This window comes from Grampus griseus, assembly GCF_964374135.1.
Source record: "Grampus griseus genome assembly, chromosome: 2".
NCBI lineage: Eukaryota > Metazoa > Chordata > Mammalia > Artiodactyla > Delphinidae > Grampus > Grampus griseus.
In genome coordinates, this window is record NC_139018.1 from 25,900,102 (window position 1) to 26,042,577 (window position 142,476).

General features: G+C 49.7%; 3 protein-coding genes across 3 annotated transcripts; 1 reads left to right on the forward strand and 2 right to left on the reverse strand.

The window, feature by feature from the left end:
• Positions 1–3,290: 3,290 nt before the first annotated feature.
• On the reverse strand, positions 3,291–77,077 carry LRRC74A (leucine rich repeat containing 74A; the record flags this gene model as incomplete). The annotated part of the gene is made up of 13 exons (XM_082649357.1): positions 76,952–77,077; positions 74,028–74,200; positions 71,654–71,761; positions 70,543–70,639; positions 65,962–66,011; positions 65,530–65,611; positions 61,688–61,773; positions 61,146–61,340; positions 56,932–57,027; positions 56,412–56,558; positions 52,002–52,109; positions 50,997–51,079; positions 3,291–3,402 (listed from the first exon to the last, which is right to left on the reverse strand). The coding sequence occupies exons 1-13, from the start codon at positions 77,064–77,066 to the stop codon at positions 3,291–3,293; spliced, it is 1,452 nt and encodes a 483-aa protein (XP_082505483.1). The 5' UTR covers positions 77,067–77,077.
• Positions 77,078–94,318: 17,241 nt separating this feature from the next.
• On the forward strand, positions 94,319–118,151 carry ANGEL1 (angel homolog 1). Its single transcript, XM_082647244.1, has 10 exons — positions 94,319–94,452; positions 97,254–97,829; positions 98,746–98,972; positions 99,430–99,499; positions 100,101–100,534; positions 102,851–102,977; positions 103,269–103,379; positions 114,389–114,458; positions 114,984–115,147; positions 116,104–118,151. The coding sequence occupies exons 1-10, from the start codon at positions 94,389–94,391 to the stop codon at positions 116,262–116,264; spliced, it is 2,004 nt and encodes a 667-aa protein (XP_082503370.1). The 5' UTR covers positions 94,319–94,388; the 3' UTR covers positions 116,265–118,151.
• Positions 118,152–125,741: 7,590 nt separating this feature from the next.
• Positions 125,742–141,479, reverse strand: VASH1 (vasohibin 1; the record flags this gene model as incomplete). Its single annotated transcript, XM_082649628.1, has 7 exons — positions 141,138–141,479; positions 134,600–134,688; positions 133,330–133,386; positions 131,697–131,771; positions 128,622–129,003; positions 126,739–126,851; positions 125,742–125,814 (listed from the first exon to the last, which is right to left on the reverse strand). The coding sequence occupies exons 1-7, from the start codon at positions 141,438–141,440 to the stop codon at positions 125,742–125,744; spliced, it is 1,092 nt and encodes a 363-aa protein (XP_082505754.1). The 5' UTR covers positions 141,441–141,479.
• Positions 141,480–142,476: the final 997 nt, after the last annotated feature.

Below are 142,476 nucleotides of genomic sequence, written 5' to 3' on the forward strand. Positions count from 1 at the left end.
AGCCAGTGCCTGGAGACTGGGGGGAAGAGAGACACAGATGGCCAAGTTCAAGCCCCTTTTGCTGGGGTAGGGAGTGTGGCAGGCGTTCTGGCCTCTTTCTTCCTTGCCCTGTCCTTGGCATTCCCTGCCAAGCTCGGCTTCCCGGGGTTTTGGCTGTCTCTCAGGGGACCAGGCCCCGGTGAGTCCCCACAAGCAGGGCTGGAGAGAAATTGCCAGCCAGAGACCACAAGGGAGCCTCTTAGTCTAAAGACAGGAGGGGAGAAAGGGCGGAAACACCCAGAGAAGGATGTGCTGCTGTCCTCTCCAGGGAAAGCCTCACCGGCCCAATGCATCAGAATGACGGAGGCAGGGCAGCGAGGCACGTTCGCGGGGCACTTGGTTCTACGCTAGATTTTTGGCCAGAAGGAGATGCTCTTGGTAAAGGGTCAAGTCCTGGGAAGATCAATCAAGACACAGTCAGTACAGGAAGGTGAGGGCTTAAAAAAAATCAGGGCTTTAATACAAGGGTTTCTGAACTGCAGGTTCTTTGTAGTACAGCTGGGCCCCTGGCCACAGAGAGAGGCAAAGGGTGGGCTCTGAGTGCCCTCCTATTTCACCTGGAGCTTCTCTGCTGCTCTCTCTTTTACATGTTTCTTTTTTCACATAGTACTTTCCCAAATGTTGTCTCATGTGCTCCCCTCTGACAACACAGAGAAGTGGATGTGCCCATCCCCACTGTAAAGAGGACACAGGCTCAGAGAGGTCAAGCCCCTCTCCCAAGGTCACACAGCTGAGAGAAGCGGAGCAAGAATTCAAAGCCCAGCTCCAGAACAGGACGCCGACCCCGTTTCACAGGAAGGGACGATGAGACACAACAGAAGGCACGTTCCTACTCAGGCTCTCTCCTGACCCCTCCTTAAGGAGAACAGAGGCCAGACGATGACGAGATGCTGTCCCAGGGCCCGTGGCAGTGGCACAGGAAGGCTCAGGTCAAGGACACATTTGGGGGAAGTGATCTTGCCGCCTCTTTGTCCTGGAGCTCCCTCTCCTCTCTCCTTGGGGTCTTTGTGGGGCCTCAGCCGGGGGCCCCATAACGAAGGGTGAAGGTCGGAAGGGCAGCAGGGCCTGGGAGGGTGGGACTCTGCCCTCACCCTCCAGGAGAGCCTCTTGCCTCCTGTCACCTGCCCTTCACAGCCCCCCCCCCCCCCCCCCGCCGTCAGCCTCTAAGGCGGAGACCACGTGGGTGAGTTGCCATGGAAACTGCGGAGTTCTATTTGAAAGCCAGGCGTGGTGTAATCTGAGCTGGGGTGGGGGGGATGGTGGGGGGGAAGGGTGGGGGGGGGCTGGGTACCGAGGTGGGGCAACTACACCTGTTTGGCTGATGTCCTCCAGGCTCCCCTCTTATGACCAGGAACTGTTTTAAGGTTTCACCACCGGCTCTTTCCCGTAAATCACCTGCCGCCCGCGGTCCCGCGGCCACTGCCCTCTTTCCCCACGCCCATTTGTAATCTCAGGCAGTAGCCCCACAGGGCCTGCCCTGATTCCCCAGAGAAGGAGCCGATTATCCCCGTTATACAACACAGGGTGGCAAAAACACAAGAGAGATCATTTTTGCCATACAAGGGGCTGGACGGAACCTCAGGGATTATCAGCATTGCAGGGGGTGTGCGTGGGAAGGAGGGGGAGTGTCCGGGACGTGGTGCTCCAGAGATGGGAACCCGAACCCACCCCTCCCTTCCCCACCTGGTTCAACAGCAAGAATTCTGGCGCTGGCCGAGCACTGACCCAGGAACCAGGAAGGCTCGGAGTCGGACCCAAGGGGGAGCAGTGGGCTTGCGGTGGCCTCAGAATTTCCCCCTAAGCACACCCAGGCCCTCTATTCCCTGCTCGTGCCTGGTTTGCAGGTTGGCTTGGTCTTACCAGCTGTCACTCTGCTATGCCACACCCCCCACCCCAAGTGATAGCAGAGGAGTTAAGAATTTTGCTTCTCCACCTTGCTGTGTGACTTGGGGCAAATTGCCTAGCCTTGCTGAGCCTCAACTTCCAGCCACAGAGATTAAAAAAAAAAAGAACTGCCTCATAAGGTTGCTGGGGATTTAAAGGAGACAATGCATTCAAAGTGCTTAGCATAGCACCTGGTGTCAACCAAAATAGAAGTATGATTACTATTATTATCCATCCATCAACACCCAGAACAAACCCATCTCCTGCACGCAGCCTTCTTTCTCTAAGGAGAGAAAACTGGCGCTTAGGTAGGAGCAGCCATCGAGTGCCAAGCGCTTCCTCTGCGTTCTCTCCCTGGTTCTCACCACTGCCCTGGGAGGGAGGTGCCCTTTTACTATCCCCATTGTACAGACGTGGACACTGAGGTGCAGAGTGTCTTGCTCAAGGTCATTGGCTACTAAGAAGTAGGGTCAACATTCACGCTCAGCCTGTCTGGTCTCAAAGCCTCACGCTTTTCCTAGTGCAACGTGCCCCTCATATACGGAACAACCCTCCCCCAGTTTCCTTCCAGTTCGAAGCAGGTTATTACCCCTTCTGATTTCTTTCTTGCCTTCTCACCTGTACTCACCAGGGCAGAGAGTAAGGAGGTAAGCAGAGCCAGGGAAGGTCAGGATTCAGACATTCCCTGCTCCACTGGCAGCATACGCAGCAGGGAGCTGGGAGCCAGGTGGGGCGTTTGGAAGAAGCAGGTGGCCTGGCATAGGAACCCCAGGTAGGGAGAGGGTTCCAGGTGCCCTAGGGGTTGTCGGGACGCCGAGACAGACTCTCTCCAGCCTACTCTGATTTTCTGCTCAGCTCTGACCTTGGTCTCTGGACCCCAATCCCCCAGATCAGGGCTGGGGAGGGCATGATGGATGACCTTGACCTGGCTTTGTCTGTCTGGGGACTCAGAGTGTCTCCTTTAAGTGAAGAAGAGATAGAGAAGAGAAGGTGGAGGATAAGAGGGGAGAGAAAGGAGAAGCAGGAGGGAAGGAGGAGGAGGGAGGAAATGGAGAGGGGGAGGGAAGAGAAGCTGCTGGAGGAGAGGGTGGAGGGAAGGACACAGGGGAGGGAGGGAGGTGGGAGGGAGGACTGCCTGCCAAGTGTGATTCTGAGCTCGGAGGAAGAAGAAAGGATGAGAAAGCAAGAAATCGGCTTCAAGGGAAGGATGAAAGGGGGAGGGAACAGAGAAAGGGCGAGAAAGTGAATGAGGGAGAGAGAAAGCTGGGGGGAAGGAAATGAAAGGATGGGGAGAGGCCGAGGGGAGAGAGATGAACAAAGATGAGATTGAGCAGCTGCTCCGTCCTCCCTCCTGCCAAGTGAAGGCCTCAGAGCGCCGCGAGTGGCTGAATGAACTGGGAGCCAGCCATGCTCGGTCTCGGTGGCTCCTGCTCGGCACCAAATCCTTCCTGGCTCAGCAGTTTCAGCAGTTTCCACGGCCTGAAAGGGGGGAGGGCGGGGTGACGGCACACCATCCTCCACCATCCACTCTTTTTCTGGGGCAGCATCTTCTCTGAGGTCCCAAAGAACCTCCCAGGTCTCTATGGCTGGTGCCTGTCCTCAGAGTTCTCCCAGGTGCTCTGTCCTGGACAAACCGTCTAGAACCTTCCAAAGAGGCAGAAATCGGTTGCTGTGCTGAGGGGAGAGCAGGTGTGCATGCAGCCCAAGGAGTTCCCCCTTCTCTCACTGCTGAAACCTGACACCTTAGGAGGCAGCGCCCAGCGACTGGCTCCACTTTAATAAAAGAACGGAAATGTACCGCCATCTTAGCCGGAACTCAGCAGGTTACGTGTTTTTTTATATACTTAAAAAAAAAATTAATTAATCTTTGGCTGAGTTGGGTCTTTGTTGCTGCGTGTGGGCCTTCTCTAGTTGCGGCGAGCAGGGGCTACTCTTCCCTGCGGTGCGTGGGCTTCTCTTGTTGTGGAGCACGGGCTCTAGACATAGAGGCTTCAGTAGTTGAGCCTCACGGGCTCTAGAGCGCAGGCTCAGTAGCTGTGGCGCACGGGCAGTTGCTTCGTGGCATGTGGGATCTTCCCGGACGAGGGTACGAACCTGTGTCCCCTGCATTGGCAGGCGGATTCTTAACAGCTGCGCCACCAGGGAAGCCCAGGTTACATGTTTTATCTCATCCAATCCTCACAGCAACCCTAAGACGTCCATACTATTATATTTTCCAGAAGGGGAAAGGAGAGCTAAGGAGGTCTGGTTACTTGCCCAGCTCACGCTGGGGAGGGACCTGGGACATCTGACTGGTGGGGACAGAGGTCATGGTCCTCCTGGGGTTTAAATCCAGGGCAGGGGCTGAGGCTGGAGGACACAGGTACAGGGTGGGCAGCTCTGAGGGGCCATGGAGGAGCTAATGGTCTGTGATGGTTCGGGCAGGTCTTGGAAGTCTCTGTTCCTCAGTTTCCCCATCTCACATCACCATTGCTGTAGGAACATGCAAGGGGAGGAGCTGGCTAGAGGAGCCAGGGCACAAAGTCAGTGAGGCACTCTTTGAGGGTAGTGTCCACTTGCAGGGAGGAAGATCTGGCCATGTGGAAGGAAAGCTGTGTAAATAGCATCGCCTTCCCACCAGCGTCACCAGCATCTCCAGGGAAGGCTGGTTGGGTGGTAATATAGCCCTGCTTTCATGGGGCTTCTAGGAACCTTTCTCTAAAGGGCTTTGATCTATGGGCACACACACACACACGCACGTGCGCGCCATTCTTATCTTCACAGCCACCTTCCATGACACATAAAGTATGCCTGGCTTTATTTTATGAGACTGGAGGAAGCCAAGGTCACTCAACTGGCAGCAGGGAGAGCAGATACCGCCTGGATGCAAGGGCAGTGCGATAAAGTTTCTGCCCTCAAGGTACCCAGTGGACTCTCAGGGGAACAGCAGGCACTCAGCGCCCACTCTGCACCCAGGCCCCATCCCATCTCCCACCTCCACAATGCCCGACGGTCATCCCTCAGACCCTGCGGGTGCCATTGCTCCCTTGGCACCACCCAGCAGCCTCTCTGAGCCCCTCTCCAACCTGAGTGAGGATCTGTGCCTGCCCCCTCCCACTCCAGGGCCCTGATAGATTCCCCTGTCACTTTCAGTCAGGGTCCATGTTACAGTGCGGGTTTGGAAAAGGGCTTCCCCTCCTCCTCCCCCGCCCTCTGCCCAGATGGCAGCTCCCCTTCCCCAGGGACCAGGGATGCAGCAGCTCTTGTAGCCTGTGGTTACCATGGCAATGGCCTTCTCTTAGGTTTCCGTGGGGGCGGTGAGGGAGGATGTCACAGAGGGTGCGTGCGCGCGCGCATGTGCACCCATTTTCAGCTCCAGGTGAGGGGGGCTCAGGGATTGGGATCCCCTCCTCCTTGAGTGGGGCCCGTCTCTCCTCCCAGCTCAGTCCCAGCCAGCTCAGCTGCATCCCGGTGGCAGGGAAGATTGCACAACAGACAGAGGACACTGGAGGGAAGAAGGATGCTCCAGGAGGAAAGCTGGAGGGGAAGGGTGGAGATGGGCATCTGTACAGTTGTCCAAGGTGGAGGGGCTGGATGGATGTGGAGTGGGATATGCAGGAAGGAGGGAGCCAGGGCAGCAGAGTGGGCACAGCGAAGGATCCAGATCCTCAGAGGGGAAGACCCGGGAAGGGGTGGGCCCCTTATTTCTGCCGTCTACAAACCACCCCCACCCTGGGGGCGTGGGTGTCTCCTGCTGCGCTTCCCCAGCAGAGAGAAGGCCCCTCTGCTCCTCCAACATGATCTCTAATTTCCGGCAGACATTTGAGGTCCCTGACATCTGCATAATGTGGGCCAGTCTCTTAGCAACGGGGAACAGCTGTCTGGCATTTCCAAGATTAAACTGTAACTATACACGGTCCTTGCCAGGGGGAGGGGGAGGGAGACGGGGATAAACACTGCCTCCTGGCATTTTCAGACTCATTTAGCTTTTATTCATTTCCTGCCTCCAGTAAAGAGGCCAGGGATTCAGGCTGGGCCAGGCTGTTCCCGCCCCTGCCTCCGCCGCCACTGTTGCTGAGGTTGCAGATGGCTTTTCACCCAGATCTGTTCGCTCGGGAGGGGAGAGGGATAAGGGACAGCACTAGCCATTTTGGGTTTTATTGTATTTATTTTATGTAGGTGCAGTGATCCTGGCACGCGCCGGGTAGGTGCAGCCCAGGAAGAAAGGATGTGTGGTCCATCGGTAAAAACCCTCAAGGCGGCTCCAGCCTGGTTTAATTCCATCCAGCTCCATTGCTAATAGCTGCATGACCTTGGGCCAAATCCCTTTATCTGTCTACACCGCCATCTCCCCACCTGTAAAAGGAGATAATTCTACCACCCCCAGGGTTGCTGTGAAGATAAAATGAACCTGCGCTCAGGCAACAGAGCCCTGACTAATCATGGTGCCTTTCTCTTCCTCTGCTCAGCCTCCCGCCCGTCATCCGTGGTAACAACCTCAGGCTCTGCTATGGGGCAGAGGCAGACACAGTCCGTTTCCCTGGGGGCCACCTTGAAATCCTGTTCCCTGGAGCCCCAGGCAATGACACTTTAGCACCAGTCGGAGTTAAGCCGAATTCAGCAGTCCCCAGCAGGGCCCTGGGGAGGTGTCCTCAGCCCCTGGCCTCCTTGGGCCTGGGCAACTCCTATGTCCCAACCCCTCCACCACTGGCTCCTGCCATCTGGCCCCAGCTCCTGAACTCGTGAGTGCAGTGTTTTGGTTTTGCAGCAAGAAGGAAAAATTGAAGGGCGGGTGTGGGGAGGAGAGAGGAAGGGGAGGAGGAGGGAAAAACCCTTGAGCGGCCTGTGCTGGCCAGTTCCAGGAATGTGTTCTCGGACGTCGGTGCCAAAGCAGTGACCCAGGCGAGGCAGCCAGGCCGGGAGAAGGGAGAGGCCGGCTCCAGGGCGAGAGCTCGCCTCTTTCCCCCACCCCAGCCGCCTCTGCTGACTCATCTCGGCTCCAGCTGGCAGGAGCCTTTTCTGGGGATGGCGGTTGCTAAGATTCCACGAAGATGACTGATTGCTTCTCGTTGAGCTTGGTGAAAACATGTTTGTAGACTGCACACAAACACACGCACCCACTACTGTGTATACCTGCACATGTGTGTTTTATGCCCAAATGTGCGTCTGCACACAGAGCACCGAACTTGCTTACTGTTCCCAATGCCCTTGTGACACTTAGGTGCCGATGCCACACACGTGTGTGGACCAGCTCTGGGCCCCCAGAAGGGCGGAGACGCAGCAGGTCTTCCTCGGCCAGTAACTCGGGCAGTGGGGAAGCCGCCAGTGTCTGGGCCAGCTTTAATCTAAAGGCGTTTTCAGGTTGCCCTGAACACATTCTTGGCCCCTGTCCCTCCTCCCCTCCCTGGGTTTCTTGGTTGCCTTCATTCTGCTGTAATGATCTAATCTTCCCTTCTCCCTCTGCCTGCCAGGGTTTTGATGTCTGCTGTTCCAGGCACTCAGCTGGGAGCTGGAAGGCTCTAGAGCTGGATTCCTGGCCTGGACCTGATGCCCCAGGGAGCTCCTGGGGGTCCCCAGTGGCTCTTTTACCCCAGGAGAGAGGGGACCGCAGTGAGGACCCCTGGATGGAACGCGCTGGGTCTTTCTCTGGGCTCCGCTGCCGGCAGGAATCCAGGCGATGTTCTTTCCTGCTCTGTGCTAGGCCCAGAGCCTTGCCTGGAGTGGCCCGATGGCTCGGGGGTCAGCCTGAAGCCCTGGGTGCCCCGTCTCTGGTTGCCAGCACTGTGTGTGAGCTTGGTCACATTGGGCTCCCGCTGCCTCGGTTCCCCCCACCCGCTGGGCTGAAATTGGACTCCTTGCGGAGTCTGCCAGGGTTTTACTGCGACAGGGCTTGGCAGGCGCTCGGGCACCAGGCAAGGTTGTTTGTCACGGGTTCTTGCAGGGGTGGAGGGGCAGGCGGCCCCGTGCCAGCGCGGAGCCCACGCGCTTCCTCTCGCCAGCTCTGCCCGGCTCAGGCTCAAGTGTGGCTTCTTGACAGGGACCCACCCTGGGGGCCAGATCCCACGAGCGAGTGCTGTCTGCCGTGATTCAGAGGCGGTTGCTAAGGAAGGCCTGGTACCCGGCCTAGAGGGTTGAGCTGTGGCCAGCCTGGATTCGGCAGGCTTGGCGAGGCTCCCACCAGCCACAGGAAAAATATTCTCGTCTGAGCGCAGGGTCCTCTGTCCTAAAATGAAGACAAGGCCGGCTCCATGGTTCCTGCTGATTTTGACATATGATGATGCAGGGCAGGGGTGGAAATGAAGAGAGTAAAGCAAATGATAAAAGTTAAAAGGAGCTGCATCAGTCTGCTGCCTAACGCTCCTGGCCAGCGGGATTCCAGCAAGCCCACCTCGGCCGGAGACCGCTGCTGGGACCCAGAGTTTACCCTCTGGGCTTCCCAGCTCATGAGCTTCCTTTTTCATTGATTTACCCTGTAATTCCCAAACCTGACAAAACAGATAGAAGCTCTAGCCTCCTCCTGGTGAAAATAAGGCAGGTTGAGGGGTGCCGGCTTTGTCCCACGGCTGGAGTTGGGGGCATGGGCGGGCTATTTTCCAGATAAGGAAATGGAGGTGCAGAGATGTTAAGAAGCATCTAGTAAGTAATAGGGCCAGGATTCCAGCCACAGAAGTTTGTCTCCAGAGCCCGGCCCTTAACCACTTTCCTTCATCGTCTCCCAGTGACTGTCATGTCCCAGGTTGGCACAGCGACACCACGTGTCCCCACCTTCCCCTCTGTTGTCATAGGCCGTAGAGGAAACAAGCGTTCCCGTAGTCCACTTCCAACACTGCTTCCACCTCTGCCCTCCAGTGAGCCCACGTGTCAGCCTTACATGAGATAAGCTTCATGGCCAATTTTATTACCTTGTTCACTGCTGAGTGACCTGAGGCATATGATTTAGCCCCTTGGACTTTCTCCTCCCCTTCTGTATAGCGAGAGGCCTATGGGAACCCTGCGTTCCTTTGCTGCTCTGACATGCAACAACTCTTAGAAACTCCTTCATCTAGGACTCCCAAGCACAAAGCTACAGATGCTACTGATATGCCTGGTCTCACACACGCAAACACACATACATACACACACACGCACAGACACATATAGGTGCAAAATCTTGAGCAGACACTGGAAATAAGGCAGGGCTTCTGGGAGTCTTGTATGTTTGTTGTATTTTTTATGCTAGGAATGATCAGGGAGCAGCCGTGAGCAAATATTTAATAGCTGGGGTCTCACACACCTGTACAGTTATCACAAGCTCGCTCAGCCAATGTTGCATGCTATGCACACACACACAAGTGTTCTCGTTCTTAAGTCTTGTCTTCCTGCCTAGACCTAGACCGTAACGCCTTTCGGAGCAGGATGCATCTGGTGTCTCCCTTATATTGCCTGGCACAGTGCAGCCTCCAGTGGGTGATCAGTTTGTATTTGTGCTTTGATGCATAAAGGAAGGACAGTGGGAGATTTATGCTAACAGAATTTTTTAGTTCGATGCACCCACCACACCTGTGATACCTTCAGTAGCCATTACCCAGACCAAACCCCTCAACCCCCTATCTCAGCCGGCTCCTCACTTCCACCCCTGCATCCCCTGCTTTTCCTGGGCCTCTTCCCATCCCCTGCCTTCCTTTTCCATCTCACCCATGGGGCTTTGAGTCACTCACAGAGCTACTGCTCTCTTCCCCCCCTCAACCGCTTTGATTTTCCTTTCCAGGGAAGTGCTAGGTGGTGGTCTCTGCGTGGCTGTCAGAGACAGAAGGGCTTGGAGCTGGAGGGGCTGAGCCCCAGGCCTGCGGGGGACGCCCGCCCCTCTTCATTTTGACATTCCCTCCCTTGAGGCCCACCTGGAGAACCAGAACTGCCAGAAGTGTAACTCGACCTCTGGGAGCTGCCGAGTGAGCCCACAGCTGTCCTCAGGTGGGTGGAGCCTGAGGAAATTAAAATGCTCCAAGTCCTTCCACTGCAATACCCAGGGCCTCCAGTGCGCGGAGCCTCAGGATTTAGAGGCTGGAATAGGTGAGGACAAGAAAACATATTTCCTCCCGCCTCCCTCCATGGCCGGAGGAGGATGGGACGGAAGCCAGTGTCGGGGCCTGCTGGCTTCTGGGTGACAAGCCTTTGGGGCTCTGGTTAGGCTGGAAGTGACCAGTCTGAGTCTTCCCAGCCCTGCCTGACTTTGAACCAGCTTTGCTTGGGGGTGAGATCAGGGGCTCTGCTCTCTGGCCCTGAAGAGATGCACGCAGTCTCCATGGCTCACTGGCCCCTGTGGGTGGGGGCTGAAGGGGCCCCAGGAAGCTGAGGGGAGCTCCTGGAGCGGGTGGGAGGGCACCCAGTCCCAGGGCGGGCTTGCTGGGATGGGGAAACGTGGCCTGGCAGACAGATCGGAAATTGCTCTCCCACCTCCGCCTTATCTCATTTCAGGCCTTGGACGGAGACCTCTGCTGTCCCCAGGCTCACGGATCACGACATGTGTCTTCGAAGGGGGTGCTTCCGCTGGCCTGCAGGCCGGAGGACAGGGCCACCACTCTGCTCCACCCGGGCCTCCTGCCTTTGCTTCCCCAATCCCTAGGGTCGGTGGTGGAGAAAATCCTCCCGCCATCACCCTTCATCGCGCCGGCTACACAGTGACACCTGGTGGGCCTTGGGCGCCATTACAAGGAGACCCCAGAGGCCCTTTATGGGCCGAGTCCCTGGTTCCAGCATCCCACAGGGCATCTGAACACGGGGGTGGGGTCTGAGTCCATTCCTACAAGGGGTTGCAACCCACCATTTTACACCAGCCCAGGGTCCCAGGCACTGGGGACCACTGGAGACAAGGAGATGACTCTTGGAAGTATTCAATGCCCCATCACACAAGGATTTTTGGGGGCCTGGCCAGGTCATTATGTCGTGGCACTTGTCCACTAGGGTTGGATGAGGCTTCCAGAAAGGTCTCAGAGGGAGTGGGCCTGGGGTAAGCCCTCAGCTCTAGTGCTTGGGGATGTTTGGGGGCAAAGCAGATTCTGCTCCCCTCAGGGGTGAGTTGGAATCCGTGCCAGGCCCTGAGCCAGAATGAACAGACCCCAGGGGGGACATGCTGGGTGATCTGATTCCATACAGTTTCTCTGGCAGCAGCCCCCATGCAGAGGGGCTGTGCCTGTGTACTTTTAGAGCCACAGAATGAATGGGAAGGGCTTTGAGCATCCTGTTGTCTACCTCCTATTTTTCACATGACTTAGGCTAGGTCACAGGGCTACTGAATGGAGAATGGCCCTTATGGCGCCTTCCTGGAGGGCACGCAGCGGCAGGGCACGTCCCGTGGACTATGCCGAGCTGGGAACCAAGTTTGTTCTCCCACACAGCACTGTCCCGTGTCTGAATGCAGGGCCTTCCACTTCTGCTGATTCTCTCAGGTGGTCGTGGGCAGTCTTGCCTTTCTCTCCTTCCTTAGTTTCTCAGAGTTGAGGAGTGCTGGATTTAGATTGCCGGGTTAGAAGCCAGTTTTACAGTATTACCGTGTGACCTTGTTTCCCAAACCTCTCTGTGCCTCAGCTGCCTCATCTGTATAATGGTTATACAGGTATCTCCCACTTTTTGAAAGTTTGCTCTACGCCACCTCGCTTTTACAAAAGACCTACATTAGTACCTGTTTTTGCTAACTGAAATCCAAAGAGGATTTTTGCTTTTATGAAAAAAAGGCGTAAAGTGAAGATAGAGTTCAGCGTTAGTTTTGCAGCAAGCATTACAGAGGCAGCGTGCACCCCAAGCAGTGAGGGTGGCGCACCAAGCTCCTTCCCAGGAATTACAGTCAGCATCTCAGCATCAAGTTACCATAGCTTTGAACTGTGTCTGAGCATCTGTGCTTCATCTCCTAAGGTAAATCCTTTGCTTATGCCATTTCAGCTTACAAAAGCTTTCATAGGAACTCTCTGCTTTCAGATATCAGGGGAAACCTGTAATGTTGCCTATTTCACAGTATTGTTAGGAGGACTCAGTGAGTTAAAGTATGGAAAGCGCTTAGAACAGCCTGGCATGTGGTAAATGCTGAGAGCTCTTGGCTAAGAATTATGTCTTCACCACCACATGGGGCCTTCTGGTGGGGGTGGAGAGGAGTGTGCCTCAGTCAGCTCTGGCTGTCATAACAAAATACCATAGACTGAGTGGCTTAAACAGCAGACATTTATCTTCTCACTGTTCTGGAGGCTGCAAGTCTGAGATTAGGGCTCCAGCATGGTCAGGTTCTGGTGAGGGCCCTCTTCCTTGTGAGCAGACGGCTGCCTGCTAGCTTTGTGCTCATGTGGCCTTTCCTTGGAGCCCGTGCTTGCAGAGAGATTTATCTTTTCCTCTTCTTAAAAGGACACCAATCTATTGGTCAGAACCCCACCCGTATCATCTCATTTAATCTTAATTGCTTCCTAAAAGCCTTGTCTCCACATATAGTCATATTGGGGGTTAGGGCTTCAGCATACGAATTTTGAGAGGAAACAGTTCAGTCATAGCAAAGCTGTGCATTACAGAGTCCACTTGCCTGTCTTCCTGGGTGCTATGTGACTTGGGGCAAGGACATCCTTTTTCAAAGCTGCTACCAAGCTTTGGGCTTGAAAAACATGCACGATGGCACTGGGTCATAAGTTAGGTTAGAAGAGTGCCCCTCCGTAAGGCTGAGGCTAAGGGACCGTCAAAGCACATGGCAGGAGAGATAAATGTGGGGCGGTTGAGGTTTGTTGCCTTGGGCTGGAGGTATAAGCTGGCAGATTCTACCCCTCCATATACTCAATACCCCCTCGCATAGCCCTACTGCTGAAGGGCTGTATTAGTTAGGACTGGTTCAGTTGTAAGTTACAGAAACCCACATTAAACCAGCTTAAGCAAAAAGAGAATTAACTCACAACTGGGCATCACTGTCAGGCACAGTTTGATCCAGGGATTCAAACAATATCATCAAGGCTTTATCTGTCTCTTGGGCTCTCAGCTTTGTTGTGCTCTGTATCCTGGCTTTATTCTATAGATTGGCTTTCTTCTTGTGTCAGGAAGATGACAGCTGGTAGCCTTAGACTCACACCTTTCTAGCCTAATAAGTCCCTTTAAACGTCATTTCTGTCTTTCATATCGCAGGGAAGAGTCTTAACTGGCTCACACAGGAGCATGTCCATTAATGAACCAATCAACATAGGGAGTGTCCTCTACCTGGGACGCTCACCCACCCTTACACCTTTGGAATAAGGTAGGGCATCATATTGACAGCCGCATCAGTACCACCTGGGGAAGGAGAGAGGCTCTCGGGGAAACTAGAGGAAGAAGGAGGGGAAGTGAGTTGGGTATGCAAAGCCATGGCCGCCATACCCTTCCAAGGGGGACTTGCCTAGGCTTTCATCTTCAAATCAGAATGTCAGTGCAAGAGTGTTAAAAATTACCAAGTCCACCCTAGTTCACTAGACAAAGAAGAGAGCTGAGGCCACAGTGAGTGCCTTGCTCAAAGTCGTCCTCTAGTCTCCCGCAGAGGCATGACATCATTCCTGGCTCCAGATCTAATTATTCCAGTCCAGAGCCAAGTGTAGTGGCCAAAGGGTTGTCTGAGAATCGCTTCTCCCCGCAGAGGGACTCAACTGAGAGCCAAGAGGTGAAGGAGGTTTTGCAGGGGGCTCCTCACTGATCAGCCCAGGGCATTTGTCTCCCCTGCTCCTCGCCCTTCTCAGGGTTACAGGCCAGGAGTCCCCCACCCCTTCTCCTTCTGCCTGCCTGCTGAGGAGACTGCAAATGGCTCTCAGGGCCCAAGAAGGTGTGGCTGGGATACTGGCTAAGAATGAGGGGAGGTTACAAAACAGGGAGATGGATCTCCACGTGTGGGAGTGATTCATCTGAGGGTCGGAAAGTCATGCAAACCTTTAGAGGGGGGTGCAGTGGGCTTGGAAAGGCCAAGTAAATTCTGATCAATGTGGGATTCTCAACCAAAATCGTTTGCTGGTGCTGTCTTCATCAGGGGTCCTCTCTCAGGGCAGGATGTGAGGTCAGGAGAGGAACCAGGAAGGAAGGCAGCTGCCCCTCCTTCTGGCCACATGATCTCAATTTTTCTCTTTTAAAAAAAATTTTTTTTTTTTTGTGGTACGCGGGCCTCTCACCGCTGTGGCCCCTCCTGCCGCGGAGCACAGGCTCCGGACGCAAGCTCAGCGGCCCTGGCTCACGGGCCCAGATGCTCCGCGGCATGTGGGATCTTCCTGGACCAGGGCACGAACCCGCATCCCCTGCATCGGCAGGTGGACTCCCAACCACTGCGCCACCAGGGAAGTCCCTCAATTTTTCTCTTTATCTCTGTGCACATGGCCACCCAGACCCCCTTTCCCATGTCCTCCCTAGAACCACCCACTCCTGCCATACCCATGTCATTCCCATCCCTCCCCTAGGGCATTGCCCCGCTTTTCTCTAGCTCCAGAAATTCTCCCGTATCTGCAGACCTGGCTCAGGTTGTGCCTTCTCTAGATTCTACCTTGATTCTCTAAGCCAGTAGCTCTCTAACTATGTCTGGCGACATTTTGGTCGTTACCGATGCAGGGGGTGTAATGGCATCTGATGGGTGGAAGCCAGGGATGCCGCTAAACTTCTCACTCTGCCCAGGACAGCCCCCGCAACAAAGAGTTATCTAGCCCATAATATGAATTGTGCTGAGGTTGAGAAACACTGCAGCTCAGAGGGCCTGGGGCCATGCTCCTCAGATTTGACCCAGTTCCCTCAGGCTGAGCCTCCTCCCCCAGGAAAGCCAGTTTGCCTGGGTTCAAATCCCAGCTCCCCGGCTCACTTGCTGTGCAACCTTAGGCAAGTAACTCAACCTCTCTGGGCCTCTGTTTCTCATCTGTAAAATGGGGCTTATAAGAGCATCTACCTCATAGTGTTGTGAAGATTAGATGACTATATATATATATATATATATAGAGAGAGAGAGAGAGAGAGAGAGAGAGAGAGAGAGAGAGAAAGCGAGCCTGGCTCTGAGAAAGCATTCACTATACACCAGGGATGATTACTCTAACCAGTGGTCCTCTGGCTTGAATCTCCCCTAAGGAGAGTTTTGGAAATCTGTGTGTGCCTTTGGTGGCGGTGGTGGAGGTGAGGGGATGCTGTCTAGTACTGTATAGTCTTGCCTGAGCATTTACATCTTGAAATACTTGTTGTTTTATTAGAAACGATTTCTTTCCTTTCTAATACAGTTAGGGCATCAGATTGACTGACAATATCTATTATGCCTGTAGGTAGGTTGTATTATCAACAAATTTACTTTCAGGTTATTAAAGTATTATAAAATATTTGTAAATGTTTTCAGGCTTGTTGTTGGGTCTCAGAAGTTTGAGAGCCACGGTTCCAGAGGACTGAGCTCACACGGCCACTCGTGACTTTTGAGCGAGCCCCCTGTCGCCCCTAAACTGAAGACTTGGCAAAAAGGCATGCATTTAAGCAACTCTCCCCGGCTCTTCCCACGACGCACACCCAGGATAAACCCAGTCCAACGCTGCCCTCTCCCCACGCCCACCTGCCCTGCGAGTACAGGCCCAAAGGGGTGGAACTCAATCACGGGTGCACACAGAGCCAGGCCGGGCTTCCCCTAGCAGAGGCAGGCACCCAACTCTGCCTGCTGCCTGATCCAGAAGAAGTCCAAGTGTTCTGAGGAGGGTGTTGCTTCCTACCACACCCTCCGGTCCGTTCAGCCCTGGAATCCAGCCCCTCCCTTCCCCCCCCCACCCTGCCCCCAAACACAACCTGGGCTCCTTCTGTCAGGTTTGTCCTTGTTACAAAATGATCCTTGTAAGAAACAATGGATGAAGACATAGAATAGAAATCACACCTACTCCTGTTATCCAGAGATAGTCTCTGCTAATATTTTGATTTTTTTTCTTGGAAATCGCACCTCTGTATTTTAGTTTTTAACACCCCATTTGCACATGCTGTTTTGTAACCTGTTTTTTTTTTTTTCCACTCAACTGTATATCTTGAACATCTTTCCAGGTCATTAAATTTCTTCTACCAAGAAATGTCAATGGCTGCTTAGTATTCCATAAATAAACCATTATTTATTTAACGAGTCTATTGATGGCTGGACATTCTGTACCTCATTCTTGACCTTGCTTGAATGCTGGCTCTGCTCTTAATGGCTGTGTGATGTCAGGAAAATCATCTCCTCTTTCTGAGCCTCGGTTTGCTCATCTGTCCATTGAATCGTCTAGTGCCCCAGTGCCCTTGGGCTTTGCTTTGAAGATCCCCGAGCTGGTATATGACGCAGCACTTGGCAAGGTGCCTGGGACACGTCCCCCAAAGTGTGTTCTCAGTGTGAATCCTCATCCTTTTCTCTGCTGTACCTTCTGCTGCTTATTCTGGAACTCCCAGTTCATCTTGGCCACCCTGAAGGATTGTCCCAGGGTCTTCCTGCAACTGGCATTCTCAGTGTCTCTGGTTCCTGGCTGCAGGAACAAGAGTTTGTCATGGACCCTGCACTGGAAACTAGCACCCAGTCGGGACCGGACTCATGACCAGCCCAACTTCTTCCATGGCTAGCCCTGGATTTCAGATCAGATCTCTTAGGACGGAGCCTTTGGGAACTCCCATGATGCAAATTTCCCTGCCCCTCGACCTCTTCCAAGGTGATTGTAAAGGTCTACTCAGGTCCTGGGGCCCATGCCAGGCTGTGTGCCTCAACCTTGACGTCCAGCAATGTGACCCTCCTGTCCAGTGGCTATGGTCCAGGAGCCTTGTATGCCTGCCATGGGCCATTCTTTTCTGTCCCTGACGAAAGTCTGACCGTGTGGCCCTGTCCCAGCTCGGAGGGAGCCTTGGCTCTCCAGCCCAGCCTCCCCACTGTCCAGCCACTGGCATGACTAATGGCAGCACCCGTTTCTAGTGCAAAAGGAAATGCCCAGGCCCACGCCGCTGGGATGAAAGAGGCCTCTAGCTGAGGTATTGGGTTGGCCAAAAAGTACCTTCGGTTTTTAAGTAAAAATAAAAGACACATTTTTCATTTTCACCAAGAACTTTATTGAACAACGTATTCAGCCTTTTGTTCCACAACCTTCTGCCATTTTTCAGGCAACTTCATAATTCCATCTTCCCAAAACTTATCGTTTTGAGCAAAGAGCTGTTCCAGGTGCCTTTTACAGTCTTCCAGGGAATTGAAATTTTTTCCATTAAGAGAATTTTGTAAAAACCGAAATAAATGGAAATCCGAAGGTGCAATGTCTGGTGAATACGGCGGATGAATCAGAATTTCCCAGCCAAGCTGTAACAGCTTTTGCCTGGTCATCAAAGAAACTTGCGGTCTTGCAGTATCCTGATGGAAGATTATGCGTTTTCTGTTGACTAATTCTGGACGATTTTCGTCGAGTGCTGCTTTCAGTTGGTCTAACTGGGAGCAGTACTCGTTGGAATTAATCGTTTGGTTTTCTGGAAGGAGCTCATAATGGAGGACTCCCTTCCAATCCCACCATATACACAGCATCACCTTCTTTGGATGAAGACCGGCCTTGGTGCGGTTGGTGGTGGTTCATTTCACTTGCCCCACCATCTCTTCCATTCCAAATTATTGTACAGTATCCACTTTTCATCTCTCGTAACAATTTGTTTTAAAAACGGAACGTTTTCATTATGTTTAATTAGAGACTCGCATGCGGAAATACGGTCAAGAAGGCTTTTTTCGCTTATGTGGAACCCAAACGTCAAAGCGATTGACGTATCCAAGCTGGTGCAAATGATTTTCAATGCTTGATTTGGATATGTTGAGTATGTCGGCGTATCTCCCACGTGGTGTAACGTTGATTGTTCTCAATTAATGTCTCGATTTGATCGCTATCAACTTCAACTGGTCTGCCCGACCGTGGAGCACCGTCCAGTGAGAAATGTCCAGCACGAAACTTCGCAAACCCCTTTTGACACGTTCGATCAGTCACAGCACCTCTCCATACACTGCACAAATCTTTTTTGGCATTTTGGTTGTGTTTTTACCTTTCTTGAAACAATAAAGCATAATATGCCGAAAATGTTGCTTTTTTTTCTTCCATATTAAAATGGCTACACAAAAATTCACCAATTTTGATGAGTCTTTTTTTAAATGCAGACTGATATGACAGCTCTCACATACAAACTAACGAAACTGTTTTGAATGAAGTTAAAGACAACTAAGTGCCACTAGAGTCATCTTACCGAAAAAACTGGACGAACCGGGCTTCCCTGGCGGCGCGGTGGTTGGGAGTCCGCCTGCCGATTCAGGGGGCGCGGGTTCGTGCCCCGGTCCGGGAGGATCCCACATGCCACGGAGCGGCTGGGCCCGTGAGCCACGGCCGCTGAGCCTGCACGTCCGGAGCCTGTGCTCCACAACGGGAGAGGCCGCAGCGGTGAGAGGCCCGCGTACGACAAAAAATAAAACCAAAAAAAAAAAACCCAAAAACTGGACGAACCTTTTGGCCAACCCAATACCTGCTTCCAGCAACCGAATCCAGGCCCTGAATAACCTGAAGCTGAAACCTTGCGTTCGGGCCCTGCCAGCGCATGCGCACACGTGAACATGGTCCCACATCCTCCCTCCCTCTCCCAAGCACGCCCACAGTCACCCACACATTTGCACACACAACCATCCTGTTCAGAGGCCAGAGAGCAGTTAATCCGACTCAGGTCAGGTTTTTGACGTTCTGAACAAAAAGAGGAGACTAGGATTTGAGAGACCCCAGATGTCGACGGCAGTACCTCTTTACAAGTCAAGACTCCGTGGGCGCTGGCCACCTCGAACACCCCATATATCTGACTCTGCACCACAGCAGGGCTCTGACTGGGCTAAGAGCCTCTTACCTCCTCTTGACTTACATGATAAGCATGGGGCAGGGTGGAGGTGGGGCGGGGGTGGGGGTGTGGGGGGGAGGTCAAGGTTCTGGGAGAGGTGGGAAGGGTCATGGGAGAGAGGCCCCAGGGCAGGGAGGCAGAATTGCGGATGGCCCTCCAAGTATTGAGAGGATCTCGGCCTCCAATGAGTCCCAAAACAATATGGAGTCAGTGTAGAAACCTTTAAAATTGCATTTAACTCCACTTAGTGAGGGTCTGCTATGTGCCAGTCACTGTCAAAGGATGCTAAAGAGAGGAAAAAAAAAAATCCCATGGTTCCGTCCTCCCCAGGGAAGTGCTGCCGCCCTGTGGAGGCACATTTCTCCCCACTTTCTTTCTGAGAAGGGGCCTTCTTAAATGGGATGGCCAGCTCTGTCACTCTGGGGGGATTTCCGTCAGCGTGATAGAGGGGCAGGAGAGCCAGCCAGGGAAGCTCTGGGTCAGTGGAAAGCATGGTGTGACTCTGCTATAAACGACTCACCCTTGAGGGCCAGGGACTGATGCTGAGCTCTGCCCCTTTAACTGGCCTGGGCTGTTGCAGTTTCGTTGTTGTTCTTGTGAATATTTTAAAACTGTTTGTCACTCTCTTCTTATAGCACAGTCGTTCTCTACCTGGCATGGTTTTGTCCTCCAGGGACTTGTGGCAATGTTGGGGACATTTTTGTTTGACAACGAATAGAGGGAGTGCTACTGGCATCTAGTGGGCAGAAGGATGTTGGTAAACATTGTGCAATGCACAGGACAGCTCCCTGCAACAAAGAATCAACTGAGCCCAGATGTCGTTTGTGCTGAGGTGGAGAAGCCCTGTGGTGGCCTATCAGTTCCCGCCACTGTCACTGGGATTCCTCTAATAGCATCTCTCCCCGATTCTAATGTGGGATTTCCCATCCATCGTGGGCTGGGTAGTTGGTTAATCAAGCTTGCTAAGACTGCTTCCCAAAGAAGAGTGAAGAAGTGTGGAGTCCAGCCCCGTGGACTACTCATGGAACCAGTGCATAGCTCTGTGAGCCTCCCTTAAGCCTGACCGGGCCTCAGGAACTGGCCTCAGGACTCAGTGGCTCTAGCAAAGATGGAAGGTGCCAGTGACAATGGTCCTGGCCTTCAAGAGGGGTGTCCATTCACAGACAACATTCATCAGGGCTCTCTGGTGCACAAAGGGTGGCTTCCTCCCACCTGCTTGGACCCTGGCCCGCTCCTCTTTGGTTTCTGCCTACTCTGTTTGACCAGTAGATCCTGGCATCTTTGGCCTCTGCTCCCAAAGTTCCAATCCATGTTCATCTCCTAATCTTCACTCTGCTCTATGATTTGTCCCCTCCTGGCCTCGCCCTGCAGTCAGGCAGATAGAACGAGAGGCACTCTTTCTTCCTTCTGGGTTTTCCATAGCATTCTGTGTGGGCAAGGGGACACACTCATGACCTCTGGGTAAGTGAGCCTTTACCATATTTAGTTTGGGAATGTACCCTATATATAATGCGCCAACACTCTGTTCACTCCATTCCGAATTTTTTAGGACTGCTTTTGTCGTGAGGGATGGAAATGAACTCTAGCTGAGCTAAGCAAAACAGGAAATCTACTGGGAAGACCCCACAGTATCTCAAGAGTTCCAGGGTAGGCCTGCTGTTAGGCCTCAGGGATGCACTGAAACCAGGGACGGGGCAGTGTGGAGGCGCAGAAAGTCCTTCCTCCCCTCTCCGCCCGCTGCCTCCTGCTTCTCCCTCCCCATCTGTACAGAACTTGGGAGGAGAAAATTTCCAATGAAAACAATGGCAGCTGGGTTAACAAGTCCTCTATTCAAAGGAGCAACCGGTCTGGGCTGGAACCTCTTGGTTCTGATTCAAAACTCCTGGGGAAGGACTTGGATAGGAGGTATGCAAATAAAACACTAGGTATCCATGGTAACGTTTATATTGATGCCAAGACAGGACACTGAGAGAGAGCTTGTCAAAGATGCAGAGGGAGTGCTCCCGTTTGCGGTGATGAGCTGTGAATGGCTGGGTTGGGTCGAAATGAAAGCAGAGACGCTCAGTACCGCAAGTCTGGGTTGGGGAGGGCCTGGCTTAATTCTACTCAATCCAATATGCTTTTAGGAGAAATTACTATAGCTTCAGTCCCCAAGAAGCTCCCCCTCTGATGAGAAAGTCAGACAGACACACAGACAGAAAACTACATACCGAGTTGCGATGTCCAGAACAGCGGTGTAGACAGAGTGCCCTGTGCATGCTAGAGACCACCTGCATTCCTTGGCTGTGGCCCCTTCCTCTATCTTCAGATCACATCACTCCAACCCCTCCAGGTCAGGTTAGCCAGGAAAAGCTCGACAAGGGAACGACCTTTGAACCGAGCCTTGAAGGATAAAGGAAGCATCTGGTTGGCAGACACAGTGAAGAAACCCACGACTGAGCTTGTGGAAAGCCTTGGAGTCCTAGGTGATTCCAAATGCTCCTTTTCGTACAGTCCTCTCTCTTTCAGTCCCCGTGTTACCGACCAGGGGTCTTGGCCTTCCCCAATCAATAGAAATTGATCAGAGGCCAGACAAGAAATTCAGGCAAGGCTTTATTGGGGCCCCTCCTGAAGCAGGGGGGAACGAGAACAAACAACGGTTTCCCTTGCTCGCTCGCTGAGGGGGGCAAGCTTGTTCCTTATATGGGGTGGGGGTAGGGGTGTGTCTAGGGGGTCAGGCCGGAGGGGTGGCTTAGGGGTTTTGCCCACCCCTCTGTTGGTGTTGAGTGCAGGGGGCATACCCAGTACCCTGCTTTTGCTCCTGACACCCAGTTTTTGCTCCAGGCTCTTCAAAAGTGGCAGTTGGCTTTTTTGGTCTCTTTGTATCTTTTGGGTCCAGAATTTGCCCCAACTGTGTGCAGGCACACGGTTATTTTTAGTCCCATACATTTTCTTTGTATTTTGTAGCTCGAGGAGAGGAGAGGTATGACCAGGTGCCAGCACTGCAGCAAAGGGTCCCGTTCTCACCCATCCCTACAACCTCTGCTTCCATCATCCCATCTCTGTCTTCAGCCTTTGACCTTCTTGACTTCCTCTTAGAAGGACCCTTGTGATTACATAGGGCCCGCCTAAATCATCCAGGATAATCTTCTCATCTCAAGATCCTTAATCACACCAGCAGAATCCCTTGTGCTACATAAGGTAACCTATTCACAGGTTCCAAGGGTTAGGATGTGGACACCTTTGGGGAGGCCATTATTTGGCCTACCACAGCTTCCTTCCCCACCCTTCTCACTCTCCTCCAATGTGATTGGGTGGTCTGGGGAGGGCATGACACTGCTGGGATGGGCAGAGTTCAGCTGCGGTGCGGGAGCAGCTCCTGTCTGGGCTGCGCTGGATTAAGCAGACTGAGCAGGCCTTCTTCCGTGGCCGGGCCCAGCCAGGCCCTTGCTCCCTGGGTTCCAGTTTCTCTGGTTGTGACTGGAGGTTTCATCAGGGTTGTGTAGGGTCTAGATTTGAGGAGAGGAGTTGGAGGTCCTGCCGATTCTGCATCCAGCTGTGCTTTAATAATGCTGAGTGCAGGTCCCTGCTTAGCTCCTTCCAGTCTGTTCTTGATGGGCCAAGAGCCCAAGGGGAGGAGAAGTGAATGTAGAGCTCCCCAGGCCTGCTGTTATCATGTGCTCATGAGAACCCCAAAGACGCTGGGTGGTGTGAGAAAGAAGTACGATGCCCAGAGCAAGGAGGGTAAACGTCCCCATCGTCCTCCACAATGTGGAGACACAGTGGGGTTTTGCGTTCCATATTGGGGCTGCATTTCGAAAAAGACATTAGAGCAGATCCTGGGAGCATGTCCAGAAGGAAAGGATTAGAAACATGTCACGTGATGAGCAATTATAGGAAGTAGGAGAATTACCATTTGTTGAGTGTCTCATTGTTAAGATATTTTGCATGGAGATGCTCTAATCACTCCAGAAACCCTTGAGAAAACACATTTATCCTCTTTAAGAAACAAGCAAACAGGAACTTAGATTACTTAAGAATATCCCCAGAGTCACACAGGAAAGGAAGGGGTGGGGTTGGACTTGGAGCTGGGGGTCTATCTGACTCCCCCTCCCTCAAGTCAAGGGGTCAGCCTTGCTCCGATGTTGCTTCTCTATAAAAGAATTTTGTCTGGACAAAGCTTTTGAAGTTGCCTACCCAATGCCCATTCTTGCTTTTCTTTTCTTTTCTTTTTTTTTTTTTTACCAATAGCACCATCATTTTACCGGAGGCAGCAGCAAGTCCGGATTTCAACAGATAAACAAAAGATATCCTATACTTCTTCACAACATAGTGTAGTCCATGCAACACAATTTTGGCCGATGTGACGAAAGCAGCAGTCTGCTGGGTATTTCTGGGAAAGTTTTGTTTTCCTGTTGCTTTCCTTTTTTTTCCTTCCTGCTTGGAATGTGGATTGGGGTCTGGAGATAGAGCAGGCATCTTGCAACTCTGAGGCAACTGCGAGGATGAAAGCTACTTATTAAGGGTGGTGCAGTAGAGGGATAAAATGGAGACACTGGGAACCTCACAGAGTTGTTACACCAGCTCTGGGCTGCCCAGCCCTATTGTAATGTGAAGAAATATCTATCTCTGCATTCAGTTAAGCCGCTGTAGTCTGGTTTCTGTTTCATGCAGTTGAACTCAATCCCTGTTAGTAAAACGGACACTGCAGCTCTCCTTACACGCCTGAAGGACTGTCTTTGGAAGTGGGTTTGGACTTTTCCTGTGTTGCTAGGGACTGTGGAAGGTTCAGAGAAACAGAAACTGGCTCAGTAAGATGGAGAAAGAATCTTCGAGCTATGCTGTTTGTTCTTGGCCTCAGTGGAAAAGTCGGCAGGAAGTCGGGGCAGTCCTCACCCTTGGGAGTTTCCAAAGAAACTGGATGGCCCTAAGCTGGGCCGACTGAAGGAACAATGTTTGGATCAGATAAGGGCTGAACTAGACGAGGTCTCCATATCTGAGCATGTGAGGGGCTCAGCTGTACCATCACATGACCCTCCTAATTATGAGTCTTTGCACATGCACAGGTAAGGGAATAAGCCTCCCTTGATAGAACAACTCCCAGCACTGGGTTAACCTTGGAAGGAGAATTACAGAGGTTGGCTGTGATTAGATGGCTGGATTAGATAATCTGGTTATGCTGACTTTGTGTTTTACCTTTCCCTCCAGGTCTCCCACTTCATATCATGTTGTCTCCGGAGAGGTGTATCACTCAAAAGTTTCTCAGTTGTAAGTGGCATGAAGTCCCCAAAAGGGAATTTCTTGACTCAATTAACTAAAAGTCTTTGGGGTTGCTGTTTTCAGGTGTGACTGGATCAGGTGCACAGAGGATGATATCAGGAGCCTGTTCCTTCCTTCTCTCCCTGCTGCTTACCCCTGAGCAGGCTTCATTCTCAAGCAGTTTCTGCCTGGTGGTGGCCAGACAGTTATCAGCAACATCAGACTTATATCATAGCAACCCATGCAGTGAGATCGTACTATTTCCCCAGTCAGCAAAAAAGCTGAGGAGGCCTGTCATTGGCCCAGCTTAGGTCACATGCCCACTTCTGACCAATCATGTGGTCAAGGACACTCAGTGCCCTCATTGGTTAGCCCTGAGTCATGTGCTCCCTCATGGAGCCTGGCTGACCCCTCAGTCTTTCATGAACTGAGAGAGGGGGTGCAGCTCCACCAGGAAGAAGAATTAGATGCTGGACTGGCTAAAACAACAGACACTCTCTACTTTAGGGGTGCTGCTCCCCGTTTCACTCTCTGGCTGAAGAGAGTGCCCATTTACAATGGTCAAAACCATCTAAGTCTTTCCAAGACTGTTCTATGTCTAAGGGAGAAAAGGGGGACCTTTTTAGGACTCTTTAGGAAGCATAAACTCAGTTTGGCTTACCGACTAAAAGCTTCTGACTTCAGTATTCAATTCAACTGGGATTGGCTACTGCTTTGCAAGATCCTTACCCGGCTTCCTTTGCTCTTATTCTTCACCTGCTGCTACCTAGAGGGCACTGATCCAAAATAAAGGGGCTAGAACTTCTGCCATCTAGATTTGTTGTGACCCAGCCAAGAAGGCTTCTGACACTGCCATCCACTTCAAGCCCACTCACCAGGTTCTCGAGACCACTACCTCTCTATTCCCTTCATGGAGAAGGACAGAGTTGTCTATATATGCTAGCTCGACTTCCCTCACCAACTAGCCATTCTGTTTTTATTTACTTACTTTTATTGTTTTAATCAAAGTAATAGGTGTATGTGTTGTTTTTTTTTTTTTTTGCGGTACGCGGGCCTCTCACAGTTGTGGCCTCTCCCGTTGCGGAGCACAGGCTCCGGACACGCAGGCTCAGCAGCCATGGCTCACGGGCCCAGCCGCTCCGCGGCATGTGGGATCCTCCTGGACCAGGGCACAAACCCGCGTCCCCTGCATCGGCAGGTGGACTCTCAACCACTGCGCCACCAGGGAAGCCCAGTGTATGTGTTTTAAAAAATCAAATGTACTAGAAGGCTTATAATGTAACTTCCCTACCCCAATTTCTTCTCCCCAGAGGCAACTGCATTTAACTTTTTAAGCTAATTACCTCCAGATTTCTAAGTATTAGAAATTTTATCATATGTATATAATTTTAGATATTATCAAGTGGTTTCCTATTAGTGGAATCTTAGGATTTAGCTCTCTAACCACATCCCCTATTCCTCATCCAAACACATTTCCTATACACCTGTCCATTTTTGGTTAAACCATTATTTAGTGTTTAGATTATTATGTGTATGTAAAACTCGTTCATAGATGAGCCCTATAGTGTACTATGGTTACATTTCCTCTCTTATACTACTTGGAGTTACTAATTTTCCCTCTCTCCCTCCCTCTTCCTTTCCTCCCTCCCTCCTTCTTTCTCCCTCTCTCTCTTTCTTTCCTTCCTTCCTTCCTTTCTTTCTTTCTTTGTTTCTTTCTCTCTCTCTCTTTCTTTCTTTTTTTTTTTAACATCTTTATTAGAGTATAATTGCTTTACAGTGGTGCATCAGTTTCTGCTTTATAACAAAGTGAATCAGCTATACATATACATATGTTCCCATGTCTCTTCCCTCTTGCATCTCCCTCCCTCCCACCCTCCCTATCCCACCCCTCTAGGTGGTCACAAAGCACCGAGCTGATCTCCCTGTGCTATGTGGCTGCTTCCCACTAGCTATCTATTTTACGTTTGGTAGTGTATATATGTCCATGCCACTCTCTCACTTTGTCCCAACTTACCCTTCCCCCTCCCCATATCCTCAAGTCCATTCTCTAGTAGGTCTGCATCTTTATTCCTGTCTTGCCCCTAGGTTCTTCTGACCATTTTCTTTTTCTTTCTTTTTTTTTTTTTTAGATTCCATATATATTTGTTAGCACACGGTATTTGTTTTTCTCTTTCTGACTTACTTCAGTCTGTATGACAGTCTCTAGGTCCATCCACCTCACTACAAATAATTCAGTTTCATTCCTTTTTGGGGCTGAGTAATGTTCCATGGTATATATGTGCCACATCTTCTTTATCCATTCATCTGTTGATGGACACTTAGGTTGCTTCCATATCCTGGCTACTGTAAATAGAGCTGCAATGAACATTTTGATACATGTCTCTTTTTGAATTATGGTTTTCTCAGGGTATATGCCCAGTAGTGGTATTGCTGGGTCATATGGTAGTTCTATTTTTAATTTTCTAAGGAACCTCCATACTGTTCGCCATAGTGGCTGTATCAATCCACATTCCCACCAACAGTGCAAGAGTGTTCCCTTTTCCCCACACCCTCTCCAGCATTTATTGTTTGTAGATTTTTTGATGTTGGCCATTCTGACCAGTGTGAGGTGATACCTCTTTGTGGTTTTGATTTGCATTTCTCTAATGATTAATGATGTTGAGCATTCTTTCATGTGTTTGTTGGCAGTCTGTATATCTTCTTTGGAGAAATGTCTATTTAGGTCTTCTGCCCATTTTTGGATTGGGTTGTTTTTTTTTTTGATATTGAGCTGCATGAGTTGCTTGTATGTTTTAGAGATTAATCCTTTGTCAATTGTTTCATTTGCAAATATTTTCTCCCATTCTGAAGGCTGTCTTTTGGTCTTGTTTACGGCTTCCTTTGCTGTGCAAAAGCTTTTAACTTTCATTAGGTCCCGTTTGTTTATTTTTGTTTTTATTTCCATTTTCTCTAGGAGGTGGGTCAAAGAGGATCTTGCTGTGATTTATGTCATAGAGTGTTCTGCCTATGTTTTCCTCTAAGAGTTTGATGGTGTCTGGCCTTACATTCAGTTCTTTAATCCATTTTGAGTTTAGTTTTGTGTATGGTGTTAGGGAGTGCTCTAATTTCATTCTTTTACATGTAGCTGCCCAGTTTTCCCAGCACCACATATTGAAGAGGCTGTCCTTTCTCCACTGTATATTCTTGCCTCCTTTATCAAAGATAAGGTAACCATATGTGCATGGGTTTATCTCTGGGCTTTCTATCCTGTTCCATTGATCTATATTTCTGTTTTTGTGCCAGTACAATACTGTCTTGATTACTGTAGCTTTGTAGTATAGTCTGAAGTCAGGGAGCCTGATTCCTCCAGCTCCGTTTTTCTTTCTCAAGATTGCTTTGGCTATTTGGGGTCTTTTGTGTTTCCATACAAATTGTGAAATTTTTTGTTCTAGTTCTGTGAAAAATGCCAGTGGTAGTCTGTCTGTCTTTCTTTCTTTCTTTCTTTCTTTCTTTCTTTCTTTCTTTCTTTCTCTCTCTCTCTTTCTCTCTTTCCCTCTTTCCCTCTTTCCCCTTTCCTTTCCTTTCTTGCCTCTCTCCTGGAGCCCTGTCCTGCTTCTGCTTCAAACTGAACTTGTGTCTCCAGTGTCATCTTGGAGTCTTCCTTCCCTCCACTATCCTGGGAATTCTTTCTTTCTTTCTCTCTCTATTTTTGGTGGCACAAACCTTCCAAATCTTCCTGAGAAAGTGTGCATTAGAAATAAAGATTTTTGAGGGCTTGCTTGTCTGAAACATATGCATTCTCTCTGCATACTGATTGATAGTTTGGCTGGATATAGAATTCAGGTTGGACATAATTTTCTTTCAGAACTTTGAAAGCATTGCTTCTTTGTCTTCTAGCTTCCAGAAGACACTGTGTCACTGTTGAGAAGTCTGATGCCATTTAAGTTCCTCCTTTTTCTCTGCAGGGCCTAGCAGAATGCCTGGGACATGGTGACATTCGGCAAACTTGGTTGAATGAACACATGCTTGTCACATCCAGGATGGTTGGTAAAGTTGTAGTACTTGACATACTGACTCAGAGCATGTTGCTCTGCCATTATCATTGTCCTCCTATGGTTTCTATCTTCTATAAGGGATGAGGGTGCTCTCGTCCTAATCTTATTCTGGAGGGATAGATTCAAAAGACTCTCACCACTGGGCTCCAGGAAGCTATCAGCCTGGTTAGTGCTGATTCCGTCCCTCAAGCTGCTACAGAAAACTACTACCATCCAAACACTCTTGGAGGTTGTTAGTTCCCACCACTCTTCCTATTTGCAGGTGGAGGCTATTTAAGCTGTCCCTGTGTGCCAGGGCTCTGGTGTTCAAGGGGGTGTGCTCCACAGGCTGGCTCCTGACCCATCACGGTTTCCCGCACTACATAGGCTATCCCTGTAAGTTGCCCCCTCCTCTCCATGCCCGCTGCTCCTGCCTCGGTTCAGACCTTGACGTTTCTCTCCTGGAATACTCCTGTAGTCTTCTAACTTGTCTCTCCCTATAGGCTAACCAACCACGTATGGCAGTTTTAAAACATGTCCACAAATCTTTGACATTCCTCCTTCCAAAAGGTGGAGGCTAATTGCCCCACCCCCAACCCCATCCCTTGAGTGTAGGCTGGCCCTACTGACTCACTTCTAACAAATAGAATATGGCGGAAGTGACTCATGTGATTAAGTCCCGGTGGCTTCCTTTTCATCCTTTCTTGGGTGTCTGGCTCTGATGTTGGCTGCAACGTTGTGAGTAGCCCCAAGGAGAGGCCCACGTGGGGAGGAACTGAGGCCTTCCGCCAAAAGCATGTGAGTGAGCCATCTTGAAGCAAATCTTCCAGCCCCAGTCAAGCCTTCAGACAGCTTGACTATAACCTCAGGAGAGACCCTGATCCAAGAACCACCACTTAGCCTGCTCCCAGATTCCTGACCCTCAGAAACCATGTCAGATAATAAACGTTCTTTGTTTTAAGCTGCTAAGTTTTACAGTAACATATTATGTGGCAGTAAATAACTAATACACCACTTCCCAAATTACCCTCTAAACCACTGTCAAAGTAATCTTTCAAAAATGAAAATCTGATCAAATAATTTTCCTTTTAAAATCCTTCTGTGGCTACCCACAACTTTCAAGGTGAAGCCCTAACCCCTGTGCTTAGCGCTCAAGGCCCTCCACATCACTGTGGTCTCCCTGCCCAGCTCCCGGGCTTCATTGCCAACAATCTTCCTCATCCTCCTGCATATAGCATGCCTCCTCATATAGTACTTAACCAGGCCACGCTCTCTTTAGCCCTAGTCCATGCTGTTCTCTCTGCCTGGGTTGCCCCCAATTTTTCTCTTTCTTTATCTAGCTAACTAACTAACCAACCAACTAATTAACTAGCAAGAATGGCTTAGGTACTTGTGGATCCTGAGTGCTGCCTGCCCTTGGGGCCTGTGGCAGGTGGGCTCTAGTTGGCCCTGTTGGCCCTTCACCTCCCGGTATTTTAGCCAAGAGAATATGGCCAAGTCGGGGGTGGAGGGTACCTAGAAATGAATTCCTGCTCAGCAACCGTTTATGACTTGTTCCCCAGATAACCAAGAGCTGCTGGCTGGTTTTGGCATGCTGACACATCCTCTGCAATTGCTCTCAAGTCAGCTCATGACTGTGCATCTTATTTCCATAATACAAGCTCCATGGAGATACCTATTTATTTTATCTCTTCCTCCTCCTCATGCCCACTCCACCCCCTCCTCCCTGAGGGTGCCTGGTGCCCATGGTATTCTCACCCAATGAATGCCAGGGAGGGCCGAGTGAGCGGGAGGGCTGGGTGGTTTGCTGGCTCAGGCAGGAGAGCCCTTGTGTCTGTTCCCCCACCTGTTACACACGGCCTTGCTCCCTCACTGTTTTAGGTCAGATTGCCTAGAAGCAGAGCCTGAGGCAGGGATTCCTGTGCAAGTGAGGTTTCGAAGGAGGGCTGTCAGGTGAAATTGTAAGGGAATGAGAGAAGCAGGAGGGGGCAGGGAGGATGCTTGGCAAACAGGTGGGTTCAGCAGAGGTCTCGCTTCAGCTGGTCCCATGAGGAGCTCTGGAATATGAATGGTACTGCCAAGTTTGCCCCTTCCTGAAACACGGAGATTGGCTTATTGTACCCCAGTATCATTTGATTGTTGCTTCTGTCTGGAAACAACCAGCATTTCCAGCCAGGCATCTCCAGTAGGCTGGGGCAATTCTCAGAAGAAGGAGTCAGCTGAGAGCAACTCACACTAACAGCAGCTGGGGGTGGGCACCTGGCACAGGGAAGCTGGGGCACTATGCCCAGCAACTTGGATGTGCAGCTCCTGGCCTGAAGCTGCCCCTCTGGGTCCACTGGCCCCAAGGTTTAAGGCTGCCTGAAACCTCTGAGGCTGGGGCTTGGGAGGCCAAAGCAGGCCTCCAGTCTGCCTACGGAGCTGTTTATTAGGGAAGGTTTGTAGTGGGTTGAATAACCACCTGTCCCACTCATGTCCATCTGGAACCTGAGAATGTGACCTTATTTGGAAATAAGGTCTTTGCAGATGCAGTAAGTTGAGGATCTCAAGGTATAATTATCCTAGATTTAGGGTGGGCCCCAAATCCAATGACTAGTGTCCTTATAAGAAGAGGGGAGGACACAGAGACACACAGGGCAGAAGGCCACGTGTTGACAGAGGCAGAGATAGGAGGGATGTGTCTACAAGGCAAGGAACACCAGGAACCTCCAGCAGCTGGAAGAGGCGAGGGAAGATTCTCCCCTGGAGGCTTCGGAAGGAGTGGGGCCCTGTGGGCACCTTGATTACAGACTTCTGGCTTCCTGCACTTGGGGAGAATAAATTTCTGTTCTCCTAAGCCACCCAGTTTGTGGTAATTAGTTAGGGTAGTCCTTGGAAACTAACTGAGGTCTGGTGCAGTGGGAAATGCACCACCCTGCCAACCCCAGGCTAGGAGTTTCCCTGACACTCACTTCTTGTGTGACCTTGGCAATTGTTTTCCCTCCCTGAGCCTCAGTTTCCTCACTTGTAACTAGAGAGGAGTAAACAACCTGCACAAGGCTCACCTGAGATTACCAAGCTGAATTTATTCAATTTATTTAAAGAAATACGGATTCCCAGGTGCCCTCCCACTGACCCCTGCCAAGGTGTGGTCACATGTCAGGTAACTCTGACCCAGCAGGCAGGCGCCCGCACCTGCGTCCCCATTTGGGCATCACTGGAAGAGCAGGTTTCTGCGGAACCTTCCAGCTCTGGATCTATGCGAAAGAAGATTCTGAGAGAAGTCCACGAGGGTGGGTAGCTGCCTGCAGATCTGCTGTTGAAACAGAAGAGGCTAAGTGCCAAAGGGGTTTGTGGTGTGTTCTCACAGACGTGAAAACGATGGCAGAGACGGACACAAAATACCCGCAGATGCACAGACATCTTCGAAGGGAGGGGAGGAGTGGCTGTCTCCAAAGCGGGGGGCGGGGGCGGGGGGGTCCTAGGAGTCTGGTGGGCGGCACACACCCTATCTGATGTCTGTTGTCTGTAGGTTTCACATTTGTTTAACCTTGTGAACGTATGACTTAAAAAAGAATCAGAGCTTCCCTGGTGGCGCAGTGGTTGGGAGTCTGCCTGCCGATGGAGGGGACACGGGTTCGTGCCCCGGTCCAGGAAGATCCCACATGCTGCAGAGCGGCTGGGCCCGTGAGCCGTGGCTGCTGAGCCTGTGCGTCTGGAGCCTGTGCTCCGCAACGGGAGAGGCCACAACAGTGAGAGGCCCGTGTACCGCAAAAAAAAAAAAAAAAAAAAGAATCAGTATGTTTTAAAACAAAAAGAAAAAAACCCTGGTGGTTGGAAATAAATGTTGAAGAAAGAGAAAGGCGTTCCTTTGCTCCTCCCTTCCCCCACTCACTGCCAGCACCCCCGGCAGCAGTTCTGCCACTGGGTCTATTTGTGTATTTGTCTATTTGTCTGCTGCCTTCGGTGCCCTGTGCCCAGCGGGGGTGGGGGGTGGGGTCCCAGGAGGGTGGGCTTGCTGCCCGGGATCCTCAAAACTAGGAGTGGAGGATTCCACACACAGCGGTCAAGTGTCTGCAGCAGAGGCTGAAAAGTAGCCCCAAGAGACAACACAATGGAGGTGCACGTTTAATGTGACAGCACAAAGCCTTGCACTCAATTATTATAATTTTTATTAGCTAAAGTGCCAAATGAGTGGTGGACACAGAAAGTCCTATGGATTCCAGGAAAGGAGAGAGAGCTGTGAACTGGACGGCAGGGAGGGCTTGATGGAGGAGGGAGGTTCCAAGCTGGACAGCTAAGGTCGGGGAGCTGACCAGGGAAGGGGGCGTTTGGCGCCTCCTGTGCACGGTCTTTCTAAGCGGCACATTTTAATGTGATATGTTGATGTGATGGTTGCTAAGACCAAGATGAAGAGACATCTGGAGCAGAGCTTCTCCAGCTTTTTGTGGTCAAGAGCAAATTGTTTTCTTTGTAATTTCTAATCAACAACGGGCCCCTATCAGAATGGCCATCATTTAAAAGTCTACATATAATAAATGCTGGAGAAGGTGTGGAGAAAAGGGAACCCTCCTACACTGCTGGTGGGAATGTAAATTGGTGCAGCCACTGTGGAAAACTGTATGGAGGTTCCTCAAAAAAACTAGAGTTCGCATATGATCCAGCAATTGTACTCCTGTGCGTATACCCAGACAAAACTATAATTCAAAAAGATACAGGCACCCCTATGTCCTAGCAGCACTATTTATAATAGCCAAGACATGGAAACAACCTAAATGTTCATCGACAGATGAATGCATAAAGATGTGGTATATATACACAATGGAATACTACTTAGCCATAAAAAGAATGAAATAACGTCATTTGCAGAAACATGGATGGACCTGGAGATTATCATGCTAAGTGAAGTAAGAAAAAGAAGGACAAATATCATGTGATATCACTTATATGTGGAATCTAAAATATGACACAAATGAACATATCTACGAAACAAAAACAGACTTACCGATATAGAGAACAGACTAGTGGTTGCCAAGGGGGAGGGGGTGGGGGAGGGTAGGACTGGGAGTGTGGGATTAGCAGACGCAAACTAGTATATATAGGATGGATAAACAACAAGGTCCTACTGTATAGCTCAGAGAATTATGTTCAGTATCCTGTGATAAACCATAATGGAAAAAATATGAAAAAGAATATATACGTGTATAACTGTGTCATTTTGCTGTACAGCAGAAATTAACACAACATTGTAAATCAACTATACTTCAATAAAAATTTTAAAAAATGACGGCTGTCTTCTTTTGTAAAATATAACAGGAAAGAATTGCTGGAAAAAAATGAAACGAACAAGAAATACAATTTTTTTTTATTGGATTCAACTGACGTAAATTGACAGTCGAATTCCTAGGTAAGTAACTAAATGCTTGCAGACACTTTCTGTACTTGTCCCTGGATCTGAGCAAGCGGTTTGCAGAAGGGCCCCCAATGGCACTTTGAGCAGCCCTGCTCCAGAGAGGGTCTCACAGGGCAAGAGGGGGAAAACTTCAGAGAAGATGGCCAGTGTGGGACCTTGAAGACGTGGCTTCCCAGCCCCCATCCTGCCCCTCCCACTTCCGGGCTTCTCCCCCAACATTTTATCTGACTACACTTCTGCTCGGAGCAGCCCCTGGGGAGACAGGAGGCCCAGGCAGGGCTGTGTGGCAACACGGTCTGTTAATAATTCAGAGTGCCTTCACACTGTGTTATTTAAATATTTTTTGACATTAGTCTGAAGGAGAGGCAGAGCCCTGAGTGGCGGGTGCAGGGTAGAGGAGGGGAAGCTGGCGGCAGCCTGTTTCTCCTTTACTCTCCGGGGAAACTTAGCCCTGCCCCGAGTTGCTGACCCCTCTCCACCAACAAACATTCTGCCAGTCACCAGCCCGTCCTCTTTGGAAGGTGCTTTAGTAAACAGCTCTTGTATTGAGCATATTCCTTGGCGAGGGTCTCTCTCCAGCCCCCAAGCAGCTTGTCAAAGTGGGTCCTCTTACTGGGAAGTGCTGGAGAGCACAGCTATCCAGTCCAGTTATAGGACCAGTGATGTTATAACACCCAGCATTTGAGCCTCCTCCTGGGTTAGTACCTGGACAGCTGCCCAGCAGGTCTCCCTTAACTGGCTCTGTTGGGGAACAATTTATTAACTTGTTTCCCTGCTATGATGGGGACAATGACAGTAAGAAGAAAAACAACTACCCTCTCTTGACTCTGAACCAGGCACTGAGCTCAGCACTCGACACCCATCCTCTTACCTAATTCTCATAACCCTTGGAAGGAAGTGTCTTATTCCCATTGTACAGACAAGCAAGCTGAGGCCCAAAGTTTTAAGTGGCCTGCTGAAGTCACACAGGTGGTCCGCGGTAGAGGCAGGTAAAGCCAGTTCTACCCGACTCTAAGCTCCCCTCTGGACCAGGGCGTGGAGGCCTGGAGTGAGCAGGGATGAGGAAGAGTCAGTGCAGAGGCTGCAGGTGAGCTTCTCTGAAAGGGTCTGGGCCAGGGACAGTGAAGGAAGCCAGGCTGCTGCGCAGCTGGGCAGCTCTTTCTGGTCTATGGGGAGAAGCTGGGGCTGAGAGCAACCACCATCTGCTCTGTTTCCTTGGAAGAGGAAGGAGGCGTCTCTCAGGCTCTCCCATCCTCAGCTCTGGGCCCCAGCTCGCAGCAGAGGACACTGAAGGTTATGACCTCAGCACTGGCTCCTGGGGGAGGGTTTTATACTCCACTCTCTCCCTGGGGCCGTGAGACAACAGTCAAGCACTAGCTGACCAATGAGCCCTAGGACACTCCTCAGCATTCCAGCTGCAAGATGATGAATATCGGGCTTCCCTGGTGGCGCAGTGGTTGAGAGTCCGCCTGCCGATGCAGGGGACACGGGTTCGTGCCCCGATCCGCGAAGATCCCATATGCCGCGGAATGGCTGGGCCCGTGAGCCATGGCTGCTGAGCCTGCGTGTCCGGAGCCTGTGCTCCGCAACGGGAGAGGCCACAACAGTGAGAGGCCCGCGTACTGCAAAAAAAAAAAAAAAAAAAAAAAAAAAAGATGATGAATATCGACGCAGGCTTGAAGCTTTTACATTGTTTTAAAGGTTAAAGATGGGACATACGATCAGGCGAGACTAATGACCGCCTTCCTGTGCCCCCTTTTCCCATCACCCCCAGGAGGTCACTGGGTCAGGGAGGAAGAAGGTTGGGCACGAGGTGGGGAACTTGGTGTGGATCTTCTCACCTCCCCATTGGCTGGGCTGAATCATTGGGGGCCAGACACTAGGAGCCCCAGTTATGTTTGAACAACTAAGAGTGGAGGGACCAGCACCCTGCTTTCTGGCTGTAGCTCTGGGAAGGCAGACAGTGCCAGAAATCTAGTGATGGTTCCATGGGGTCCTGTGAGTCCCCAGACCCCTCCATGGGATGCACCCCTAGGTCTTTCTGCAGGAGCAAGGATGATGCAGAGGTGAGGCTAAGGGCTGGCGGGGCCTGACATGGGAGGCAGGCCAAAGGACAGAGTGTGGACCGCACGGGGTAGATCAAAATTGAGCCATGGACCCCAACACACCCATCCTGGGAAACTGCCTGGACCCCCAGCGTTAGAACCAGCCCTGGAGGGGATGAGGATGCAGAGGGATTTCCTGATTTAATGGAGTTCAAGCATGAAACAATTTAGAAATCACTGCAGCGACTGGAAGTTTATCTGGAAGTTATTGAATTAAATTCTATGTTATCTGAGATGATAGAGGGGTGAATGTGACATGATAAAAATTAAGCTTAGTAATAGGAAAAAGAAAACTTACATGTTTGTGTGTCAGAGTATAAGGAATGTGGAATTATGTTCCTGGAAAACTGAGTCTAGCCTTCCCCTGGAATTTCTGCACTAAGGATCCCGGGAGGCTCAGCCTTCCTGCCCATCCCGGGATGACCACCCTGGGATCTTCACGGATCTCCTGAAGCAAAGGGACCTTACGGGGTGACAACCTAAGATTCACCTTCATGGTTCTTCCCTGCCAAGTGCAGGGTGTTCTTTCTGGCTCCTTCCAGGGGATGGAGAGAGAGACAAGCCCATGGGGGATGTATGTCCTCGTGGTACCCAGTGCAGGGAAACCTAACACATATTGAACATCTGCTATGTTTCCGAGCCTCAATTCCGCATGAAGAATAGATAGCACGTGCACATAAAAGTGAGGAAGCGTAATTGACAGCTGACCACGCTTGAACCCACTGTCGCTCAAGGGCTACCCACGGCACTCCTTACCACAGCCTGTGAGGTGCGATTGCTCCCAGTTTACAGAGGAAGAAACGAATGCCAGTGAGGTCAAGGTCACGGACCAGCTGAGTTAAGATTTACCCGCGTTGGTCTGACACCAAACACCCTGCCCTCTCTTTCCTCAGCTCTCATTCAGGGTCAGAGTTCCCCACCCAGTCAGTCCCCCTGTGCTCTCATCCTTAGGGCCGTAGACTCACCCCACTCCGAGGTGCCTGCACTCAGCTAATCACAGAGCCAGGAGGGACCCCGGAGCTCGGAGGCTGAGCTGGTCCCCCCTCCCCCCAGCCTCCGGGAAACCCTGCAGAGCCAGGGAAGCAAGGAACCAGCACAGGGTCGCTCTGTACCCTCCAGCAGCCAAATGTGAATTTAGCTTAAATATTAAATTAAATCTTAAATATTCTTTATTTATTTTCTTTATTTTTTCGTCTGCGTCGGGTCTTAGTTGCGGTACGCGGGGTCTTCGTTGAAGCGTGTGGGCTTCTCTCTAGTTGCGGTACGTGGGTTCCAGAGCGCGTGGGCTCTGTAGTTGCAGCACGTGGGCTCTCTAGTTGAGGTGCGAACTCAGTAGTTGTGGCGCACAGGCTTAGTTGCCCTGCGGCATGTAGGATCTTAGTTCCCCAACCAGGGATCGAACCCGGGTCCCCTGCATTGGGAGGTGGATTCTTTACCACCGGACCACTAGGGCAGTCCCGGCAACACCCATTTTTATCAGCTGTTTCTAAGCTTAACACACAAGGAGACTAGCACTGGCTGGTGTCAGGGAGACCAGGTGACAGGTGGGAGTGATCAGCGGTGAAAGATGTAGAGCTCATGGCTGAAGGTCTGGGGCCAAGAGTCAGGCCTCAGGCAGGAACAGAGGTCAAGATGGGAGGGGAGTACAGTTGCGGGGAAGCTGTGCTCAGGGAAAACTGAGTCAGGGTTTCTGAGAAGCAGGCAATAGGGGGGCAGTGGAGGGCGGAGTGTCGTCTGGTCAGGTAGGAGTGGCTGGCAGAGTCGCCCTCCAGGGAAGGCAGAGAGGACTTTGCTTGGCTTTCCGACTTTAAAGGCCCTGTGGTTGTAGAGGCCCTTCTGGGGGACCCTCTTATTCTTCAAGGAGATGAGGACTGAAGATTGGTGTTCCGCAGGTTCGTAGACTTGGTAAACCTGGAGGTGAGTCAGGGTATTCCTGGATTCTTTTGACAACGTTAGGCACCTGGAATCAGGGTCCTTCAGCGAAGGTTCACCTGGCCTCTGGGAACGTGGTGAAGACGTGGTACCGAGAAAGGCGAGGGAAGAAGGCTGCCTCCACCGTGCTGGGGGCCCGGGGAGCTCTTCCCAGGACACGTCCACATCCGGCTTGCTAACACCCCGAGTCTGAGAACCAGGTCTGGGATTGCTGCTGGGCCGTGGGAACGTGGGGGAATGCAGCTCGGGCCAGGGGTGGGCAGTTACCGCCGTGGAAAAGGGCAGGGTCGGCGTCGGGAGTGCATCCTCGCAGCCGGGCATGGCGCCGAGCCCCTCCGAGTCCCTGGTGACGACCGCGTTCGCAGCGACCCTGGGAGGGGGCGATCAGCTCCCCGTTTACGTGTCACGCTCTGACCAGGGTCCTGCGGCCAGTCAGTGGCAAAGCTGGGCTCTGACTCCTGACCCGCTTCGTGCCGTTGGCGCCCTGTCCGGATGGGCCTTGCAAAGCTGGAGGCCCTGGTAGCAAAGCCCGCCCGGGACACGGTTTTGAAACTGTCCTGTGAGCAGAGTGCATCTACCCTTTTTGCCCGCTTCCTTCCTCCCCTGCAGAAGCAAGTCTTGCTGCCAGCAGTTTGACCGAATTCCCTCCCTCGCCCTTTTCTCTGGGTTTTACTTGAGGTCAGCTGGCCACAGCTTCCCACAGATGTGAAAAATGAAAGGCTGCCATGAGTCCCAGCCTCTCCCGGCCTCTGAGAAAATTTGCATCTTAATGGAGAGGGGATTAGCGGCCTGGGATCCTGGGAGATGCCAGGGAAGGAGTCTCTGGTGGCCCAGTTCTCAGCCTCGGGGACAGAAGATGGGGGTGCTGGGGCAGGCCCTGCCCGGGGCTCCTGGCTCACGCCTGGTCAACTCTGCCAGGAAGGGCAGACTCTGCTGGGCTGGCTTCTGAGAACTGGGCCAGGCTCCAGGCTGGGCCTCAGCAGATCCCCAAGGCTCAAGCCTCGCCGCTTCCCCCATGACACACACAGGGCTGGGCCTCCTCTCCACCCTCTTCCATGGAGCCTGGCCCTGGCTGGGGACCCACGACCAGCTCCTCTTCTGCTAGTTCATTTCCCGGCACCATCTGCCCTTGGACCAGTTGGGAGCGAGGGCGCTCTGTGTGTGTGTGTGTGTGTGTGTGTGTGTGTGTGTGCGCGCGCGCGTGCGTGCGTGGGAGCGGCTGGCCAGCCTCTAGGAGGTGGAAACCAGGCATCGGCGGCCCCCGCAGGCTGGCTCAGGCTGGGACAGCGAGGCAGGCAGGCGGGGCAGCATTCTGGAGGAATTTCTGAATTACTTACTGGCTGGAGCCCAGAGGCCAGAGCGGGCCTGGGCCGGCCCAGCTGGCCGAGGCCCCTGAAGAGCCTTCTTCCTGGCTCTGAGACCTCACCGCCTCCCACCGGAGTCTCTGCCCGCCTGCCTCTGAACCGCGGCGTGAGAACTCCAACCCGAAGGGGGGGTCAGTGCTCCCCCTCCCCTCTCCTGGGGAGACAACCAGGGCCTAAGGGGGAGGGACGTGTCCTTCCCTGACCCCTGCCCTCACCTGCAAGCTTTTGAGGTCAGGGCTGTTCTTCATCTCTCCTTTCTTCCAGAATCACAGCTTCCATCTGGCCAAAGTCAAGAGGAGGTCTCTAGTCTCATCTCCACTGGAGCTCTTGCGGGGAGGTGATGGGTTGGCTGCTATAGCTCTCCCCAGTTCTGCCCCCCAGACAGGAAGGCCCTTTGTGTGTCAATGTCCTCTCCCTCAGATAGGACGGGCCACATAGTCTGTGGGGTTTTTGTTAAGAATTTTAAGAGAGTGACAGCAGAGCATGAAACCAAGCCCCAGGCCCTTCTAAGTCTGGCCCTGTGTGACGGCACAGGCTGCACCCATAACACCAGCCCTGCTCCCAGAAAATCCTTGGCCCTCCTCAGCCCCACCCCATCTCTCTCCTGGACCACGTCTTTGAGAACTTGGCCGGAAGGCAGGTCTGAGCAGACATCCCCCAGTTCTGCTTCTTCACGTCTGACACTGTCCTCAGGGGCACTGTCTGATGCCCCACCCTGACCTTCCTCCCAGGGAAACTGAGACAGCAGGAAGGCCTGGGGACTCACCATCCTGTGTCCTACCACCCAACCCAGAAGACTGGGGAGGGACAGTGGTGGCGGCTGAGTCCGGGGCTCCCCTCAGCCACCCATGGTGTGCCAACCCCAGGGCTCTGGGTGGGGCTCGAGAAGATCCCCCCCGGCCTTCTGTTCCCAGCAGTGACATCCCCCCCAAGGGGCGGGCGGGAGCGGGGACGTTCAGGGCTGCTTTGCCGGCTCCAGACCAGGCATCCGCACAGCCAAGCCCCGTTGCTTGTCCTTTGTCTGCACCGCACAGCGGCTGGCTCAGCCATTACCTGGCAGGGTGACTGCCTTGGAGGACAGTGGGCCCTGGGTCCAGGAGTGTCCTGCTTGGGAACTGCGCCGGGCTCTGCTAGCAGCAGGTAGGCTGGGGTCAGAGAGAAGAGGCAGGAAACCCCACCTCCAGTGGTGGGGAAAGGCCAGGTCCAGAGGGACCACGGCTCTGTCCTGGCAGCCCCTCAGCCCACAGCCTGGGCAAGACACTCCTGCCTGCAGCTTCGTCCCCAGGCTCCTACCAGTCTCAGGGATGAGAAAGCCCACCACCCTCCAGTTAGGGTGCACTTAGGGCTTGGCGAGGGGCCCAAGCCGTCGGTGTGCAGGGTCCCATGCATTCTCACAAAAGCCATAGGAGGTAGGTCCTATTATTATAAGTGAGAGTCAGATTAGCTGAGAAGCGGGTTCCAGGCCACAGGGCTGCCACGTTTTCCCCCCGCGCTGCCCTTCCTTTGCGGAAGTCATCGTGGTGGCAACGTTTGTGTGGCTGTCTGTTCAACGTGCGCCTCCCTGATCGGGCTTAAGCTCCACGTCACTGAGTAGCGCTGCCCTTTGAATTCACATGTGGCCCATGACACACACAGGGCCTGGCACATAGTAAGACCCCCATAAAGAACAGGGGAAGGAGGGAAGGAGGGGGTTGAGTCAGGATTGCAACACAGGTTGGCCTGACGTCCCGCCCACACCCCTACCACCTGGCTGCACTGCCTCCATCTAACCCGCTCTCCCTTGACATACTTCTGCTGGGCCAGAGTAGGGCCGGATGGGGCCCTGCATCCACCCAGGCTGGGAAGTAGGAGTCACCCTGTCCACGCCCCATCAGGGGTCCTTACTACTGAGGCTCTGGGGAGGCTCTCCTTCATGGGACACCCCACTGGGCCAGCTGGTTCCTGACAGATTTATTGCCTCCCCAGCCCTGTGAGGCTGGGTGGCAGGGAGTGTGTCACCAGGGAGGCCTCTTCTGGAAGAAACACCTGTGATGATCTCCCAGTGAGCAATCCAGTCCTCAGCTTTCCCAGTGACCTTGGAACACCATAGGGTTCTTTCTGATTCCAGAGTTTGGCTGGAGCTGCAGCATCGGGGCCAGTACTCCCGCCGTCTGGAGCATCTGTTGGTGTTCACCCTAGACGTGTTTGCAGCGGGTGCCGCCAGGCTGCTGGGCGGTGTGTCTGCTGGAACCGTTCTCGGGAAACCCCATGGCTGGGCCGCTGAGAGCAAGGATCTGTTCACTCTTCTCCCATCCTTTGACTGGATCCACTCAATATCTCTGAGGTCGCCCCCCAACTCTGCCCCAGTCACGGTGCTAAGCATGAGAGCCACGCGTGGACAGCTCAGCCCAGGCTCCAGGGGCTGACAGTCCAGTTGGGGAGGGCCATGTGTCACCAGTGGGCGTGCAGAGTGATGGTGAGCGCAGGGAACCCGGGAGGGTGGCCGGTACCTCCCAGGAGGCTTTGGGCTGCACGTACCTCAGAGGGTGGAGCCCTGCTGAGAGGTTGGATATTTAGTGGCCACGCCCCCATCCCTTTCTTCTGTCGCCTTTGCCCTCAGCCCACCTGTGCTCCCCTCGTCCCGCCCACCTCCACACACTGTTCTTGGGAAAGGCTTGGGGGTGAGTCTTTTTGGCTTGGCCACTTTCCTCAACTGCCTTCCAGAAACCCCCATTCTGGGGCCCCCTCTTCCTCCCCGGTCTCTCCCCCTTGGTCCCCTCTGCTGGTTCTTCTTCTCACAGACCTTGCTAAGGATTCTGGAGCCCCCCAGGACTCAGGCCTTTGTCCCTTCACTTCCCTCTGCACTCAGACCCTCAGGGACCTCATCTGGTCTTGTGACGTTCAATATTATCTATATAACGTCCAGGACTTGCAAACACACCCCCGTCCAGGCCCCTCCTCCAAGCCCAGGCTTGGACTCCAACACCTGCTCCACCCCCCTCTGCAATGTCTAATAGACATCCCTAAACCAATTCCCAGTTTTCTCTCTCTCCACCCCCGACACCCAAATCTACTCCAGCAGAGTGCCCCTCAGCCAGCTCAGTGATGAGCCTTCATTCCTCCAGATGCGGGGGGCCTGAGCCTGGGGGCCACGTGATGCCTCTCTTTCTCGCACAGCCAGTGCCCCCCCTGATGGGGAGCAAGGTTGATGCCACCTTTAGACACATCCAGGGTCCGCCCACACCCATCACCCCAGCGCTTCCTCCTTCAGCTCTTGCCTCCATCATTGCAATAGTCTCTCCGTGGATTTTCCTGGTCCCGCCTTTAACTCCCTAAAGCCTATTCTTAACACAGCAGCCAGAACACCCTTTTCAAAGACGTCGGAGTCTGGCCCTCCTCCGCCCCAAACCCTGCAAGGGCCCATCTCACTCACACCCACGTTGCCCACAGGCCTCAAGGCCCCACTTGATCGGGCCCTGCTCCAACCTCACCTCCGGCCATGCTCTCCTTCCCTGTCTGCTCCAGCCTTGGGCTGCCTTACTGACCCTTAGAGGCCCCAGGCTGGCTCCTGTCCTGGGGCCCGTGCTCAGCCTGAAGAGCTCTTCCCCCAGATCCACATGGCTCTCCCTCACTGCCTTCAAGCGGTTGCTCAGATACCGCCCCTCACCCGTTTAAAATCATAACTTCCCCACCCCTAGCAATGACCTTCCTGAGCCACCGTACGCCGCTCTAGTTTTTCACCCATAGAACTTATTATCTTCTAACACTGTACGTGATTCACTTAGTTATTATGTTTATTACTTGTGGTCAGTCTCTTCCTGCTAGAATGGAAACGCTGTGTAAAAGATGGGTTTTATCATTTTTATTCATAGATGTATCCCAAACATACCCACAACAGCACCAGACACCTAGCAAGCCCTTAATAAATGTTTATTGAATTTAATTGAAGTCGCTTACACTTTAATGTAAATAAATGTACGTGTTTTCCCTCCCCCTTACATTGCAAGCTTTTCCCCACTAATTCAAGAAGGGTTTTTCCCCTGCATCACAGTGCTCTTGGGAAAAGTATTTGTCAGGGGTGGGGGGGCTGTGAGTTTTATAGTCTTGAAATAACACTGAGTGGATGGAGGACCCACGGTGCAACCAGGACTCATGAAGGAGAAGCCAGGAGAGCTGCCTGCTGCCTCCCAAAAGGCAGGGTGTGGAGGTGGCAGCCTCTTGGGTGTGACAGAGAGAAAAGCGACAGCGCCTCACGCATGTTCATGGTGTGACTACAAGTGATTGCTCCAAGGACAGCGGTGAGGAGGGAGGTGCAGAGGACCGACAAGGGCAAATCCTCGGGGTTGAGTCCTCCAGCCCGTTTTCATGGCAAGATGGGCTCAGGAAGCAAACTGGACTCTGCGTCAGCAAGGTGTCTGTTCTCTGCGGGACGACCTGCAGAAGCTACTCAGCGGGGCCCCCTTGCAAGGCCACGGGGTGGATTTGACGTTTATGCCATTGTCAGCTTTTTAAAATGTGTCATTTATTGTGATTTTTTTCGTCATTCTAAATATACATCTACTTTCTATACCTAACATTATATTTGTAAATTTGTATATGTGTGTGTATATATATATATATATATATATATATATATATATATATATATATACTTAAAGAAGTTCCCCAGATTGTATAATCTCAGGCTCCAAGAACCTGCATCTTCCCCTGAGGGGGCAGATTGAGGGTTCTGGCCCGGGCTCCGCTGGTGTCGCTGAAGCCAGCTGCATTGCTGCCTTTTTCAGGTACCTAAAAAGAATTCGATTTCACTGAGCCAGTTTGGAGTCCTGTTTTCTTAGAGCTGAAGCCGCTGTGCGGAGTCAGAGGACTTGTGGGATTGGAGCGCCCTCTACTGGAAAAACTGAGGTACAGCCGGGAGAGCGGTACACGCCAGGAGTGGCTGCACTGAAACCCCACTGTTAGGATTCTGGCAAGAAAGCAGGCGGGTCTGGGGGTTAGTACGCAGGCAAGCCCCTCCTGTTGGGCATGGACACATTCAAGTACACACACCGTGTCCTGTAATTCAAATGTGAGCATGCTTTTGTGTACACGTGTTCCATTCCCACTGCACCTGGGGTAACACCGCCTGGGATCGGCTGCAGTGCTATTCTGACCCTAACCTCCCGGAGGCAGCATCAGACTCCACAGGTTAAGGGCTTGGTCCCCCACAGACTGCTCCCACTTTGCTGCCAGCTACAAGTGGGGTTCCCCCAGGACACCTGCACTTCTGACTAGCCAGCTACAAAGTAGGGGGTTCCCATCAAACTCCTCAGGTTTGGTAATTCACTGCAGTGACTCACAGAACTCACTGAACGTGCTATACCGATGCTGGCAGCTTTATTATAAAGGTTATGACTCAGAAGCAGCCACACGAAGAGACATGCAGGGCAAGATCTGAGAGAGAGGCAGAGCTTCTGTGCCTTCTCCCTGTGGAGTCGAGGCAAGTCACCTCCCAGGAAGCTCCCCTGGACCCTGGCATCCAGCGTTTTCACTGGGGTTTCATTACTTTTCATTACGCAGGCATGACTGATTGAACACTGGCTAGTGAGTGAGCTCAGTCTCCAGCTCCCTGTCCTTCTATTGGCTGGAAGTCCCAACATCTGCTTACATGGTTGGTGTTTCCAGGAAGCTGTCTAGGTAGGGGACCACCCTGGGTCACCTCGTTAGCATCACGAAGACACTCCTGTCACTCAGGAAATCCCGAGGGTTTTGAGGCATATGCCAGGAACTGGGAAAAAGACCTGTTATGCTCTTGATTATACGGTAGCATGTGGACACATGCACAAGGGCTAGTCTCATTCAGCCTGGGCACACAGAAACGAGTCAGCCCCACCCCAGCTCATCCACAGACCCACTAAGAGGTGGCAGAACAACACAGCAGCCCCCCACCCCAGGGGTCACACCACTGTCCCTTCTTAAAAGGACCCGCTGAGCCCCAGAGAAGCCCCTCCATCCCACACCACCCTCGGTTTCCCTTCCCCTCCAGGATGTCTGCTTCCTGGAGGAGAGCCGTTCCTTTCCTCTAGTTCAAGGCGACTGGTTGCAGCCAGTGCTTAGGACACAGGCTTGCCTTGCCAATCATCGTTTTCTTTTGTTTAGAACCAAACCAAGCGAAACCAATCCCAAGCCCCTGCTTGGCAAGGCAGCCTGGTCCCCTGAGGACAGACACTGCAGCTGCCACGGCAGCCACATACCAGAGGCTGCAGCGCGCACTGACGACCTGCAGGCCTGGCACCCAGAACCACGCCCACCAGCGTCACCGCTGCCACTGCTCAGGGACTCCATCCAGCTGCAAAGCCACAGCTGCTGGAGGAAGTTCTCCGTGGTCCTTGCTTCTTCGGAGGCTGGCTCCTGAACCGAGCCCGGAGACTGCGTGTCTGGTGTAGGCATGAGCCTACGTCCCAGCTGCGAGTCCCAGCTGCCCCTCTCAGGACCTGTAAACTGGCGCACTCCCAGCCCAGGAAGGGGATTCAGACCTCAGGAGCCAAGCAAAAGGCCAGATGTCCACTGCACCCCGGCATTGCCCACACAGTGCTGCTGGCCCCTGGCCCTCCCACCTCCCTCCGATTTTTAAGATTCTGGGCAAGTTCTTTCGATTTCATGCAAGTTTTAAGCCAAAGCCCAAGGTTGGAATGCCTCCCACGGTGTTTCAAAGACCCAGTAGTTGGGTGTTTCAAAGATGGCTGCTCAGTTTGGCCCCTAACACCCTCCTGGACCTCAATCTCCCCGCACTTCTCCCTCATAGGAGAGGAACTCCGCTGTCATGAGGTCATGCTTACATGAAGCACTTACTATGTGCCTGGCCTGGGGCTCAGTGTTTCACATGCAACTCTGCGGGGGCAGGGGTACCATTATCATCAATATATACAGTTAAGGAAATTGAGATTCAGGAAGGTTGAGTGACTAGCTCAAGGTCACAGAGCTGATCATTGGTGAAGCCAGACAGAATTCAAACCGAGAACTGTCGAATGACAGAATTTGCATTCTTAACCACTTTACGGTTCTGGCACACAGATATTCCACACTCTTCCTTCTCATCTCCCATCTCACCTCCCCTGGCTCAATTTCTGAGCAACATAGTGGGCAGGGAGGGCACACCAACCTGACCTTGAGAATTTAGTCACATAGAGCATCATCAGCTCTGCCTTTGCTTCCCTCTCCACTGGCCCGTCCAGCCTGGCCTGGAGCTCATGCTTGCTTCTCAATTGAGTTATTTTTCTGTTTCTTACAGAAACGAAGTAAACAGAGAAAGTGCATTTAAACTTCTCCCTGTAGATACAAAGCTGCGCAGAAGCCACAGAGGGGCAGGGGAGCACAGTGGTTAAGACCTCAGGGAGCCAGGGTCATATTGCCTGGGTCTGCATCTCAGCCTTGCTGCTTACTAGCAGAGGGCTTTGGGCGAGATGCTTAACTTCTCCATGCCTGCGTTTCCCCAGCTGTAAAATGGGGATGATTACAGACCTCACTGCATAGGGTCCCTGTAGTTAGTGCACATATGTCAGAAGAAAACCATGATTCGAAAAGATACGTGCACCCCAATGTTCATTGCAGCACTATTTACGATAGCCAAGACATGGAAGCAACCTAACTGTCCATTGACAGAGGAGTGGATAAAGAAGATGTGGTATATATACACAATGGAATATTACTCAGCCATAAAAAGAATAAAATATTGCCATCTGCAGCAACTTGGATGGATCTAGAGATTGTCATACTAAGTGAAGTAAGTCAGACAAAGAAAAACAAATAACATATGATATCACCTGTGTGTGGAATCTTAAAAAAATGGTACAAATGAACTTATGTACAAAACAGAAATAGACTCACAGATGTAGAAAACCAGGGGAGAAAGGGAGGGAGAGGGATAAATTGGGAGATTGGGATTGACATACACACACTACTATATATAAAATAGGTAACTCATAAGGACCTACTGTATAGCACAGGGAACTCTACTCAGTACTCTGTAATGACCTGTATGGGAAAAGAATCTAAAAAAGAGTGGGTATATGTATATGTGAATATGTATACGTATATATGTAACAGATTCACTTTGCTGTACACCTGAAACTAACACAACACTGTAAATCAACTAAACTCCAGTAAAAATTAAAACAAAACAGAGAGTTAGTGCACAAAGCCAAACTGAGCTGGGCATGGAAGGAGGGCATGGCCAGGGTACCATTCCCCTGCACTGCAGCTGACCCCCTTTGGTGCTGGGCTCACGGGCCAGCACCTCTGGGCCGTCTTTGACCTGACAGCCTCTCCTACTCCTGCAAGGCCTCTGTCCCTCCGCTTTGGTCTTCAGCTCCTGCTGGGGTCCTGCCTGCATGCAGCCTCCTGACATGCCAAGCTGATAAAGCACGACTCAGCCCATTGTCAGTGGGCGTGTTCCTTGTGCAGTACCCTCACCCGATGGAGCAGGCCTCCTCTGTAGTCTTGCCCAGCCCCAGGGTGGGCTGGCTGAGGGAGGGGACTGAATGTTTATGGAGCTCGTGCTAAGCACCGGACTGTCTTCCTCACAACAAGAGTGCGAGGTAGCTGTGAGTAACTTTGATTCATAATGAGGACACCAAGCCTTGGACAGGTCTGCCCAGGTGTCAGGCTGCTAGACCCTTTGGGGCTCTGATTTCATGTCAGGCTCCGTGGGGGCAGAAGTTTAGGAGATCAGGGAAAGGGCATAGGAAGGACTGCAAAGCAGTCTGATGGGAGCACAACCTTCAGGTGGATTTTGGAGCTGACGTGACACCTAGTGGCCACAAGTAGAAACTACTCCACAGTAGGGCAGGTTCCAGGGCAACCTGCAGACAGGCAGGGTTCTGGCTGGGCTTGCGTGATGGGGGGTGGCAAGTGTCAAGGGGTGGCCTGGAGGGTCGGGGATGTTGGCTTCCCCATATCTCCATCATTCCCCCAAAGCTACCCAAACAAAAAATAACATTTGATGAGAAAATGTGCTGCTTTTTCTATTAAAGATGAAGAAAAGCATCTTGAGAAAACTTGCTGTTTTTATTGATCCCTAATCTATAGTCCATAACAAATTTTGATACTTCACAGCCTAATAATCTTCAGGGTTCCACCCAGACACCAGTAATTAATGAATGCTCAGTTACGGGCATGGACTTGATGGAGAATTTTATAGATTATAATAAACTTAAAAGACAGGCTCCCTGACTTCAAGGGGATTTGATTTATTTGGGGAGTCAGAGCAAAGACATCTACATACCCTGATGAGTAGGGTGGACGTGAGTTTCAGCTCACAAACTCTTTATTGCGTTTCTTTATTTTCTTTTCATCATCCTAATTTTGATTGAGTCCATACAACCGTCCAATGAAAATTCAACTTCAAGTTAAGACTTTGAATAAGGGAAGGGAGGGGAAATATGCTGTGGGGAGGGGACACAGATTATTTCAAATAATGATTCTGCCAGGAGTGAGAAGTTTTTCCATCACCTCCATCTCGATGAAGAAACAAAGTGAAATCCGAGGGCTGGTGCCTTGATTCCCAGATGCCATTCCAGCACTTCACTGGTGTTCCAAAGTGTGGGTTCCTGGGTACCCCCCAAACTCTCCCAGCTTTCCACCACTTGCCCAAAACAATTGCCAAGTGAATGAGGTTTTTCATTTCACAGGTATTTTTTATTGAGCACTTACTATGAGCAGGCACTGTGCAGGTGCAAAGGAGGCGCACAAGACACTTCCTGCCCTTGTCCATCCCAAGGGTGACTGGTGAGGTTAATCAGAATCCTTGAAGGTACCCATTCCCCGCACCTGCTCTGTATATGCTGTTCTTGGTTAAACCTTCCCATCTTTTGCTAAGCTCCACATGCCTCCCCAGTTTTCCAAGGAATTTTACAAAGAAATGCAGAATGGCAGATCCCTAGAACAGATGGGGATCCCTTTTTTCAGCTGTCCCACTTTTCAGGTGGAACCATGAGCCTCCAAGTTCAGGTGGCCAGCTCCTGCTGGGCCACGGCTAGATGCCAGTTCCCTGAGCTCTCTCCACGTGACCCCCTGGCATTTGCTTCTAAAGGCCCCTGTCCTCATTTCCTGAGCATCTGTTCCCTCTGCCACTGCCTCCTGAATCTCAGCAATCTCCCCTTGACACAGTTTACAAGCACTGTGATGAATGCTTTTGTGCACTGACCTTCTCCCCACCGCTCTCTTCCACCGCCTAGCAACCCCACGCTCTCCCAATTTGTTCTTTTGGCTCTTAACGAGGCCATCAAGGACGTGCCCCCTAAAACAGGAGGGTGCTCCCTGGGGGAAGGGCATGCCACCAGCAGCCCGGAGACCCAAGCTAGACTTTATTGCCTCGCTCACAGCCTTGGTGTCTTTCCGCCGAGGTTTCAGCCAGCTCTCCACCTCGTTCCAGCCACGAGCCAACGTGCCAGGAGTTCTCTGTCACTGAGGCTTCTTTCCAGACCAGATGTGTTGCTATGGCTTCGTCATTTTCAAGGAACTGGATTGAAAGGTAAGGAGATAAGGCTGACCACCAACGTAGCCCCGTGGCTGATGGACAAGAGTGTTGGGACAGGCTCGAGTCCAAGCGAGACCACTTGTAAACCCATCTGTCATCTCGGCAGAGTGCTGAACGTGGTGAGGTTCGGCGTCAGCACAGGGATGGGCATGGGTTTACGCTGCCGCTGTCGGTAGGGCTTTGGTAGCAGACACACCTGATCGCAAGCACGTGGGAAAAGCTATGGCAACGTGCACCTGGGATTGTTCACTAGCGCCCTCTGGAGGCAGCAGGGGCTGTGGGGGCAGGTAAAAGAGGCCCTTCACTTTCTCCCTAGTAGATTTCTGTGGATTTAGAATTTTTACAAGCAGATATTATTTGTATCAAAAAATGACAATGAAAAAATCATGCAACAGTAAAAATGACGACCCTGCTCTTCAATGGGAACCAACAGAGCTGCAGTGTGTGACCTGAGGGGAACTTGAGGTGCCCACAAGAGCTCCCCACTTGGGTCCTGAGACCTCAGTTCTGCCTCTCCATGGCCACGTGACCTCATCTGCAAAGCTGGAGGGTTGCTGGACCTGGACCCGGTCTCCTGACCTCTGCCCTGTGCTCTTTCCCACCAGCATCCCAAGGAACAGGAGGCCGTACTTCAGGGAGGGCAGGCGGGGAGGTCCAGGACACAGGCACAGAGTAGGGGGGCCTGGGGCGGTATGCAAGCCTGAGCCACCCTGCGGGTGTCGGGGTGCTTGCCGGATGATGGTGTCACTCCTGAATGACAGCATCACGTGCCAGCCCCTTCTGTGCATTGTCTCCACTTGATTCTTATGAGAGTCTCTCAGGTGCTGTGGTTATCACCCCATTCTAAAGACTTGGAGACTGAGAGCTCTGCGCACGGCCGCACCCTTACTAGCTAGAGCAGGGTTGCAGCTGGGTCAGTCTGTGCGGTGGCTTCTCCACGCATGAGAGATGCTGATGGGGGCAAGGACGGAGGTGTTGGGAGAAGGCTGTGGGGCAGGACCAGATGGGGGCCTCCTCTGACAGACTCCTTAGGGATTCCATGAGACAACAAGCCGCAGGGCCTTATGGACCAGCCTGCAGACCAGCAGGGTTCTGCAGCCTCGGCGAGGAGGAGTGGGTCCTGGCACCATGCAGATCGGGGTGCTAAGGCCACAGCTGCCCCTCTCTGGCCACAAGCACTTGGCTCTGTGCTTTCCTTCTCTAAAGCTCCGATCATTATTCACAGCATGGGCGTGTACTAGTGCCCGTTGGGCGCTGTGAGAATTCAGGCACCCGTCTGGTGACTGGCGGAGCACCTGGCACGTGGTAAGGGCTCATGGATGTTGGTTGCTGTTATGACCGTTATCATGGTCCTTTCCGAGCTCTTCAAGGAGTTCAGCCTAAGTCATAACCTGCCTGGTTGCCTAAACTCCAGCAGCGTTGAAAGACCTGCAGTTCCTCAGTGCACCGTGCTGGCCCACAGTTTGGGCTTGGTACTTCCCGTCCTCTGTCCTCCTGTCTGTCTTTGTGACACCCCCTTCCCCCCGGTGATACCTCTTCTTTGGGCCACTGTGATACCTGTACACGCCCCCAACTGCCCCTCTCGCCACACCAGGGCCTAACCATTTGCTGTTTGTGTCACCTCCTATCTGCTACAGGGCGGCCCCAGGAGCCAGGGTGCCCTAGAGGGAACCGGGGGCCTGCCCAGGGCAGAAGGGTAGCCCAGACAGGGCCGGACGGCGGGGCTGGGCTGACCTGAAGTCCACCATATCTGTCTTCTCACCCAGCTTCTTTATCAGCTCCCTGACTTGGTACCGGTTTATGGGGACCTTGTTCTGCTGAGGAAGCAGATAGAACATGCAAGGTCAATGGAGCTCTCTGCTCCCCCCAGACCTCTCCCGTCTCCCACACACACACACACACACACACACACACACACACACACACACACTCCACAATGCCTCACTGCCCTTGGGACCATGGCTGGCAACAGTTTCCTCAGTTCAGAAGAAACTGAACCCACACCATGCAGGGCAGGAATAAGCGTCCCCGCCCATGTCTGTGAGCCACTGCCCAGACTCCAGAGCCCCTCTTTTCTCTGGGGAGCAATAGGGGTGAAGGAGATGGGGACCCAGCTGGAGTAGGCGGCAACTTTGCAGCATGGGAAGTTCATCCTTACCTCCCTGCTACCGAGTCTGGCCGGCCCTCTTTACCACGGGCCTGGCACCGAGGGTCTTATCCCCCCACCTGGGCTCCCATGAAGTCCTATTCTTGCAGGGCCTGTCCTTCCTAGGGCTGCCCTGGTGACAGACCTCTTCATGCTTGCATTTCAGGGGGCCCTCAGCACCTCCATCATACCCCACGTGTGAAGGTGTGGGATTTCAGGCAAGATGATAGGGCCAAAGGCGAAATACTGGGGTTTGGGGATGTGGTCTCTTCTCCCACTCCCTTTTAAAATCTGCCCAGTGGCCACATGCAATGGGAGAAAGACCTAGGAGATGAAGAATGTGTGTCTTCAGGCAGCATCTTGGGTCACCAGCGGCACCCAGACGTGCAGTACAGAGAATGACTTCAGCAGGCAGTGGAAGGAGGCCTTAGGTGTCCCTCTGGGTCTAGATAAAGCAGTGGATAAGTTGGCTTCTCACAGCCAATCCCAAGGAGCTCTTTGAGGTGCTCACGCTGTGGCCCGTCTGTCTCTCTCTCTCACACACACCCCTGCGCGTGCACACATAGTACCTGTGTCCACAGGAATCCACACACCTGTATCATAGCTTTCCGGAACTCGCCCACAGGCATTGCCGTCCCTCCACGAGGGTTCAAGCTCCTGAAGAAGTCCAGGACTGAGATTTTGTGCTGGTCTGCATAGCTCTGAGAGAAGCAGGAGACACCAGGAGCCTTGTAATATCTATACCAACTCCCCGCAACACCCCCCCCAACCCCAGCTTCCCACCCCTGCCCACCCAGACCGAGGTCTGAGCTCAGGCAGAGCCACACGCCACGATGCTTCTGTGTCTGCCCCACCTACACTGAGCTCTCCTGCCATTCCACGTTCCACAGGTGGAAGGACTGGAGTCGACCCTGCTGAGCGAACTGTGGGAACAGTTCGGAGGGAATAGGGCGGTGATCATGTTTACATGTATTATTTAGTTTTGAAGTTGTCCTGCTAAGACTAGCAAAGATGGTGCTCTATGTACGTGGGTGGGCTGTTGTTAACTCAGAAACCAAAAGACCGAACCGCAGCCAGGTAGTGGGACAGGCAGGACAGGCTCCCGGTGTTCACAGAATTCTCATCGTTTTATACAAATACTTATATGGAGACATACTGTGTTAGAATATTTAAAAATAATATTTCACTGTTTTCAATTCAAAGATATTCCCTACTCACATTTTAAGGAAAGTATAGATTAATAGAAAGAAGCAAATTAAAAATTTTCTGTCCCACCATCCAGAGGTAGCACCTTGATGTATATTTTTCATCTACCTGTCTATCTATCTACCTGTCTATCTATCTATCTATCTATCTATCTATCTACCTGTCTATCTCTCTATCTCTCTATCTATCTACCTGTCTATCTATCTATCTACCTGTCTATCTCTCTATCTATCTATCTCTCTATCTATCTACCTGTCTATCTATCTATCTACCTGTCTATCTATCTACCTATCTATTAAACATACTGTTTTATAAAGTGCACTGTATTAATATATTGTGAATTTTCCAATACTATTAAAATATTCTTTTGGGTCCTTTTTTAGTATCTTTTTGTTTCTTTTCCCTTCTGACTCTCGAAAGGCCATAGGCAAGGCCCAGCTTTCTCGATAGATATTTCTGCAGACACCCTGCTCACAGAGGAATTCCTTGCGGATCAGTCCCTGGTCCCTGCTCTCCTCTCCCCACACTTCCCTCTCTGGTGTGCGTTGCCTACACCAGCCCACCCCGGGGTGAATCCCACCTACGCTTCCAGTTCTGCGTCCCCAGCAGCTGCTCGCAAGTCCATGCTGAACCCCACTGACACCTCAATCCTACACGTCTAAAGCAAACCTCCGTCAGCTGAATTCTGCAATCTGTTACTGCGTGCTGCGGCAGATACCATGGGCGGGCTCTCAACACCCCCTCCGCTTCCTTCACAGCCCGCCTCTCTATAACAGAGGCTGGAAAACTAAAAACCAGAATTCCCCAAGCCCCCTTGAAGCTACGGGTCAGAATGGGATGGGTTTCGCCAAGCCCTTGGGTGACGCATATGTGTGACCCGTGTGATCTGGAGAGAGCAGGCTGCTGGCAGCCATGGGGGTGGCTTCCCAATTCAGCGGGCGATTCCTGATTGGGCGGCTTCCTGACCTAGGCAGAAGCAGCAGTCGTCCTGGCTAGCCAGTTGGGGTGTCTGGGGAGCCATTTCTGGAATCTAAACATAGAGTCTTTCTTCAGCCCTCCTAATGTCTCTGGGGTCTATCGCTCGTAATAGATCCCTCTTTGCTTAACCTAGCGGAGTGGATTCTGTGGTCAGCAACTGAGAGCCTTGATGGGCATAAGGGCCTGTTACTTTGGTAGGTGCTTTTGATAAGACCCAACGTAGCTCCTGCCCCGGAGGAGTTCAGAGTCTTGCGGTGAAAGGGTGAAGGAGAGGGCTGCAGGAGTGTGTGGCAAGGGCATATACCCTTGACCAGGAAACCTGAGAAGGGTTGCCCGAGGACGTGACACTCTGGGTGCAGACCTAGAGAGCGAGGAGGAGTGAGTGAGACACAGAGGAAGGGTATTTAGGCAGAGGGACTCAGAGTTAATGTTAAGAGAGAACTGATGCAAAAAGGAATGGGGAGGGACTTCCCTGGTGGCGCAGTGGTTAAGAATCCGCCTGCCGATGCAGAAGACACGGGTTTGAGCCCTGGTCCGGGAAGATCCCACATGCCGCGGAGCAACTAAGCTGGTGCGCCACAACTACTCAGCCTGCGCTCTAGAGCCCGTGAGCCACAACTACTGAGCCTGCACTCTGGAATCCACGAGCCGCAACTACTGAAGCCCGCGCGCCTAGAGCCAGTGCTCCACAACAAGAGAAGCTATCACAATGAGAAGCCCGCGCACCGCAAGGGAGACTAGCCCCTGCTCGCCGCAACTAGAGAAAGCCCGTGCGCAGCAACGAAGACCCAACACAGCCAAAAATAAATAAACAAATAAATAAATTAAAAAAAAAAAGGAATGGGGAGAAATCCAGTGGGGCTGAAATGTAGAGGAGGGGGGGAGGATGGGAGGGATGAGGCCGGAGCGGGAGGCGGGGCCAGGGGGCGGTCCCTTTTCCCCACAGGACTTCCCTACTGCTGGCAATGTTTCCATCGTTCTTTTGGTCCACTGGGCTTAAAAATTGGGGGTTATCTTTGGCTCTCTCCTCTCCCCACACACCTCCCTTCTCCCAACACACACACACACACACACACACACACACACAGCCACTCACCAAGTCCTGGAGATGCTCCATAAAGATATCTCCTACATCTGTACCTCCACTCTCACTGTCCTTTTCAGCCAAGTTACCGTTCTAGGTCTGGAATACTACAATAGTGTCCTCATTGGTGTTCCCAGTCTCATATCTACCCCCTCAGTTCATTTCCCTCCCAGTTGCCAGAAAAATTACCCCTCAGTCCTGCTGGATTTACATCATAGCCTCTGCTCAGCAACTCGCACTGGCTCCCTGCTCCCTGTGGACTCAAACCTCACTCTGAGCCTAAAATCTGAGGACTGCTGCATCCAGCTCCAGCCTCTCTTTGCAGCCTTGACTCCCAGGCTTCCCTTGAGACCAGCGCCACACGGTCCGGTTCCCACGCCCCAGACACACTGCGAGCCACTCCCGCTCTGCTCCTTCGCTGGTTGGCATTCTCTTCCCTCCCTTTCTCTGTTGCTCACCTGCATCTTTTCCGCTTGTCAAGGCCCTTGCCCAGCCCCACCTCTGCCAGGAAGCATCCTTCTCTGGTTGCCTGCAGTGACCTCTAGTTTGGATTGTATTTGCTGCCTTTGTCACTTGTTTATTATTTATCATATGACACTTTCTATTAGAAATGACTGTGTCTGTCCCATCTTCCCAACCCGATTGTCGGGCCCCCGAGGGGAAGGACTGTGGTTTACACTGTATGTATCGTTGAGGCTCTCCTCTGGGATCCCTTTTCTACACTGTTTTAAAACAAGGAGCAAGTTCCCACTTTGCATCGGATAACCCCATTCCCACTCTTCTTGCAAAACAGGTTTCCCCTCAGTTCCACCTGACATCATCTTACTTGAAAAGATATAAAGATACTTCATACCGCTTTGCCTTCTAGAACTTTTCATACAATGATAGTTTTCATGCCAGAGCTCTCCTCTTTGGTTCTGGAAACTAAGGCATAGAGCAGACCAACCAGGGGCAGGAAGCAGCCCCAGTGGCAAACACCATGAAGAACCGTGTTTACACGGCACCTTCCCAGCTCCTGCTGCCTCAGGTGGCAATGGTCCTGCACCCAGCAGCAGGTGAGAGCTGGTGGTAGAAACACCAGGCCTGGGCAGTCACTGCTCTGTGAGGCTGTCCGACCAGAGGAGCTATAACATCTCTTCCAGCTCTAACATTCTCTGAGTTTTTATTTCCACTGTTTCATCTGCCTCCTGTGACTGCCAGACACAATCTAAGACTTGAGCCAGGGGCAAGGTGACTATGAGGTATAAAACACTTGAGGGCTCCTTGTTAGCTGAAGCCACCAGATAGCCATCCCGACCACAGGGTCAGGACGTCGTGGCATCCTTACCAGCTATTGGAAAGAGCCCGCATGAACTGTGTGCTTCTTGCCTGCCAAGCATTGCTCTAAGTCGTGTGTAGTATAGAATTTAATCTTCACAGCACCCTGTGGGGTGGGTGCTATTATCATGCCCATTTTACAGGTGACGAGACTGAAGTACAGAGCACTTCAGTCACTCGTCTTTCGTTGCAGTGGAGGAGCCTGGCTGGTAGAAACCATCCTATTCCAAGGCCCTCCCACTTCAGCCAGTTCTCAGTCCTTCCTCTGGGAGTCAAAAGGAATATTCCACAGCCGAGATGTTCCTTGTCAGCGAGGACTGTGCAGACTCTCTGGGGGAGGAGAAACTCTAGGAAGCTGAGCCAAAGGTCAGCGCTTTCCAGGGGTCCCTGGGGGCTCTTGGAGGAAAGCAGGGCTCACCTGGATCAGTTTCACAGGGTTCGTCCACATGAAGAGGTTTTTCTTGTTAGAGAGGCCTTGCACTGCTTTGTACATCACGTCCAGCTGGGGGTGGATGGCACACACTCCATCCAATATTTTCACAAACTGCTCTGACACCAGCACATTCTGAAGCAGGGAGAGAGGGGACCCGTCCAGGGGAGGGTACTGCCATCGTGCCATCTCCCAGACCAGCGGACTCTCCCAAGCAAAGTCTGGGGGTCCCCCTGTCTTTGCTTCTGGTGTTCCTCCTCTCTGCCCTCAGGCCCACTGGGGGTGCAGGTCCTGGGTTCCCAGGATCTGGTAAATAATTTCACACCATGATGTTTTTGACCGAATGGCTACTCCTACGGAAAGGACCTCTGGAAGGGGCAGAGTCATACTCTAAAAGGAGTAGCCTTTTCATGGAGCAGTTCTGTGAGGGCCCTGAGGACTAGAGCTGGCACAGTGGCCATGGTAACTGGCTTGCTCCCAAGTACAAGCAAACAATTTGATCACTTACGGAAATGTCAATGTCCTCCATCTTGGATTTGGGGTTCCTCTTGATGGACAGGATAAGTAACACAGCCCCATCCATACTTAGAGGGTTCAGGTAAAGCTGTGGGAGGAAGGGCGAGGCAGAAGGAGGCAGAGATGAGGACAGGAGAGCCTGGCTCAGAGCATGGTTTCCATTTCCTCCCATCAAATCTCAATCTCTGTCTTCCTCCCAGACTTCTCTGTAAGCACGCATCTCCCTGTCTATTTGTCATCCATTCACTTGTCCATCTCACTGCTCACCCATCCATCCATCCATCCATCCATCATCCATCCGTCCATCCATCCATCCATCATCCATCCATCCATCATCCATCCGTCCATCCATCATCTATCCGTCCATCCATCCATCCATCACCCATCCATCCATCCATCCATCCATCACCCATCCATCCATCCATCATCCATCCATCCATCCATCATCCATCCATCCATCCATCATCCATCCGTCCATCCATCCATCCATCACCCATCCATCCATCCATCCGTCCATCCATCCATCCATCACCCATCCATCCATCCATCCATCATCCATCCATCCATCCATCCATCATCCATCCATCCATCCATCATCCATCCATCCATCCATCATCCATCCGTCCATCCATCCATCACCCATCCATCCATCCATCCATCCATCCATCCATCATCCATCCATCCATCCATCATCCATCCGTCCATCCATCCATCACCCATCCATCCATCCATCCATCCATCATCCATCCGTCCATCCATCCATCCATCACCCATCCATCCATCCATCCATCCATCCATCCATCATCCATCCATCCATCCATCATCCATCCATCCATCCATCATCCATCCATCATCCATCCATCACCCATCCATCCATCCATCCATCCATCATCCATTCATCCATCCATCCATCCATCATCCATCCATCATCCATCCATCCATCCATCCATCCATCATCCATCCATCCATCCATCCATCATCCATCCATCCATCCATCATCCATCCATCCATCCATCCATCCATCATCCATCCATCCATCCATCCATCCATCATCCATCCATCACCCATCCATCCATCCATCCATCCATCATCCATTCATCCATCCATCCATCCATCATCCATCCATCATCCATCCATCCATCCATCCATCCATCCATCCATCATCCATCCATCATCCATCCATCCATCCATCCATCCATCCATCCATCCATCCATCCAAATATCCATCCAACAATTATCCACGTGCCAGTCACTGGGTTGAGCACCGAGGGATGCACAGGCAAACATGACAAGATCTCTGCCCTCAGGTAGCTTACACTCTAGAGGGGGACACAGGCAAACAAGCAAATGACATCTGAAGTGCGATGATGGCAATGACAGAGGTACCCACTGGTACCGTAGAAAACGAGGGAAGGGACATCCAGTATGGTGGAGGGGACATTTGAGCTAAGCCTTGCAGGACTAATGGGGATTAGCTAGGGATGAAGAAGGCAGACAGTCCCAGAGGAGGGAATAAGGTGCAACAAAGAAGACAAGGGGGGCTTCCCTGGTGGCGCAGTGGTTGAGAGTCCGCCTGCTGATGCAGGGGACGTGGGTTCGTGCCCTGGTCCTGGAAGATCCCACATGCCGCGGAGCGGCTGGGCCCATGAGCCATGGCCGCTGAGCCCGCGCATCTGGAGCCTGTGCTCCAGAACAGGAGAAGCCACAACAGTGAGAGGTCTGCGTACCGCAGAAGAAAAAAAAAAAGAAGACAAGGGAAGGCAAGTGCAAAGGTGCAGAGGTGTGTGGGGAAAAGTAAACGTTTCATGAGCAGGAGCAGAGAGCGTGAGGCTACAGAGCTGTGATGGGTCAGATTGCACAGGACTTGGGGGCTTAGCTAAGTACTCAGGGCTTTATCTCAATGGTACTGTGAGCCACTGCAGCGTGGTATGGAGGTTAACAGCAGGGAGCACGGAGCCCATTGGCTCTGCTTACTAGTTTTCTGGTCTTGTGTCAGTTCCCTGACTACTGTGTACCTATCGCCTAGGGCTGCACAGAGGGGTCAATACATAACTTCAGGTAAAGCATTCAAAAGAGTGCACGGTACATAGTAAGCAGCCAATGAATGTCACTTATTATTATTGAAGGCTTTCAGCTGATGGTTTCCTGATGAGGCTGACCAAAACTCTATGTCAGGGGGTTCCCAGGCTCTTTCAGTACTCCAGTGAGAAAAGACAGCCTGGAGCCCTGCCCTCATAGGGCTTAGCATCTAGAATCTTTGGTTTGACTCACGTGCGGGGGGAATTCCTTATTTTTCCAAGATTAAGAAAAGGAGGGCTGGGGCTGGCTGTGGAGAGCAACAGGTAATTCCTGTGGCAAAACTGATGTGGCCTCCACATACGACCAAACTAAAAGGTATATTTTAAGATTTTTTTTCTTTCACTTTTAAAACAATTTAAAAAATTAAAATAAAATATTTGGTCTTCGTAGAAAAAATTTAAAAAGCAGTAGAAAAAAATGTTAGCATTGCTTATATCCCACTAACCAGAGAAAATCCTTTGCCATTTTGCTGAGGCAGCATTTTAGTCTTAAAATTCAGATTCTCTGAACTTTCCTTGGCTTCATTGGCCACCGACTGAGGCTCAGTCCTTTGCAGGCTGGGTCAGTCTCTCTTCTCTGAGTCACACTTGGTGCCCCTCCAGCCAGGCCGGCCTCTGAGCTCCCCCAGTCACTAGACGGCCACCTGGTCTGGTCTGCAGTCAGCACGCTCCCTCCACAGGTTGGAATCTGACTCCCCGTCGTCACCTCAGCAGCTCTAAGGTGGCTGTCCTCTCGGATGGCGGCTCGCCTTCACTGATTCCTAACTCCCATTCTTCTTCTACCAGCACTCCCATGTCCTTGGTCCCCCCGAGTCATCTCCACATCTTGCGGGAGTTGGAGCTGCAGTGGAAAGCCAGGTAGAGCTGACATCCCTCTGCCTCTTGCTAGCTGCACGGCCTGACAAGTCACACAGCCTCAGTCTTCTCATCTGACAAGTGGGGCTACTGGAGCCCTCCTGGTAGGGCTGGGCCATGAAGAAGGAGGCAAATCACTTGATATGGAACCTGGCTTGTGGTAGGAGTCCCAGAAAGGGGACCTATTAGTAGAAGTCCTCATCTTACATCAGTTCCCAACTTCCCATGAACTTCTATGTTATAAATTAGCGTCTATGAGCAAATTGATTTAAAATGAAATATGTATTCATTCTTTCACTTAATAAATATTCAATGGGCATCTGCTCTATGCCCAGGACTCTGCTAGGTACGGGGGATATAGTAATGGGCAAAGCCAAACACGTCTTTGTCTTCAGGAAACTTTCGAACTAGTGGTGACAGACAGTCAAATAGTCACTCAAATGAGAGTATAAGGAAAAACTCCGGTGAGTTCTGTGTGAAGGGGCAAACAGGATGTGAGTGTTCCTGCAGGGTCCCTGGGGAATTGCTGCTCCAGCTGTGCTCTGAGGCAGACCAGCAATTGAGGCCAGTGGAGGGAGCACTGCAGGCCCTGCGGGAACGGAGATGAAAAAAGACCCTGAGGCCATGGCTGGAGTGCGGGGGAGAGTGTGGGGGTAAACTGAGGCTGGAGAAGCACACAGGGTGAGAGAACGGGTTTTGAGCAACAGAGGCCATGGTGGGGGGGGGCCTAAGTGGGAGGAGAGTAGGTGTGGGTGGGGATGGGAGTCAGATTTACGCTCAGAATCCGCACTCTGGCCGCAGTGTGGAGAAAACCTGGAGGAGGGAGTTCCCTGGTGGTCCAGTGGTTAGGACTCGGCACTTTCACTGCCAGGGCTGGGGTTCAATCCCTGGTCTGGGAACTAAGATCTCGCAGGTCTCTCAGCAAAGAAAAGCAAAGAAACTGGAGGAGACCCAGATGGGAGCAAGGAAGACCCTACCCTGTGCCAGGTGAGAGCAGAGGGTGACACTGGGTTTACAGCAGAGAGACAGCCAAGAACGTACGCACATATGAAGCACAAGGTAGATTTTCTCTCCAGCAACATCCAGCCCCATCGTCCTGCTGCCCCCACGCCAATACACACACGTGCATGCACACACATGGACACACGGACACATACACAGATGCACACACATGGAAGCATGGACACACACGTGAATGCACGGACACACACACACACACACACACACAAATGCATGCACAAGATGTCCCGTTCCCAGTTCGGGTGAAGACTACCTTCAGAACTTTGAGGCTTTCATTCATCTCCAATCCTTTGCTGATTTTGGACAGCCCTTCATTGTTGATGTTGTTGCTGCTGAGGTCTAGGTAGGCCAGGGAGTTGTTGAGTCTGAGGACCTCCCCTAAGGCTGCAGCCCCCTCGTTCCCAAAGCTGTTCATGGAGAGATCCAGTTTCTTCAGGGACACGTTAGCCTGCAGGGAGAAGGGAGAACGGCAGCGGCATGAAGGCTGCATGCAACTCATCCAGCCAACGGGCCCCAATTTTTGTCCTCTGCTCTCATCCAGACAAGGTGCTCAGTGGTCCCCAGGAGGGAGATCAGCCAGATCTTCCCAGATCCCTCCCAGCTGGGCTCAGAGTCTCCAGTACTCTCGAGGCTCATTCCCTTTGGGCTGATGTCATTCCCTACCCCCTAGTTAAACTGTCGCCTTGAAGTACCCCCAAAGATGCCAACTAGGTTTCAGCAGGGTGAATTTACCCATGGGGAAGGGTTCAAGGTGGCTGACTCAGGGGCTCAACACACCACTCCCGGAGGGCTTACCCGGAGACCGCTGCACAAGGCCACCACCCCCTGGATGTAGAGGTGGTTCCAGCTCAGGTCCAGCGACTGGAGCCCCACGTTGAGGGCTGTGGGAGGGAAGGAGTCATTTCAGCGTCCACCACACCCCAGAGAACCCAGTCTCAGGGTTGGCAGAGGTCCATCACATTGGGGATAAGGATCGCTCAATCCTCATGCAAAGCAAAACACGTAGGTAATAATTCATCAGTTATTCATTTAAACACAAAATTCTAAGATGATTCCCAAGGCTGGCAACAACGTAGTAAAATACTCATACATTGCAGGTGGCAAGCAAATGGTATACTCTATTTGGCAAAAACTATCTGGTCACAGACATTTTCCTGTTAAAATCTGTTTACTCTATCTCACAGCATTATCACCCCTGAGACTCTTCCTAAGGAGACAGTACAGGATTTAAGAAAAGCGACATGCTTGTAGATGTTTTCCCTGGCATCACTTATAAAAGTAAAGTTTGTGACTCACAGGGGAAGGGTAAAGCATAACATAAATATCCATCTGGTGGAAAATTAAACAACCATTAAAACAGATGGAGAGAGCACGGCAAACCTTGTATTTACATAGGAACACTATGGTGGGCATGGTGTGTGGTATTGCGCGATGTCTTTTTCATGGAGATCTATGGGAGCAGTGGAAGCCTCAGAATTTCCATCCGGGAGAGCTTTAGGGATACAACCAGGTGGAAGTGTGGAGGCATCAGGCTTGTCTAGAAGTTGGGTTTGCACAGAAATTGCACATTTTTTTAACTTAAAGATGCTTTTGCTCACGTGCTACATAGGGCTGGGAAAGCATCCTATTTAAACACTTCATCATTGTTATTTTTATCTGGGGAGGGTGGATGTGCCGAGGACACCATTGGAAGGAGAGACTAAAGTGCTCTTGAAGGATTATTGAGTGGGAGGAATCGCCTTCAGGCCCAGGAAAAATGTGTTATTCTGTTTTATTTATTTATTTATTATTTTTTTAAAAAAATCTTTGGCTGCATTGGGTTTTCGTTCTTGAAAGCGGGCTTTTCTCTAGTTGCAGCGAGCGGGGGCTACTCTTCGTTGCCGTGCGCGGGCTTCTCATTGCGGTGGCTTCTCTTGTTGCAGAGCACGGGCTCTAGGCACACGGGCTTCAGTAGTTGTGGCTCGCGGGCTCTAGAGCGCAGGCTCAGTAGCTGTGGCGCACGGGCTTAGTTACTCCGCGGCATGTGGGATCTTCCTGGACCAGGGCTCGAACCTGTGTCCCCTGCATTAGCAGGTGGATTCTTAACCACTGCGCCACCAGGGAAGCCCCTGTTTTATTTTTTATGGACAGAACACTCTGTACTGATCATGTCTTTCTCGTGTCAACCACCAGGACAGACTTTCAGGAAAGTGCATAATACCTTCTATTATATTGAGAACAAACTTTTGTCCTGCCTTCATTCTCTCTCCCTGCCTGTCTCCCTCATCCTATTCTTATTTTTCTCTCCTCTTCTGTGCCAAGTCCCTCACTGAAGTTAAACCTTTTTTTTTTAAAGATTTTTTTTTGATGTGGACCATTTTTAAAGTCTTTATCGAATTTGTTACAATATTGCTTCTGTTTTGTGTTTTGCTTTTTTGGCCACGAGGCATGCGGGATCCTAGCTCCCCGACCAGGGATCGAACCTGCCCCCCTTGCATTGGAAGGCAAAGTCTTAACAATGGGACCATCAGGGAAGTCCCTTAAGTTAAACCTTGCAAGCCTGCCTCTCTTAAATGGCTACAAAATTAAAATTTTAATTCTGTTCTCAACACTTACTAGCTTTGTGACCTTAAACAGGTTACTTATCCTTCCCGTACTTCTGTTTTCTTATTTATAAAATAGAGATGTTAACCTGTACAAGGTTTTTTTTTGTGAGGATTGATGTAAAAAGCCTAGTATGATGCCTGTCACATGGTAATCATCTTATATTTGGTAGCTTTAATAATAATAAAGATTCTTTTAAAAACTGCATATAGGGCTTCCCTGGTGGCGCAGTGGTTGAGAGTCCGCCTGCCGATGCAGGGGACGTGGGTTTGCGCCCCGGTCCGGGAAGATCCCACATGCCGTGGAGCGGCTGGGCCTGTGAGCCATGGCCGCTGAGCCTCCGCGTCCGGAGCCTGTGCTCCGCAACGGGAGAGGCCACAACAGTGAGAGGTCCGCGTACCGCAAAAAAAAAAAAAAAAAAAAAAAAAAAAGCCCTCCACGGCCAAAAAGGAAAACTCGACTCCTAACTCCTGCCCCGCGCCCCCATACTGTTACTCCCTGAGTTTTCCCTCTAAGTAAATGACACCTGCCTCTAACCAGTGACTGAAACAAAAGAGTCGTGAGGCTCTCTCTCCCTTCCCTCCTTCTTCACATCAGCAAGTCCTTTCGGCTTTACTTGCAAAGTATATTCTGAATCCATCCACTGCTCAGGCACTACCTCCTCCCTGAGCTCACGCTGTTGTCCTGTTTAGCCTGGACCCCCACACCAGCCTCCTGACCAGCCTCCCTCTTCCATTCCTGTCCTCGTCAGCTGCGGGCTTCACACAGCACATCTGCTCCTGCACGCCGTACCGTTTCGCCCCACGCTCACATCCTCCACGACTCCTCGTCGTGCGCCGCGTGGATCCCAGGCTCCTTGTGTTCCATGGCTCCCGCGGCCCGACGTCAGGGGCTGCAGGCAACAACATCTTCTCCTTCCATCCTCCTCCCCTGTCCCCTCTGCTCCAGCCACACTGGCCCCCCAGTTCCTCAAACAGGACGCGCTCCATTCTTTCTGCCTGGAGCCCTGTGTGTCCAGACCCTAGCACGGCTCTTTCTTCTTTGATATTCAGGTTTCAACAAAGAGCCACCCTCCCTGTGGGGCTTCCCTCACCACTCCATCTAGATTAGCGTCCCATCCCTACTGCTAGGAGTCCTTTCCTTTTCTACTCATTCCCCCCAGGAATGAGCATTTAGGTTTCTTTCTTTTATAACACTTTTGCAGTGAAACCTCCCCAGACATCTCTCGCTGTGTATGTGTGAGAGCATCTCTGAGACACGTATAGAGGGGAAACTGTGTCATAGAAAATATACACATTTGTGACGTTAGTAAACACTGTCAAATTGTTCTCCAAAGCGCCTTTACCTAGTAGACTTGTGAGTGTTCCTATTTCTTGCTTGTATTAGCCCTTGATGTTCTCTGACGGGAAATTTTTACAGCTCTGCTAGATGACAAGGGAGATCTTTTTGTTGTTTTATTTTTCATGTTTCTAAACATGGGCACTTGGCTTTCTTTTGTCACTGTCCATATGCTTTGACCATTGTTTCATTGGGAGTATTTATCGCTGCCTAATGGAGCTATAGGAGCTTTTATCAATAGTCTGGAGAGTAATCTTCTATATGATACAAATTCTGCATATTTCTACTCCTTAACTATTGCTTGTTTTCTATCATTGCCCCACAATGTCTTTTATCACAAGCAAGTTTTAAACTTACCGTTGTCAAATATATGAATCGTTTCTGTTACAGTTTCTGCCACTATTCTGTTACAGTTTCTGCCCATTTCTGTTTAATAATCCGTAGTCTCTGTGAAGTCAGCAAGTTACTTCTCTCTACGTTCTTCTAATCATTTTAAAGTTTACTTCCCACATTCAGGTGTCTGCTCCATTCAAAGTGTACTTCGGGTGTGGTTTACATCACTTTTTCTAATCAGAACGTTCAATAACAATAAGAAACCGGAGCTGCAGCTCTGACAAGCTATCATACCCCATGTCCCTCTCCTTTGCTGGTTCCTCCCTCCGCGGATACCCCACGTCCCTCTCCTTTGCTGGTTCCTCCCTCCACGGAAGACTCACCCAGCATCTGCCCCAGGTACTCTCCTGCCTTATCAGAGAACTGGTTGTGACTGAGATCCAGCGACTTAATTCTGTAATTGGTCTAGAGAAAGAAACAGTGCAGAGAGAGGTAATTTTTGTCTTCTTTGTGACTGCAAATACCTCTCTTAGAACAGTGTGGGCCCCCATATGCCAAAAATTAAGTAGACTAGTGTTCTTAGACTGAGGACAATTTCTTGTTCATTTCCTGCTGAACTGTTGATGACTGCTGCGAGAATTTAGCACCATCCAAAGAGTCCTACCACTTGCTGAGGTTTTTGATAGGATTGACGGAGTCTAAACACTCTCCAGCTCCCTAAATCAGGCAAGTAGCCTCACCTCCCTGTGCTCAGAGCCACCCATCTCCCGGGGCATCTCTCACATGGCTGGCTGCACCCGCCTCTTGCTTCTTACCGATAGGGCTTGGCAAAACAGCTCTGCGGCTTCTTCCTTGAAGTTATTTCCTGTAGTGAAGGGGGGCATTAGCAATGTTCTCCAGACTAAGGCTCCCTTACTCTCCGTATCCTAGCCCTGCTAGTCTCTTGCCTTTGGAACAATCAGACGTAGAAAAGGTGGCAAGTACTTAAAGCAAATGTTTGGGCACAGGCGAACACAGGGGAAAAAAGGCAACCAGTTACCATCTCTTTAACAGTTCTCCCCTTCTCTCTCTGCCATGACTGTCCAGGGAGTTCCAGGGGTTGGTACACCATACCCTGTGCATTGACAGCATCCACCCCTAGCCTAACGCCTAAAATGTGTAACATTATAAAAACGCTAATCCAAGTCTGAGCAGCAGGGTTGGGACTAGAGGGATGAATGAGGCACTTGAAAATCTCAGTAATCATGATGGGTAATATCTTAATATTTTAAAATCCAAATCAATGCAAAAACATCTATGATGAACCAAATTTTAAATAAAAGCAGGATCTGACCCTGTGCTTGCATGGCCAGGCCTCACTCGCCTCACCCCGATCTGTCCCTGTTGGATCCTGTTTTTTATTTAAAGTGCTGATTTTTTTTCATCATGGATTTGTTTTCACATTAATCTTCACTTTCAAAAATGTTGCATTATGATATTATTTACTTGGTTACTGAGTTTTTTTGTTGCCCCTTAAGTTTTGTGGCTGAGGTGAGTGCCTCCCTTATCTTACCCTAGCCCTAGATTGCTAAGCGATCTAAAATATTGGTGATTTCCAGAGAATAAATGACACAAACCCTTACACCCGAATTTCTCCTTTGAAACCTTAATAAGCTCTATGCCTCTAGCACCTAAAAAGTGCTTGGCACATAACAGGTGCTCAGTAAATCCTTACTGAATGAATGAAAAAATGAATGAACCCACTGAAACACAAGTACTTCTTTGGCTGTTTCTGGTACCAGTGCAATAAAATGAGATAATAATCTAGTCAATGTATAAAATTAGGCAATCTATTATTCAAATTGTTGTGTTTATACCATTGGTTATCAACAGTGCATTGGCTGTAAGTAATCATTTGGGAAGCTTGATAAAACACAGATTCTTAGATCTCTCTCCCTAAAGATTCTGATTCAGCAGCCTGGGATAGGGCTGGGAAATTTGTAGTTTTGCAAAGAGCTTTCTGTATTAATATTATATTAGAGGTCTTAGCCAATACAATCAGAAACCTCTCTAGGAGCTATAAATATTGGAAAGAAGAGACAAAAACTTCCATCATTTGCAGATATGGTCACCTACCTAAATAATCCAAGAAAATTAACAAAATGTTAGAACTAGTAAGATAATTCAATCAAGTGACTGGTAATAGGCTCAGTGTACAAAAATTAATAGCTCTCAAACATACCAATAATAAGTATTGATAATTAGAAAACGTGATAGAAAAACATTCTATTCTCATAAGAATAAAATGATAAAAGACCTAAACATAAAGCTAATATGAAATATGCATGACTTATAATGATGTAAAACTATAAAATTTATTGAAGAACATAAAAAAGACCTGAAGAAAGCATGTTCTTAAATGAAGATATCCAATACTTTAAATATGTCAATTCTTTCCTGAATTTACCTAGAATATTAAATATAACCCCAACCAAAATCCCAGTAAGTTTTCTTTTTAATGGAACTTGACAAAATGATTCTAAAATTCAACTGGAGGAGAAACCACACAAGAATAGCCAAGATTACTTTGAAAAAGGTCAGACTTTGTCCACTCAAACATAAAATATAGCATATCATATAATTATAAAACTAATATATTGAATATTACATACTTGATATATCATTTTAATTACAACTAATTATTATATTATATAGCATATTATAATTTTAACATTCTAAGCATACTAAAACAGTACAGTGTTGGCATAGAAATAGATTAATGAGGTGGGATAGAGACTCTAGAAAGGAACTTATATTTATATGGGAATTTAATAGATGATGACATTCAAATTAGTTAATGGTAGATTATTCAACTAATGATGCTGGGGCACCTGGCTGTGAGTTTTGGAAATAGAATGTTTGACTCCTACCTAATGCCATGAACAAAAATAAGTTCTAGGTATATTGAAGGTCTACGTGGAAAAAACCAAAATTACAAAAATATTTGAAGAAAGTAAAGAAAAATATTTTTAAATCTGAAGTAGGAAACCGTTTTTTAAGCAAGACTACAGAAATTAAATCCATAAAAGAAAAGACTGATGAACTTGACAACAGTAAGTATACAAACTTTCATGTAAGAAAACACCATGAAGAAAGCCATATGTAACATTCAAGTATGAGTATCTGTACTATATAAAGAGTGCCTAACACTTAAGAATACAAACAACCCCATATAACAATTGGTCATTTCTTAGAAGAAGAAATTAAAATGAAAATAAGCATCTGAAAAGATGTTCTATTTCAATAGTAATGTGGGACTGTAATAAAGATAATAATAGTGGTGAACAGTTATTGAATACTTGCGTCCTATGTACTGTTCTAGGTGATTCAGATTTTAATTAACGTAATCCTCACAATCACTGCCTGAGATAGGTAATATAATTGTCCCTAGTTTATAAATGAGAAAAGTGAGTCACAGAAGGGTTAAATAAATTGCCTAGTGTCAAAGTTGGGATCTGAACCCAAGTACTGTGACTTCAACACACTTAACTGTCTGGTTCACAAACAGCTTGGTAATAACCCTTCTGGTGGAGATATAGGGGAAACAGACTTTCCATTGGTGGAATTACAACCTGGTATAGTCTTCTTAAGGGAAATTTGGAAATTAATTTTTAACTTCACTAAAACGGGTGTACCTTATATTGAATAATTCTGCTCTGGGGTGTCTGTAGAAATACTAGAACATGTGCTCAAAAGATGCATGGATAAGAAAATACTTTAAAAATTATCTGGAAGATTGAAAAACTAGAAATGACCTAAATGCACTCCCCTTCAAAAAGGGGGATATTAGATAAATTATGCTATAATCATACCATGGAAAACTACCCAGGAGTTCAAAACAATGAGATAAATCTATCGTTTCTGCCATAGAAAGAAATCCAAGATATATTTAGAGGGGAAAAAAGGAAAATTGGAGAATAATATGTAGTAAAATTCATATTAAAAAATACATAACCTCTGTTTCTGTATTTTCTCTCTGGATACTTTCAAGATCTTTTTATCTTAGGTGCTTTTACTGTGATATACTCAGGTGTGGATTTCTTTTTCCTTTACTGTACTTAGGACTCACTAGGATTCCTGTATCTGAGAATTCATCAGTTCAGGAAACATGTCAGCTATTATTTGCTCATATATTGTTGTTCGCTTCTTCTGGACTGCCTATTAGCTATATTGAGTCTATTCATTCCTTTATATTTTTATCTTTTATATTCTCTATATCTTTATCTTTCTATACTGCAAAGATAGATAAAGTGTCCTTTTATCTATTTTCCAGGTCACTAATTTTATTCACTGTATCTAATTTGCTGTTGAATTTATCCATTGAGTCTTTAATTTCAATAATTATATATTTTTCATTTGTAGAAGTTTTATTTGGGGGGGATCTATTAAAAAATAGTGATTTGTTCTTGTATGTTTTATGTTCTTAATCATATCAAACTTGATTTAGAGTTGGGTGCAAGATATCTATTTATTAGAAGTTTCAGTTAATTGATAGTGCTCTTGTGCAGTTTGATGGATAAATTTTATGGTCACTCAATTTACAGTCTATATAGGATAACGTTATTTCCTGAAGTTTCGAGGGTCCCATGCTATTACTTGTTGGGTCTGACAGCTCTCATGGTGTTTCCTTGTTTTGCAGTTTTGGACTGTGAGCCCATCTTTAGCGGAGCTTTATCTGTGGGAATCCCCAACAGCCTGGAGCCTGTCAGAGGTTTATGTTTGTTTCTGTTGGGTGCCCCAAGGTATTACCAACATAGGACCACTTTGCATGTTCATTTCCTGCCATAGGGATTCCAGCACCCTGAAGATAGTATAAATGCAAACCATAAACCTGAATGAGGGCAGGTCTGTGGGTAATAGAGTTCTCAAGTGACTTTTTTTTCTGTGAGCGAGACTGATAATAAACTAATTAAAAATTAGTTATACTACAGGGGGTCAGGTAGTAATAAGTGCTGTTAGGAAAACCAGGAAGAGAAACAGGTTAGAGAGTGATGGTGACGGGGAGGTGCTGCTTTGATAGGTCAGAGAAGTCCCCTTAAGGAGATGACCTGTGAGCGGAGGCAGGAATGAAGGGGGAGCGGGAGCTGTGCAGGTATCTGGGGTAGAGACTTTCCAGCAGAGGTGGGAATGTTGCAAAGTGAATCAGAAGTCTCTTGTCCAGGACAGCCGTGAAGCCAGTGTGGTTGTGGAGAGGGGACGAGAATGGTTGGAAGAATCTAGCAGGGTGTAGACACTGTGTTCTGGTCTCTGACATCAGCAGGACCTGGTCTGGCTCAGTTAGACCCTGGATCTCTCTGCTCTGACCCTTCTCTCCATTACATTCCCAGTGTCCTCCCCACCCTCCTTCATAGGCTCACCTGAAAGCTGAAGACTAAAGAGCGAAGAGGTGTTATTCTGGAGGAACTCACAGAGGATTCTGGCCCCCTCCAAACCAAGATCATTGTCGGAAATATTCTAAAAGGCAAGAGAACACTTAAGTATGTGACAATCCCACCAAAGGGCCCTCATTAACAAATGATGGGGGTGGGGGCTTACTTGAGGCCTACCCTGAGGGAGTAGGGGTGGGGTGGGGAGAGCAGGGCTGGGGTGAAAGGATGGGAAGGGTTAGGGTGGTGCAAAGGGGAAGAGGAGGAGGAGAGGAACCCCTGGCTTTTCTGATGCTTCACCGTGAAGCTCTCAGGCTGATCTCAGTTCTCTGACGTTGAGCTCAGTGACTCCCCACCTCCCCAATTTAGCCCTGGTATTTCAGATAAGCACATAGTATTATTATTTTTTTTGAAACCTAAGACAACTTTATTTGGAGGGTTTGGCATGAAACAATTGAAAAATGAATTTAGAGTAAGCAATCATTGTAATTCCCTTCATTGGTTCACGAGCATGAATCACTGTGCTCAGAAGTCGTAGGGGTATAAAACGGACATGGTCCTTTCAGGTGGGTGGGAGGGACTTTATATCAGCCAGCCATTAGCATCTTAATTGTCTTTCCCCTTCTTTTTTTAATTTTTAAAATTGTGCTAAAATAGACGTAACACAACATGTACCATCCTAACAATTCTTAAGTGTACAATTCAATGGGCTGAAGTAGGTTCACATTGCTGTGCAGCCATCATCAACATCTGTCTCCAGGCAACACTGTATTTTATGGAATTATTTCATGGCTTTATTTTCTTTAAGAAAGTTTACATTAAGGCAACTCTAAAGTAAGTTTGTTCATTTAGGGGCTTATGAGATCCAGATGGAAATGGTTTCTCAGGGTTTCCTACGGCCACAGGGAACACAGTGCCCCTGGCCAGGCTCTCATGTGCGGAACCTCCTCTGAGAAGTTGCTTCCAGGGGAGGGGAGGCCCCAGACTGATTGCAGGAAGCCTGGAGGCTGGCCTGGGCTCGGGCAGGGGACGCTGGCTTCTCTGAAGTGGGTTCTGAGACTCTAAGCATGGTTGTAGGAACTGGTAGAACAGGGCACAGTACCATCTCCTGCAGGTAGTAGTTCTCCTGTAGCATCTCCACCAGGCTCAAGATGCCCTCCTCCGTGATACTATTGTCTGCCAGCTCCAGCGTGAGAACAGACGTGTTGGACTTCAGCCACCACAAGGGGAGGGGGAGAGAGACAGAGGTGGTTGGTGACCTAGTCAGTTCCCTGCCCTTGCCCAGAGCCCATCACCCCTCTCGAATATCCCAGCCACGTCAGAGGGTACAGAGAGGCAGGCTAGCGATTCTGGAGGAGTGGCTAGGAACAGGAGAATAGCGCAGGGGACAAGCCATCCCAGTGAGTTTTGCTAGGATGACATGCTTATTCTGGGCACCTCCCTCCCCAAAAGGGGTACCAAGGGGGATTTAGAAAAGGGACATTAAAATAAAGTCCTGAAAAAGATGAGGCACAAGGGTGAGCTGAACAGATTTTAACTGTTTAGCTTTAAGGAGAGAGGCCTGTGACCTACTCCAAGTTTAAGGAGAATGTGCTATTTAAGAAGCGTATTTAAGCATAACGCCTTTACTGTGCCTGATTCCTTCAGAGGCCTTTCTTCTAGTTCAGGCTTAAGGGTTGTCTGGTACTCTCTGATAGTCAGGATGTTGCCTCAAGGCTGTTTAGAAGGAGCTGGAACTTAAATCTTAAATAAATATCTACATCCAAGTTAGTCTGCATTCCCACAGGGAGCAAGACAGGTGGAAATGACTAGCATTGCAGCGTGAGGGACTGGGGTTAGCTCTAACCAGAACTTTTGTCCTTCCCTTCCCCACCGCTCCCCGTGCAGAAAGGCACAGAGAACAGACATGTCTTTGAATTTGAGCAGCTTTCAGAGCACACAAAGCAGTGAGAGAAGTAGCTCTCGGTTCAGGCAAAGGGAAAGTGTGATAGTGTGAATTACTGCAAGGCAGAATGGCCCCCCAGGGCCTTCATGAAGTGTCTTCGGGCCTCCGCTCTCTTGCAGGGGTGGGAAAATTCAGTCGTGCTCAAAGGCAAGCGAGATGGCTCAGGGGGCCCCCCAGTCTAGGTGTCATTTAGCAGAAATGGGGGCTGAAGGACCACTTTCAGAGTCATCCCGGGGACCAGTACAGTATGTGGTGTAGCAGGTGGCCTGATCACCAAATCCATTCACATTCATTTCACACGAGTGAGTATCTGTCACCCTCTGTGCTAACTGCCGAGGAAACAGGGATGAACAGAGACCATTCCTCCTCTCGAGGGGCTCATAGCCCACCAAGTCCAACGGCATGGAGATAGGTAGAGGAGGGACAGACCCAAAGAAGTATGAAAATGATCCCTCCTATCGGAATACTCTTCCTCTAAGCCAGGGAAACACAACATGTGAGAAGTTAAACAGTACCAAAGATAAATAAAAGTTCAGTCCATTGGAATGCCACAATGATTGTCAAATGGATGATACAAAGAATCAGAGAAGAAAAACTCCCCTTAAACAGAAACTGCTGTTACTGAGAGACAAGTGGCCCAAGTTCTGAGTGGATTTTATTATTATTTCCATGAAGCTCATGAGGTAATGGTGAATTCCTAACACTTCATTAATCAGTCTTTCAACGCTCCATAAATTTCAAGATGGCTTTGTTCTTTCTCTGCCCTTCCCTCCCTTCCCTCCCCCTCCCCAGAGAGCAGCACAATCTCACATCATGTGACTTCTTAATGGGCCTGCGCTAAGTGCAAATGCAGTTATGGTTCCAAAAATGGGTGCTTTTTTTAAAAATCGAAATTTTTCTTTACTGTCCTAAGTGAACAGTGTTGTGCTGACATACACCTGTTACATTTTCTGTTTTCCTGGGATGGAGTCAGTTTTGTATATAATCAATTATAATTATAGAAAGCTATGATGAGTTCAAGGACAAGTCTTATCATTCAAGCCAAGCCGGAGAGAACATTCTTCCTGTGGGAAAACATGATCCACTCTACAGTGTGGTCTTGAAGATTTACCTAACATACTGCAAAAGGCAGACATCAAATGGAATGGCTCAGTCGTGAACTCATTTATGGCAAAGGTGAGCTTTGGAATTGAGACCTGGTTGACATTTTGCATTGTGTTCTCACATTAGCGTTTGGGCCCAAGCCCGGACCAGTTGCTTCTCCAGGGCCCACAGGCTGGTGCCTTTGCTTTCTGGATAGGAAACAGCATAGACTTCCAAGGCCCAGGTCTCTAGCAGCCTCCTTCCCAGGAGCTAATGGGCATCCATGCCTGTTGGGGAAAGCAACTGGTAGTCATGCAGAGTCTAGGGCAAGGTGGGCATAGAGGTTGCAATGCAGGGTCCCAAGGTGGGGCTCTCTGACTCCTGGGCCTACCACCCTGTCAAGTCCCCACTTCTGCCAGCCTTCATGTGCCCGCACTGGTATGCTCACCACCAGGGCTATAGCAATAGCCTTGGTACCCCTGGGGCCCAGCCCACGGTGGTTGAGGTTCACATAGGACTCCTCCATGTTCCGGATGAAGTAGGAGACAGGCACTACGCCCACAAGTCTGCAGGCCTCCAGGTACAGCTCCCTTTGTCTGGTGGTGAAAAATTTCTCCGTATCTGCAGAAAAAGATGCAAGTGGATGAAGCAGAGTTTCTCTTCTACCTTTGCCTTATCTCCCTGTTAACCCAGACCACATTCGATTCTGACTGGTGTCCCCTCTTGTCTGAGGCTCTGTCCCTATGGGTGTATGTTCCAGCTCCAACTGGAAAGTCAGCCAGTGGTGGGAGACCCTAAATCCAGAAAGCCCCATGTGGACATCTCCCTTTGGGTAAGAGAGAAGGCCCCTGGTTTTAGGCTCCACGCTACCTAGGAGAAACAATATGCTCCGTCCCCACCTTCCCAGGTTGACTGCATCTAGTGACTGAGCACAAGGGTGTGTGAGCGCATCCTTGCCCACCTCAGGACAGCTTTGAAAGGCCAACCAGACAAAAAGCTGGTGATTGGTGATGGCTGAGGGAGTCTCCATTGCAGTTTTAGTTTCACTACCACTGTAAAAATGTGAGCCACAAACAGTTTTACTAAAGATGTAGAGAAGTACCAACTAGAAAAAGCCCAAGTAGCACACAGTGGGCTTCTGAAGGTGGCAGATCAGTGCAAGATGGAGAGACCCCCAAATCCGTCAGAAACAAACTTGCATTTGAGTGGGTTTGCTTCTTTCAAAGACTTGCATGTCATTTTTCCTCACAAAAAGGACTGTCATTCCTACTTTACCGATGAACAGAGCTAGCCCCAAATCACACACAGCTGATAAGTACTTGAACCAGCGAACAGAATGGGGGCTGCTCTTCTCCATTCTAACCTCTTGGGGGCTTTTGTTCCTTGGGCTTTAGACCATCCTGACTCGTGGTCGGTGGGCAGAGGGCCTCCCTGGGTTCTGGATGCCCCACAGCCCTGTCCTCATGAAGCAAGCTCTGTTGACACAGGGCTTTCCATGGTCAGCGGGGATCTAAGCCGGCATCTGTTTTTTTCCTTCAGATCTCAGAGTCTTTGGCCAACGCACCCCAGACATTTCTAAGACGGACAATGGAAGCTTTGTTGGTGAAAGGACAAGGTCTTTGCAAGGAAGTTGATTTTGCAGGCACAGCTACAAACTGGGCTTCTTTTCCCGGTGGTTGCAGACGAGGATTTTTCAGCCTCGGCACTAAGGACATTTTGAGTTGGATGATTCTCTGCTGTGAGGGGCTGTTCCGTGCAGTGTAAGATATTTGGCAGGATTCTTAGCCTCTGCCCATGAGATTCTAGTAGCATCCCCCCACCCCTCACCCCACCCCCAGTTTGCCAAGTGTCCCCTGGGGTGCAAAATCGCCTGTTGTATAGGAAGAGCAGCACGTGGTGGCCGAGCAACTTACCCTCTTCCGTAGCCTCACCACCAGCTTGCTATTCCCACCTGGCTCATGTCTCAGCTCATCCCAGGAAGCCCTTCCTGCCCCATTCCCAGCATCTCAGCACCAGCTATAGAGGCACCAGAAGCTGGAGGAGCTGAGCCCTGGGTGTCCGTCCGACACAGAATAGTTGGTGCCAGATTCAGTCGTTAGAGGCTCCTGTTTGCTAAAGCAGAGTAGGTAACCCCCAGCTTTGTCCTTGGCACTCACTCTGCTCCGGTTGATTCTGCAGATGCCTTCTAGCTGTATTCCCTAGGTTACGTTTTAGAGGCAGCTTGCAACAATGTTATCACTTGCTGGGAGGGGCAATGAGCTAGAAGCTGGAGTCTGGGACAAAACATCCAGTGTTTCCATCTGCCACCCTGCCAACCAGGTAAAATTCAGTGTCGCAAGCAATATCACCAGCAGCCTCGAAGTGGAAAAGAAGTTAGGAGGGCAACAACAGGCTCCCCGGGCGGTGGCAGGGAGGAGGTCTGTGTTGAGGATGAAGTTGTATGTGGACCCTGGTGGGGGGGGCGGTGACCATGGAGACGAGCAGAGCAGCTTCCCCTGCATCTCTGCTGCTACTGATCACAGCCTACCACCTAGCGCCGGGACACAGGAGGGAAAGGGCCACTGGGCCGGCTGACCACAGCCCGGGAAGTTGGGGGCCGGCCCATCAGGTGGAGCCAGTACCGTTCTGGCCCTGCTTCCCAAGTGCCCTTTTTTGCACTTCCTTCCTTGGGGAAACTGGAAAGGAGAAGAGGGTGGAGGTGTTGTTTGCAGTAACAGAGTCTTTGCTCCAACTCAGCTTGCACCCCTCCCCATACCTAGACACGCTTGGATTTGTTGGAGGGAAAAAACACAGGGAAGGAAAACACGGGGCTCTCAAGCTGGGGAAACAAGAGCTCTAATGTGAGTAGAGGAACGTCGTCAGGATGCAAGATGGACCGTAAATCCTCCAGGGGCCCCTGGAATATGGAATAGGGAAGGTAGATCTACAAGGTGGGGGGAACATGCGGTCGGCAGACATCGGCAAACTCTCGGTGGCCTTGGGCAACTCACACAATCCTTCTAAACCTCAGTTTCCCCCCTCTGTAAAGGGCAGGTAATAACGCCTACCTCCCGGGACTATTGCAAAGGTGACGTAAGATGCCATGTGGAAACGTTCAGAAAACCAGAAGCCCCTGTTCACTTATTGCTCCAGCTTTCAGCAAGCTGATGGGACCCCTCTGCTCATGAGTCCAGCCACGAGCATGGGGCAGCAGAGACTGCTGCCCCCGGGCCAGCGTCGGGGAGGTCGTGGCATAAAACAGGTGTTTCTGCCCCGTTCCCTCTGCAGCACATCCCACCGGGCAGAGCCTTGGCCAACTGGAAACCTATTTCTCCAGCTTCTGAGGAAGAAGGCAAGCCACCCCTCACCCGCCAAAGGCCCCCGCTCGCTCACCTTCGATCTCAAGGTCTGTTTCTGAGCTCTCCCAGGCTGGTTTCTCTTTTTCGACAGCCACAGGGGCTTCTGCCTCACAGTAGAGTGTTTCCTCACTGCTCTGCTGTGCCGACATGGTGTCAGTCTCATCTGGAAGAAAAACTCATCTCCTTGATTCTGGAAACGAAACCCGCTGGCCTTTCAGGTGGAGCCCACCACTGGCCGCCCTGGGCCTCTGTTTCTCTCATCTGCAGCCCGAGTCCTGGCTGCAGCCATTGTCCCTCAGCCTCGCGTGGCTCAAGGTGCCAAGGGACTACAGCCTTCCTTCAGCCCTGCAAGGGGGGCTCCCCTCTATGAGCCCTGTTTCCCTGACACAGAGCTGCCTCCTGGCTGAATCGTCTGTGCTAAACGCCCTTCGTGTTCTCTGGAGGCCTCGCTCCTGTCCCACCCCCTGTGTTGGGCCAGCCTTGGATGTTGGCTGTTTGCTCCTTTTTTTTTTTTTTTTTTTTTTGTGGTACGTGGGCCACTCACTGCTGTGGCCTCTCCCATTGCGGAGCACAGGCTCCGGACGCGCAGGCTCAGCGGCCATGGCTCACGGGCCCAGCCGCTCCGCGGCATGTGGGATCTTCCTGGACCGGGGCACGAACCCGCGTCCCCTGCATCGGCAGGTGGACTCTCAACCACTGCGCCACCAGGGAAGCCCTGCTTGCTCCTTCTTTTCCTTCTTATTAGCTCGGGTGGTGTTCAGGGTTTGCTTTACTCTTTCAGAGGAAGGATGTGTGCTAATGCCTAGAATTCCTCATTGGCAGGCACAAATGATGCTGGGAGGGCAAGGGGAAGGGCAGGTGACTTGGGTCAAGTGTAAAATAAAGCAGAACAGAAGCAGTTCCAGAGAGTGAGAGGGATAACTTGATTCCTAAGGACCTGACCTAGCTTCTCTTCCTTCCAGTCCAAATTTATGACCACGCAGAAGGAAGGGCTTGCAAATCTCCCTGGGATTGAAACTAATTGCTATGATTAAATACAAGTGTCCTGGGCTTCCCTCACACTAGTCCCCTGCACTTGCTAGATGTGATTTTTCTGCCATTGGGCCACTGATCTGGAAACAGCCCTGGGCTCCTGAAAGCCACACAAAGTCCAGGCCTAGTCCTCCCACGTCAGCAGGTTGCAGTGGTTTCAGGAAGCCAGGCTGCACCCCTGGATGGCCTGTCAAAACTCAACCGACCTTCTCTCTTCGGGTGGGCTGAGCATTCATGGCATGGGTCACAAGTTTTGACCCCCCAGTTTCTAAGATAGTGGAGCTCCTAATGATTCCATGCAGGTTTGTGTCCTTCTCAGCCCTTGTCCATAGACCCAAGCTCCAACATTTATTTCCCAGCCTATAAGACAAGGTCTGTGTGACAAGGGGTGGAAGTAGCAGTCAGACATTTAGAAGACATACAGCAGCTTAGCCATCAGACGTAGCCCTCAAAAAGGGATGATTTCTTAATTTCCTCATTGGATAAACAATTTTAGAATTCCATCCAACCAGTGGAATGTTGGTAACTGTTTAACTGGCTCTCCAGGAAAAAAAAAAAAAATCCTGCTTTGTAATGTTAGCCAATTCAGGTGGTGTAAATATTCCTAACATGGCTGATTTCCAACTACCAACATGACATGGGCCAGCTCACAGAATGAAAGTTAAAGTCAGCCAGAGCTGGTGTGAGCCAGTGCCAGCACAGCGTTGCAACCAACTCTCTCACTCCCTGTTTGGCAAGCCCTGAAGTCAAGTCAATGTCACACATCACCCCAATTCTAGAGGGTCCCAGGAGAGGAGGGAAGGGCGCTTCCGGGTCTATGTGGTCACTAGGCATTACACTGAGGCAGCCAGAAGGGCCTGAGTGGTGAGAAATGGGATGCATTGTCACCTTTTGTCTCAGGCTCAAGAGGGTCGCCATTGTCCATGGTGCCGGGGCCCTCTCAGGGGCTGCTGCCAGCTTCTTGCCACCTTTCTGCTGCTTCCCTAAGAAGCTACCTGTCGGTTCACCTCTGTCTCAAACTTTGCGTACCCTGCCCTCACCTAGACAGATCCTGGGGGCTGGGGGCTGTAGTTATCCGTCTATTCCAGCAAGCCCTGGGGAGAGTGGGTTTTGGTGGGACATGTCTGGATTTGACCCCAACTCTGTCTGGGAGAGGTAGCTACTTCCCGGGATCATCAAGGAGAGAGGTACAGCTCTATTCCTGGGAGCCCTGTTGAAAGGATGCCCACCTACCTGCAACTTTATGACTTAGGACCCACTTAAATTTCATCTTCAACATTCCATGACCTCATGCGGTCATTGTGATCCACGTGGGTGGACCTGGCAACAGCAAGCCTCCCAGCCTCCTGGTGGCTCTGGTAGTCATCTTTTCTCTTATATCTGCTGGGGCCAAGCCCAGGCTTGGCTGTGAGTGTGCAGGTGCTGTGCGGGGGCCTCTAGGTGGAGTTGTATTTCCCTCTGAGTCAGGACCAAACCCAAGCCCCTTAATCAGGTGACTGCTTTGAGCTGCCACCATGTTCTTCTCTCAAGGTGCTTCAGGTACGAAATATTTCAGTGATGGGTGAGGTCAGTTTTCTTCTTCCCAGTTCATCTTGCTTTTTTCTTTACCCCTTGGGAGAGTATCCTCAACCTTGGAGCAGAAGATCAAAAGCAAAGCACGACAAACATATGTTCTATCACTACAATTTGTTACAGCCAAAGCATTGTTCAAACTACCAGGCTGCCTAACTTGAAACCACTCAACCATCATTCCCACCCTTGGCTGTTTTCACGTGTCTTGGAGTTGAAGTTCACTTGCAGTTTACTGTCAAGAGAACCTGGAGGCGTGTTTGTTCCTTCTTGATAAACTATCAGCACATCAACGGGCAGGTCAGTGACTGGAGGGCTTGGGGACATGAAAATCCCTCTTTACCACTCAGAAGAATGATGAAGATCTGGGAATTTGTGTAGGAAAAACATAGTTAGAACCTTGGATCAAAAGAAATATGTAAATCTGAGATATTACTCATTCCTCCAGGCATTCATTCTGAAAAATATTTATGGAGCATCCATTACATTCAAGGCACTAAGATAGGCACCATCGTGGGGAGGGGAATGCAGATATGGTGAAGACTTGGACCTTTCAACACATGTATAAAACAAGAAATTGACAGGGCCACTCCTAGGTTGTGAGGGTCCTGGGCAAATAAATACCTTTGGCAGAGCTCCTGTTCAAATAAACAATTTGAGTCATCCTAAATCAGCATGACAGCATCATTCTAGTGGTCCAATCTCATGTGGTTCTGTGAAAGAAATACTGAACAAGCCAGAGAGAGTGATCAACTCCTAGGATGACTTGGTAGGCCCAAGTCCTGGAGACCCTTGGGATATCTGGTCAACCCCATGCTGGTGCAGAGGATAAGAAAGTGTACTTAAAGGAGAAAAATGGTGACCGGAGAGTATGTAGATCCTGGTCTAAGTTTGGGGTGCTCTGCCTGGTGCTCTGTGGTCTCAGGTACCAAGGGCAAATTAGAAAATTTGGAGGAAGGCACTGCAAATAGCCACTGGGCAGCGACACTGCTTGCCTGGGTCTAAGGGCAGTACCGGAAATTGATAAGGGTCATGCTGGGGAGCATTCATGGGCTCACAAAGAGTGACGCTGGATTGGAGTCAGAGCTTTCCGTGTAGATTCATGGGTTTGGGTTTTGCTTAATATACATACACAGTTAGATGGGTATAGAAATAAATATATATGAGTTATGGGTTATATATGGGCTATGCATGGGTTGTTATACATACATATATTTCCTAGCTTTATCCACTGAAAGGGACCAGAAGCAGTGACAACCCAGTGGTGATGAGCATGCCAGTGCCCAGGTCTAGGTTTCCATTTTCCTTGGAAAGGTGGTTAATTCCTGTGGTGCCAGAAAAGGAAGGGATCAAGAACAAAAATAAAAAAGAGGGGGCCTGTTGAAAAGGCCCAGGAGCCAACCTGAATGAGCTCCCACAGCCAGGGTTGGAACTTGAACAGCAAAATAAACAGTGGTATCGTACTGTAACCCAAAGAATAAAATAGACATCTAGGAGTCCCTGTTATTCGTGGGCTCTGGACAAGTAAGGTGTGGGGAAGAGGCATTTCTGGGAATGTGCCAGGTTGTTATTCAAAGCAGCTGCACCATTCTGAATTCCCACTAGGAATATATGAGAGCATCAGTGCTGCACATTCTCACTAATCCTTGATATTGACAGTTTTGGTTTGGTTTTGCCAGTCTAATAAGTGTGTAGTGGTATTTCGTGGTGGTTTTAATTTGAATTTCCCTAATGACTAATGATGTTGAGCATCCTTTCATATGTTTATTGGCCATTCCTATATCTTCTTTGTTGTTTGTTCAGACCTTCTGCCCATTTAAAAATTGAATTGTTTATTTTCCTGCTGAGTTTTGAGAGTTCTTAACGTGTTCTGGATATAAGTCCTTTGTTAGAAATGTGATTTGCAAATATGTTCTCTCAGTCTATGGTTTAGCTTCTTACTCTTAACAATGTCTTTCACAGAGTACAACTTTTAATTTTGATGAAGTCAAATTTTATCAATTTTTTTCTTTTATGGATCATGTTTTTGTGTCATATCTAAACTCTCTGCCTAACCCAAGGTCACGTAGCTTTTCTCCTGTTTTATGCTAGAAGTTTTACCATTTTAGCTTTTATATTTAGGTCTATGATGCATTATCTTTTTTGTCATAATAAAATATGCTAACATAAAATTTATCATTTTAACCCTTTTAAGTGTGCAATCCAATGGCATTAGTTATATTCACAATGTTGCACAACCATCACCACTATCCATTTCCAGAACTTTTTCTACGATCCATTTGGAGTTAATTTTTGGATAAGGTGTGAAGTATACAATATACATATATATGCACGTGGATGTTCACACGACCCAGCACCATTTGTTGAAAAGACTGTTCTTTCTCCATGTATTATCTTTTCACCACTGTCAAAAATAGGCATCTTTTTGCAGGGCTAGTATTTCCAAAACCACATAACGAGCATGCGATGGACCACCTAATCAAAATGTACTTTAAACCACTAGTTTGTGAGATAAGCCCCCGTGGTGCTGGGAGGTGGGCCTAAGGCATTTAGAGGTGGGAGGTGGACTGACTACAGGCTATCCACAGAGCAGGGCAAAAGAGACAGTCTCAGGGGAGGAGGGAGCTGTGATTTTGACTGGAAATGAGTCCAAGAGAATGTCACCCAGAGCAAGGTATGGCCAAATACTAAGAGAATGACCGTGTTCTTCTTTATTGCCAATATTCTTGTTAACAATCTATCTTTTAGTGGGGATCATGGCAGAGGGACCCTTTACTATCCTATAACCTTTTATAGAGCGCTTATAAGTGCAGGCATTGTTCGATGGTCATTACATGTATTAACACATTTAAATTGTCTAACAACTATTATGAGACGCTATTTTTATTCCCATTTTATAGAGGAGAAAACTGAGCACAGAGAGGCTAAGTTACTGGCCCAAGGTCAAACAGTGAGAAAGTGGTAGGTCTGTGATATAAGTGAAGTCGGTCTGGCTGCAGCTTTTCTACATTGACCCCCTTGCTATTCCTTGAACAGGACAAGGTTGTTCCCCACTCAGGGCAACTGTTGTTCATGGTTCAAAAGGGTCTGTGCTCAGGTTATGTATTTCGGGAGTTGGCAAACTACAGCCTGAGGACCAAGTCGGGTCCATTGCTTGTTTCTGTAATAAAGTTTTGTTGAAACACAGCCAGGATCACTCATTTAGGTATTTCTGTGGCTGCTTTCGTGCTACAATGGCAAAGTCAAGCAGCTGCTCCAGAGACCCATGGCCTGCAAAGCCAAAAACATTTTCTATCTGGTCCTTTGGGAGAAAATTTGCTGTTGTATTTGACGGCCATTAGCATGGGATAATTACGCAAGGCTCTAGTACTCCAAGGGAAGGAATGGAGAGAAAAGAATCAAAGAAAGAAGGCTGGCAGGAGCCATGTGAGGAGGCAGGGTGAGGGAGCACAGCCACAGAAGGAAACAGATGCCTCATTATTAGGTGTAATAACATCCAGTTTTATGCAAGGGCTGTTTTTCTTTAAATGATAACTGTAAATCAAGTCAGATTTCAAATATGCGGGGGACTTTGAAAGAAAAGCACTTTCAGAATTATTCTGTAAAGCAAAAAAATCTTTGGAAAATACAGAGAAGTTCCCATTGTGTGTCCGCCTTTGCAAGTCTGGATGTTATTATGCTTGGTTTCTTTATGAAACCAAAGCTCTTCAGAAAGAAGGATTTTTCATTAATTAATTACTAATGAATGAATGAATGTGTTGAATGCCCGGGCACTGGGCTGGGTGACGGCATTAGAGTGGTGAACCTCATGAAGTATACAACTTCCTGAGATACTGATGAGTAAACAGATAGTGACAGCGTTGAGCCCAAAGTAAGCGAGGATGTTTCAGAAGCAAATAGGAGGAGGCTTCTGGCCCAGACCGGGGGTGTGGGCAGTGGTGTGTCTGTGGGTGGGTGGGTGTAGGAGATCTGGGAAAGCTTCCTTGAGGAAGGAATGTCTAGGCTGAGACTTGAAAGCCTGTTAGACAGTAATTGGGTGAAGGCAGAGGGATGGGGTAGACCTGGTGGGGAAGGAGAGGTATTTGAGGCTGAGAAGAAAGCATATAAAAGTCCCGACAGCACGTTGGAGTCTCAGGCAGTTTAGCAGTGTGATTCTCGCCTCCAGTGTGATTCTCGCCTCCAGGGAGAGTTGTGATAGGAAGGAAGAGCTAACAGATGAGATGGGAGGTGAGCAGAGGGCAATAATGAAGGGCCTTCAATGCTATGCTATGGAGTTTGACTGAATTTTGAAGATAGTGAGGGTTTGCAAAGAGGTTTTTAACCAGCAGTATGATCCGACGTGATTTGCATGGTAGAAAGATTGTTCCGGCCGCGGTGTGGAAAGTGGATGGACGGTAGGAGGACGATCAACACCAGTTAGAAGTGGCTGCGGGGAGGAAGTGGACTGACTAAATATAAAGAAGGCCAAACCACCTGGGCTTGGGGATAGATCAGATATGAAAGTAAAAGATGGGGAAAAAGCAGGAAGCCAGGATAACTTGATAGATGATTGTGCCACTCACAAAGAAGAGGACTGAGAAGCTGGGATAGTGGATTTTTAGTGGATAGTGGGGGAAGGAAATGAGTGCAACTTTGTGTGTTGGGTCTTTGATGTGCTTCTGAGACATCTGCTGGAGAAATCTATAGGCAGAAGGATTTATGAGTCTATGGCCCAAGAAAAGGGTTAAAAATGTAGATGTGTGAGTTATCTGTATATGGGTGCTATTTGAAGCCATTGGAGTGGTGAAAGTTTCACAAAGAGGCACTTTAAAGAAGAGGAGAGAGGCCAAGGATGAAATCCTAGAAATACCATCATTGAAAGGATGGAACAGAAATAAAAGGTACTAGGACAAAATGTCCACAGAGTTGGAAGGAAAACGAGAATGTCACAGAACTTGAGGGAAGAGAATCTTCTAAGAAGGGAGAGTTATGCAAATTTACAGAATATTCAAGAAATAATAAACCTTGGAGAGTGTCTATTGAATTTATCCACAAGGAAGGCATTGGGAACTTTGGTGGGGAGTCAGTGGAGTGATGAGGGTGGAAGCTGTACCTCAGTGGAATGAAGATGAATGAGGGGTGAGGAAGGAGACAGAGGAGCAGACAAGTCTTTCAAGAAGCTTGGCTCTGAAGATGTGGGGAGACGGAGGAATGGCTGGAGGGAGACGTCGCCTGACTCTCATAGTATAGGAGTGATTTGAGCATGATTAAATGTTGATGGGAAGAAGTCAGGGAAGAAAAGGAGAGGGGTGAGCAGAAGGGGCACAGTCCCTGAGGAGGAAAGAGTGGGAGATCCCAAGCCTGGCGGAGCAGTCAGCCACTGTGTTGGGAGGAAAAGAGGAAAAGGTGGTTACTGATGCTGGCCATCGTGTTGGTGTGGCAACGGGGAGCAGAGAGTTTGCACTGGGTGGTTCTATTTTTTCTCTAAAGTTGATCTTCAGAGCAGGAAGGGAGGCAACAGAGCAGCAAGTTTGAAAAGAATGGCCATTGTGGAAATAGGAGAGAGAGCTAAGAAGACAGTATGGCTGGGGAAGGTTGAGGGCTAAAGTGGGGTTGCAGACCAGCACACTAATAGCTCCAATCTGTGCGGTTAGTAATTGTTTCACTGGTGCTCAGCAGCCCAGATGTAAGAGCCAAGGAGGAGAATGGCTTTTACTAACCTAGGCAGGTGTCGTCAAAGAACAGTGGGCAAGAGAGTTGATATTAGGAAGAGAGTAATTTAAAAAATGGCTCATGGGTTCAATGGAGTTAAAGAACAGACGATGCAGGAGTGAAAGTGAGAGAGGCAGAAAGCCATGAGGGGATCCATTAGAGTGGGGGTGTGACTTTATGATTCTAGAGGTGGAGCAGTACCCTGTAATGACACAGCAAGGGTGTCTGAAGTACAGTGGGAATTAGGTCATGAGGAGGTGGTGACAATGAGCTTCTAGGATTTGGGATGGCTTATCCGCAATAATGATGCGAGGACTTGAGGTAGGGAAGACTGGGAGTCCAGGGCTAGAGTCTTCAGTGAAAGGGGAGGAGCGGACCTGAGGTCAAGATAAGACCAGGGTGAAGCTGGGGTAAATACTGATGAGTGGTTGATAAATCTCTAATGAATACATGAATGCATGAATTGGAAAGAGTGAAAGAATGAATGCATCAACTCATACCAATCTGTCACATTCTTCCCAGAAGAATGTTACTAGGAGTGTATGGTTACTAGTAACCAATTACTAGGAGTGTATGGGTCTCAGATTATCATAATAGTTGAGCATAGGCAATTCTTTTCAGCCTATCCTATCTGACAGGCTGTTTGAGGCCTTTACACCTGCATGGATTCAGTCCAGTAGCCACTACCATCTTATAGCTACTGAGCCCTTGAAATGTGTCTAGTATGAATTGAGATGGGCTGTCCACATGAAACACACACTGGACTTCAAAGACTTAGTAGAAAAAAAAGGAAAAAACCCACAAAATATCTCATTTTAAAATATTGATGACGTGAAAATGCTAAATGTTTTAAGTGTGATTAAATAAAACGTTATTAAAATTAATTTCACCTGCTTTTTTCCCAACCTTTTATATGAGGCTATTGGAAAATGTTAAAGTACATATGTGGTTGAGATGATAATTGTCTTGGGCAGCACTGCTCTAGGGTTTGGTCAGTAGCCTCTGCAATCCTGAAGGAAGCGTTATGCCATCCTGTATATTGCACAGTTCAACCAATAAATTAATAAAAGCAGCCACCATGTTGAACTTCCATACATGTCTGTTAGCATAAGCAAAATATGAATAGTTGAGGGCTTATCCTATATACAGGAAATTTCCCTCTAAAAGATCATTTTAAACCCCTGAAAGTATTGAAAAACCTCCCACCTGCCCCATTAGGTAGGTTCTGGCTCCTTGAAAACGCTCAGTGGTGGAGGCAGATGTTTATCATTGCCTGCGCTGTGGTCACAGTTGGGATGAATTGAGGGGCTCATGTGGTCCCTCTTCTCGGAATATTTCTGACATGATGAGGCTGCAGATGGTGCAGATTATACTCGTAATTTTCCTTTGACTGGGGATTCATGAGGCTGCACTTCTCCTGAACAAGTTTCCTTGGATCTGCTGTTATGGCTTGCTTAGCAGTGCCACATTACAGTTTGGAAGGCCCTTATTTCTGCCCAGAATTGTGGAAGATGACCCTACATTAGCAGTAGCCAGTGTTGTTTTGGGCCTAAATTAAAAAAATGTCATAGTAAACACTGAGAGCTTACCCTGTGTTGGGCAAGGTGAGGAACCTCCAAGAGGTTAGGTAATTCCTAAGCTAGGAAGCGGCAGCGTCAGGACCTGAACCCAGGTGGTCTAACTCCAAAGCTTGGATCCTTTCCAGCATAGCTGATAATGGATCAGGAAACAAAAAGAAGCCAGCCTTGCTTAATTGGCCTCAGGAAAAGGCTCTGAAAGAACATGGCATCAGTTGGCCTGACACATTTTGCCCACATGTTCATTGAACAGCCCAGCTGAGGGTAGGTCCCTTAGTAGAGGACTGTATATCAGGATAACTTGGTGAGTGTTTAAGGGCCCCATCCCTGACCTGTTAAATCAGAACCCTGGGACAATGCCTAGGAAGTTGTATTTTAAAAACATTGGCAGCAGAAGGCAGACAGCAGAAGCAAGAAGAACTACAGTCCTGCAGCCTGTGGAACAAAAACCACATTCACAGAAAGATAGACAAGATGAAAAGGCAGAGGGCTATGAACCAGATGAAGGAACAAGATAAAACCCCAGAAAAATGGGCTTCCCTGGTGGCACAGTGGTTAAGAATCCACCTGCCAATGCAGGGGACATGGGTCTGGGCCCTGGTCCGGGAAGATCCCACATGCCGTGGAGCAACTAAGCCCATGTGCCCCAACTACTGAGCCTGCGCTCTAGAGCTCACGAGCCACAACTCCTGAACCTGCATGCTACAACTACTGAAACCCATGCTCCTAGAGCCCATGCTCCGCAACAAGAGAAGCCCCCACAGTGAGAAGCCCGTACACTGTAATGAAGAGTAGCCCCTGCTCGCCACAACTAGAGAAAGCCCACACGCAGCATCGAAGACCTAATATAGCCAAACAAACAAACAAACAAAAACAAAACAGAAAAACAACTAAATGAAGTGGAGATAGGCAAACTTCCAGAAAAAGAATTCAGAATAATGATAGTGAAGGTGATCCAGGACCTCAGAAAAAGAATGGAGGCAAAGATTGAGAAGATGCAAGAAATGTTTAACAAAGACCTAGAATAATTAAAGAACAAACAAACAGAGATGAACAATACAATAACTGAAATGAAAAATACACTAGGAGGAATCAATAGCAGAATAACTGAGGCAGAAGAACAGATAAGTGACCTGGAAGACAGAATGGTGGAATTCACTGCTGCAGAACAGAATAAAGAAAAAAGAATGAAAAGAAATGAAGACAGCCTAAGAGACCTCTGGGACAACATTAAATGCAATAACATTTGCATTATAGGGGTGCCAGAAGGAGAAGAGAGAGAGAAAGGACCCGAGAAAATATTTGAAGAGATTATAGTCGAAAACTTCCCTAACATGGGAAAGGAAATAGCCACCCAAGTCCAGGAAGCGCAGAGAGTCCCATACAGGATAAACCCAAGGAGAAACACGCTGAGACACATAGTAATCAAACTGGCAAAAATTAAAGACAAAGAAAAATTATTGAAAGCAGCAAGGGAAAAACGACAAATAACATACAAGGAAACTCCCATAAGGTTAACAGCTGATTTCTCAGCAGAAACTCTACAAGCCAGAAGAGAGTGGCATGATATACTTAAAGTGATGAAAGGGAAGAACATACAACCAAGATTACTGTACCCGGCAAGGATCTCATTCAGATTCGATAGAGAAATCAAAAACTTTACAGACAAGCAAAAGCTAAGAGAATTCAGCACCACCAAACCAGCTCTACAACAAATGCTAAAGGAACTTCTCTAAGTGGGAAACACAAGAGAAGAAAAGGACCTACAAAAACAAACCCAGAACAATTAACAAAATGGTAATAGGAACATACATATCGATAATTACCTTAAATGTAAATGGATTAAATGCTCCAACCAAAAGACATAGATTGGCTGAATGGATACAAAAACAAGACCCATATATATGCTGTCTACAAGAGACCCACTTCAGACCTAGGGACGCATACAGACTGAAAGTGAGGGGATGGAAAAAGATGTTCCATGCAAATGGAAATCAAAAGAAAGCTGGAGTAGCAATTCTCATATCAGACAAAATAAACTTTAAAACAAAGACTATTACAAGAGACAAAGAAGGACACTACATAATGATCAAGGGATCAATCCAAGAAGAAGATATAACAATTATAAATATATATGCACCCAACACAGGACCACCTCAATACATAAGGCAACTGCTAACAGCTATAAAAGAGGAAATCGACAGTAACACAATAATAGTGGGGGAATTTAACACCACATTTACACCAATGGACAGATCATCCAAACAGAAAATTAATAAGGAAGCACAAGCTTTAAATGACACAATAGACCAGATAGATTTAATTGATATTTATAGGACATTCCATCCAAAACCAGCAGATTACACTTGCTTCTCAAGTGTGCACGGAACATTCTCCAGGATAGATCACATCTTGGGTCATAAATCAAGCCTCAGTAAATTTAAGAAAATTGAAATCATATCAAGCATCTTTTCTGACCACAACACTATGAGATTAGAAATCAATTACAGGGGAAAAAAAAGGAAAAAACACAAACACATGGTGGCTAAACAATATGATACTAAATAACCAAGAGATCACTGAATAAATCAAAGAGGAAATCAAAACATACCTAGAGACAAATGACAATGAAAACACGATGATCCAAAACCTATGGGATGCAGCAAAAGCAGGTCTAAGAGGGAAGTTTATAGCTATACAAGCCTACCTCAAGAAACAAGAAAAATCTCAAATAAACAATCTAAACTTACACCTAAAGAAACTAGACAAAGAAGAACAAACAAAACCCAAAGTTAGCAGAAGGAAAGAAATCATAAAGATCAGAGCAGAAATAAATGAAATAGAAACAAAGAAAACAATAGCAAAGATCAATAAAACTAAAAGCTGGTTCTTTGAGAAGATAAACAAAATTGATAAACCATTAGCCAGACTCATCAAGAAAAAGAGGGAGAGGATTCAAATCAATAAAATTAGAAATGAAAAGTTACAACAGACACCACAGAAATGCATAGCATCCTAAGAGACTACTACAAGCAACTCTATGCCAATAAAATGGACAACATGGAAGAAATGGACAAATTCTTAGAAAGGTATAACCTTCCAAGACTGAACCAGGAAGAAATAGAAAATATGAACAGACCAGTCACAAGTAATGAAATTGAAACTGTGATTAAAAATCTTCCAACAGGGCTTCCCTGGTGGCGCAGTGGTTGAGAATCTGCCTGCTAATGCAGGGGACACAGGTTTAAGCCCTGGTCTAGGAGGATCCCACATGCCGTGGAACAACTAGGCCCGTGAGCCACAACTACTGAGCCTGCGCGTCTGGAGCCTGTGCTACACAACAAGAGAGGCCGTGATAGTGAGAGGCCCGCGCACCGCGATGAAGAGTGGCCCCCACTTGCCACAACTAGAGAAAGCCCTCACACAGGAACGAAGACCCAACACAGCAAAAATAAATTAATTAATTAATAAACTCCTACCCCTAACATCTTCTTTAAAAAAAAAAAAAAATCTTCCAACAAACAAAAATCCAGGACAGATGGCTTCACAGGCGAATTCTATCAAACATTTAGAGCAGAGCTAACACCCATCCTCCTCAAACTCTTCCAAAAAATTGCAGATGAAGGAATGCTCCCAAACTCATTCTATGAGGCAACCATCACCTTGATACCCAAACCAGACAAAGATACTACAAAAAAAAGAAAATTGCAGACCAGTATCACCAATGAATATAGATGCAAAAATCCTCAACAAAATACTAGCAGACAGAATCCAACAACACATTAAAAGGATCACACACCATGATCAAGTGGGATTTATGCCAGGGATGCAAGTATTCTTCAATACACACAAATCAATATGATACACCATATTAACAAATTGAAGAATAAAAACCATATGATCATCTCAATAGATGCAGAAAAAGCTTTTGCCAAAATTCAACACCCATTTATGATAAAAACTCTCCAGAAAGTGGGCACAGAAGGAACCTATCTCAACATAATAAGGGCCATATATGACAAACCCACAGCAAACACCATTCTCAATGGTGAAGAACTGAAAGCATTTCCTCTAATATCAGGAAAAAGACAAGGATGTCCACTCTCACCACTATTATTCAACACAGTTTTGGAAGTCCTAGCCACAGTAATCAGAGAAGAAAAAGAAATAAAAGGAATACAAATTGGAAAAGAAGAAGTAAAACTGTCACTGTTTGCAGATGACATGATACTATACATAGAGAATCCTAAAGATGCCACCAGAAAACTACTAGAGCTAATCAATGAATTTGGTAAAGTTGCAGGATACAAAATTAATGCACAGAAATCTCTTGCATTCCTATACCCTAATGATGAAAAATCTGAAAGAGAAATTAAAGAAACACTCCCATTTACCACTGCAACAAAAATAATAAAACACCTAGGAATAAACCTACCTAGGGAGACAAAAGACCTGTATGCAGAAAACTATAAGACACTGATGAAAGAAATTAAAGATGATACCAACAGATGGAGAGATATACCATGTTCTTGGATTGGAAGAATCAATATTGTGAATATGACTATATTACCCAAAGCAATTTACAGATCCAATGCAATCCCTATCAAATTACCAATGGCATTTTTTACAGAACTAGAACAAAAAATCTTAAAATTTGTATGGAGACACAAAAGACCCCGAATAGCCAAAGCAGTCTTGAGGGAAAAATACAGAGCTGGAGGAATCAGACTCCCTGACTTCAGACTATACTACAAAGCTCCAGTAATCAAGACAATATGGTACTGGCACAAAAACAGAAATAAAGATCAATGGAACAAGATAGAAAGCCCAGAGATAAACCCATGCACCTATGGTCAACTAACCTATGACAAAGGAGGCAAGGATATACAATGGAGAAAAGACAGTCTCTTCAATAGGTGGTGCTGGGAAAACTGGACAGCTACATGTAAAAGAATGAAATTAGAACAGTCCCTAACACCATACACAAAAATAAATCTCAAAATGGATTAGAGACCTAAATGTAAGACCGGACACTATAAAACTGTTAGGGGAAAACATAGGAAGCACACTCTTTGACATAAATCACAGCAAGATCTTTTTTGATCCATCTCCTAGAATAATGGAAATAAAAACAAAAATAAACAAATGGGACCTAATGAAACTTAAAAGCTTTTGCACAGCAAAGGAAACCATAAACAAGATGAAAAGACAACCCTCAGAATGGGAGAAAATATTTGCAAATGAATCAACGGACAAAGGATTAATCTCCAAAATATATAAACAGTTCATGCAACTCAATATCAAAAAAACAAACAACCCAATCCAAATATGGGCAGAAGACCTAAATAGACATTTCTCCGAAGAAGACATACAGATGGCCAAGAAGCACATGAAAAGCTGCTCAACATCACTAATTATTAGAGAAATGCAAATCAAAACTACAATTAGGTATCACCTCACACCAGTTAGAATGGGCATCATCAGAAAATCTACAAACAACAAATGCTGGAGAGGGTGTGGAGAAAAGGGAACCCTCTTGCACTGTTGGTGGGAATGTAAATTGATACAGCCACTATGGAGAACAGTATGGAGGTTCCTTAAAAAACTAAAAATAGAATTACCATATGATCCAGCAATCCCACTACTGGGCATATACCCAGAGAAAACCATAATTCAAAAAGACACATGCACCCCAATGTTCATTGCAGCACTATTTACAATAGCCAGGTTACGGAAGCAACCTAAATGCCCATCGACAGATGAATAGATAAAGAAGATGTGGTACATATATACAATGGAGTATTACTCAGCCACAAGAAGGAACAAAATTGGGTCATTTGTGGAGATGTGGATGGATCTATAGACTGTCGTACAGAGTGAAGTAAGTCAGAAAGAGAAAAATATCGTATATTAACACATATATGTGGAACATAGAAAAATGGTACAGATGAACCGGTTTGCAGGGCAGAAAGTGAGACACAGATGTAGAGAACAAACGTATGGACACCGAGTGGGGAAAGCGGCGGTGGGTGGTGGTGGTGGTGTGATGAATTGGGCAATTGGGATTGACATGTATACACTGATGTGTATAAAATGAATGACTAATAAGAACCTGCTGTATAAAAAAATAAATTAAAAAAATAAGTAAAAACATTTGCAAGTGTTAAGGGAACCATCATTTTACAAAACCTAGTCTCTAGATAAGTGCCTTGATTTAGGATCTGATTTGGAACTTGGACTTCTGGGTACTTATTGGGACAACATGGAAGGGCATACAAGGAAGGTTTATTTAAGCCATATCAAGGAAGTGATCTGACTTTGGAGCCTCCTTAGGTAGAGTTAACATTTGTGTGCTAGTTTCTAAGAGGCTTCCCAACCTTCAGATTGCCCCTGGAGCCTCTGCCTCATCTCTGCCAAGGGCAAGAGCGCTGTTGCCTGAAGGCATACACTGCCTCTAGAGCTAAGGGGACAGAGTGGGAAGGCCACAATACTGACTCTCTCCTTCTTCCTCCTTTCCGCCTTTCAGTGTTATGATGTATCCAGATGGTCCCAGATCTGGTGACTCCGCAGAGGGCTTCCCCGAACAACCGAGGCTCCAGCCACAAATTGGAAATCACACAGCTCATACACTGGGTACTGAAACTGGGAGTATTAAGTGGTCCCTCCTTCTTTACAGCGGCAGAAGATTGAGAGTGGGAAAGGGAAGGAGAGAATTAAAGAGGTCTGGGTAGCACAGAGCTGATGGAAGAACTGGCCTTCTTTTAGTGACATATATTTTGTTCAGTCAACAAAGGTTTATTTGGTCCCTACTATGTGTCTGACACTGTCATAGACACTGGAGAGAAGAGATACCTCAAGGAAAGCCAACCAACCAACCAGACTTGGTCCCGTTGCCCTTGTGGAGGGTTCACCCCCTCCCCTTCTTGGCCCCCTTATCAATGGGACACCCCTTTTTTCCAGATTAGGGGAAAAAGGGCCCATTTGGAACAGGATGAGGAGATAAAATCTTATGTGCTGAAGCAAGGTGTGGACTCAATGTTTGACCTAAATCTGAGCTGGGGAAGAGAGTTAGGAAAAGGAGAAAAATGGGAAAGAGCTGGCTCTCTCCAGTCTGGGCTAAGCCGGTCAAGATCATAGAAGTCAGAGCTGGGTGAGGCCTTAGACAAGGTCCAGCACCTCATTCTACAGATGAGGGAACTGAGGGGCGGAGACATTATGTGGTGGACCCAAGGTGGAGCCGTACTGAGGCGGCAGAAGCGGGAATAAAACTGTGGACTTTAAATAATACTATGGTGCCTCCAGGAAGGGTTTAATTTCAAATCCCGGCGCTTCTGCCGCAGCTGAGAGCCAGGCCCGGCCCACTATGCTCCGTTGCCTTGGGAACTGGCTTCCCCGCCCAGCGGGCGCCCGCTTGGCCCTGAGCACCTAATAAAGTTGTTGTTGAAGCGCAGTGGTACCATGTGAGCCGTCCCGGGGGCGGAGCCGGGGGTGGGGCGAGCCGGGGGCGGGGGCGGGGCCGAACGGAGGGCGACCTGGCGGGCGGCGGCGAGGAAGGGAGGCGGGCACTGGAGCGGGCGCGGGAGCGGGCGCAGGCGGCCGGCCATGATCGCGTCGTGCCTGTGTTACCTGCTGCTGCCGGCCGCGCGCCTTTTCCGCGCCCTCTCAGGTACCGGCCCTGTGTCCTGACGGGCGGGTGCCAGGCCCGGGCGTGCCTCGGCGGGGCCCCGCGGGGCCTGGGGCGGCGTGCGTCGCGGGCGGCCTCACGACCACTTTCCCCCGGCAGTGCCAAGGTGTGGGGAGGCGGCCCTCGGCCCCGCCGTGCCTGTCCTGGACTAAACGAGGCCCGGGTCTGGCCGGCGAGCGTCGTGGGCGGGCCCCTCCTCACCCCTGTGACCTGGAGGTGTCGGGCCACAGTTAACGTGAGGCGGCGTGGGGAGGGGCCAGAGCTGCCCTTCTCTGGCCCCGGGGTTGCGGAGAGGTTCCGGTCCCGCTGAGTCACTGCCCTGGGGGTCGGGGAGGGTTGGCCGCTCGGGGCCTAGGCTAATGTCCGAATTCTCTGTGGACAGGGGCCAGTCGGCCCTGGGGGCGGATCTGTGGACTGAAGACCTAGACGTACCTGTTTTTCCCCTGGGTCAACTCCACACTCACGTTTCCCAGCCGCCTCTCAGCGGAGTCTGGTTGAAAAAACGGATGCTCAGAATCCAGAGGCACATTGAAACTTCGGCTTTGAAGCAATGTCCCGTGCGTTTAGAGATGTGGTGGGGTGGAGGCAGTGCCCAGCGGGTACTTAGAGAAGAGTTATTGTTTAACTTTGCCATGATCTGCCTGCGCTCCCCACTCCTGGGCTCTTATGAGACCATCAGTTACTCTGGGAGATCCCACAGAACCCCCAGACTTTTCTCTGGCATTTTAGGGAGCAGGACAGACCAAGAAGGACTTTTAGAAATAAGATGTCCAACTGTGTGCATTCTGTGCTTTTCCTTTCTGGAACTTTACACAATATGTGTGTGTGTGTTTGTAATTTCTGTTCCTATATATTTCATATAAAACATTTAATGTATGTATGTGTATGTTTGTATCTGCCACTAGAATGCGGGCTCCAGGAGGGCAGGGCCATGTCTGTTTTGCTCACTGTATCTAGTGCTAGCATACTGCCCAGAATGCAGTAGGCACTCAGTTCGGGAATGTCTTGTGTGTACATACTTCTCAGAAATGAGGAACTCCACAGAAGTCATTGTTTTCAGAGAACTAAGGCATATTCTTCTAACCATGTTGCTGTCATTTCTGGAGCTCTGCCAGTGTCCATAATGGCAGCCATAGTGACATATACTAGTCCAGAGGTTTCTAGACCAGTAGTCAGAGTTTTAGGTATGTCAGAGGAAGGGCCGCCTCCCCCCACCCACTTGCACACAGCTATTAAAGTAGTCCCATTTGTATTTGTACATTTGGTTTCTACAGATTTTCTTTTAATAAAAGAATTCTGCTGCTGAAAAACAAACCACCACCACCAACCAAAACCTGCTGAGTTTGAAAACTAATAACCTCACACATATAAATCAAAGAACTTCTGCCATGCGATACACATAGAGGATGTTTCAAAGGGCAGGGAATTAATAAGTTCCTGAGACTAAGGCCAGCAACCCAGCCCATGGGTTTAGAGCAGGGTTTCCCAATCTCAGTACTGTTGACGTCTGGGCCTGGGTAGTTCGTTGTGGAGGTGTCTCTTGCACTGTTAGGATATTCAGCAGTATCTTCATCCTATAACCACTAGATGCCAGTGTAGCATCCCCACAGTTGTGACGACCACTGTCTCCAGACAATGCAGAAATGTTCCCTGAGGGCAAAATCACCCCTGGTTGAAAAACCACGGGTTTGAGGGACGTAAATCCACATAGACCCTAAATAAGATAGTGTCTTTCAACGTTTGAACCATTTTGAAGTTTTTCTTGCCTTTTAAAAAAAAGAGCTGATAAAATAAATCTCTGGTGATTGAGGGTCATCATCATACATGTCACTTGTCCTATGCTAAAAATAAGTGACTTAGTGTGTGTTGGTGGGCGGAGGTTTTGTTTGCACCAAAATACTGTGCTTGGATTTTGGGGGCTCCAGTTTTGTAGTTTTTCCCACCTGCTTTTTGCCTGTTGGCTGTCACTGTGGCTGCCGTAGCAGAGAGGCGGCAGCTGTCTCTTGCTGTCAGTTGTTGGCACCTTCCGATTTACAGCCGCTAGAGTACTATGGAATGGGAAAGATGATAATGAAGTCTGTGAAGATTTATGAGTAGAATAAATAGATTTGAGAAGAGGACCCAGGGCCTTTGCTAAGAGAGAGATTGTACAGATTTGAGACACCCTTTTTGTCTACTTTAGGCCTTTTTCTTCTAGAATGCATTCATAGATTAGTGGATTTATAGAACTAGAAAAGCTCTTGGGGATTATCTAGTTCAAACTTCCCTTGTCCTCATTTTACAGTCAAGAGTGAGTCCATCTCACTAGGGCCATTGTCCAAGGTCACATAGCTTTGTTAATTTCAGTGCTAGGCCATAACCCACAGTTCTGACTCATGGTCAAGTGCTGGTTCCAGTGTAATGCGGCTCTTAGAACCAGAGAGTTGACGTTAATAGGAATCTTAACCTCCAGATAAAAGGAGTGTGGTTGTATGTGACCATCTCTGTCCTAGATTATGCGGGATATCCATTCTTTCATTCACACATGAATATTTATCAGATCCCTACTATATGAATTAGTTGATACTTGTAGAGCATTTAGAACAGTGCCTGGCACATAGTAAGCACTTTGCTCTGATGATGAGGATGTTCCAGGCACTAAAATGGGCAGGCTCAGTGATGGTACAGTGATGAGCAAGGTGGACATGATTCTTGCTTGTATGAGACTTACTAGAAGTTGGGAGAAGAGCATGGGTTGGGTGATGCTGTCATCTTATAACATGGTATCTTGGCTTTCTTCTTAGATGCTTTCTTCACATGTCGAAAAAATGCCTTCCTGGCGAAGAGCTCGTCCCCCCAGGTAGACGGCGACTTTGCCATGGCCCCTCGGGGCCCCGACCAGGAGGAGTGTGAGGGCCTGCTGCAGCAGTGGCAAGAAGAAGGGTCAAGCCAGGCACTCTCAACTGTGAGCGAGGGTCTGCTTGTAGATAAGGGAGTAGCCGAGAGCAGCCTGGCGCACCTGATGGATAATCCTGGAGAACAGGATGCTGCTTCAGAAGACAAGTGGTCCAGCAGGCAGCTGAGTGACCTGTGGGCAGCAGAGAACCTGGAGGAGTCTTTCCCTGAGGTGCTAGGAGGGGAGCCACTGCCAGAGGTCGAGGGCCCAATGTGGGCAGAAGTCCCGGTGCAGACTGGCCCCCAGTATGCAGACTGTGCTGTCCTCCCAGTGGGTGCCCTGGCTGCAGAGCAGTGGGAGGAGGACCCCGCAGTTGTGGCCTGGAGCATAGCACCGGAGCCTGTGCCCCAGGAAGAGGCTCCCATCTGGTCCTTTGAGGGCCTGGGGCAGTTGCAGCCTCCCCCAGTGGAAATCCCATATCATGGTGAGTCTGACAACCGGCTGGGTGAGCCGGGGCAGCAGGTTGTCTCGGATGTGCACACAGTCACTGCTAAAGTTCTCTTGTGTGGAGCTCTGCTGCTGCATTGTGTTTTTCTGAGACTCCTGCAGTGGCAGATCCAGAGGGGCCTTAGAGAGCATTTCATCCAACCCCGTGGCCTTTCAGATGAAGTGATCACGGCACAGAGAGGTAGCAGGACATGCCTAAAGTCACATAGCTAGGTAGTGGCAGAACTGAAAGCAGACCATAGCTCTGATTCTCTACATTATTGGTTCTCTGGAGGTGACCTGGGGTAGCGGTGGAGAGCGCTCAGGGCTCCACTCTCTGCCTCGACCAGGATGACTCCATTTTTATCTGTGTTATATGTCAGGCTTCCATTAGACTTTGGAGAGCGAGTGCTGTGGCTCACATAGGTTTGAACTCCACTCTGCAGCTCCCTGCTCGAGGGCACATGGGAGACACATTATGGTTTCTGGCTCTGTAGGCATTTTCAGGTTTAGAGGTCAGAAAACACCCAAGGCTGAGATTACTCTAGAAATGTCTTTAATCTCAGATGACTGTTAAGCACATTCATCTGAGTGATTCCCCAGAGACCCATGGATTTATCAGAAGTGAGAAATTGTTGGCCATATTTAGTGAACTTGTACTAGGTGCCAGGTACTATGCTAGGTACTAGGGATACAGTGATGAACAGGCCAAGATTATCTTAGGCTTTGTGGAGTTTATTGTCTCGTCTGAGAATGTCCTTAGAGTGTTGTTCAAATCACCACAGAAAGGGATGAATGACAGGGAAAATGAAAAAAGGAACTCGTCGCAGTATCATGGAGTCAGGAGTGGAGATGGTGGGCCCTGTGAATAACATGGACTTACCATGGACCTCTTCTTCCCGACACCTTTGCAGAAATCTTGTGGCGAGAATGGGAGGATTTCTCCACTCAGCCAGATGCTCAGGGCCTGGAGGCGGGGGATGGCCCTCAGTTCCAGTTCACTCTGATGTCCTATAACATCCTGGCTCAGGACCTGATGCAGCAGAGCTCAGAGCTCTATCTGCATTGCCATCCAGACATCCTCAGCTGGAACTACCGCTTTGCGAACCTCATGCAGGAATTCCAGCACTGGGACCCCGATGTGAGTGAAGATGGGGAGATGTGCCATCCTGCATTTGCCCTGGACCCTGGCTGTCCCAATGCTCTTAGAAAATGAATTGAACCCCACAGCTGTTCATATGATTGGCCTCCTGCCTAGGACTGGTGCTTGCCTGCCTGGTGTAATGAGTTTGGGGCAGATGCTAAGAAGACTGTCCGTGGGTGCACACTTTCTAGCACCTTTGTGCAGGCAGGGAGACGTGAGGGATTCAAGGAGCAGGAAGATCCAGCGCATGTATCTGATCTCAGCTTAACTCTGGGCCTGTTGTTGCTGGTAGTGGCTATCAGGGAAGAGTCAGCACCAGGGGAAGTTTCAGTGTGACCCAGCCTGAGACCCACAGCAGCTTCCCATGTGGCTTCAGTGCCTGCTTCTGGGGTGGGAGTCGTACTCCAGGGCCCTCCATTACTCTGGAGTGATTGGATTCCTTGTCATTTCCCAGATCTTGTGTCTCCAGGAAGTCCAGGAAGACCATTACTGGCAGCAGCTGGAGCCCTCTCTGAGAATGATGGGTAATGCCGCTCCCTGGCACGTTTGCCAGTCTTTCTTCCTGCAGCCCTGTCTGCTCTCTCCTGAATGCACTGTATCTTTCTTTCATCTCAGTAAACCCTCAGTCTCATCTGTGAGCTAGCTTCTTTGTGTGGGTGAGGAGAGTCCTGAAGTTTTAGAGCAATTCTGACATACATTTCCATTTAATCCTTGAAGTAACCAACCCTGTGAGGCTGAATATTATTATCCCCATTTTACAGTGCGGAAACTGAGGTTCAGAAAATTTGTGTGACTAGCTCAAGGTCACAAAGCTGTAATATGAAACTCATAGGTTGTGGAGCCTGGACTCCAGCTTGTCTGACCCTAGAGTCCATGCTTTTCCTGTCAGGTTATTGCTTCATACCCTTCTGTCCCTTCTTCCCCTTCTAGCCACTCAGTCATGTGGTTACAACTGTAAGGGAGCCTCTGCAGAACCAAGGAATCGGCAAGGGCAAGGACTCCCCTTATTGAACTGCAGGAGCAATGCATTAGGCACACATGCCTGGGCTACTGCCACTGGGTAGAGGGACCCTAACCCATCTTCAAGGACTCTGACCCATCTCCTTGGTGGGGTGTTCCTTGCAGGCTTTACCTGTTTCTACAAGAGGAGGACCGGGTGTAAGACAGATGGCTGTGCTGTCTGCTACAAGCCCACGCGATTCCGTCTGCTCTGCGCCAGCCCTGTGGAGTACTTTCGGCCTGGCTTGGAGCTCCTCAATCGGGACAATGTGGGCTTAGTGTTGCTGCTGCAGCCACTAGTCCCAGAAGGCCTGGGGCAAGTCTCAGTGGCCCCCTTATGTGTGGCAAATACTCACGTCCTGTACAACCCACGTCGGGGCGATGTCAAGCTAGCCCAGATGGCCATTTTCTTGGCTGAAGTGGACAAGGTGGCCAGGTTGTCAGATGGCAGCCACTGCCCCATCATCTTGTGTGGGGACCTGAATTCTGTCCCTGATTCACCTCTTTACAACTTCATCAGGGATGGAGAACTCCAGTACCATGGGATGCCGGCCTGGAAGGTGAAATGGGAGAGGCCACTGTGGGGTTGGCTTAGGGAGAGATTTTGGTGTTGGCATCTGGTGTTGCTTCTGTGGCAGGGACCTCAGTTACACCTGTTCTGGCTTCCTCTGGCTTTTTCTTGTTCTATTGATATCTGGTACCCAAGCCTGGAAGTTAGGAGCTCGTGAGTGCCTTTGGTATATTGGAATCCTTTCAGTTTTTATCATTAACTTATGTTTAATTTACAAGTACATAAGTATATATGTAAGTGCATGTAAGTACACAAGTGCATCCCCTTAAGGATTCAGACATTTTAAAATAAGACCAAAGCCCCCTTTATTACCTACATTTCCCACGTCTCCACTTAGAGTCAAGTAATAACTGTTCAAAGTTTGGTGGTGTTCTTCCAGGTCATTTTCTATGCATTTGCAGTAGTATCTAAGCTGTTGTGATGATGTAATTATAATCTACATTTATTAAGCACTTACTGTGTGCCAGGTGCTATTTTAAGCACTTTACATGTATTAATTCATTAATTTTCACAATTTCTATCATTCCTTCCATTTTATAAATGAAAAAGCTAAGGTGTAGAGAAGTTAGGCAATTTGCTTACTCTAGTTTTTGCAGGTAGTGAGTGGTGGAGCCAGGATTTGTAACCAGGTAGTCTGGCCCCAGAGCTCTTGCCCTCCAATACTATGCTGTGATTGCTTCTAACAGCTGGTATATAATGTACTGTGTGTGTTTATAAATGTGATATATTATGTATATTTCATTTTGTAGCTTGTTTTTTTTCACTCAACAATGTACATATGTATCTGTCTCATTCCTTTTAACTGCTGAATGTTTATAACCTAGGTATCTTATAGTTTTATTGTAGTTTATTTAGCCCTACTGAGGAGCACTCAGCTTGTGCTGATTTCTTTACATGTCACTTAATCTCCTTGTTCCTCTCTTTTGCCCCTGCTGATCCAATTTGTTGCTTAACTTTTGGCAAGGCACAGGAGAGAAAAGACATAAAATGACTGAATTATTGTTGAGCCCTTTGGGCTTTTATTTTAATGAGATTACTCAAGTGCCAGCGATGTCCTGGTTGCTACATGCGCAGAGAAAGGCATTATCCTGCCAGGAAGCTGCTGTTATCAAGGGGCTCAGGGAATGGGAAGAAGAATTTACTAAGTGCCTACCACGTGACAGCTGCCGTTAAGCATAGTGATTAAGAGCACCATCTTGAAGCCAGATAGTCCTGCGTTCAGATGCCTGCTCTGCCACCTTGGGCAAGTTACTTCACTTCCGTAAGCCCCATTTGCCTCGTCATACACTGGGGATATAATGGGACCTACTTCAGAGGGTTTTCTTTGGTGGATTACATAAAATAATGCACACAGTGTTTTCCAGTTTCTGCTTCAAAGGAAGCAGTCAGTAACTGGTAGTAGTTATGGTTACCAGGATTCTTAATTGTATGTGGTATTATTATCCCATTCAATAGTAGAGCATGTTGAACCCAAGAGAGTTAACTAACTTGCCCAAAGTCACACAGTTAGTAAATGGCCATTAAATTGAAGGTGTGTTTTACTTCTGATGGCATTCTGAAAATGTGTGTCCTCGAGGGGCAGAGAGATTGTGTCTGTCACTGCTCTCTCCCCAGCACTTAGCTAGTGTTTTGCACATAGTTGGCATTCAAATATTTGTTGTTGTTAAATGAAATAAAGGGGGTTTTGCTACACACGTTGGAGATACGCAGATGACTGATGTTGCCGAATGTTTCCCCTACTACGTTCTGTCCGTTCCCAGGCTGCTCATTGGCTTTGACCGAGGATGGTGACGTAGATACGGTAAAGTGCTTTGGTGAATTTCCCATTTGGTTTGACCCCGTGGTTTCCCACTAATAGGCTTAAGATGCTAGACTTTGATCCAGAAGATCCAAAGATCAGGGTAAACCTTTTCCCACTGCAAATTAAAGCCCCTGAAAGTTGACATTCCCTGGGCAGAGTAGTGTAGATTTTTCTGAGCTGAAATTTAGGGGACCATATGTTCATGTAGTTCTGTTCTCTTTGACTCACATACCTCACTCTCTTAACCCCTTATTCCTGTCTCATAGATATTTCAGTGTTTCTAGTAAAAAAAATAAAATAATGGTTTTAAATAGCTCCTTATTTTTAACTTTCCCCTGAGACTTATGTGTTTTGCTTGTGTTACGTACCTAGTATGTGACTGTGTGTGTGTGTGTGTGTGTGTGTGTGTGTGTGTGTGTGTATGTTTGTCTGCATGTCCCAAAACATGGGCTATTTCCTTTTTCCATCTCAGATTCCTTATTCCCATCTGCTCTTTCCTTGTAGGTATCTGGACAGGAAGACTTCTCCCATCAGCTTTATCAGAGGAAGCTGCAGGCCCCACTATGGCCCAGCTCCCTGGGCATCACTGATTGCTGTCAGTATGTCACCTCCTGTCACCCCAAGAGATCCGGTGAGCACATGCCACATTCTTGGTTGGTTGTCCCTCCATGCCCATTTTTCAGTGACAAGAGAAAGTGTAATTCCCTCAGTTCTCTTAGCACGTTCCTTTGTTTTTTTCATTGTCCTCCTCATGGTCACCCAATGAAATGGACAACTTTAAATCATAGCCATTGGAAAATCTCCTTGTCTTCAGAGCCAGACTTCCTCTGTGTCCCTACTTGTAAGCTTCTGGGTATTAAGGAAGTCTCAGCATGTGGCTCCTCTTCCTGTCTTTCACTGTATGGCTTTTCCTGGTTTACAGAGAAACGTAAGTATAGCCGAGACTTCCTGCTACGTTTCCGCTTCTGCAGCATCGCCTGTCAGCGACCTGTAGGACTGGTTCGTATGGAAGGAGTGACAGATACTAAGCCAGGTAATGGGAACTAAGCTTGTTCCCTAACTTGTTCCAACTAAGCTTGGTCCTCTTTCCTCTGCACCTCTGATATTTGTCAGTTATGTGGTTTCTTAGTCTTTTCTAGGTATAATTCTTAGAGATCAGCTTCTGGTAATAAGTATGCTTAGGAGGAAGGTCAGTGGAGTTCACCGGCCATGTGCAGTGTGTTCAGAACATGGACCAGGAATCAAGAGACCTGGGTTCTAACTAGCTCTGAGACCTTGAGTAAGCCACAAGCTTTTTAGTATTAAGTTGCTAATAACTAGCATGTATACAGCATGTTTAAGAGAGAAAATACACTTGATGGCTTTGAAAATCATAAGGTGACAGTACTCCTGGATGTGATAACAAGTTACTCCTACTGAGAACTTCCAGATTGTAAGTAGCAGAGTATGCTTGATGTTCTCCCCTTCTTGTCTCTGAAAACACTCCAAAGCAACAAGGAGAATGAAAAAGAGAAATGCAAACTCCATCTTTGAGAAAGCTAGGAGACCTGAAGATATTTGAAATCATGAACCACAGCACAGGTGGAATGGTTGCAAGAAGCACTGGAGGTCATGCAGGGGTGCTGGAGCAGGTATGGAGAGACTGGTCTGTGGGGCCATATGGATCTCCAAAAGAACCAGCAGGGTGCCTTTCTCCAAAGTGAGGAGCGTACCCCGAGGCACGAAGTCAAAATCCCTTGTTTCATCAACAAGAATAAGATGCACAGGTTGTGAAAGGATATTGTCTGAACCTCTTTTGGTCCAGAGAGGCAGTAGAGGAAAGACTGATCAAGGAATCAAGCCAAATTTGCACGAAGAAGACTGTTTAAGTGGTGGGGGGAGGTGTAATACTTAAACTGCATATTTCTTTTGGCTAGGGGGAAGTAAAGATGAACAGGACTCACACACAACCCTGCGTCATAAGGAAAGATGCCTGTTACTTGGAATGCGTACCCAGGTCTTTGCTTGTATAAGCTTTGTACCAATAGCTTGTACATAAAAACCTTAACTAATTCCAAGCTGGGCTGCCCAAAAGGAGCCAGCGTGAGATCTGTACTAAAATACTATAAGAAAAAGAGGTGGAAGAGCAGGAAAAGTAAAAGGCAGATAAAGAATACTTCGAAGATAAAAATTGTTGCCATGGAGCATATAAACATTATGATTATTTTCCCATGAGTAAAAAAAATTAAGCAATTGTCTTTATAACATAGGAGTGCAAAAATAAAATAATTGCTTTTATAAAATAAGTTCAAGCACATGGCAAGACATCAGTAGATGAAATGTAAACTGCAGAGCTCAGGAAAAAAGTGGAATAAAAAATTTAAGAATCACATAATGAATACAAAATTAGAAGCAGTCCAAGAGAGAATAGGCACTGCTGAAAACAAGGCAAGAGGCAGAGGCCAGGAAGGATAAAAAGCACTAGAAAGAAAATAACAGTAGTGGAAGTTAAAGAGATTCAACATACACATAGTTCGAGTTCACAAAGAAGAAATCCAGTATAACAGCACAAAGGGAATATTTAAAGGTATGGTTCAGGGAAGATTTTCCCAAAATCAAGAGATCTGACTCCACATTGAGAAGGATATACCATGTCTCAGTAAAAAATGACATAGGAGAGTCAACAGTAAGACATCTTAGTGAAGTTAACAGAAGTCAAAGATAAAAGAATCGTTTGGGCAGAACCAAAAAAATTGGGCTATTTTTAAAGGTAAAAATAATCAGGTAGGCTTCAGATTTCGTAACATTACCGTTCGACTCTGGAACACAGGAGAGCAAGGTTTCAAAGAAAGACGGTATGGTCAAAAATTTTATACTCAACCCAAAGCCTTTCATGAAGAAACGGCTAGACAACCAAGAAACTTAAGAAACTTAAGACAACCAAGCAATGACTGAAAAAACTATAGTAAAGGACTGGTGGTAAGCAATGAATTCATTTTTTTCTTGAAGGAATTTAACTTGAATTGGCATTTTGCAAAGAGCAGTGAACATTTCAATGGCTTGGTTTTTTTTTTGTTTTTTTTTTAATTGCAAAGCTAGTGTATTATTACAACTGTGGTGATAGCAATAATAATAGTGGTGGCCACCATGCATAGAGCGACTGGCGTGTGCTAGGAACTGGGATAAGTGCTTGGATCACTTGGGCTCAGGCAGGGAAGCAGTGGCTCAATGTTTTAAGAATACAAAATCCTGGGCTTCCCTGGTGGCACAGTGGTTGAGAGTCCGCCTGCTGATGCAGGGGACATGGGTTCGTGCCCTGGTCTGGGAAGATCTCACATGCTGCGGAGCGGCTGGGCCTGTGAGCCATGGCCGCTGAGCCTACGCGTCCCGCAACAGGAGAGGCCACAACAGTGACAGGCCCACGTACCGCCAAAAAAAAAAAAGAATACAAAATCCTAAAGTTAAACAGTAGTAGGATCCCACATAGGTAATTCCATGTTAAGAATAGGTTATTTTTAAAAAATCAGTACTGTACTTGAAACATAAAATAAGCATTTCAATTTAGTAACAAAATAAGAACCTTTAAAATACACTGACAATCACTTTTTAAGTAGAATCATTATATGGGGGAAAATATCCAGTTCACTAACAGTACCCAGTAATAGCAGTATTTTCAAAATTGAGATTAAATTTGGATAAACACACCCATCCTCCACATACTGTGAACGTACCCTTCCGTTTGTTTAGTATCCCCATCCAGGGCCGAATAGGGTCCTGATGAATCTCTTTTAAGGACTCCAAATCTAAAAACCTACCACCAGTTTTAGACCATGAGTAGAAAGACTTCAGGTGCAGTACAAGGAGATCATAGTGTGTGATCTTTTTTTCTAGAGGATTTGTTTAGATGTGCTAACAAATAATATTTCCAGTCATCCAACTCAACTGTAGACAATCAAACTTGCCAAGTTGACTGTGACACTGACTTTAATGGGAAGCATCTGAATTGCCAAAGTAGCTACAGTGCTGGGGAGTGATGGTCTAACTTTCCAGCAAGTTGACGTTGCATTGTGCTGGAGTGTTCTACGTCACACAAGTTGTATAATAAAAAAAAAATGGTGATTCTCACTCTCCCCAACTCCCTTTGTGAAGGAATAATTCATAAGATGGGAATCTAAATTTTAAGTCCCCCTCTTGTAAATATTTTTAATTATTAGTGGTTTATTCTTTCCAGTATGATTCTTAAAGACATTGAAAGGGGTTACTCTTTTTTCTTTTTCATGAGCACTTGCACATTTCCATTTATCTCCAGAGCTTCAGGTCTTTTAACATGTAAAAATAAACCATGTGCCCAATTAAGTGCATTCTAGGAAAAAACAGTTGCTAATAAATGACTTCCGTAAACTATTGTTAACAAACTGACCAGATGGCCACAGAGGAAAGTCTGTCTGATCAGTTTTTGAACCAGGAAAGTTCTGAATCCAGCTCCTCCACTGGCCCATCCCTGCACAACTTATTATCCTCTTCCCAAGTACACTTGCAGAAGAACTTACTTGCTTGGCTGCTGCCAGTGCTGAATGGTCCAGGAAGATGTTGCAGCTCAGGTAGAGGCAGTTGTGGCCCATGTGCTCATGTGGCCTGGTGGGACAGGCAGAGGCCTTGAGTCCCATGTAACTGCTGGAGCAGTGCCGTTTGTACATAGTGCTGCATGGGTAGAACGTGGTGTTGAGAGAAGCAGTTTTCTTTCTTTCTTTTTTGTTTTTCTTTTCATGTACTAAAAAAAGACTTGATTTTTTTTATCCTCACACTAATATGAAAATTTGCCAAGTGTAAATGTCTAGTTTGGAAATCAGTCCATTGTCTTGCAGGTTCCAGCATTGCTAATGAGAAGTCTGCTGCCATTTTGATTCTTGATCCTTTCTTTGTATATCACCTATTTTGCCTCTCTGAGACTTTCTGGTTCTTATCTCTAATCCCTTGATTTCTGAAATCTCATGATGGTTTACCCTACTCAGGGTGTTGGTTTCATTCATTATTTTGGATACTCCACAGCCCTTTCAAATGGAAACTAATTTATTTCGAGTCACATAATTTTGCTGGTAATATTTCTTCAATAATTTCCTATCTTCTGCTTTCTCTTTTTGGAATTACTGTTAATTGGATATTAGAATCTACCATCTGTGAGATGCTCTCAGCTTGTTCATTCCTTCTAGTGATTTTAAATTTCTGCCATTTTATATATATATATATTTATTTTTGGCTGTGTTGGGTCTTCATTTCTGTGCGAGGGCTTTCTCTAGTTGCGGCGAGCGGGGTCCACTCTTCATCGCGGTGCGCGGGCCTCTCACTGTTGCGGCCTCTCGTTGCAGAGCACAAGCTCCAGACGCGCAGGCTCAGTAGTGTGGCTCAGGGGCCTAGTTGCTCCGTGGCATGTGGGACCTTCCCAGACCAGGGCTCGAACCCATGTGCCCTGCATTGGCAGGCAGATTCTCAACCACTGTGCCACCAGGGAAGCCCTGCCATTATATTTTTAATTTCCAAATCTCCTTTTAAAAGTTCCTTCTTTTTTTATACCATTGTTTTTTTGATTTTTTTAATGAATGCAATATTGCCTTTCTACTACTGAGGATGATAATTTTTAAAATTCCATCTGTTCCTTCCAAGGTTCTTTTAATTAAGAGTTAGTTTCTTCCTACCCCACTGTTTGTTCCCAAAGATTCCATCAGGTGTCCATTCACATTTAGGAATGAGACATGAAAACGTAATGGCTCTGTGTAAGGGATGGTACTAATTGACTGGTGAGTTCATTGTGCCAGTTTTGATTTTCACCTCCCACCTCTTTTCTGGAGTAATGGTACCTCTGATTCCTGACCTCTTATATGATTCAGAAGCCTAAATTAGCTTGCCTCTTGCTGAAGAGAAGACCATTTTCAATATCCTGCTGGTCACTGTGATTTTTCTGATTCAAAATGAAGATATTAGTGTTAGGAACATTTATGTTCCAAATAACATCACATCAGTCATCACAAAGTGAAACTGCAGTATTTAACAGGAATAATAGTCAGAAAATAACTAATGGTTGAAGATTTTAATTCATCTTTCTCAGTTCACAATAGTTCAAGTAGATAAAAAATAACTGAGAATATAGAAGACTTAAATAACATGTTGTATGGTAAATCTGATGGATACATATCAAACTCTGAGCACTGAAAGCAGAGCAAAGACATCTTTTAAAATATCCACAGGAAATTCCTGAGAATTGGCCATATATTAGACTATCACAAAAAAAATCAGTAAATTTCAAACAGTAGAAATAGTATAGCCAACTTTCCGTGATCACACATGCATTAAAAATAGAAGTTAAAAGAATGCTATCATCTGGACATTTAAAAAATTTCAAACAACTTTTGGGTCAAAGATGAAATTTAAACAAACTGCACAGTGTGTAGAAAATAACAATAATGAAAATACCATATATTTGTGGTATATAGCTAAAATAGCGTTCAGTGAAAAATTCATAGAATTATATAGAATATCTTGAATCAGAGAATTATATTGGTAAGAAAAGATTAAAGTAAGTAAATTAAGTATCCCCCAAGTTAGAAAAGAGAACAAGCTGAAAGAAAGCAGAAGATGAAAATGAAAATAATTTAGAGAACAGAAAAACAGTAGGACTAATAAGCTCTAAAAATCGGTTTTTTGGGTGAAAAACAGCTGTCAGATTAGCTAACCTATTTAAGGGAGCAGGGGAGGAGCAAGTAAAAGTATTCAGATGCAGAAGAATTAAGAGGATTATAAGGGGGTTCTTTTCTCAACTGAGTGCAAAAGAAATTGAAAACTTAGATGGCCTATGTTAATTTTAGAAAATGTAATTTACTAAAACTGATTGTGAAAGAGAGACATAACATAAATAGATTACCACAGGGTGAAAAAATAGTGAAAGTTCTCAGAGATACAGTCCCACAAAAACACCATGTTCATGTTGATAGGAGAACATCATCAGACCTTTAAAGAACTTGTAATTCCATTACTGTTTAAATTGTTAAAGAGCACAGCAGAAGGGAGCCAAGTTATTTTTACAAAAGAAGTATTTGACACCAACACCTGACAACAGTTACACAGGAAAAGAAAACTACAGACCTTAATATTCTCCACTTACGAATATTGATGCAAAAAATGTACATAGAAGATCAGGAAACAGAATCTAACATCACATTTCAAGAGCAATATACTATGCCCAAATAGAGTTTATCAGAAATATGAAGGTAGTTCAGTATTGGGAAATCTATTAATGTATTTATCATGCTAATAAATATATGAAATCTATTAAAAAATAGAAATGCATGTCATCCTGTAGATGTCAGAGACGTTTGTTAAAATTCAACATCTATTCCGGATTCTTTTAAAAAGAACCTTCTTAAGGAAAAAATAGATAATTCCTTATACCCTTAAAATACATTTATCTTGGTCAGTCAGCGCTTTGGTGCACCATGGAGGAAGGGGCGTGGAGCCGCCAGATGCCTGAAAAAGAAAAAAAAACAAAAGCATTCATCTCAATCCAAAAATGAGCATCTTGCTTAAAGAAGACAGTCTAGTAGCATTCCTGTCAAAGTGGGGAACAAGATAGGGATGACTACTGTCATTCAACTGTGAGAGACACCAGCCACAGAATTAGAAATAGAACATAGAAATATAGACAAGAAAATAGAAGTAAACAATGGAAAGGAGAGGGTAAACTATTACTTGCTGTTAATATGGTTATATAACTGGTTATCCAAGAGAATCACCTAACAACTATTATTAGCATTAATTCTGGAAAGTATCTGGGCAGAATATTAATATACAGAAATCAATAGTATTCATATAATAAAATAATGATATATTTGTTATAAGATGTAATTTTAAGAAGACCCTATTTATAATAGCAACAAAAAGAAAACAATTTAACAGGGAAAATGTAGGAATATTTCATTTCATATAAATTAACAAATTTATTGGCATGAAGTTGTCCGTAACATTCTCTTACCTTTTTTTAAAAATAACTTTATTGAGGTGGAATTCACATACCATAAAATTCACCCATTTAAAGTGTGCAAATCAGTGGCTTTTAGTATATTCAGAGTTGTGGAACCATCATCACAATATAATTTTACAACATTTTCATCACCCCCAAAAGGAATCCCATATTCATTAGCAGTTATTTTCCCTTTACCCCTCCCCTTGTAAAAAATCAACAGTGGACCTATGGGTTTCTGGACTCTCAGTTCTACTCCATTCATCTATATGCCTAGCCTTATGCCGGTACCACTCTGCCTTGATTATTTTAGCTTTGTATAAGTTTGAAATAGAGAAGTGTAAATCTTGTAACTTCATTGTTGTTTTTCAAGATTATTTTGGCTATTCTGGGTCTCTTATACATTTCTATGTGGATTTTAGGATCACCACGTCAATTTGTGCAAAAAAGTTAGTTGGGATTTTGGTAGGGATTTACAGATCTGTAGATCAGTTTGGGAAGTGTTGCCATTTTAACAGTATTATCTTATGATCAGTGAACATGGAAGTTTTCCCATTTATTTAGATCTTTAATTTCTTTCCATGTTTTATAGCTTTCAGTGTGTCTTATACTTCTTTTGTAAAATTTATTTGTAACTACTTAAAATTCCTTTTGTTACTTTTATAAATGGAAATATTTTCTGAATTTCATTTTTGGATTGTTCATTGCTAGTGTATAGAGATGCAATTTTTGTATATCAGTCTTGTATCTTGGAATCTTTCAAACTCAGTTTTTTTTAAATGAATAAATTTATTTATTTTTGGCTGCGTTGGGTCTCCATTGCTGCACGTGGGCTTTCTCTAGTTGGGATGAGCAGGGATTACTCTTCGTTGTGGTGCACAGGCTTCTCATTGCGGTGGCTTCTCTTGTGTGGAGCAGGGGCTCTAGGCGCACGGGCTTCAGTAGTTGTGGCTCGTGGGCTCAGTACTTGTGGCACGTGGGCTCAGTAGTTGTGGCATGTGGGCTCCGTAGTTGCAGCTCTCGGGCTGTAGAGCGCAGGCTCAGTAGTTGTGGCACATGGGCTTAGTTGCTTCGCAGCATGTGGGATCTTCCTCAACCAGGGCTCGAACCCGTGTCCCCTGCATTGGCAGGCAGATTCTTAACCACTGCACCACCAGGGAAGTCCCTCAAACTCATTTATTAGTTCTAATAGTTTTTTAGTGCATTTCTTAGGATTTTCTATATATAAGATCATGTCACCTTGCAAATAGAAATAGTATTACTTTTTTCCATTCCAATTTGGATGCATTTTATTTCTTCCATAATTGTCCTGGCTAGAACTCTCATTACAGTGTTGAGTGGTGACAGCGAATATTCTTGTCTTATTCCTGATCTTAGGGGTAAAGTTTTCAGTCTTTCAGCATTGAGTATGATGTTAGCCATGAGGTTTTTTTGTTTGCTTTTTATTTGTTTGTGTTTTGTGGATTCCCTTCACCAGATTGAGGAAGTTCTCTTTTATTCCTAGTTTTTTAAGTGTTGTGGGTTTGTTTTTTGGTCATAAAGGAGTGGATTTTGTCAGATATTTTTTCTGTGACTATTCAGATAATCACGTGGTTTTTGTTCTTCAGTATTCTGTTAATATGATGTATTATATTAATTGATTTTCAGATGTTAAACCAACCTTACATTTTTAGGATAAATCGTATTTGGTCATAGTATATAGTCATTTTCTATTTTGCTGGATTTAGTTTGCCAGTATATTGTTCTGAGACTCGTTTTCCAACATGGGAGAGGAGGAGTTTCCCCCAACGCCAACAAATAATTCAACTCAATTCTGACACTGTCTCCCCAGCGATAGTATCAGATTCCACAGCTTAAGGGCTCAGTTCTACAAGACCCACCCCTCCAACACTTCAGGTGCCTGTCAAAAGACCAGGTTGTTCCCTGTGCATTTTCTGACCGACTGGCTATAAATCAGAGGTTCCCACAATCCCCTCCTTCCTTGGGTTAGATTAATTTGCTAGAGTGGTTCACAGAACTTAGAGAAACATTTCACTTGCTAGATCATCGGTTTATTATAAAAGGATATAACTCAGGAACAGCTGTACAGAAGAGATGCATAAGGCAAGGTATGTAGGAAGGGATGTGGAGCTTCCACGCCCTCTCTGGGTGCACCATTCTCCCTCGAATCTCCATAAGTTCACCAACCTGGAAGCTTTCCAAACCCTGTCCTTTTTGGGTTTTATGAAGGCTTCATTACATGGGCATGATTTATTAAATCCTTAGTCATTGGTGATTGATTCCACCTCCAACCTCTCTCCGCTCCCTAGAGGTCATAGGGTGGGACTGAAAGTTCCTCTGATCACATGGTTGGTTCCATTGGCAACCAGCTCCCAACCTTAGGTATTTTCCAAAATTGCCTCATGAACATAACAAAAGGCACCTTGCTCACTCTCAACACTCAGGAAATTCTAAGGGTTTGGGGAGCTTTGAACCAGCAACTGTGGACTAAGACTGTATATGAAGACTGACTATATATGAGAAATATATATTTGGTCATCTGAATGACCAAATATACATTTCTTATAAATCACAGAACTGTAATTGTTGAGGCATTTTGCATCTACATTCATAGGCGATATTAGTCTATAGTTTTCATTCTTTGTGATGTTTTTGTCTAGTTTTGATATCAGAATAATACCTCATAGCATGAGTTGGGAAGTGTTCCCTCTTTTATATTTTGGAAGTATTTGTGAAGGATTCATATTACTTTTTTAATGCTTAGCAGAATTCACTAGTAAAGCTATCTGAGCCTGGGCTTTTTGTGAGAATTTTTAAATTGCTAATTCAGTCTCTTTAATTGTTATAGAACTATTCAGATTTTCTTCTTTTTCTTGAGTCAGTTTGTGTAGTTTTTGTCTTTTTAGGAATTTGTCCATTTTACCTAAGTCATCTAATTTGTTGGTATACAATTGTTTATTGTATCCCTATAATTTTTTTATTTCTTAAGGTTGGTTGTGATGGCCCCCTCTTTCACTTCTGGTTTTAGTAATTTGAGTTTTCTCTTTTTTTCTTGGTCAGTCTAGCTAAGGGTTTGTCAATTTTGTTGATCCTTGTTATCCTTTTCTTAGTTTGGATTGTTATACCAAAACACTACAGCCTGAGTAGTTTATAAACAACAGAAATTTATTTCTCACAGTTCTGGAGGCTGGAAGTTCAAGGTCAGGGTGCCAGCATGGTGCATTTTCAGTGAGGACCCTCCTCTGGGTTGCTGATTGCCAGCTTACTGTTGCATCCATACATGGCAGAAAGGACAGCTCTCTGGGATCCCTTTTATAAGGGCATTAATCCTGTTCATGAGGGCTTCACCCTCAAGGCCAAATTACCTCCTAAAGGCCTCACCTCCTAATGCCATCACACTGGGGGTTAAGATTTCAACATATTTTGGGGAGAGACAAACATTCAGTTCATAATACCTATTAATGTCAGTAAGATCTGTAATAATATTCCCTCTTTCTTTCCTGATATTGGTAATGTGTGTCTTTTTTCTTTGTGTATGTGTGTGTACATGTATAGGTGTGTATAAGTATGGATACGTGTGTGTGCTTACATATGTATACGCATACATACACAGATACATATATGCACACAATGGATGGTGGGTGATAGAAAATCTCTGGAGGAATACACCAGGAATTTGTTAACATTGGTTGCCTCCGGAGAGAGGAATTGAGTGGCAAGGTCCCAGAGTGGGAGGGAGCCTTTTCACTGATATTTTTCTCTACATTTTGATTTTTGTACCATGTGACTGTGTTACCTAAAGAATGAATTTAAATTTTTTAAGAAGTTGCTGAGCCAGGGAAGAGATGTCTGTGTTAGAGACCTCTGTCTGTCTGCTTCCTGAGGTTCTTGACTTTGGTCCATTGTTTTCTTCCTCTCCTCAACTTTTCTCTTTCCCTTTTCCCTTCTGGAACAATCCAGTCAAGGATCTGAGTGGGATTTCAGGGTGCAAGGTTCTAACCCTGCTTCACTGTCTGTGATTGATAAATCCCTTTGTCTCCGGTCTTCTACAGAGCGACCTGCTGGCTGGGCCGAGCCTGTCATTGAGAAAGACATATCTGAGCCTGAGCCTGACTTCCCCAGGTAATCTTCTTCCAGTTCCCTTCTGCTTGCATTCCAGCCCCATCGAGGTGTATTAGAGAGATTCCTGTTGGCTTTCCTGGGGCTGATTTGGGCGAACACATTTTGCTGAGCTCTCTCTTCCCCTTGTGTGTGCTAAGTTTATGGAGGAACATACTGGTGTGCAGAGGCCAGAGGTGACCCACCTAGGTTCTTGCAGATGAAAAGCCCCTGCCCTTTTCCTTTGGGAGTAAGGCCTCACAGAAGAGCTTGCTGACCCATGGACAAGGGTACATTAGGTATACCTCACCAGGTAGCAAGAGGAGAGTGGGGGGTGAGAAATGTCAGCAGGACTGTACATAAATGTGTCTGTTTCTAGGCTAATTTTAGCTAAGACCCTCAGCCTCTTAATTAGCATGGGAAGGCATTTGCTGAGGTTGAGTTATTTGGGATCATCCCTTAAAAAACTTGATAAAACCCACAGAGAAGTGACCTTGGGAAAAGTTCAGTAATGTTTGTTGACTGACATCTTCCCCTCCATCCCCGAAGGACTGTAGGCACCATCCAGCACTGCCTCCACCTGACCTCGGTATATACTCATTTCCTGCCCCAGCATGGCCGCCCAGAGGTCACCACAATGCCCTTGGGTCTTGGAATGACAGTAGATTACATCTTCTTCTCAGCTGAGTCCTGCAAGAATGGGAACAGAACTGGTAAGCTTGGTGGATCCTGGATTCCTAGAAGCCACCCCCAAGAGTCCCTGGGAACTGATGGTAGGTCAGGCATTTGATCACATGGCTTGGGCTGCTGGGACCTGACCAGCAAAGGAGTAGATCTCATACCTACCTGACACTGGTCATCCTCATCATACTTCCCTTAGGCCATTTGCCCGCCTTCTCTTTTATCCTTGTAGCATTAGAGAGATGTGGGCAGAACAAGCCATCCCTCCGTTTTTTGTTTTTTGTTTTTTGTTTTTTGCGGTACGCGGGCCTCTCACTGTTGTGGCCTCTCCCGTTGCGGAGCGCAGGCTCAGCGGCCATGGCTCATGGGCCTAGCCGCTCCGCGGCATGTGGGATCTTCCCGGACCAGGGCACGAACCCATGTCCCCTGCATCGGCAGGCGGACTCTCAACCACTGCGCCACCAGGGAAGCCCCGTCCCTCCGTTTTAAAGATGAAAATAGAGCACCAGGAAGTGCTCTATTGGATTTGTTCAGTGGCAGCTGGTTAGTAAGGGACTTGGTTAGGTTAGAAACCCTATTTCCTGTCTTCTCACCTCTCACAATAGTCACAGTATAGCAGTCTATCAGCCCCATGCCTGTTTTGTTTAAAGCATGTCTTTTAAAATGTTTGGATTTTCTGTTGAGAAATCAAATTTTACATAGCAAATCTGGACTTCGGCTTCTCTTGGAAAATCAGAAGATCTTGTAATGCTGGGCTTGGACGTGCACTCTAGTTTGCTGCAGTCCCACCGAAGCCACCTGGCTTCTTTCATTGACATATCATGGCATATCTGAGAAAATGAGCCCTCCGCCAGAGGCGGCAGGAGGTGAGGGAGGATAGGGCCGCCTAGGAGACGCAGCCTCCTGAGGTGTGGCTCCCACGGGGCCCCCCACCCCATGCAGCTTGGCTGCGGCTGCCTTACCCACCGGCCTCCGCTTTGTGCTCCAGATCGCAGGCTTTGTCACGATGGAACTCTCAAGCTCCTGGGCCGGCTCTCGCTCCTCTCTGAAGAGATCCTCTGGGCTGCCAATGGCTTACCCAACCCCTTCTGCTCTTCAGACCACCTCTGCCTACTGGCCAGCTTCGAGATGGAAGTCACCGCCCTATGACGGTCTCCCAGGGGAAGAGAGCTTCTCTTCCAGAAGAGCCACCTGGATCAGAGACTGTGGAAATATCCCATGCTTCTGGAAACTTAGCTCCAAGAAACTTACGTCCCCTCCCCTCCCCTCCCCTCCTCGTTCCCTTTCTCCCATGGCTAGATTTCCTCCAGGCCCGTCCACATTCTCTGCCTGTGGTCCCTGCCCCGCCCCAGCCTCTTCCTAAACCTGTGCCACATACTGGGTGGCCCTGGGAGAGGCAGAAGGGGGGGTTCCCCTTCCTTCCATGTATCCAGCGCTCCCCCTTGATTTTTAATTACCAGGGTTGCGGGAGCTATTGATCTCATTGGTTATTTGTATTCAGGCCGTTTCTTGGTGGGGTGCCTTCTGACCTGACCTTCTCCCTGCCTGAGACCCCTGGGCCCAGCCCTCTTGCCAGACACACACGCGTGAGATGTGTGTTGTGTGTGCATCCTCTCGGGGTGGGACTGCTCTGCGTAGTCATGCCTGTCTCTGACTAGCCCACTTTCCACACTGGGGCTGTCAGCCTAGGGGCAGGTGGAGGGCGTGACCGGGTAGCTGTGTGCTGCCAGGCACATGGGCACCTGGCTGCCAGCGGCAGGAGCGTGGGCCCGTCTCTCCTTTTATCATCTGTGTTTCGTTAGGTGTCCATCCTGCCAACCAGAGCATCCTCATCGTCCGGGCTCTGGTAACAAGTGGGCCCCACGAGCTGGAGCAGTGGATTCAGGGATGCCCTTGACCCAGAGCTCCCCACAGGCCTGGCATGCTTCCTCCAGGGCTCATCCCTTTCCCCAGGCTGCCCTGTGGGAGGCCAAAGTTTGAACCCTTGTGTGGGGTCGGTGGGCAGGGGTAGTGGACTGAGGTGCCAAACTCTTTAAGCATGAGGAGGAAGAACTGTCAGGGAGCTCCTATCTCACTGGAGGACTGCAGCGAGGGCGGGAGTCCCAGCGGGGAGAGAGCCGGAAGGTTCTGCAGCTGCCTCAGCTGGGACGCAAGACCTCAGGGACTTGTTCCCTTCCCTCTGCACAGCTAAGCTGCAGCTCTCTGGTCCTCTCCTCCCACTGCTTTTTACTCTTTGCTGCCTCCCCCATCCCCTTCCTTTTTTCCACTAGAAAAGCCTGGTATTTAGCTCAGGCCAGACCTTCTCAGCAGAAAGGTGGCCCTGGGCAAACTGGAGGTGGCGGTGCCCCACCTCCGGCAAGGCGGCTCATGGCCTCTGCTTTCCCTCTCCTGGTGCAGGAGCACCCTGGGGCCTCCAGGGGGTGCTCCCTTGCCCACATGAGTCACCTGCATGCCTGAATCCTGCATCGCTGGGTGTGGCTGCTGGCCCTGCAGACTTGACTTGCTGTTGGCCCACTTGGCCTCCAGAATGGGACTGGAGGATATAGCTGAGAGGCTGGAGTTCGGGACAGTTAGCTAGAGGTTAATGTTTTCTCCTTTTTTTTTTTTTTGAGAGCCGAAGACCCAGCTTGAATAATTCTGCTGCTGCGTTCATGGTTATAAGCTTTCCATGCCTGGGTTCTGGGGAATTTATCTATTCATGTATATTTTTAAACATTGTTTCCTGGGTACTGGGCATGTGCCTGTCTGAGCCCCAGGCCTATCTGTCCACACTCCACCATCCACTCTGTTTGTCTCTCCCTGGGCATCTCCTGAGATGGTCTCAAGACAGTGCCCTATTGGTTTGTAGGACTAGGGCCCATCACTGTTTTTTTCTGCCAGGAAACGTAGTTTAAAAATGGCTAAAGATGGCAGAGGGCAGGAGCTTGATAGATGATCTTTTCCTTGTTTTCTTATTTTCTGTTTTGGAAATGAAAGGGGGTTTTAAATGGTCATTTGAACTCTCTTTTCCAAATAAAGGTTTACCTTTCCCCCCTACTGTTGGTTATTTTATTAGGATCCTGAAAGGCATGGGGGAGGGAAGGCCTGGGGAATGAGGTGGGCAGAGAAGAAGAGACTGATCCTGGGGTGGGGCCTCAAACCTGAGATCTAGACCAGAGAAAAGGGTTATCATCTCCCTCTGGTAACTGAGCAGATGCCCACTACTCTGAGGCCTGGGAGGAACGGCTTGAGCGCAGCCTCCTGCCCGGACTTTCGTGGGGTGCAGCTCTCTTCTCCATCCTCGCCAAGCTAGAGGAGAATACTGCTTTCAGCTGCTCTCATTCTTATTCCATCTGCTGCCCCTGTACCTGCCATACCTCCGCCTAGTCCAAGCAGAGGAGGATCTGTGGCGAAAGCAGGATGAGAAGTGTTTTCCTGGTCAAAGCTATGGCAGCTGCGTGAGGCACGATGCACGTGGCAGATGCCTCTTGCCGCGCTTCTATTTTTGATCATCTCTTCTGTGTTCAGGAGCCAGGGCTGAGCTGTGAGCCACCTGTTGCTGGCAAGGTTTCTCATCTTTCCTGGGCCTCACTGTGCTGGGACTTCTTCCTCCGGCCTTCCTGTGCAGCAGGTCCACCAGCCCCTGTGCCCGTGGGAAGAAGCCCTGAGACAGGTGTGGTTTTCTGCCTTACCTGAACAGAATCCCAGACCCCACACCTCTGAATCAGTACCTGAGAAGCTGGGTTATTTAAAGCTACCTGGGTACCAGTTGAACCGCCTGGGCTGGGATTTAGCCAGGGATTAGGAACACCACTTGTCATCTTGGCCTGGTCACTTGGTGATTGTGGGTAAGTTAACCCCTCCCTATGTTGCACATATCTTGGTGAAAGAGAAATTAAAAGTAATATTCTTTTCCACGTGTGAGGAATTTTCAGATCTGAAATTACGTTATTTGAAGGGATGCTAAAAATCCCAGAGTATTATTGGTAATTACAATAATTGGTAATTACTGGTTACAATAGGAATTGAGGGTGGGTAGTTCTCCCTAGTCAGCCTGGACAGTTGGCCCTGGGGGCTTGGAATTATTTTATAGCTCCTAAGCTTTGAGGTATGTTCCCAGAGACCCCTTTCCTGGCCTGGAGGGCTTCCCCCTGGTTGAGGTGAGTCATGTAGCATCTGCACGGCACTTTGATTCAGTTTCGAGTGCTTCCACTTCCATGATCAGTAGACAGTTGCACTACAAGGTGGCAGTTCAGGTGTGCATATCTTACCTTTATATCCAAGGAAACAGAGATCCCGAAGAGGTAAACTGAGAACCTCCTTTATTTCTTGCCACCCAACTCCTCAGAACACAGCCTTTCTTGGGAGTAGAGGAGACAGGTTGTCTTCTAAGGCAGATGCATGGGGCTGGGGCTGGGAGAAGGGAAATGACCAACCAGTCCTCTGCTGGCTTGTTTTTAAACCCTGGTTTTTCTCCCCAGTTCTTGCCCTGGTGTAGCTGCTGGACTAGAGGATTGTTTTCTGATTGGTTACATAAGGCAAAGCATGGCTTCCCGTCTTCTGGGAGCAGCAGGGGCCCACCTCCTCTAGTTTCCCCCCGGGGAGAGAGAGCAAAACAAAACTATCCCAGGCAAGGGCCAGGCAGCCAGATGAGAACCTGGTAGGGTGATCTCTCCCAGGTTAGGAGAACGTGACCTTAATTGGGAACTCTGCCTTCTGCCCCATCCCTAGTCAGTTCCTGTGCCCATAAGGCCAGAGGCCTCACACAGCTGCGGAAAGAAGAGTGGAGTCTCCACACTTAACATTCTTGGAGGTTCTGTCTTTCCCGTGACCAGGTCCTTTCTGGCTGGGGGTTGGAGGGAGTGCACATTCCCATGTGGGCTGCTCAGAGCGCTGTCCCTCAGCCCACCTGAGGTGGCCCATCTCCAACCACCTGCCAGGCCTCAGCGGGCCCCTCACCCCCTTGGCAAACACTGTAAGGGTTACCAGGCAGCCTGCACGTGGCCCAGTCGGCTTGGTCTTTCGTATGACCAGCACTTCCTGTCACCACTGCCCTCCACAGTCGTGGTCAAGATGTCAGATCCTGGCAGATGTGGGTGCAGAGCTTCAATCTCTTCGCGTCCAGGGCTCTGAGAAGTGCCACCTGCGTTTAAAGGCCCGACCCACTCTAGTCATGTGCCTAAACTAGGCAGGCACATGCCGTGAGCTTGAAAGAAAGGGAGCAGAAGGAAGTGCGGTAATGCCCCCAGCAAGCTGCGTTCGGGTCCTCTTGGGAGTCCACAATTGGCACTTACCTCTGCGTCAATTCTAAGAAAGTGGCCAGGCAGTGTCCACGGTGAGCCTGGTTGACTCATACAGACTCACCGCACTTAACCCAGCCCCCCTTCCACGAGAGCACTCCAGGGGCCTACTGTGTATGAGCCCATCTCATTGCAGTCCACCCACAAGGCCCTTTACTTGGTACTTTAGCTGGACTTGAATGTGTAAATTTCAAGACTGCCTTTGTGTAAAGGTATATAATCCGAGTTATTCACAAACTCTGGTTTATTGAAAGGCTCTTTTTCGTTATCGTTTAAGCTGGATTTAAATGAACCTGTAATTAACATAACTGCCTCTTTTTAATGGCGTACAGTCTAAGATGTTCATGGATTCCACCGGACCACCCCTCCTCTTCCCAGTGGCCATGCCTCACCACCACGCTACTGAAAGTGAGGGACTCTTGCTGTGCTAAACAACACTTCTAGTTAGGACCTTATGGGGATTGGCTGCGATAAGAAGTAGGAAATATACTCCCTCCTCTTATAAGTCTAGGTTTTACTCCCAAGCTGAATGAAAGGAGACCAGAGAAACAGGGAGGAAGGGTTAAAGGTGAAAAATGCTGTGGGGTCTAAAAGATATTTCTGTGCAGGTCTGGTTGTAATTGTTTGGACTTGCCTTAAAGCATTGGGAAGAGGTCCAGAGCTGGAGGGACAGTGTAGAGGAAGAAGGGTGGAACCAGCGGTGTTTTCCAAAGCTGTGGCTTTAACCACCATAGATTCTGCACTGGCAACTGTGATGAGAAGGGACTGCAGATCCCTGTTGCTATGGTTTCCTGAAATAGCCTCATCTCCCAGGAGATGAGGCTTCCTCTCCTGTTCCTGATGGACTGCTGTTCCTGATGGACTGCTGTTCCTGATGGACAGCCTTCCTCTCCTGTTCCTGATGGACTGCTGGGGACTAGGACAGGAAGAGCAGGGCTCTGGAATGCATCCTGCGCCTCTGGGGGCTGAACTGGCTGTGTGAGGGAGAATGCATTCATTTACAGCCAGCAGGAAAGATCTCCCAGATTAGGATTAGCAAGAGCTGAGCGGCTTCAGCAGGCTGAGGGTGACAGCCTGGGACCCCAGAAGTTTTATCATGACTGCAGGGGCTGTGAGGTGTCCTGTTGGCTTGTTTGGGGCTCTCCTCACCTCTGGGGAAGGTTCTCTCCGGAGCTGCCGAGGCTGACACTGGTGGGTGGGGCAGCTCCAGCCTCAGCTCCCAGAGAGAAGAAGACAAGGTTTACAAACTGGGGCTTCCTCCCAGCCCACAGAGCTGAGCTGGGGAGACTTTATTCATTTCAAGGAAAAAGTGAGAACAGGAATGAGACGAAGTGTAAAAGTCAAAGGGGGACGGCCAACACTGATATGAGAAGAGGGGGAACAAAGTCCAGTACAACATGGCAGCCAACACAGAGCTCGAGGGAGGGGCCGTGCACCATCACTAGGCCCCAGGCCAAGCGCACCCGATTTCTTCTCTCATCAGACTTGAAGAAAAAGGGGAACTTGGGACTCTGGAGCACCAAGATGGGGCGAGCGGGTCAATACTGATGGACTTGGAGCTAGCACCGCAGCAGCCCTGCCTGGCCGGGGGCAGACCTCACCTCCCACCCCACGCTCCCCCAGAGGATCTCCCTGCCCTTCCCACTGGTTTCTCAGTGGAGCAAGGGAAGTGGGGATTTCAACACAGCCCACTTCTGGCACACAGAACGTGGTCGATATGCTGGGCCCAGCTCACACCTCCCTATACTCAGAGGCCGGGGGGCGGTGCCTGGGGAAGCCACTGTAGCTAAGCTGGAAACCACCCAGGCAGGAGACCGAGGCACGCACAGGCACACAGGCCTCTGGGTGCCACCAGCCAGAATTAGACCCCGTCCCTGGGCCGGGAAGTCCAGTCCGAGCTGGAAGCGTTGGCATAAGATGGGGGCATAAGCGGGGGGCATAAGATGACAGAGTGGGCCAGAAACCAGATACGGCCAACCTCCAGGCTCTTTCTGCTGCTCAGAACCTTGGCCCTAGGCTTCATCATGGCACCTGGGGGCCGGGGGCGCCGCTCTCCCCACTTGGCCACGCCCAGGAAGGATGGGTTGGCTGGCGAGATGGGCGAGGGGACCATGACCGTACTGAGGCCACGGGAGGGAGAGGACTGGCAGGTAGGTGGGTGGGAAGGCTTGAAACCCAGTGTCCCAGTGTTCTGACCCGGCACCCAGCACAGAGCACGAGCAGCCAGGCCTTGGGGAGCAATCACTGCCCGCCCTTGCCGAGCCCCCTTCATCAAGCAGCTTTCTCTGCCCTTCCCTTGACCCCTCCCCAGCCAGCAGCCCCTACCCCTGAGGAACCCACGCTGAGAGCTGGAAGGCAGTCCTGAGTCGGGAGGAGCGAGGCCTGGTCCCTCACAGGAATTGAGATGAGGTGATACTGAGGATGGTGACTAAGGCCCTGAAGTCCCTGCCTCTGCCTCCCCAGAAACTCTGCAGCCAGGCCAGCCCTGGGGAGCAGAGCCTGTGTAAACACGCCCAGGAGGGGAGGAGGGGTTGCTACATCTGTGAAACAGTTAAATTAAAAAGCACCGCTGTATCCTGTGGGTGTCCACAGGCCCGAGGTCTGAGCGAGGAAGGGGGAGTGCTAGGGGGTTATCAGCTGTGGGTGGTCGGCTCCCTCCCTGGAAGACAGCAGTAGGGGTTGGGGCTTCGTCCTGCTTCCTTCTCCCCAAAGGGCTCAGGAAGGAGCCAGAGAGTCAGAGCACCCTGCTGGGCTCCCTTACCAGGAGCGGCTCCCTCACATCTCACCCTCAAGCCCTGTGGTCCACAGGGGCATCTGGGGTGTCTGCCGATGAGCAGCCTGCACGAGGCACCCACATCCAGACCCACAAAAGTCCTCACTTTCAGCCTCACGCCTCCCAAACGGATCCATCTCTGCATCAGGCGAATGTGTGAACGTGGGGACCCACCACCCCTCTCCCTGAAAACTGGGATGGGATGGGATGGTGAGTTAGAGCTCACAGTGGCCCTCGGATTGGTCTGGCTGGGGTGTAGTCCGGGGGACAGGTTAGGCACCTCCCCAGGGCCCAGTGACCCATGAGAAACCCAGGGGACTGAGCAGCCGGCTTCCCTGTTGGGCCTGGCTCTGGGCCAAGAGCTGCTGGTGTTAAGAGCTGCCAGCCTGGTGCCTTCCCTGGCGGGCACTTGCGTCAGCAAACACATCCTGTCTCCCCCTCTCCCTTTCTTTGTTTCTCAGGCACAATCCATCTCCCTGGCAGGCTGAGAATTGCACTATTTCAATTCCACTCCACCCCCTCTGGTGTCTCAGCAACCACAGGGAGTTCCTGGTATGTCTCTGGTCTGCAGGGAGAGCGAACATGAACGTGGGGTAGCTGCCCACTCTGAACAGCGTCAGCAGCGAGGACGCTGCCCTGGCCCGGCCTGCTCTGAGAGGCCTACAACTCTTCACGCTTTCCACCTCAAAGTACCTTGGTGGACCTCTCCCCAGCCCAAGCCCTCTCTACTTCAGAGATTACAAACCAGCATTCTTTTTCACGTTGGGCTTTACAATTTTCTGAACTGACTGCCAACATTTAAAAATCAGCATATTTCACATAAAAATTCAGAGTTCTGGCCTCTCAACAACAAAAAAAATCAGGCAATCTGATACTGAGCGCAGGGCCTGCGCTCAGAATGGCTGAGCAACAGCGGCTGCTTTAATGGGGTATGTCTTCATTAATTGGCCACAATCCCCACCCAGCCCTGCAGCCCTCCTTTTAGTCATCTGCCTGGCCCCGCAGGCATTTGAGTTTACAACTCTGGCTCTGGTCCTCCCTCTTCCAGGCCCCCAGCCCCGCTGCAGCCTTACTGCCAGCTGCTCCTGGCTGAATCCTAGCCTCTCAGTATTAAGAAACCTTAATGGTCATCTCATCCAGTTATCCTTCCGTAACCTAAATCCTTTCTATAGCTTTCAAGATGACAAGCAGCCATCTAGTCTTTGCTTGAATACCTCCAGCAATAGGGAACTCACTACTCCCCAAAGCCGCCTGATTCTAAACTCTCCCCCACATTCTTTTCTCACTTACATTCCCCAGTTCTCGGGCCCTGCCTCTCCTCAGTGGCCGCACTGCCCCCTTGACCTACACCTCTTTGTTACTTGGGCCTCCAGAACCTTCCCGCAGGCCCTCCAACCTCTCTCCACAACCTCTCACCTGCCCGCCAGGTATCTCACACCTGCCAGGCAGGCTGTGCAGACGCCAGCAGCTCAGCTTCTTCCCTGATGAGCTGCCTCACACAACAGGCCTGATCATCACTGGGCCCTCCACACCTACCCAGGCTGCTGAATGAGGGGAGGTAGGGCTGGGACACAGGCAGCCTGATCTGGTCTTCATTTCCCCAGCAAGGGCTAAGGTAACAGGAAGGGGGAGCAGTCCCTGGGGACTACCTACCAGGGGGACAGACCTAGGCCTGAGTGGCCCACCCCATCCCCAGCCACGGTTCCTGGACCCACCAGGTCTATTCAGTCCCCACAGTCATGCTGAGCCCAGTGCATATCTGGGCCCTTGGCACAGCCCAGCCCCTCTGCAGGGAGGCCCCGGCTTCAGCAACAGGCAGAGCTGGGCTGAGCAAGGAGGCCAGGTAGGGGTCCGGGAACCCTTCCCCCAGTGGTTCTCTCCTGGGCTCTCGTCCAGCCCATCCCAGCACGGGCCCTGCCACGAGGCAATGTCAGTCCACAAAACACTGTCCATGGGGCTGCAAGGGCCCGAGGACCCTCTGAGCCACAGGCTCTGGCTCTCGGGGCAGATGTGGCCTGTGCTGAGCTCCTGATACGGGCCATACAGCCCTTTCTCAGGGTGTTTCCTACCCTGCTTTCCTTTCCCTGGGTGAAGATCTGCCAGGGCAGACAGGACTGGAGAAACACCCCTCCCTCCATCCTGCCACAGGCCTAGCAGAGCTGGGAGGTTTCCCATAGATGGAATGGACCCAAATCCCAGAGAGACCTTGGGGCAGGAGTACCAGCAGAGCCAGCAACCCCTCCTCACCCAGCCCTGTGGTGCTTAGATCCTCTAAGCACTGGCCTTCCAGCCACTGGCAGATCCATTAGTTTTAAGTTTTTTCCCAAATACCTTAAATTTCAGTTGTTGAGTTAAAAACTCAAAATTAAACTCTTCACTGCCTCGTGGTCCAAAGTGAGGGGGCTTGGCCCAGCGGGAGGGGCAGCATCTTGGGTGGCTGAGCTGGGACACGCTCTTCCCGCTGCCCCTCACCCTGCCCCACCATCAGCCCCAACTTCCCCAGGAGCGAGGCCAGTTCTGGCAGGTAGATGCCGGCCCCCAGAAGTGGGTGCGGCTGGGGCACTGCCGCCTGCCTCACACCCGGATCTGGTACCCATTGAGGTCTGGCATGGCTTTGGGCTCCGAAGGCTTCTTCTCACCAGAAGGCCTGCAGGGAGGAGAGAGCAGAGGAGGGGGAAGGGGTGAGTGGCCCATCAGGGAGGTGCGGGAGCAGGGAGCAAGGGGTGGCTGCCCCTGCTGGCTCCCCACCTCCCCAGTCTCCAAGGTGTCCCAAAGGAATCGGTAGAGCCCCTGTGGAAGTGTGCTTCTGGAGCGCCCACACGCCTTGCTGTCCTGAGTGTGGTCCCTGCACTCCCTTGCAGGGTACTGCTTTTCACGGAGGCCAGCAATTCCGGCTGCAGTTAAGTAAGAAAGTAATAGTGTAATGCGTCCGTCTCTGTGAGGGGGATCTGTTCTCTCTGAAACCCTCCTAGGTCAAAGTGAAGGATGCTGGATATTGGAGGCCAGCTTGGCGGCCCTTACACCAGAGAGGTGCTTCCAGAATGACAACGACATTTAAAGCAAGAGCCAGGCCGACGTGTAGGAGACAAATCTGATGAGGCAGCCTGGTGTCTTAACGGGATGTTTCTGCAGAAACGACAGACTCACAGGGGCAAAAGTTTCGTTCAAAGCCAGCCTCCAGCTGCCATCTGACGTCAAACCTTTTCCAGTGATATTCCTGGAAGGATTCACTGTAGGCAGGGCCCCGCCCCTCCTACCCTCCCTCCCACAGAGCCCATTCTGCAGCTGGCCTCCAGCCTTCCCTGTGGGTCTCCGGCTTGGCATCTGGGCCCCGCATAGGATGACCGGTGGGCCAGCAATGTCTTCTCTCGAGAAATGGGATCGCATTGCCTCCATATCAACACACAAACAAACACACCATCCTAAGTTCCCTCCAGCAGAGGCAAAAAAGAGAAAGGTGAGAAAGAGAAGAGGTGGGGGGAAGAACAGAGGGATCTGGAAGATGAGAGGGAAGGAAAACGCCTTTTGCTGTCTCCCCAGCCCCCCACCCAAGGCGAAACCCTTTTCTCACCGCCTTTCACTGCGGCTGTTCCTGCGGTGGGGGCTAGACTGGCCCCGCTGTGGAGAGGACACATCCTTCTTGCGGTCCTTGGTGGGGGAGGGAGGGCCGGTCCCTTTGCCAATCTTGGTGGGGAGGAAGAAACAAACACTCATTCCAGGACTGCCCCAGAGCCCGTCCTGCCCGGCAGGAGCCACAAGCCCCAAAGCTGCCCTGGGCAGGGCCCAGGAAGCCTCGAGCCATGCTCTGCCGTCCCAGGGTCTTCCCAAACCTGTTTCCCAGGCACTACAACTGCCAGGGCAGTGGTTCCACAGCAGGGCTGCCTAATCTCTGTTGGCCCCTGAAATAGCAAGGATATGGGTGGAAGTTACTGAGGGTTCATGGTGGCCCTTGAGAAAAGGGCCATTTACCCATGCCAGGTAGATGTGCCGGCTGGGGAAACAGCCCATGTCTGAGCTATGGGCTGGGATCCTACCAGACCCAAGGGTGACACTGGTTATCTCGAGTCAATCAGAAGTTCAGACTAGCAGCTATATCTCTGATTAAGGAAAAAAATGAGAAAAGCAAGTGAATTTATGCAGCACTGTCCATTTGACCTGAATCTTCAAAACTTGGGGTATACGGGAGTGGTACTGGAAGCGGGCAAATAACATGGGAAATGCACAGCAAAAAACAGATTGGGAAACACAGCACAAAAAACTAGGTAATAGTGCCTCCAACTCTAGATCCAACCTGCTCCCCTGAAGATGCAGTAACACTCCAGCAGCTGGGCACCCAGAGCTCTGCAGGGGAAGAGGGCAGCCCCTGAAAGCGGCAGGGTCAACTACAGCCCGCTTCTGCCCTGGGGAAGGCACTGTTGCCCCACGGTCCTGGCCTAGGGGCTGGCTGGCGGGGCAGGGCTGCCTTAGCTCTGCCGCATCCCCGCTGGGACACCTGAAAGCACCTGTGATGTGCCTGGGTTCGCCATCCGGACACTGAGCCCCAGTCCCATCTGCCTCCCACAGCCCGCGAGCAAGTCTCTGGGCTGCCCGCACCTCACTTCCTTACCCTGAAAAGGGAGCACCCACCGCTGCCCGCTGCCCTCCCGGCGTTTTGGGGAGCAGCAGTGGATGCAAAGTTGCCACAGTCATGGCTGCGGCCCCAGGCTACCCGGAGGGGCAGCGCACAGGGCTGCATGACTGGGCAATGGGGAGGGGCTGGCAGGCCCCAGAGGAGGCACCCCCATCCACGGGAAACCAGGGAGAGGCCAAGATTTTGCTCACCCGTAAGGCTCTGGGGACCAACTCCTCAGCAGCTCAGCCCGACTACTTCTGGGTCCAGCAGCCCTTCCCCCTCCTCCAAGACCCCTGCTCAGTGGGTGTGGGAAAGCGGGAGAAGGGACCACCCCGCCTTGTGTCCCCACAGTCTGAACCTCCTCCTTTTTCTGACTTCCTCCTAGCCCTTCACTGGGGCTAGGGGTCAAGAGTCAGGATACACAGGGGTCATGGCTGCTGCTGCCCACCCCACACGACCATTCCCTCCAGACAGGCTATGATTTCCCTCCAGTCCTTACGCACAGCCCCCTCCACCTGGCCTGTGGCACCCCTGCCCTCCTCTACGTGCTCAGACCCGGCTCGTCTGCTGCCCCCTCCAGAGCCTCCCCTGGCCTGCTCACCGGAGGGGACTGTCTCATGGATGATGACCTTTGAGCAAAGCCCGGAAACTTCTCCCCCTCATCTCCCTTAATCCTGGCACCACCTCTGCTGGGGCGGGGGCGGGGGACAGGGGAGGAGGGAGGGGGCTTCCCTGGAAGAGCGACCCCCTAGGAAGCGGAAGCCCTTCCGTCTCCACCCCTGTCGGCCCCTGGATGCTCACACCCCTGGACGCTCGCGGGCAGGGCGGCCGCTCACACGGACCTTGAGCCGCATGTCGCGGGCGTGCCGCTCCAGCTCCTTGCGGAAGTCGTCGCGGCCCAGCCTCTCCACGTCCAGGACCGAGTGCTTCCACTCGATCTGCTCCACGCTGTGCGGGTCGTGGGACACGCACTGGCCCAGCTTCACCTTCTTTAACACGTGCCAGCAGCGGCTGTAGGCGGCCTCGTAGTCCAGCACGAGCTCGCTGAGGGTGCGGAAGGCCGGCGGCTTGTACATCAGGTCCTCGCGCCGGCTCATGCCCAGCGCCCCGTAGCGGCCGCCGAAGTTCACCCCCAGCACGATGTGGCGGAAGTAGTTCCCTGAGAAGTAGGTCTTGAAGCTGATGGGGAAGCGTTCCAGGGTAGGCATGCTGTTGGTGAGGTAACTGGCCGCGCCGCCCCAGCTAAGGAAACAGCCAGGGAGAGGCCCGAGGGCCAGCGCGCAGGGGCGGGACGGGGACGGCCTCCACCCCAACCTGGGAGGGGCTAAGTGAGCGGCCCTGCACCCCAGCTCCTGAGTGCTGGCAGCAGGTCTTGCTCACCTCCACTTCCTGTCGTCAGGGTTGGGCCTGGCGTAAGTAGGTGCTCAATAAACTCAATCTTTATGGGTCAGGGCGCTCAGTGATTACCAGCTGCTGCTATGACCTCAGGCAGGGCTCACCAAATAACACCTTAAGAGTGAGGCCGGCACTCCAAGCCACAGGGCCTTCCAGAGTCCTGGGCTGAAGGAAGGGCAAGAGGGCCCTCTGCCCACCACCCCGTCTCCCTCTCTCCTCCTGTCAGTCACACAGCCCTCCTCACCTCTACCTTGCCTCTCACACCGTCTTTCTCTCACACACACTTCCTCACAGATGCACTGCCAATCCTGTTCTCTCTCTCTCCACCCCCTACGCACAGACATACTGCCGGTTGCTCTTCAAATAAAACCAAGCTTGCCCCCGTGGCCTGGGAGGCCGAGAGCCTGGTCCAGCGGCCCACTGCAACCTCCCCGGGGGACCTTCTGTGCCAGCTCTTTCCTCTAGCTGCCCCTCCACCCCCCGCTGCAGCTGCCAGCTCGTCCTCAGGCCTCAGGCTTGGCCAGCACCGCTGACCTCCCTTTCTAAAGCAAGTCTGCCCTACGTATTTTCCCCACAGCACATCACCACAATCTGTAATTATTTTTCTTACTTCTTGGTTTACTTGCTTATTTTTTGTCTCCCCGACTAGAATGTAATCTTCTGAGAATGGGGACTTTGTCTGTCACGTTCTTTGCTGTATCTCTGGGGCCCAGCACAGAGGTGGGCACATAACAGTCACTCAAAACTGTTCTTGAACAAACGGGTAGAATGAGATAAACAGGATAAAAGCTTGGAGGAGAGACCACGGAGACACTGCATCCAGCGTCCTACATGCACCCGCTCATTCAACTGTCCTAACAAACTTGCAGGGTGGGATTGCCATCGTCCCCTTCTGCAGAGGAGGACTCCGAGGCTCAGAGATGTTAAGGAACTTGTTCGGCGTCACACAGTGAGGACGCGGCAGAGCTAGGATTCAGGTCCAGGTTGGCCTGACCCCGAAGTCTGTTCTCTCAGTCACCACGATGCTTACGGAGACCGACTCCTTGCAAGCGAGTGACTGGGGACACAGATGAGCAAGGCGCAGGCTCAGTGTGCAGCGAGGATGAGGCCCAGGGACAAACCCAATACAGTGCTCACCACGTGTGTAGGAGGGACCCGTGGTGGTCCTGTGGGGACAGTGGGGAGGGGTCCCCCCAGATGAGGGCTGCTCCTGTTTTCTTCCCGCCTACATACGAGCCAGCAGGTAACCCCTGAAAAGCCTGCAGGACCACGTGATCCCGTCTGGACCAGCTTCTCTGTGTGCTCAGGGGAAGGGGAACTGAGTCTCCCTCTTACAATGGGGTGGGAACCTCCACTTTGGTGTGTGGCTCTGAAGGGGTTGCTGGCAGCAGCCTGGAGTTCTTGGGCTGGCCTCACACTCGTCCCAGCAAAGAACCCTTTGGACAGGGCCATGCTCGTGGGGCTCTTTGGTCCATAGAGGACTGCCACAGTAGGCTTAGCTCTGAGGACCCCTCAGGGAGGGGGACCGGGGGGCACCCCTTCAGTGTCTTCACATAGTTTAAGGCAGGTATGCCTACGGGGGTGGGGAGTGTCCCCCTCAGATCACAGTCCTCCTCAAAGAAGCTGTGCTCCTGGCCTTTGACCGTTGTCTTCTCCTCCGGGACCTGCCCTAGCGAGTGGACTCCTCCGTCCCATTAGGCACCTGCCACCTTGCCCTGCTCAGCACAGAGCCAGGTGCTTGCACCAGGGGTGGCAAACAGAATATTTAAAAGCCTTGGTAGGTGCAGGAAAGAGGGTGATGTGAGGGGTGGTGGGCAGAGATGGATCGAGATTGGCCTTCAATTGGTACAACTGAGTGATGGGCACATGGGTTCCATTATATTAATCTATGCTTCTACAAGGTTAAGATTTTCTGCAAAAAAACAAAACAGGGTAGGGCTCAGGCAGGGTCCACTTATGACAGAGGACTGGCCATAAACACCTGTCTCCTTACTTTGCTCTAACTGGGGATATTGGGGGGCTTATATGTCCCACTTAGCTACTCTTGTAACCCAGCCATAGGTCCCAGTTCTACCCTTTGGGTGGGGGAGACTGAGAAACCCTGTTTGCTTTTTTTTTAATAGGCAGTTTTATATCAAAGATCCCATCCATTATCTCCACAAATTAACATGTCCTGGAAATGCCAACATCTGGGCATCCAACCTGCTTCTTCCAGACTCTGGTTCTGGGAAATAGCACAACAGCCTTATGAAACAATGTGCCCTGATCTGTGGTTCTGAGAACAGGGTCACCGCGTCCACGACTCAAAAAAAGCTGCCCAGTAAGCCTCGGAAGTTAGCAACAGATGCAAGGGACTGAGTCCCCGTCAAGCTCGTTCACATTGGGCCAAGTTCATGACTGCTGGGAGAGGGAGCTGGGAGGGCCCTGGAGCTCACTCAGCCCTCCTCTTCCAGAGGACGAAGCTGGCCCAGAGGTGCTGAGCACGTGCCTACCCCCACCCAGGCCTCTCAGAGGAAGGATACATTCCCAGGATCACGGCTTCCAGGCATTTGATTGGCAGAGCCTCTTTGGTCATTTCCTTGGCCAGGTCCATCAGCCTGGGGGGAAGGGAGGCAAGAGTCATAAGGACAGAGGCTCCTTCCGGTGAAGGAGTATCACGAGGTGGACTAGAGATGCTAGATGGACAGAGGCTCCCCTCCCTTCCAAGCTGCCTCAGCTCAGGCCCAGCACCTCCCTCTCCTTCCCCTCACATCCTTCCTGAGCCTAAGGGGATGGGAGAAGAGGCAACCACTGAAGTTAAGGAAAGAGGCCTCTTCCCCCTCCCCTCAGGCTCTGCTCCAAGACCTCTGGCGGGGAGGGTGAATGGGGGGCATGCAGTGGTAGGCAGATCTTTGACAGCCACTGGGCTAGGGGCCCTCTGTGAAGGTGGTGTTTGGGGGGCCCATGGGAAAGCATGCCAAGGGTGCTGGAGACATTGGCCTTGATCTTGATCTTGTCTCTTCACAGCACAGTGGACACCCCTGACCCAACTCTGACTTCTCTGAAGAGTTTGTAATTGATTGTAACTGCTGCCCCGCAGCTGGCCAGCTGCCTGGGGCCTGGACATGGGATCTCAGGAAGTTAGCTGCCCAGTGACTCCCCTGCCTGCTTCTTGAACTTGGAATTCAGGCCACTTTAACACAGACTATCCCTGAAGCCTGGTTCCTCCCTCCTCACCGAATGCTGCCCTCTGGGCCTCGGAATGCAGCCTGGCCACTGGCTTTGCTGGGGAGGGTGCTGGACTCCTCCATCCCATGAGGCTGGAGCTGGGCCCCCCACACACAGCGGCCACAGGACAACAAGAGCGAAGCTTTGGGGTGAGCAAGGCTGCATTCCACCCCGGGGCTTGGAAAGGGGGTAATGAAGTAATTAGCTAATAGGCCATTTAAAGCATTTTTTACAAGGCAGTGAACATGGACAGATTATATGTGGAGCAAGACATAAAATTCACATTAATTTTAAAAGCACAGGGTTTTAGACGCCTGGACAGCTTTGGGCTGGGCCCCCAGACCCAGCTGTGGCATTCAGTCTCCATTCTGATCTGCCCTAAGGGTTTCTTCGGGGTGGATCCAGTCAGGGGTCAACACTTAGGGTGTAGAATGGAAAGTGAGAGATGCAGTGTTCTCTCCAGTGGGGTCCCTGTTGCTCAGAAACTGGGCCTTGTATTAAATGACCAGAAGAGAGTCCAGTAAGGCCACTGACATGCAGGTCCCTGCCGTGGGGAGTGCACAGGCAGCTCCAGGGAATGGAGAGAGGCGGAGGGCTCTCCTGCGAGGCCCACCTCTCTTAAAAAGAAGACGAGGCTCACACCCAGACATCTACCTGGGACTGCCCTCTGTCATCACCAAGCTGGGGGGCTGCCATCACCCTCCTGGCTCAGCGTGGATGTCAGGGTTCCTCATCCTCAAGGGAGCCCCGGCTGCCCGTCTTGGCCAGAGTCCCCTCTTTAGGATGTCCTAAGGAGGGCCCCACGGTGGTACTTGTCCTGCTGGCGGGCTCCCCTGGGAAGAGTCCCTGCCTGCCTCATAAGCTTCCACCCACAGGTGCCCGAGGGGCTCCAACTGGACCAGGCGCTGTTACCTTGGTGCAGAGGGACGAGGCACTCCCCACACTTACCCTGTCAGAGGTCTGCTCTTCTTAATTTCAAAGAACTGCGTCCCTGTGTGATTGTACCTGTGGGTGCCGGTTAAGGGCTTCCTGGCTTGACCTGGAAGAGGTGTGTCCCTCTGCCCTCATCCAGACCCTGGGGATCCAGCACTCCCAGGGGTGCAGGCTGGATAAGGACCCCACAAAATGCTTCTGTAAGGCACCTGGGAGGATACTCAAGACCTGACTGTCTGAAGGGAGAAGGGGACGCAGCACGCGGCTTCTCCTCGCCCCACAGGGCCCCTCTGTGTCCGTCCCTCTCATCCTCTGCTGCCACCCTTGCTCTCCTAGGGAGGGAGCCATGGGGCAGGCAGCCAGGGCTGGGAAAGAGGCTGAGCCCTGGACAGCTCTCTGCAGTACTTCATAGTCCAACCAGTGAGAAGCAGCGCGAACTGGGAGAAGGCTGGGGTGGGATTCCTGCACGACTGCGTTGCTGAGTGCCGCTCCCAAGCCAACCGCCTCCCTCTCTGGGCGCCAACGCCCTCCCCCCCCCCCCACGGCAAAGGAAGGGCTGGACCCAGTTTTCAGTCACCAGCCTGGCTTTTCTTCTGCTCAGGACCCGCGCCTGGTGCCTGGTCCTGCCATCTCTGACCGAATCTGCAGCTAGGAGGGCGGGGGAGAGCCTAGGTCGCATAGCTCCAGGCAGGGCACAGGGGTGGAGGGGCCCAACTCAGGGACACCGGGGAATCCTGGGCTCAGGGGAGGCTCTTCCCATGCTGGGCAACTGGCCTCCTGCCAGGGAAGAAAAAGGTGAAGAAATGGGAGAAACTTCCAAGATGGGGAAGTTACCTCCCAAAGCATAAAATCCTTTTTCTCCATCTACCTGCCGCCCTCCCACCACATACCCATTTTAGACCAGTTTTTAAACAGCCCCAAGGGAAACTCCCCTCTCTCCCTCTGCTGGCGCTGGATGGTCAGCAGAGAAGGTCTGGCCTGGCGGACCTGGACTAGGCTTCCACCAGCAGGTCGCTCAGGAGACATTTACCCCTCACACAGAGGAAGAAGCAGGTGGCAGAGAGGCTGGAGTGCGTCTGGCATTCATCAAACTACCTCCAACACCCGGGCGGACACAGGCTGTGCTTACACGACTCCGGGGCACAGAGATGCCATGGGAACGGCGCCCCTGGAGTTGTGGAGTGAGGCTGCTCTGCCGGGCCCTCTCTGGCCCTGTCCGTAAACAAGCCCCACTTGGCCTTTGGACCAGCCGGACGGTGGCCATGACCCTGACCAGGGAGGATACTGCAGCTCCCTGATGTAGCGCTGCACGGCTTCCAGGCGCTCAGGGACGGGAGTAGAGGGCTGGAACGTAGGCACACTCGGTATGGGAATCTGGGGACGGAGAAAGAGCTCTGGTCACAGAGGGACGCTCACCGTGGAGCTTCCAGCCCACCCAACACTCAGATTAGCCCCCAGAGAAGCCACATTCCACGGAGGGCCACCCCGGTTCTCTCCTCGGCCGAGCCTCTCTCCTCGGCAGCCCCTTCCAGAGGCTCCCGTCAGGCCCCCACCACAGCCCTTCCTCTCCCTCCTGGCACTGGACAGCATTTCTAATTTGGAGCTTACGTCCATGTGCCAATTTTATGCTTCTTTAATGATTTCAGAAAAACACAGGTTGACTCACCTGACTCACAGGTGTTTGAATTTTAAATTTCATTAACTTCAAGGCCTAACAGGCATGTCAGTATTGGGGTGGTGTTCACTCTGGTTCAAGGGCCGGATCAAAATCGGTTTATCGGGTGTCCCTGTCCTGGGCTGGGGGAGCGCTCCGTGAGAGGCGGACACACCCTCGGCAGGTGGTGTCACGCACCACCCCCCCGTATCACAGCACAGCGACCAGGCCTTCCAGCTCCAAGCTAAGCTGTCCAGGAGTAAGTGCAGGGGGCACGTGGTTTGGGACAGGTCTTGCCATGGAGTAGCCACTTTGAAGGGGTTCCACGGCAGCACAGGAACTCCAGTTCCCCTTCAATAGCCCCCTGTCCTACCAGCTCCACACCTGTAATCAGCACAGGTAACCAGGGAACTGTACAGTCCTCCTCACCAGAAGAGACTTTCCAGAGCCAGACCCAGGAAGCGGAGAGGTGGGGTGTCGGGCAGGGGCCTCCTGAGGGCTGGGAACCGCCAGCCTGGGCTGCCTGGATGCTGGGAGTCAGGTTAGGAGCTGTGGACCCCCAGGGCTGTCCCTCGGCAACCAAGCCGTTGCCAGGAAAGAGGCCACCACCAGGTGTGCACCCCCAGGCCACCCTCTCTGGCCAGGGGAGCCCGATGGCTGGCGGTTTGGCTGCCACAAGTCAGTGAGGCCTCAGAAGCCAAGGGAAGCATCAACCGGGTCCTCGGGGTTACAGAACGGCCTTCACTGGGTAGAAGAACCAGATTTCCAGGGCCAAGGCCCACCCCTCTGGGGTCCCCCTTGGCTACCAGCACTGCCAGCTGTGAGGTGGCCTCAGGCTCCTCACACGAAAAGGTCCCACGCTCTTCCCCCCAGACCTCTGCCCAGCCCCCCAGCAGGCAGGGGCTGCTGAGAGTGTCAGTGTGCACAGGTGGGGAAGGGAAAGGGCAAAGCAGGAGCCCACAGGTAGGGCTGGGCTGGGGGAGGTGCTCCCTGTGGTGTGGTGAAGGCACAGCCTTTTAAATAACGTGGCTACAGCGGCTGGGGCTCTGACATGAAGGGAAGTGACACGCCAGTGATCACAGATGGCAGGGGGACACAGCACAGCCTCTAACAGACACCTACTTGCCCCAAGGGGCCAAGGCACAGAGGGAAGGCCAGGTCCAGGAGGCAGCTCTGCGGGAACTTCCTCCCCTTCCCTGCCCGTCCCCTCCTTCCGGCCTGGGCAGTCCCCTCCTTCCGGTCTGGGCAGTCCCAAGCCACTGACACCTCATCGGGAGGAAGCTACTTTCCCTTTCACACCACCCCCTGCTGCCCAAACTGTCGCCACCACTTACAATCAGCAGGGGGATAAAAGCCCCGGACGGTGGGCTCTCCCCCTGCCTGCCTGACCACCCTGTGCCAGACGGGCTCCAGAACTCTCTGAGGGCCTGGCTGGCCTCCCCGTGTCAAGGATATGGGGTGGGAGAGGAATTACTGCACAATTTACTATAAACAGCATGGCACGTGGCTTCTTCAGGTGGAAGATCGATCCCAGGCACGTCGTTCCCACTTTCCGTGAGGGCATCCAGTGACTTCGAGGAGCCTGGGTAGGGACTGTAAGTACACCCTCCTGGGAGACACTCCAAACAAGGAGGGCACTGTGGTCCAAGAGTCCTTAGACTAAGCTCACAGGGGCCAGCCCTGGGCCAGGGCCGGGCGGTACCCACGAGGGCATCCCCTGCCACCCAGACAGAGGACCCAGGAACTGGCGGCTCTGCAAAAACTAAACGGCTCCAAAAAAGTTAAAAAAGACCTGGGATCCATGAGCAGGGGCTTAAAGGCCACCATCACTGAGGCCTAGCTGGAGGGAGCTGTCCAGCGGCTCAGTGACACATTAACTCACGTTAACCATTGCCAACAGGCCGGCACCTTTCTTCTGAATGTTCACACAAGCATACACTCATTCATTCAAAACAAACAGGCAAGATTCTGTACATCCAAATGATCGGGCCTAGTGGAGGGCTGGCAGCCTGGCTTTGCCCACAGCCCCCAACCCCAAACCAGAAGCCAGGAAATGCGCCCTCACTGTTGAGCTGTGGGGTTAAGTGGGGTCACAGTGGAGGTAAGTGATATTGGCCCAGATCAATTCAGGGATGACTCCTCCTCCACTACCAAGGCCAAGGGTTACCTTTGCTCCAGGAACCCCCTAAAGTCCTGAGTTCTATTAAGACATTCTCCTCCGGCGGAGTCCATCTCAGACTAGAACAGAAAGGAGGCTTGGGGGAGGTGGGGCAGCCTGCAGCTAAGTGTGTGGACAAGATGTACGATGGCCTAAAGGCTGATGGAGCTGGAGCTGGAACCGGTCCATCTCTGTCTAAATCCCAAGCCTGCCGTTCACTGCCTGGCAGCGAGATCCTAGTGGGTTCCATAACAGAACCAACCTCAGAGCCTAGATGAGACACTGCATGTCCAGGCCTTAGGACAGGGCCTAAGGCCCTGCACACAGTCCTCTGTACACAGCAGAGGCTCGGGTCCTGCCCACTGTCACTGTTATTCCTATGCGTGCCAGCCCATGAGGACCCTGGCAATGCTGGCTTTTTTGGGGGAGATGTCCAGATTCGCATTTTGCAGGAGCTCGGTGTCCAGAGCCCCACCAGTGGCCACTGAGCTTTCACAAAGGTGGTGGCAGGGGCTTCCCTGGTGGCTCAGTGGTTAAGAATCAGCCTGCCAATGCAGGGGACACGGGTTTGAGTCCTGGTCCGGGAAGATCCCACATGCCGCGGAGCAACTAAGCCTGTGCGCCACAACTACTGAGCCTGCGCTCTAGAGCCCGTGAGCCACGACTCCTGAAGCCCGTGTGCCTAGAGCCCATGCTCCGCAACAAGAGAAGCCACCGCAATGAGAAGCCCGCGCACCGCAATGAAGAGTAGCCCCTGCTCACCGCAACCACAGAAAGCCCACACGCGGCAATGAAGACCCAACGCAGCCAAAGATAAATAAATGAAATAAATAAATTTATTTTTTAAAAAATAGGCAGTGGCAGCTTGAAACATCAAGGAGACATTCATACAAAGGGGCACAAACTGCTCCTGGATCTGCGATCCTTTTAGAAACTGCTGCCCTTTAACATACTGGCATCATCCTTTTAAAGGACGTTTCCCCAAAGTGCCTGTGGGGTGGTCTGCTGCACCCTCACCTCCTTGCTCCATTTGCTGGGTACGTATTACATGCTCACCCATTTCACATGCTTTACTTCATCAGTTCCTCCCAATAACCCCTCAAAAGTGGGTATTGCTATTATGCCTATTTTATATTTCACAGCTGAGGAAACTGAGGCACAAGGAGTTTGCATACCTTCCACCTACAAGTAGTTACGGAAGAACCAGGATTTGAACATGGTGGATGTGATGTTTTATCACACTACATTGCAGGGGCCGTACAGGTAACCACAGGGAAAGCAGGCTGAGAGTGAGTGGTGGGGACCGTGGCCACCTGGGGGAGTGGAACCAGCCCTCACCTCCAGCTGCCTGCTGCCATGTGGGGTCACAGATTCTCTGTTTCCAGATCTTCTCATTTTCTGAAAAGATGCCAAAAATCTGGACCTTGAATGTGAAATCTCCCTATTTTAAATTTTGGCTCAAGTGGCCTTTTAAAACATTATGCCAGGGCTTCCCTGGTGGCACAGTGGTTGAGAATCCGCCTGCCAATGCAGGGAACACGGGTTTGATCCCTGGTCTGGGAAGATCCCACATGCCGCTGAGCAACTAAGCCCGTGCACAACTACTGAGCCTGCACTTTAGAGCCTGTGAGCCACAACTACTGAGCCTGCATGCCACAACTACTGAAGCCCGCGCTCCTAGAGCCCATGCTTTGAAACAAGAGAAGCCACTGCGATGAGAAGCCCGCACACCGCAACGAAGAGTAGCTCCTGCTCGCCGCAACTAGAGAAAGCCAGTGCGCAGCAATGAAGACCCAACGCAGCCACAAAAAAAAAACCAACAACACAAAAAAACCAAAAAAAAAAAAACCCATTATGCCATCCCCAAACTCTTAGTCTCACCACAGTGTAATCTCTTCTGTGAATGCCTCTGTGTCAACTCCAAGGGCATGACCACTCAGGGAGGGGCCAGCCCAGCACTGGGTTCATACTGCTGGGACCTGACCCTGCTGCCTCCCGGCCTCCTCCACCCTGCCTAGACTCTGGGGCTCCTTCCTACTCTGGGCCGAGGTGGAGGAGGAACCCTCCTTTGGAGGAGGAACACTTTCCCTGTGGTTTGAGGAGGAGAAGTTTCCATTTTCCCAATCCTCTCACAAAATTCCTTCAGGACCTGCACACGCCTGTCAGTCATGACACCCCCCGACAGACAATAGCTTCATTCCTTCATCAGTATCTTTCCTATGCACGAAGCTTGAAGATGACAAGATGACATTACCAAACCAGTTGCTAATGAGGTTGTCAATTTTTTTTTTCAGCCCCCAGGAGTTGTGACAGTTCTGCAGGGGTCCATTCACACTCTCTCGTAGCCTGATTTAGACATCAGCAGGATGGCTGGATAGCCATCTGCTAATCCCCAACTTGCTCACGTGGGAGAAGCATGTGGCTCTAGCTTCACTGGAACAAATGCTGAGTGAGATCTAGCCTCCTCTCCTGATGAAGGATGTGAACAGAGGTAATGAACATCCAGTAACCAGTACTGGTTTGAGGCTTTACAGTTTCTCAAATGCTTTAAAACATATTCTCTCATTTAAGCTTCACTACAATCAACCCCATTCTACAGATGAGAAAACTGTGGCTCAAACAGGTTGAAGGGGCCTGCTTGAGTTCATAGCTAGGTGGGTGATCAGAACAGATGTCCATATCCTTTGACGTCACACTTCCTTTTCCAGGCATTTATCCCAAGGAAATAATCAGAGATGGACACAAAAATTCATGTTTTAGAATGTGCAACCCAGTGTTCACTTTAAGAGTAAATTATCGGAAACAATGTCCAGACACAGGGAATTTAGCTAAATTCTAAATTAGTACAGAAGGCGATTAGGTAGCCTTCAAAATCAAACCACATTTGATTTCCCCTGGAAATATATGGCAGTTCCTCAACCTTCAACCTCTGAATTCAGCCTGTCCCAGAAGATAGTCTCTGATGGTTCTACCAATAACTTGGTAAAAAGAAAACAAAATAGGCCACCTGTCTCCATGTCTAATCCACATTAACTGTTGCTCTCCCTGGCCCCCTCCTTCTCACCTGAGCAGGCAGGACCTGAGCCTGGGGATCTGACCTCTGTCCAATTGGCTTTTCTTGGGGGATTTCAGGACTCTGCATTTGGGAGAGTGCTTTCTTAGTCTTAACCATAACGTTGGGGAAAAAAAAAATCAGGCACGTTTTTCCACCTAGCACTATAGGGCACAGAAAGTCTCAAGAACCCTTTCATTCAGCAAACACTTACAAGTGCCTGTTCTGTACCAAGCACACAGGAGGTCTTGGAAAGACAAAGATGAATGAGACAGCCTCAGCCTCCACGGTGACACAACTGAAGGAGAGCTGTCATGGAGAAGTTCCAGGCATACACAGATAAATGACTGAACTTTGCCCCTCTCCACAGGCCCTCTTCTAACTGCCCTTGAACCTCGTGTCCCCCCAAGCAAAGGCCCTGGAACCGGAAGACCTGGGGGTGAGACCCAAGCTCTGCCACTTACTGGCTGTGGGACCCCTAGTTCCTACTTGAGTTTTCAGCATTCTTGTCTGTAAAATGGGTCCCCAAACTGCACTTAATGCACAAGGCTGTTGGAGAATTCAGCAAAACAACACATGAAAATATTTTCTCAACATCTTAAGCCCTGGAGCCTCCTTAGTCATTCATTCTCTCTCTGCCCACAGTTCTCTGACTTAGCAAATAAGATGTCAGGCCACTTTAGTGTACTCGTTAGTTAATTTGCTGCTCTGCCCACAAAACATGGGCTTTTTAGAAGAGACAGAGGAGGGCCTCCTGGAAACAGGGCAGGTGGACCTCACAGAACAACCTCAACGGCAACTGAAAGTTCTTCTGGACAGGTTCAACCTACCTATATTTTTAACATATTACCATGCCAGTAGTTCCCCACCCCAACACAGAAAGTGTCCCTTTGCTCTGGAAGCCCCAAGGTCACTAAGATCTTAGCTCTCCGCTCCCCTCCCACACACAAACCCCTCACCTTGGGCAGGTCCATGGCCCCACGGATCCGCTGAGCCACCTTCTCTCCATCGGGGTGGATCTTAGCCACGTGCTTCCACATCCTCTCCCAGGTGGCCTCGTCGACAGGTAGCCCACCCCGGTTGATAAAGAAGGGGATGCCTCCATCTCGCAGGTCCTCTTCCCCTTCTTCTTCTGGCTCATCATCTCTCTGGGCTGAGGCTCCTTCGCTGGTCTCCAAACGCCTGGCCCCAGAGGGGACAGCAGCGGCAGTGGGGGCAGCACCGCTGCTGCTGCCCCCGACCACCTTCTTCCCCCCTGGCATCCCCAAATCCTTGACGGGGGTGGGAGGATGTCTCAGCGGACAGGGGTAGAAAAGGTGGCTCACAGGAGGCCTCCCACACACCAGCTGCAGAGATAACACATGGCCAAACAGAGTGCAAGGCGCCTTTAAGAAACCAGGGCGTGGCTCCCGTACAATAAAATACTACTTGATGGGGGGGAAAAAAATCAGTGCCTCAACGTGAAGTGCGGGGCAGAGAGGGTTGGTTGTCCCGGATGAGCCTTAGAGGCCTTGTTCTTTATGAAAAACGGGATCTAGAGAATACTTCCCAACTTGGCAGCTTTCACAAAGCACCCCCATTTGACGGCGAGAACAATAACGGACAACAGTCTGGGCTGGCAGAGGAAAGTCAGACGGAAACTGAGGCCAGGCAGCTCAGATCTGCGGCCACGAAAGGGTCAAGGCACGGGTGCCCACGCCGACTGGGCGCCCCAGCTCCCAGTTTTGAAGGCAAGCAAATTCCACTACAAAATATCGTACTCTCACACCTGCGCGTGCTCCGGGGTGGGGGACCGACCCGACTCCAGGCCGCGTCAGCTCCGAGCCGGGACCCCCGGACCGGAGGGCGGTGAGGGGGCGCGATTTCTCCGACGAGACGAGTCTGGGAGCCAAGATTCGCAGCTGGCGGGGCGCGGGGAGGGGGCGCGCGCCGACGCGCACATTCCACGCCCGCAGCCAACTCCCCGCACAAAGTGGGCTTTGTCTCGGCCCCCTGTGCCCTCGCCCCCGGGAAGGAGCGGCGGAGCCCCCAGAAGGGGGAAGGGCGCGGCGGGGAAGAGAAGCGGGGAGCGCCAAGGCCCCGTCGGTACCCAGCCGGGCGCGTCTCAGCGGGCGGATGGCGGGCACCCGGCGCCAACCTGCGCCAGCCGAGCCATCACGGGGCGCGGGTCCCGCTCCCGGGCCCGGGGCTCAGCGGGGAAGGCTCGGGCGGGGCGCAGGGTCACCGAGCGGCGGGCTGCGGCCACAGGGTCGCCGCCCTGGACTGGCTGCAGCATGGGCGGTGGCGCGGCCGGGACGG

What these genes read in the sequence shown, in the direction of transcription:
- ANGEL1 (XM_082647244.1), top strand. Translation starts at nt 94,389, where the DNA reads ATGATCGCGTCGTGCCTGTGTTACCTGCTGCTGCCGGCCGCGCGCCTT. An exon ending in CCTTTTCCGCGCCCTCTCAG is followed by an intron (nt 94,453 to 97,253) that starts GTACCGGCCCTG and finishes CTTTCTTCTTAG; the next exon opens with ATGCTTTCTTCACATGTCGA. An exon ending in ATGGGATGCCGGCCTGGAAG is followed by an intron (nt 100,535 to 102,850) that starts GTGAAATGGGAG and finishes CTTTCCTTGTAG; the next exon opens with GTATCTGGACAGGAAGACTT.